The sequence below is a fragment of the Anomaloglossus baeobatrachus genome, chromosome 1, assembly GCF_048569485.1.
Source record: "Anomaloglossus baeobatrachus isolate aAnoBae1 chromosome 1, aAnoBae1.hap1, whole genome shotgun sequence".
In the NCBI taxonomy this organism is placed as follows: domain Eukaryota; kingdom Metazoa; phylum Chordata; class Amphibia; order Anura; family Aromobatidae; genus Anomaloglossus; species Anomaloglossus baeobatrachus.
The window spans coordinates 166,216,035-166,360,213 of record NC_134353.1 but is presented as its reverse complement, the minus strand read 5'-3'; the positions used below and the strand labels follow the sequence as shown (position 1 = coordinate 166,360,213).

The 144,179-nt window shown below is 46.5% G+C and overlaps 1 protein-coding gene and 1 long non-coding RNA gene across 2 annotated transcripts in view; both read left to right on the top strand.

The window, feature by feature from the left end:
- The first annotated feature begins 42,691 nt into the window (after nt 1–42,691).
- On the top strand, nt 42,692–85,837 carry LOC142309494 (uncharacterized). Its single transcript, XR_012753988.1, has 4 exons — nt 42,692–43,077; nt 54,874–54,955; nt 82,495–82,606; nt 83,421–85,837. It is a non-coding gene; the product is annotated as an uncharacterized LOC142309494 (long non-coding RNA).
- A 26,147-nt stretch (nt 85,838–111,984) lies between these two features.
- WDR17 (WD repeat domain 17) overlaps nt 111,985–144,179 on the top strand; it is a 148,783-nt gene continuing 116,588 nt past the window's right edge. Inside the window, 2 exon segments of the mRNA XM_075347191.1 lie at nt 111,985–112,139; nt 135,726–135,854. Coding sequence (XP_075203306.1) covers nt 112,089–112,139; nt 135,726–135,854 — 180 coding nt within the window. The 5' untranslated portion in view covers nt 111,985–112,088.

The following is a 144,179-nucleotide window of genomic DNA, read 5'->3' as shown; positions in this document are numbered from 1 at the left end:
GCTTCCCCTTCCTTGCTACTAGGGTAGCTGAGCTACCGGAAGGAGTCCTTCCAGACCCGGCCCGGTCCGGTCCATCATCCCTCAGGCACAGTATTCGAGCCGTTCAAGGGTGGCTACTTCTCACGCAGGAGTAGTTTTCCTCCTGCCACAGAGCCCCGCGTGCTCTTTGCCTCCCGCTCCCGTTTCTTCCCTTCGGTTTTTGGCTATGTGAGTCCTCGACAGCCTGTGGCGGTGATAGCGACGGTGCACATACCAGATTTCATCCCGGTCTCCCCAACGGAACACACTGAAGAACGGTGACAGGATGGTTCCGTCTTCGCGGGTGACCCGCCAATCTCCTCCTAGCGGACCAGTCTTCGCTACCATCCCTGGGAAGTTTCCCTTTCCTCCTCTGGAGCTTATTATCAACCGTCACCAGCCTCCCGTGCTAGGGTATACTATCCCACCATTCCTCGGCACAGTCCCGAGGGACCTCCCCGTCTCTCCTTCAACATTCCGGACCTCAGAGCCAGTTACAATTTTTTCTCTAGGTCGTGGTTATTCAGCCAGGTTCCAGTCGGACCATGTCACAGCGGTGATGTGCATCATCCACCAGGAAGACGCAGAGAGAGTGTCATGGCAAGGGAGAGGCTAAGAAGATCTTGCTCTGGGACGAGTCCCTTCACTCGCTAATCTCGGCAGCACATCCCTAGCGTGGACGTTTGGACGGCCGATTTCCGCTGTAGGATAGACCTCGCGTAGGTAAAGGGCTCCACACGGAAATCACCAGCCAGATCTCTGGCGAAGGAAGACCTCCGGTCGTGGCCCTTTTTGGCCTGCCGATCCAAATCTCAGTCAATGATGCTTCGAGTATGCACCTGCTCTGGACTAGATGACGACGCCCTAGACCGGTCGTGTAGCCTGTTCAGGCTCTCGTGCATCTTCCCGCGGCTTCCTATGGTCTTGAGGGTTCTCAAGATGGACCAAGGCAAGTGATAGCTCGGGAGTGGCCCAGGCGAGCATAGTTCACATAATTTACTCATCTCCTCGCAAAGGCCCCGTGGCTCCTTCCAGACCGCAGAATTCTTCAGTGTCGGGGCCCCTCTATTCTACCAGGACTCAGAAGTCCCAAGTTACATGGCCTCACCAGTGGATCCCGGGTGCTGGCTCGGTCAGGTCTATGGACAAGATGATGGCAGACATTGAAGAGGGCCGGGAATCCAGTTTCCCCGAACATTTATTTCATCGTTCACTAGAAAGGTGGGACCTTCATCCAGTGATGGGTTCGCTCAAGGTACCCCTTTTTTCCCTGCTCCCACCTGTTTTGATAGGTGGGCTCCTCATGGCCATCTGGTTGTTACAGACGGCATCAGGGCGGACAGCCCTCTTGTAGTTTTTCCCCCCTTTTTCCGGCTCCGCCAGCAGGACAAGGGGGGGCTCCAGCCAGATCTTTGCGTTTCTGTCCAAGACACCTCACTGTTCCTTCCAGCAGAGGACTTTAGGTTTCGGTTTTTTCGGTTCTAGGCTCCTCTCTCAGCCTAGAAGGGGCATAGTTCGTTCCAGGGCTGGTACAAGCCCTCAGTCTTTCGTGTCTGCAGGACAACATTTTTCGGTTACACCAACCGTCAGTCCATCCGTCCACCCTTGCCAAGAAGCGTATGCCGGCGCCAAGGGCCAGAATATCACATGGATCCTTTCCTCCATCTGTGAAGACTATAGCATGAAGGACGGACTTCCGCCGCGGTCTATCGAGCAAGGGGCACCCTTGAACGATTGGACTCCAGTCGTCGATCGACCAGGTCTCCTGGTCCGCCACCCGCTCTAGTCGGCATACCTTGACTATTTTCTACCAGGTTCACGCCCAAACTTCGGCAGAGGCCAGTCTGGGCGTAAGGTTTGCAGGTGGCATTGGCACACCTGTAACAACGTAGGCGCTTGTAGGCCTGGGTCAAGCCCGGCAAGGGGAAGCGGCTTCCTTCCTATCTCCGGTGATGGATTTCTTCCCACCCAGGGACTGCTTTTGGACGTCCCATGGTCCTGTGTCCCCCAATGAAACGATAGAGAAAGAAGGATTTTTGTGTACTCACCGTAAAATCTCTTTCTCTGAGTCTTCATTGGGGGACACAGCACCCACCCTGCTTGTGTTTTTTGTTATATATGACATGCCTGTTGCCCCAGTGCCTATATTCCCAGGTCACTGGTCACACGGCTGTTCGTCATAGTTTTCTTACCTTGTTTTGTTTTATCCAGGATTGTCTGGTTCTCCTCCTACTGCTTGTGCACTAAACTGATTGAGCCCGCCTCCGGCTCAGGGGTTATACTGCTGGGGAGGAGCTAACTTTTTCTGTTTACTTAGTGTCAGCCTCCTAGTGACAGCAGCATAACCCATGGTCCTGTGTCCCCCAATGAAGACTCAGAGAAAGAGATTTTACGGTGAGTACACAAAAATCCTTCTTTTCCATGAGCTGACCTGCTGTCCCCTTCTGTCTGCTGTGTGTTTTAATACATGGTATGTCAATTCCTTCATCCTGCTTTTCCAATATATCTGACCTGTTCCCTCTTTGCTTCAATATCTCCCTGGCATGCTCCAGCATCTGTGACCTCCCCCCCATGTTCCCCCACCTTCTTTTTATGACCTTTGTTTATTTTGCCTATGTGATGCTGTATCTGGCTTCTTTGATTGAGTGATCAAGGGGTTCTTGTGGCACCCCACCCCTTCACAGCTGAATGCACTTGTATGTGTATATACTGGGACAGCTCAAAGTCTGCCCAAAGACTTTGTCTGCACCAATACAAGTATGCACCATATAAGCATGATGCATTGAATTAGGCCAGAATTGGGCTGGAAGTGCCCGGAAGGTATTTGACCACATAGTCAATGTAAACAATGTTCGTGTGTCTATTGACTTTCACCTCTATAATACTTCACTTTCTACTGTCCCATCTGATCCCTAAACCAAGTAATGAACTTTTCATCTCTCCTTCTATCCTCCCCACCCATCTCACCTTCCTCTCAGACATTTTCCTCAATATTACACCCAGTGTCTCCAGACACTCACGGCCATCTCATGGCCTCTCCTGCTCCCACTTACTAACACTCTCACTGCTTCTCCTCACTGCTGGGGATATCTCTCTAAGTCCTGGTCCTCATCACCACATCCCTATTGTCACTTCAAACCCACATCCACAACCTAACACAAATTTCCGCACCCTCTCAAACCTCATACCCATTCACCCGACCCCCGCTCCCCCAGTCCCACTAAAAGGAGCCCTATGGAACGCTCTCTCTGTCTGCAACAAACTATCCTACATTCATGATCTTTTCATCACTAATAAACTTTTCTTCCTCGGCATCACTGAATCCTGGCTCACCCCCTCTGACACTGCCTCTCCTGCTGCACTTTCTTATGGCGGTCTCCAACTCTCTCACACCCCCCGCCCCAGTAAGAAGCATGGTGGACGAGTTGGTTTGCTCCTGTCCACCCAAGGCTCCTTTACACCAATTCCACTACCACCCTCGGTTACTCTCCCATCTTTTGAGGTGCACTCCGTTCGCATCTACGCCCCCTCCAACCTTCAACTGGCTGTCATTTACCGCCCTCCAGGGCCAGCCACTGCCTTTTTTGATCATTTCACCACCTGGCTACTACACTTCCTTTCCAACGACATCCCCACCATCATCATGGGTGATTTCAATATCCCCATTGACACTTCCCACTCATCTGTCTCCAAACTTCTAACACTCGCTGCCTCCTTCGGCCTCACCCAATGGTCTTCTGCAGCTACTCACAAAGAAGGCCACACGCTGGACCTCATCTTCACTTGCCTCTGTTCCCTATCTAACCTCTCTAACTCACCTCTCCCCCTGTCTGACCACAACCTACTCACATTCTCTTCCCTCTCTTCTCCAAGTACGCAACCCCCCCTCCACAAACTCTCACACCCTCGCAGAAATATAAAACACATTGATTTACATGCCCTTTCTCAGTCCCTTCTCCCTCTCACAGACAGTGCATTTCTACACGATGCAGATGCTGCTGCAACTTTATACAACACTACAATCTCTGCAGCTCTCGAATCAGCCGCCCCCCTCACACACACCAAAACCCGCACAATTAACAGGCAACCCTGGCACACCAGTCAGACTAAAGAACTGAGACGGGCTTCTAGAATTGCTGAGCACAGATGGAAGAGGTCTCATTCCACTGAGCACTTCATTGCATATAAAGAGTCCCTCACCACTTTCAAGTCCACACTCACGGCTGCAAAACAAACCTACTTCTCATCCCTTATATCCTCTCTCTCTCACAACCCTAAACAGCTATTCAACACTTTTAATTCTCTCCTCCGTCCTCCAGCACCACCTCCCTCTCCTCTCCTCTCAGCTGAAGACTTTGCCTCTTTCTTCAAGCAGAAGGTTGACAACATCAGAGCAAGCTTTGGCCCACAATCACCACAGCCCCTCATCATAGCTACTCAGCCTTCTTCCTCCAAATCCAGCTTCTCCACCATGACAGAAAACAATCTTTCCACTCTACTCTCAAGATCACATCTAACAACCTGTGCACTGGACCCGCTCCCATCACACCTCATCCCCAACATCACCGCAGTCCTCATCCCAGCCCTAACCCATCTCTTAAACCTATCACTAACAACTGGTGTATTCCCTTCATGCTTTAAACATGCCTCAATCACACCCATCCTCAAAAAGCCCTCCCTTGACCCATCCTCTGTGTCAAACTATCGCCCCATATCCCTTCTCCCCTATGCCTCAAAACTACTAGAACAGCATGTCCATCTTGAACTGTCCTCATACCTCTCCTCCTGCTCTCTCTTTGACCAGCTACAATCTGGCTTCCGACTGCATCATTCCACTGAAACTGCCCTAACTAAAGTCACTAACGACCTACTAACCGCCAAAGCCAAGCGACACTACTCTATCCTCCTCCTCCTGGACCTGTCCTCTGCCTTCAACACAGTAGACCATGCCCTCCTACTACAGATTCTCTCATCTCTGGGCATCACAGACTTGGCCCTATCTTGGATATCCTCATATCTAACCGACCGAACTTTCAGCGTCTCCCATTCTCACACCACTTCCTCATCTCGCCCCCTATCTGTCGGTGTCCCCCAAGGCTCAGTTCTTGGACCCCTGCTGTTCTCCATCTACACCTTCGGCCTGGGACAGCTCATAGAGTCCTACGGCTTCCAGTATCATCTCTATGCCGATGACACACAGATCTACCTCTCTGGACCTGACATTACCTCTCTACTAACCAGAATCCAACAATGTCTGTCTGCTATTTCATCCTTCTTCTCTGCGCGATTCCTAAAACTTAACATGGACAAAACAGAATTCATTGTCTTTCCTCCTCCTCACTCATCTCCTCCAACAAGCCTTTCCATCAAACTCGATGGCTGCTTACTCTCCCCAGTCTCACATCTCACGAGCTCGTTGCCTTGGAGTGACCCTCGACTCTGCTCTATCCTTCAAGCCACACATCCAAGCCCTCTTCACCTCATGCCGATTACAACTCAAAAACATCTCCCGGATCCGTGCTTTCCTTAACCAAGAATCAGCAAAAACATTAGTGCATGCCCTCATCATCTCCCGCCTCGACTACTGCAACCTCCTGCTCTCTGGCCTCCCTTCCAACACTCTTGCACCCCTCCAATCTATCCTAAACTCTGCGGCCCACTTAATCCACCTCTCCCCTCGCTACTCCCCAGCCTCGCCACTCTGCCAATCCCTTCCCTGGCTTCCCATCACCCAAGACTCCAGTTCAAAACACTAACCATGACATACAAAGCCATGCACAACCTGTCTCCTCCCTACATCTGTGACCTAGTCTCCCGGTACCTACCTGCACGCAACCTCAGATCCTCACAAGATCTCCTTCTCTGCTCCTCCCTTATCTCCTCTTCCTACAATCGCGTACAAGATTTCTCCCGTGCATCCCCCATACTCTGGAACGCTCTACCTCAGCACATCAGACTCTCCCCTACCGTAGAAAGCTTCAAGAGGAACCTCAAGACCCACCTCTTCCAACAAGCCTACAACCTACAATAGCCTTCAGTCCAGTAGACCACTGCGCAACCAGCGCTGTCCTCACCTATCGTACCATCACCCATTCCCTGTAGACTGTGAGCCCTAGCGGGCAGGGTCCTCTCTCCTCCTGTACCAGTCTGTTATGTACTAATAATGATTGTTGTACGTATACCCTTTCACTTGTAAAGCGCCATGGAATAAATGGCGCTATAATAATAAATAATAATAATAATAAATATAGAAATTCCTGAGGAGAAATGGATCTTCTCTTTAAAAGCGACATATTCTTCTAGCATTTGTTCCTTATTGCACAAATCGTTTTATAAGCTACTTACTCGCTGGTATTACACTCCGGCAAGACTTAATAAAATTAATAATAAAATTTCCCCCCTTTGCTGGAGAGGATGTAAAAATAAAAGCACACTCATACACATATTCTGGGAATGTCCAAAAATATGAAACTTTTTTACAGAAGCTACTATTTTGATAAATAAAATTACACATTCTAAAATTAAAATTACACCACAAATGGCTCTACTCTAAATGGACCTAAAATCCATTAACCCATGTCATACTCCAATTATTATACATATTCTCCTCATAATAAAAAATTCCATTGCAGCAAATTGGAATAGTGACAATATACCAAATATAATGGAAATTAACAACAAGCTCATATTACATCACAAATTTGAAAGGAAACATGCTATATTTAATAATTCATTTGGCTCTTACCATAAAAGATGAGGACTATGGTTAGACAATTTAATAGATAGTAGATGATTATCGAATCCCAAATATATAGGTTGACTTCTACTACTCTCTGACAACCTTATAAATTTATAGATTTTCTCAAAGACACTCTACTCCAAAGATACAAGAACCTCTGTTCCTCCCTACCCAAACCTCTCTCCTTTTCTCTATCTTTTCTCCATTTCCTTCTTTCCTTTACTCTTATAATTTTTTTTTCCTTCCTTCTTTACTTAAGGTTAATTCTCCCTTTTACTACTTACCCTTCCCACCTTTTTTCCTTGATCTTTCCCAGGTTTTCCCCAATAAAGTTGTTCTTCCCTAATTTATCCTCCCTAACCCCTCCTTCCTTACCCCCTATATATACTAAATGGTTAATGTAAGTATACTTATTCATAACGTAGTCAAACAAATTTATTAATGAAATTAATTCTGTTTTATTTGTTCAAACTTAAAATACAATAGAAATGATCGAAATTCTTGCTCACTGTCATATTCTTGCATCAAAGACCAGGTGCACACGTATGAAGCAAGCCAAGGAGCTGAGTCTGCTCCACAAAGCGCAGATGCTGATTGAAACTCATGAATTCCTGGGTGGATTTTTCACCGCATCTCCCCTAAAAAACATAACACATAACATAAGGGAATGAAAACATTATATGTTTCCCAATATAGTATCAATAAAACTACAGCTCAGAAAATGCGAACACAATGGTGACAAAATCTATTTTTTTTTTATAAACTTCAGATTTTTTTAAGCTACTAACATAATAAAATAATAAGTAATAACTATATAAATTGGCTATCACTGAAACTGTACTGCCCTAAGGCACCATGATGCCAGGTCGTGTTTTATCATGATGCCAGAATTGTCTTTTACCACATTTTCACCATATATGAAATCTTTTCTTCTGATTTTCAGTTCATTATATAGGAAATTAATGGTGTCATTGAAATCTAGAATTAGTCCCACAAAGAACAAGCCCTCATTTGCCTACGTCAACTGAAGAATATAAAGGGTTATGACCAGTGATAAGGGTATTGATTTCCCCCCCTCATGTTTGGCGCCTGATTTTAAACCACTAAACATGCGAGGGTAGTCTGCCAATCACAGTAATGCCGTAGCCATCTTTGGCATTACTGTGATTGGGACATGTAGTGAAAAAAAAAAAAAATTGATGTGGGCTCATTAAAGCAGGCGAATTATACTTACTGAGATTACCCGCAGTCATCACACTGGTTCCTGGTTTGATCATTAACCCCTTCACGACCATGGACGGATCTTTCCGTCATGGATCGTGTCCCGGTAATCCCCGCCCCCTGCCGCGGGCAGGCGGCGTGGATCGGCACACATATCAGCTGTTTTCAACAGCTGACATGTGTGCCTACATGTTCCGAGTGGAATCGCATTCCACCCGGAACATTAACCCCTTAGATCTCGCTGCCAAAGTCTGGCAGCGAGATCTATATGCGCGCGGCCATCTTTTTTTCTTACCGCCGCCCCCTCCGGACGTCACGTGAGTGATCACGTGACGTTCGGTGGTTGCCATCGTAGCACAGGGTCATGTGATGACGCCTGGTGCTAAGAAGTTTCACTTTCATTCTTCCTCGGCACGGAGCAGAGGAAGAAAGAAAGTGACTATTTCTGCTGATTACAGCGGTATAGCTGTGATCAGCAGATAGCGATCAGCAATCGGATTGCTGATTGCTATAGCCCCCTAGGGGGACTAGTAAAATAAAATAAAAAAAGTAAAAAAAAAGTTTTAAAAAATTAAAAAAAAAACAAAAAACCTAAAAGTTCAAATCACCCCCCTTTCCCCCCATTGAAAATTAAAGGGTTAAAAAATAAATAAATATACACATATTTGGTATCGCCGCGTTCAGAAATGCCCGATCTATCAAAATATAAAATCAATTAATCTGATTGGTAAACGGCGTAGTGGCAAAAAAATTCCAAACGCCAAAATTACGTTTTTTGGTCGCCGCAAGTTTTACGCAAAATGCAATAACAGGCGATCAAAACGTAGCATCTGCGCAAAAATGCTACCATTAGAAACATCAGCTCGAGACGCAAAAAATAAGCCGTCACTGAGCCATAGATCCCAAAAAATAAGAACGCTACGTGTTTTGGAAAATGGCGCAAAACGTGCGCCACTTTTATTGGACAAACTTGTGAATTTTTTTTAACCCCTTAGATACAAGTAAACCTATACATGTTTGGTGTCTACAAACTCGCACCGACCTCAGGTATCATACCCACACATCAGTTTTACCATATAGTGAACACCGTGAATAAAACATCCCAAAAACTATTGTGCCATCACACTTTTTTTGCAATTTTTCCACACTTGGAATTTTTTTGCTGCTTTCCAGTACACCATATGGTAAAACTTATGGTTTCATTTAAAAGTACAACTTGTCCCGCAAAAAACAAGCCCTCATATGGCAAGATTGACGGAAAAATAAAAAAGTTACGGCTCTCGGAAGAAGGGGAGCAAAAAACAAAAACGCAAAAACGGAAAGTGCCCCGGGGCTGAAGGGGTTAAAGTTCATGAACATGCACTGCTTCACCCACCTACCCTCTGTAACAGTGTCCAGGATTGGTTGCAGTCATGCTTCCCCCGCCCACCCTCTGTGCCATCTTCTGTGATTGCCCTCACACTAGCTGTCTGGATCCATGAAGTGGAGTGTAAAAATAAATAACTTAAAAAAAATAGCCTGAGGTCCCTCGTATTTTGATACCCAGCACAGATAAAGCAGACTACGACAGGCTGCAGCTCCCAGCTGTGCATCAAAATATGAGGGACCTCATGCAGTTTTTTTTTTAAATTATTTAGATAAATAATTAGAAAAATTGTTGTGAGGTCCTTCCAGTTTTGATACCCAACAAAGATAAAGCAAGCACCTTGTGGCTGGTATTCTCAGGCTGGGGAAGCCCATAGTTATTGGACCCTCTACCAGCCTAAAATAAAATAGCATTAGATGCACATATTCCGGCGCTTTACCCAGCTTATCCCGATTGCCCTGGTGCAGTGGTAATCAGGTGAATATAAGAGGTGAATAACAGCTGCGATTTGTCAAAAAATCACAGCTGTCATCAAGCCCGTGGTTAGTAATAGGGAGGGGCCTATAAGACCCCCCATTACTAAATTTGTAAGTCAAAAGAAATAAACACAAAACACAGAGAAAAATCCTTTATTTATAAAAAAAAACCCCTCTTTCTCCAATTTATTAACCTTCAGAACACCCATGCAAGTCCGTCTTAATCCACAGACATGATGTCAGACGACAATGCCGACTCTGCTACATATGAGGTTGCAGTGCATGGTCACATTAGAAAACGTGACTGCTCACTGCCACATACCGTGGGAACCTTAGCTGTGACCTCAGGTGAACTCATTGATGTCACCGCTCTCACAGCTGTGGCTTTGTCAGTGTGTCCCTGATGCTGTAGTGATCGGTCATGTCTTCTTATGTGAGCGCACACTGCAACCTCAAAATGTAGCAGAGCCTGGATAGTCGTGGGACTTCGTGTGGATTACGTCAGACCTGCAGGGGTGTTTTGTGGGTTAATAATTTGGAGAAAGGGTTTTTTTTGTTGTTGTTTTTTTTAATTAAAGATTGCTCTGTGTTTTGTGTTTATTTCTTTTGACTGACAGGGTTAGTAATGGGTGAGTCTCATAGACCCCTCCCCATTACTAACCTCAGGCTTGATGACAGCTGTGATTTTTTGACAATGCACAGCTGTATTAACCCCTTATATTACCCAATTACCACAACTCCAGGGCAATCGGCATGAGCTGGGTAAAGCGCTGAAATTGGCGCATCTAATGGATTCACTAATTCCGGGTTGTCTGCAGGCTGCTGTTTTTAGGCTTTGGAGGGCCCAATAACCATGGGCTGTCCCAACTGTCCCATGAGAATACCAGCCCCCAACTGTCTGCTTTATCTTGGCTAAGTATCAAAATTGGAGGGGACCTCACAACTTTTTTTAAGCTATTTATCTAAATAATTAAAGAAACAAACAACTTATGGGGTTATTTGTATTTTGATACACAGCCAAGATAACATAGCTGGAGGCTGCAGCCTGTAGCTGTCTGCTTTATCTTCACTGTGTGTGCAGTGTGAGGGCAACCAATCACAGACGCGGCACAGAGTGGGCAGGAGAAATAGGAATGCAACCAATCATGGACACTGTTACAATGGGTGCGTGAGGGAATCAGTGCATATTCATGAACTTTAATGATCAGACCAGAAAGTACTGTGACAGCCACAGGAAACTCAGGAAATATATTTATCTTGCTTTACTATCCATAATACTCTGACAACATTATTCTTAGAAACCAAATGTGAATCAGAAATGCATCCAGGCATTTTCCCCCATGCTGTTCCCATTCAGTTTCAGCACTTTCCCATAAATTGCAGCATTTTTACAGTCTTTCCAGAGTTGAATTAGGTTTGATATTCGGTACCAGTGCACATATAATAGAAATTATTCAGCACCAAGAATCTGAACCCAAATATTTGACTATTCGCCCATCTCTAGTTATAACTCTTGGAAGAAGAAGAGTACAAAAATTGCCATTTGGTAATGAGAAAATTATTTTAGGCCATCAATTGAGCCAGCTGATATTTTTCACTGAGCGGCAGGATTGCTTTCTCATTACTGATAAATTTAATCTGGTGTCATGACTTTCCATGGCTTGTAGCACCTGTCTTTCTTCGGGTGTTCAATATTTTTTCCCTATGACATTTTTTCTTATTACACAAAATTTATAGACATATTGGTTTGATTTATTTACCTGTGTGGATTGTTAATTACATCTGGTTAGAAATTCATGTCAATAGCACCATTAGAAATATATTTACTTAAATAAATTTGTGATGTGTTCAATACTTATTCCACCAGCTGTACTTGGGCATTTTTTTCCTGCACTAATGGCCTTCACACTTCTGGGAGAATTTTCCACCAGATCCTGAATTATGTATGTGACGATTTTATGCCTTATACCACAACCATGTCAAAGAGTTCAGGTACTAACGTGAGAAATAAATCCTGGTGTGCAGCTTTACAGGTATTACTCAATATGTTTTTGTCCACTTTGTATACTGACTAGAATCCTCCATCTTTTCACAATGGTTTCCCATACAGTAGATTTTGTTACAGACATTTCTGGACCTGTCCCATTAATCTGAATGGAACATGAAGACATGAATGTGCTTGCTGCCAAAACAACCTCCAATGTATGGAAATGATTGTCAGTTACAGAAATTTCGACAATAAGATCTGCTGTGTATGAATCCAAGCTTATGAACCTGACACAAAGGCTCTTCCACGATGAGAAAGGGAAAGCTCATATCTCAGCTGCTAACTGCTTAGAGTTGGAAGAGCACAATTTTCTAGAAAATGATTACATATGAGAGAAATAAGCAAATAATAAATAAATAAAAAATGTTCAGGTTTTGATTCACGTGAATCTAGCATATTAAACAAATGCAACAACTCTGCCTGAGATGGCTTTGAGGAGATTTGCTTATCTCTAGCTATAGCATTAAAATGTTTTTCTCTTTGGAACCTTGGTGTCATGGTTGTCTTCCTGCTGTTTTGAGACTAGTGACAGCCTTAGGCCTTGAGCCATCCATATCCATCTTGACTGCTCATTTAAGCAAAGTTTCCGTTCCTTTGGCAACTCATGAGTTAATTTCAGGTTTTGTTGCCAGCAGCTCAGAGCAGTCAGGTCAGCTGTTGCTGCTTTAGGTCCATGCCCATTTAGGTTAAATACTGGAGCCTTCCAAGCATACTTTGCTGCTGTTAGAATCATTTCTACTTTGGCCAGCCTGGTGGAAGGATCTGCTGAGGTTATGTCCTGTGTCCATCCAGCTGCTATTATAGTTTGTCTGCTACGGTGAAGTTTGGTGTTTTGTATCCTTCTGTTTAATTCCCCCCGTCTGTCTTTCCTTTACCTTCATGTTTATTTTTTTTAAATCAGATCTTTTTTATTAAACACTGGTACAAGGGTACAAAACAGAGAAATGATCATTGCATAACATAAATGTACATTATCATAGTAGGTTGAACGCCATCATATTATGCAGAGACATACAATTACTCCTCATACACATTTATGATAGTATTTTGATTTTCCATAAACTAACCAATTGAACTACTTAACTTCTTTAAAATAACAAAAAGTCATTAAGGATAAAAGTTGTTTTTCCTACTAGGTTTGTCCCGCTCAACACTCATTCTCCGACCATGTCACTCCACAACATTTTCCGCTCAATCACATCTAGCCCTCCCTCTCTTTTCGGTACACCAAAATTATTTCTGTTGCTCTTCTCAATGCCCCCCAGAGGCTCCGATACCATATGGAATTTCCAAGCTCCCAGTACTTCAGTGGTGCCCCCCTATTGCAAACATAACAACAAATTATCCAGTATGCTATCCTGTATTAGCGCATTGGAGGGAAGACCAGGAACATCCATCCAGGGCCGCCAGATCTTATAGAATTTACCCAGTGCCCTCCTCTTCAGATATACTCCTCTCTCCAGTCGAAGTAAATTATTCAATTTATTTTTTAGCTCTACTATAGTCGGAGGCGAGGGATCAAGCCAGTGATACGCTAGTAACTTTCTCGCTTGGTATAGGATGTGAGATATACCCAGGGCTACCGGGAAATCCGGATCCACTCCATCCTCCCACAGGTTCACCAAACAAAGACGGGGTGAGGGATGAATCTTGATATTATACACCTGTTCTATGAGTCCCAAGGTTTGCTTCCAAAATTCGCCTATGTGTCCACATTCCCACATTACATGCATCAAGTGAGCCCCCTCTTGTCCACATCTAACACATTGCACATTTAGCCTAAGTCCAATCTTGAACAGAAACCTAGGTGTTCTGTATACCCTATGAATAAGAAACAGCTGAGAAAGCCTCTGGCTCTCTGAGACTTTGGGAATCTGCTCCAATATATCTGACCACTGATCATCTGTTATGGGGCCTAGGTCTGTCTCCCACTTAGTCTTAACCGCTAACGGAAATCTATTCAAATGGGAGGACAACAGTCTTTTATATAGATCAGATATGAGGCCTCTAGAGGATTCAGATATAGCTAAGGCATACAGCGTGGAGTTGTGTGTCACCGTCACGGAGCCCAATCTCCCCTGCTTCTCTAGTGCGTGTCGCAACTGCAGATATTGATAGAAAAAGGAATGTGGAAGACAAAACTCAGTTCGTAATTGTTCGAAGCTTTTAAGAACATTGCCCTGCATAACTTGGGACACCAAGCAAATCCCTCTATCTTCCCATCCCCTAAAGCCAACCAACTTCTGTACTTCTTGCAGATCCGGATTCCGCCATAGTGGCCAATACCCCATAGGCCCATCAACATTTAAGAGAGATTTGCCCCTATCCCACACCTTAACAATCATAGCTAGCGTTGGATGCCTCACTGTATTCCCATGCCGCCGCCTCACCTCCAACCGGCTCATCGGGTACTTCCAGTCTGAACCTTCCTTTATCAACTCACCACTTACACCGTATGCCCCCTCCCTTCCCCATCCTCTGAAGTGTTGCAGTTGGGAAGCGATATAATATAAATATGGATTCGGAACCACCAACCCCCCTTCCTCCTTTCCTCTCTGGAGCACCTCTAGATGGATCCTAGAATGTTTTTTTCCCCATATGAGCTCGCGAAACATGGTGTCTATCTTGGTAAAGAATTCCCTATTTATCCATACTGGGGAGTTATGCATCAGATACAACAACTGTGGCATCAGTACCATTTTAATTAAATTTGTTCTACCAATGTTTGATAGGAGGAGTCGGCACCAGGTATTTATCTTCAGTCTAAATTGCGCCAGTAAGGCGTCCAGGTTTAGGGTCCGGTATTCATTTGGATTAGGGCTAACTAGTACACCCAAATATTTAAATTTTCGAACTACAGGGACTGGTATCTGGAGATCAGAAAAATCTGCCGGGAAAGGATCTATCGGCATCAAAGCTGACTTCGACCAATTAATCTTTAAACCAGATCTCTGTCCAAATTCCCGGATGATCTCTATCGCTGGAATAATTGAGGAGCGCACCCTGTCCAGGTATAAAAGCAAATCGTCGGCATATAAAGACACCTTCTGTTACACAGTCCCGCATCGAAATCCCTCAACCGCCCTTGACATCCGTATGATAGCCGCCAATGGCTCTATTGCAGTTGCAAATAGCAGGGGGGAGAGCGGGCACCCCTGTCTTGTACCCCTTTTGAGGAAATGTACTGGAGACCCGCCCATTCACCCTAACCCTTGCCACTGGGAAGTCATATAGCAGTTTCACCCAATTTATAAATCTTGCTCCAAATCCCATTCTTTCAAGAACTGCCCATAAAAATCTCCATTCTAGGCTGTCAAACGCCTTAGCGGCATCGAGTGACAATACTGCTCTCTCCCCTGGTTTCTCAGAGCTAACTTGCAATCCCAAATACAGTCTTCTAAGATTCAACGCTGTAGCTCTGCTCGGAATAAAACCAGTTTGGTCTTCATTCACGACAGATGAGACAACTCGGGACATTCTGTTAGTGAGCACCTTCGCCAGTAATTTAACATCTGTTGATAGGAGGGAAATCGGGCGGTATGATTCTGGTGTTTCAGGGTTTTTCCCAGGTTTTAAAATTAAAACTATTAGAGCTTCTTTCATTGAAGATGGCAAAGTTTTTTTCCTTTCCGCCTCCTCAAACACTGTAAGCAGTTTAGGCAATAGCAAGGGGCCATAAGTTTTGAAAAACTCTCCTGGAAGACCATCTACACCCGAGGCCTTTTCATTTTGTGTTTGGCTAAGTGAGGTCTCCAATTCTTCCAGCAGAACGTCCCCATCCAACAGGTCTCGTTCTTCATCAGTTAATCTGGGAAGGGGGAGTGCATCTAAGTATTGCGTAATCTCATCTGCCGTGAAGTCACAATCCGAGGTATACAGCCAAGAATAATATGAGCGCATTTCTGCAACTATACCCTCACTATCTTCTACTACATCCCCAGTGTCTGTAACCAGCCTAGTAATATTATATTATATTAGTAATTGAGTATGTTGTTTATTTTGGGTTTTTCGGGTGCTAATTTCCCTCATATACAGGCCTCTTACGAAGGCCTTCATGGAATCCCACACTATATGAGGTGACATTGAACCATCATTCAAGTTAAAAAATTCCAAAATGTCAGTATGCAAAGATCCCCCTATGAGCTGGACCCAAAAGGGGTTAAGTCTCCACATGGGTCTAGGTGAGGTAAGAGGGTCCCCTCTCAGGAGTGTAACGTGTAATGGTGAGTGATCAGATACACTTCTGGGTAGATATGTCACTGATTGTATGTATGGGGTCATGAGCGAGTTGCCGATGGCCAGATCTATCCGAGACATAGTGTGATGTGTGCTAGAATAGCAGGAGAATTGTCTAGCTGTAGGGTGTTTCATGCGCCATAGATCTACCATTCCTATCTCATTCAGCATTCTAGCAAAGGAGGTCGGAGAAGCATTCTGTAGGATATTGCCCGTGTGTAGCTTATCCAGGAAGGGATGTATATAAGTGTTGAAATCCCCCACTATAAGGATTGGCGCTATAGGAAAAGAGTCAAGAGCAGTGAGTATCTTTTTCATTGGCTCTGCTGAGTAGGGAGGGGGATATATACTGCCACTAATATGATTTGTATATTATATATTGTACAAAGTATACATACAAAGTGTCCTCCTGGATCAATCACTGATTTAGTGCAGGCGAATGGAATGGATTTGTGCACCAACACACTCACACCTTTTGCATGAGTTGAATATGTGGAGTGATATTCGTGCGCAATCCACCTTCGTCGCAGTAGGTGAACATTATCTTTCACTATATGGTTCTCAGACAAGCACAGAACAGCCAGACATAATTGCTGTAACTGGGTAAAAACAGCACATCGCTTATTTGCATCTCCCATTCCCCTGACATTCCATGCCACAACATGTATCAGTGACGCCATACTTGTAGATTAGAAAGGAGACTAAAGAGCCACTGCTGTCCACTGAGGCAGAGAGGTGGGTCTTGCAATTGTGTACCGTTACTAAATAGAGCGACATAGCCATAGTACATAGTACAATACATGAAATAAAAATAAAAATGGGACAAGAAATAGGAAAATAAGAGAGGGAAGAAAAAGCAACACCACACAACCGTATGCAGTAGAGCATCCCTCCAACACAAGAGTAACATATACATTCCTCTCAAATGGAGAGGACTGGGGCTAACCAACCGCCCGGAACCAATATAGGCAGAGGAAGGCATACCATACATTCCGTCAAAAAACACCAGTTTGAAAATGCTTGCTTCCCACCGAGGATCCAAAATAACTATAATATAATATCAACTACAGCATATTATCCCGCACAAAAATGACATATGATGGGATAAGGCGATCATTCAAGTGGTCCCTCTCTTTATGGACCTCTCATTAGCATCCAACCAGGACACAGCAGCTCCTACTGTGTCAAAAACATGAGTCTCTCCGTTTGCAGCAACACGCAGCTTGGCGAGGTACAGCATTGAATATGGCACTTGTAGATCCCGTAGACGCTTCTTAACATCAATAAATTGTGCTCTTTTGCGCTGCACCTCCATAGAGAAATCCGGGAAGATCGAGATTTTATTATCATTAATTGTAAGATCTTTAATGTCCCTGGTTTTACGTAGGATAGAGTCTCGGTCTTTAAAGTGTAGAAGCTTCAGCAAAATGGGTCGCCGGGGAGCTCCCGGCGGCAGTGGACGAGTGGGCACTCTGTGCGCCCTTTCAATAGTGAAAAAGGGGGAGAGCACCTCCCTTCCAATATTGTCTATCAGCCATTTTTCAAAAAACATCAGTGGGTCATTACCTTCCACCCTCTCCGGTACTCCCACTAGCCGTAAATTGCTCCTGCGGGAACGGTTTTCCAGGTCATCCACTTTATTTATTAATGCTGCAATGTTCTGTGTGGCTTTTCCCAGCTCCCGTGTCATTGGTGGCAGTAACCAATGTGTTATTACACAGATTTACTGCCGCCAGGACATCTCCCAGTGTAGATTCAGGAAGATCAGGACTTGGCTGCTCCATGTCTCCCCCTCCCCCGCTTCCCTCCACGTGTGGAGCTGCATGCAGGTGCTGTGCTGTTGAATCAGCATGTATCGAGTTACTCACTGCCTCCCTGCTCTCTTGGCTTCCTTCCAGCACCAAAGCCCGAGTGCATCTGTCATCGGTAGTATCTCCAGAGGTAAGGATTGTCTCTGGGGCGCTCCTTGCAAAGCGCTCCAGCTTGCTAGCTGCCTCTGCTGCCCTGCTGCGGGCAGGGGTCTCTGACACCGGTGCCATCTTGGGGACTGCAGGGTCACGGCCCTGAAGAGCTTTATCTCCCTTTTTGGGGGGGCCATGGTGGCAGCAGGTCTCAAATGTTCTCCTGGGCGTCCTGGGAGTCAGTACTATGCACCAAAGCCGATATTGCTGTGGGTTCAGCTGGATTACAGGATATATGCAGGATCCACTGTGGGAGCTCTCACACAACACGTCTGCCTTACATAGGTCCTAGGCCACACATACCCCCTTCATGTTTATTAGTGTACTCATTGGCCTAATCAATAGACAGTTTAACTTTAGGGCCAGTTGAGGGACCCAGGTATCCTGCTCACCAACAAAGATACAAGTAGGGTTAAGTGTCACCGTTTACAGGTGCTCAGAAGAAAAAATATATAACATTGAGTAGGAGAACTCCGGCACACTGATTACCCCTAAAGAAAAAACGAAACGAAACTCATAGTTCTGCTATGTTAATTTTATTATTGGTGAAAAAAATTCACTAAATTTTTTTTTCCCCAATAATAAAATTAACACAGCAGAACTACGAGTTTCAATTCATTTTTTCATTTGGGGTAATCAGTGTGCTGGAGTTCTTCTACTCAATCCTGCTCACCAACAAGTTGAAACAACCTGTATAGAGACGCTAGGGAGCTCAGGAGTCAGCTTGAGGTGAGTGCAGGAGGTGCCCCCTCACCCCTCTCCCTAGCGACAGAGACCTCCATTGTATCGTAATCCGGGTGTTTCCCCCTTTTTGTGGTGTTTTTTGGTGGTGCGTCAGAGGTTTGTTGGTTTGATAGTGTGTGTCATGCGTTATATACAGACATCTACTCTGTGTGTGACACTTAGAGATTATCCCTGGTCATTCTTTCTTCTTCACTAAACTTTACAGTTGGCATTTACAGAAGAATGCCAGATGTTTAACCCCTTCATGAAGTACTGGTACGTCATAGGTTTTGTCCCTGCATTTCATGTGGTTCGGCAAGCTAGCCCGCATCTTGATCTGATCAACCGATATGTGCCTATGACAGCGGGATTAACATGCGCCAGCGGGGAGCGCGACATTCCCCACTCCCATCGGTGCCCCTGTGACGTGATGGGCTGTCATGACAGCAGAAGACCCCTGTGTCTGTTACGACGATCTTCCTATGAATTCCAGGTCTCTGATGCTGATATAGTGCTCTGTATAGCACAATAGATTGAATATCACAGCTTCAAGTTCTCTAAGAGGACTAGTAAACACAGTAAAAAGTGTGAAAAAAACAGTTTTTGAAAATATGAAAAAAAACACCAAAAGTTCACATCACACTTTTTGCCCCATTGAAAATAAAACTATAATAATTAAAAAAAAACTTATCAAAAAGACTGACCCACACATCCAACAGATGTGAACAGGTGCTAGCTGAAAACACACAACTACAAAACACATACAGCTCCACACTAGAATGCTAACAATGAATAAGGAAACTCTGGTATTATATAACTGCTATAGGAATATTTGAAAAGAGAGATATCTAACTTATATATTGGCCATTGAGCCCAGTAACCAGCGGAGCGGCAAGGTAAATCTCTCTCTCTCTATCTACACCGTGTGCAGAATTATTAGGCAAGTTGTATTTTAGAGGATTTTTTTTATTATTGATCAACAACTATGTTCTCAATCAACCCAAAAGACTCAAATATCAAAGCTTAATATTTTTTAAGTTGGAGTGGTTTTTTTTTAGATTTGGCTTTTTTAGGAGGATATCTGTTTTCTGTTTATGCAGGTAACTATTATTGTGCAGAATTATTAGACAACTTAATAAAAACCAAATATATTCCCATCTCACTTGTTTATTTTCACCAGGTAAACCAATATAACTGCACACAATTTAGAAAAATATTTCTGACATGCAAAACCAAAACCCCAAAAAATTAGTAACCAATATACCGACCTTTCTTTATTATGACACTCAACAGCCTACCATCCACAGATTCTGTCAGTTGCTTGATCTGTTTACGATCAACATTGCGTGCAGCAACCACCACAGCCTCCCAGACACTGTTCCGAGAGGTGTACTGTTTTCCCTCCCTGTAGATCTTACATTTTATGAGGGACCACAGGTTCTCTATGTGGTTCAGATCAGGTGAACAAGTCGGCCATGTCATTATTTTTTCATCTTTTAGACCTTTAGTGGCCAGCCATGCTGTGGAGTAGCTGGATGCATGTGATGGAGCATTGTCCTGCATGAAAATCATGTTTTTCTTGAACGATACTGACTTCTTCCTGTACCACTGCTTGAAGAAATTGTGTTCAAGAAACTGGCAGTAGGTCTGGGAGTTGAGCTAAACTCCATCCTCAACCCTAAAAGGTCCCACAAGTTCATCTTTGATGATACCAGCCCATACCAGTACCCCACCTCCACCTTGCGGGCGTCTGAGTCGGAGTGCAGCTCTCTGCCCTTTACTGATCCAGCCTCTGGCCCATCCATTTGACCCATCAAGAGTAACTCTCATTTTATCAGTCCATAAAACCTTTGAAAAACCAGTCTTAAGATATTTCTTGGCCCAGTCTTGACGTTTTATCTTATGTTTCTTGTTCAAAGGTGGTCGTTTTTCAGCCTTCCTTATCTTGGCCATGTCCCTGAGTATGGCACACCTTGTGTTTTTTGATACTCCAGTAACGTTGCAGCTCTGAAATATGGGCAAACTGGTGGCAAATCGCATCTTGGCAGCTTCATGCTTGATTTTCCTCCATTAATGGGCAGTTATTTTGCGCCTTTGTAGCCCAACACGCTTCTTGCGACCCTGTTGGCTATTTGCCACGAAACGCTTGATTGTTTGGTGATCACGCTTCAAAAGATTGTCAGTTTCAAGACTGCTGCCTCCCTCTGCAAGAAATCTCACAATTTTGGACTTTTCAGAGCCCATCAAATCTCTCTTCTGAGCCATTTTGCCAAAGGAAAGGAAGTTGCCTATAATTAAGCACACCTTATATAGGGTGTTGATGTCATTACACCACACCCCTCCTCATTACAGAGATGCACATCACCTGATGGTACCAATTGGTAGTTGGCTCTGAGGCCTATACAGCTTGGAGTAGGACAACATGTATAAACAGTATCATGTGATCAAAATACTCATTCGCCTAATAATTCCGCACACAGTGTATATATACAGTTAGGTCCAGAAATATTTGGACAGTGACACAAGTTTTGTTATTTTAGCTGTTTACAAAAACATGTTCAGAAATACAATTATATATATAATATGGGCTGAAAGTGCACACTCCCAGCTGCAATATGAGAGTTTTCACATCCAAATCGGAGAAAGGGTTTAGGAATCATAGCTCTGTAATGCATAGCCTCCTCTTTTTCAAGGGACCAAAAGTAATTGGACAAGGGACTCTAAGGGCTGCAATTAACTCTGAAGGCGTCTCCCTCGTTAACCTGTAATCAATGAAGTAGTTAAAAGGTCTGGGGTTGATTACAGGTGTGTGGTTTTGCATTTGGAAGCTGTTGCTGTGACCAGACAACATGCGGTCTAAGGAACTCTCAATTGAGGTGAAACAGAACATCCTGAGGCTGAAAAAAAAAGAAAAAATCCATCAGAGAGATAGCAGACATGCTTGGAGTAGCAAAATCAACAGTCGGGTACATTCTGAGAAAAAAGGAACTGACTGGTGAGCTTGGGAACTCAAAAAGGCCTGGGCGTCCATGGATGACAACAGTGGTGGATGATCGCCGCATACTTTCTTTGGTAAAGAAGAACCCGTTCACAACATCAACTGAAGTCCAGAACACTCTCAGTGAAGTAGGTGTATCTGTCTCTAAGTCAACAGTAAAGAGAAGACTCCATGAAAGTAAATACAAAGGGTTCACATCTAGATGCAAACCATTCATCAATTCCAAAAATAGACAGACCAGAGTTAAATTTGCTGAAAAACACCTCATGAAGCCAGCTCAGTTCTGGAAAAGTATTCTATGGACAGATGAGACCAAGATCAACCTGTACCAGAATGATGGGAAGAAAAAGGTTTGGAGAAGAAAGGGAACGGCACATGATCCAATGCACACCACATCCTCTGTAAAACATGGTTGAGGCAACGTGATGGCATGGGCATGCATGGCTTTCAATGGCACTGGGTCACTTGTGTTTATTGATGACATAACAGCAGACAAGAGTAGCCGGATGAATTCTGAAGTGTACCGGGATATACTTTCAGCCCAGATTCAGCCAAATGCCGCAAAGTTGATCGGACGGCGCTTCATAGTACAGATGGACAATGACCCCAAGCATACAGCCAAAGCTACCCAGGAGTTCATGAGTGCAAAAAAGTGGAACATTCTGCAATGGCCAAGTCAATCACCAGATCTTAACCCAATTGAGCATGCATTTCACTTGCTCAAATCCAGACTTAAGACGGAAAGACCCACAAACAAGCAAGACCTGAAGGCTGCGGCTGTAAAGGCCTGGCAAAGCATTAAGAAGCAGGAAACCCAGCGTTTGGTGATGTCCATGGGTTCCAGACTTAAGGTAGTGATTGCCTCCAAAGGATTCGCAACAAAATATTGAAAAAAAAATATTTTGTTTGGGTTTGGTTTATTTGTCCAATTACTTTTGACCTCCAAAAATGTGGAGTGTTTGTAAAGAAATGTGTACAATTCCTACAATTTCTATCAGATATTTTTGTTCAAACCTTCAAATTAAACGTTACAATCTGCACTTGAATTCTGTTGTAGAGGTTTCATTTCAAATCCAATGTGGTGGCATGCAGAGCCCAACTCGCGAAAATTGTGTCACTGTCCAAATATTTCTGGACCTAACTGTATACATATATATATATATATATATATATATATATATATATATATATATATATATATATACATACATACATACATACACACACCGGGAATCTGACCTAAATGCCTCTATCTGCGTTGAAAACCTACATATCTGCATATCTGGGCAGGTAAGCTACAGCTATAAGGGGGAATGAATGATTCCAGCTAAGAAAAACTTACATATGGACACTGCCTCACTGTGTAATATTGTTGCGAGTGCAATCTTATTTTTTTTATCGGATTGCACTTGCCGATTTTAAACACAGATGTGGGCGAACCCTTAAAAGTATCCACACGTAGTTTTTGCTATGGAAAACTAGACAGCTAAATACTGACATCTTGTGGACATACAGTGTCACTTAGGGAAAAGCAACACATGCAATGTTTAGATATAGTTCATTAAAGGAGTTCTCCAGGCATAATATCTATGACCTGTATTTAAAAATAAAAAAAAAAAATGATAGCAGCCTGGCAGTGACTGTTCCACAATGAATGAGGCTGTGCAGTCCAGCTGTAACACAGGTTCCATAAATGTGAGACGCAGTAAAGACGACTGTGTGCATGTGATGTATCAGTGTATACTGCTGCCGGCTGTGCTCCTCCTGTACTGTGTGCATGTGATGTATCAGTATATACTGTTGCTGGCTGTGCTCCTCCTGTACTATGTGCATGTGATGTATTAGTGTATACTGCTGTCGCCTGTGCTCCTCCTGTACTGTGTGCATGTGATGTATCAGTATATACTGTTGCTGGCTGTGCTCCTCCTGTACTATGTGCATGTGATGTATTAGTGTATACTGCTGTCGCCTGTGCTCCTCCTGTACTGTGTGCATGTGATGTATCAGTATATACTGTTGCTGGCTGTGCTCCTCCTGTACTGTGTGCATGTTATGTATTTGTGTATACTGATGCCGGCTGTGCTCCTCCTGTACTGTGTGCATGTGATGTATGGCCGATGTAGTAACGTAAGTGTGGCGCCCCATGACTAGTCAGGTCGTCACAGGGTACTGCACACTCTTTATTCTTATTGCAGGACTCAACCCCCCATGGTTCTGGGTTCCAAACCTATAGTACTGACTCCATCAGCATCCAAAATCCCAACCACACCTCACACTACACCCTGCCAGACACACCAGTGGGCTGCTAAGCTGGAATAGGGCCGTCCACCTAGGGGTCAGGCAGATTGGTGGGAGGGGGGAAGTCAGTGAGGGAGGAAGTGGAGAGCAGAGCAAAGCTTAGTGAGAGAACAGAAGTAGCTCCCAGAGAGTGAGGAACTGGAAGTAGCAGTGCCTGGGGAGCTAGAGAAGAGTAGTAGCTCCCAGAGAGTGAGGAGCTGGGAGTTGGAGCTCCCGGGGAGTTAGAGGTTGAATCGCAGACGGTGGTCTGGGCCGGAGGAGTCGGAGATCCGGTCACAGGGTATTGAGACTGAGTGCCTGGACCCTGTCTTGGAGGACGGGAGGCATCTGAGTCTAATAACCGGTCTAGGACCAAAAGCACGGCGGGGTACTGGACCCTAGGTCGGGGAGTACTTTCAAGCAACCTGGCAATTAACCTGCGGAGGATAGTGACTTTATGAACTGTTCCCACGAAGCTCAGAGATCGGGGGCACTAGCGCAACGAGGGGGATAGGGCTTTCCAACCCAAGCAACCCACTGAAATCTCAAGCGTGAGCCCTTGAGAGCACAGCTCCCCTACAAACAGTAGGGAGCGGGGCCCGGACAGCTTTATGCCAACAGGCCACAAGAACACTTCTAAATTTGTGCACGGAGGCAGGCTCCAGACCATCAGCCAATACTGTAGGGGACGGATACCTGGACGGGCTCCCCTCAAGAGGGCAGCGGTTCCAGAGACTTGGTTTACCTTGTTGTCAGAGTCTGCTTTTCATCACCAACGCTGTCTGAGTACATGGTCATTCCCTACTACCACCTAGCCCTGTGCTCCCCTGCACCCCCCAATCCAGAGTCCCGGGGCCTCCCTTACCCGTGGAGGGAACGTTATTTGGCTGCCCCACTCAATCTCCCCCAGGTACTCCCATCGGCAGCGGCGGTACTCCCCTTACCGCGAACCACGGGTGGTGTCACTAACTATCACTCCCCTGTAAATAGCCCCCTTTTCATTTGAGAGTGGCTGTAAGCCCCCGGGTCCAAAGACCCTCGAGCCACAGCGGCAGCAACCCCCGGATCCGAGCGATTTGACCGCTGCAGGGGCAGCACATAAGCAAATGGCGCATCCGAGCAAGTGTCAGGGCCTTAGACAGCTGAGGGGGCCCACTTGCCGTCATCAGGGGCGGTGACCAGTTCTGCGGCCCCTGGGCCAAGTTCTGGGGACCGCAATTCTCAGGCTGGCATCTGGCATTTGCACCCAGCATTCACTGCTGAACGCTGCATACACGTGTATCAAAGTTCATTTGAGGGCGGAGCTAGCGTACGTTGTGCTGCACTCCCGTTTCACAGATGAAGGGAGAGAGGAGCTGTAGTGCAGCGTCACCTGAGTCCAGAGCTTTATTTGCCTCCGCCTCCCCCCTAGCCGTATGGGCCCCTCAGAGCTGTATGTGCCTCCCCAGAGCTGTATGGATCCCCAGAACTGTATGGGCCCCCAGAGTTCTATGAGCCCTTCCCAGAGCTGTATGTGCCACCCCCCAGAGCTGTATGAGCCTCCAGAACTATATGTGTCCCCAAGAGCTGTATGGGCTCTTCTCACAGCTGTATGGGCCCCAGAGCTGTATATGTGCCCCCAAAGCTATATGGGGCCCCCTAGAGCTGTATGGGCCCCACAGATTTCTATGCCCCCACCCCACTAATGTGTATGCCCTCCCAGTAACGTCTATGTCCCCATTAACGTCTATGTCCCCAGTAACATGTATGCCCCCCTAGTATTGTCTATGCCCCCAGCCCCTCCTGTGATGTATATACTGTAGCCCCTAGTCCCTCCTGTGTCTCAATGTGCAATGTGTGCGGCCATGTCTGTGTAAGGCCTCTGTCACATGCCCGTGAAAATCACGCTCGTGTTTCACGGACGTGTCAAAGATGCGGATTGTACTCGGTGAGCTGTGTGTATGGCACACGTGTGTTCTCCGTGATAACACACGGAGAACGGGAACTTTCTACTCACCTGTCCCTGGCGTCGCTGTCCGTGGTGCTGATCTTCAGTCTCCAGCCTTGCCGACTCCCCACTACTTCTGCTTCCGGCCGCAGTGAAGTGAATATTAAATGAGCATAATGAGCGGTGGTCGGCAGCAAGTGACAGCAGCGACAGAGACAGGAGGGTAGGAGAAGGTGAGTAAAAGTTTTGTTTTTTTTTAAAAGACACATGTCTTTTCTCTGGTACGTGTCACACGGAACACATCCGTGTGGTCCGTGTGTTACGTGTGACACGTTTGTGTTCCATGTGACACCCGTGATGCCGGAGAAAAACGGACATGTCGGCATATGGAGCACACGGGCACACGTAAGTACGGAACAGACACACGTTCCATGCAAAAATACTTACGTGTGCCCGAAACTATAGGAAAACATATGTCAACGTGTGCCCGTGTCACCGGTACGTGATTAAACTGCCCATACACGTATCGGAGGCACGGGCGTGTGACAGAGGCCTAAGTGACATTCATCAAGCAGCGCACCATGCACAGCCACATGCCCACTGGACGGGAGACCAGCATGGAAAGAGAGTGAGGCTTGTTGCTGCCTTCCCCATTTTAAGAATATCTCTAATTTTTCTGTGTGTGCATGTATTCTGTATGTGTCTACGTACAGTTAGGTCCAGAAATATTTGGACAGTGACACAATTTTCGAGAGTTGGGCTCTGCATGCCACCACATTGGATTTGAAATGAAACCTCTACAACAGAATTCAAGTGCAGATTGTAACGTTTAATTTGAAGGTTTGAACAAAAATATCTGATAGAAATTGTAGGAATTGTACACATTTCTTTACAAACACTCCACATTTTAGGAGGTCAAAAGTAATTGGACAAATAAACCAAACCCAAACAAAATATTTTTATTTTCAATATTTTGTTGCGAATCCTTTGGAGGCAATCACTGCCTTAAGTCTGGAACCCATGGACATCACCAAACGCTGGGTTTCCTCCTTCTTAACGCCTTGCCAGGCCTTTACAGCCGCAGCCTTCAGGTCTTGCTTGTTTGTGGGTCTTTCCGTCTTAAGTCTGGATTTGAGCAAGTGAAATGCATGCTCAATTGGGTTAAGATCTGGTGATTGACTTGGCCATTGCAGAATGTTCCACTGTTTTGCACTTATGAACTCCTGGGTAGCTTTGGCTGTATGCTTGGGGTCATTGTCCATCTGTACTATGAAGCGCCGTCCGATCAAGTTTGCGGCATTTGGCTGAATCTGGGCTGAAAGTATATCCCGTTACACTTTAGAATTCATCCGGCTACTCTTGTCTGCTGTTATGTCATCAATAAACACAAGTGACCCAGTGCCATTGAAAGCCATGCATGCCAGCATCATCATGCCATCACGTTGCCGCCACCATGTTGTACAGAGGATGTGGTGTGCCTTGGATCATGTGCCGTTCCCTTTCTTCTCCAAACTTTTTTCTTCCCATCATTCTGGTACAGGTTGATCTTTGTCTCATCTGTCCATAGAATACTTTTCCAGAACTGAGCTGGCTTCATGAGGTGTTTTTCAGCAAATTTAACTCTGGCCTGTCTATTTTTGGAATTGATGAATGGTTTGCATCTAGATGTGAACCCTTTGTATTTACTTTCATGGAGTCTTCTCTTTACTGTTGACTTAGAGACAGATACACCTACTTCACTGAGAGTGTTCTGGACTTCAGTTGATGTTGTGAACGGGTTCTTCTTCACCAAAGAAAGTATGCGGCGATCATCCACCACTGTTGTCATCCGTGGACGCCCAGGCCTTTTTGAGTTCCCAAGCTCACCAGTCAATTCCTTTTTTCTCAGAATGTACCCGACTGTTGATTTTGCTACTCCAAGCATGTCTGCTATCTCTCTGATGGATTTTTTCTTTTTTTTCAGCCTCAGGATGTTCTGCTTCACCTCAATTGAGAGTTCCTTAGACCGCATGTTGTCTGGTCACAGCAACAGCTTCTAAATGCAAAACCACACACCTGTAATCAACCCCAGACCTTTTAACTACTTCATTGATTACAGGTTAACGAGGGAGACGCCTTCAGAGTTAATTGCAGCCCTTAGAGTCCCTTGTCCAATTACTTTTGGTCCCTTTAAAAAGAGGAGGCTATGCATTACAGAGCTATGATTCCTAAACCCTTTCTCCGATTTGGATGTGAAAACTCTCATATTGCAGCTGGGAGTGTGCACTTTCAGCCCATATTATATATATAATTGTAGTTCTGAACATGTTTTTGTAAACGGCTAAAATAACAAAACTTGTGTCACTGTCCAAATATTTCTGGACCTAACTGTATGTCACTGCATATGACTGTGCATACATTTATCTCTGTTTTTATGCATGTTTGTGAATTTGTCTTGAAATATGTATATGTATGTATGCCTGTATGTGTACATATCTGTATCTGCGTGTGCATGGGGCCCACTGAGACTTTTGCCCGGGGCCCATAAAAACCTGCAGCTGGCCCCGATACGATGTATTAGTGTATACTGCTGTCAGCTGTGCTCCTCCTGTACTTTGTGCATGGGAGCATAGATACCACCCCATAATAGAAATAGCGGCTTTTATTATAGGTTACAGTAATAAAAGTTATTTTCAAATATATAAACCAACTGATTCAATTCTTTATTTTAATTTACTAAATTACCAAAATGAATGTCCAGCTTAACCGGGCGTTGACTGGGCGACAACCCTCTAATAAAAACCATGACAGAAATGGAGAAGAACAAACTAAAGGAAGGTGGGAGGGGTGCTTCGGCTGCTTCTTCACATTATGAACAGCTGACTGGACCATGAGATTTATAAGTATAATAATATACTCAAATTTTCTTGCTCAAACTGCTCTCCACTAATCCAGTCATGTCTCCTACATCTGCCTGGTAACAGACACAACCTGAGAAGATTCTAGAAAGGTGAGTACCACAAGCTCACCCCAGAAGTGATATGGGGATTATACCTTCAAGTATATAAAGAAGGAATCAAATAAATAAATAAATACCTAAAGGGGAAATTTAAGGGTTATTCCTGACAGAAGGGAAGCATTACCATTAAGAGAGGCTAAGTAGAACCCCTAATCATGGAAGATCCGCCACGCTATTGGGTCTTAAGGGGGGCCCTCTGGGTTCATCGACACCACCACATAATAGAAATAAAACACCCACTCAATCAGTTTGGAACTAAATAGGCAGCGGTTTTTATTATAGGTTACAGTAAAAACCTATATGCAAAAATATATACCAACTAATATAAACCTTTATTTTCATATATTAAATTACGACAATGAATGTCCAGGTCCACCCAGCATTATGCTGGACGACAACCCAAAGGCCACCATACCCCACGAACAACTGCAGCCCTTTCAATTTTATTTTGCATGCCTAAATTAATCATGTCAAGACCAACATCAGAGAGATTAACCAAATCATCCCTGTACAATCCACCAACAAAGCCTTTCAAATTCACGTGTCTATATGGCAACCAGCCTTTGGATGATATAAACTTAGCCATACCTCTGTTCCGACTTTTAATAATGTTTTCCATAAAAATGCAATCCCGAGCTGCACAGGCCAAACGGGAATGATTTCAGAAAAACATAAAACTGAGTGAGGAAACAGACATTGAAGCACTAAAAAGAATCTCTCCATATCACCTAACAACTGAACAATTTTGGCCCAGCCCACATCATTGCCACTTGCATGAACAATAATAATTTCTGGGGGCTGAAAGGTAGCATTCAATTCTAAAATTAAACCTTCAAGCTGACACTCTTCTCAAACCCCTGATTCCCCACCAACGGATAAGAAATTAAGTTCTCATGAAGCTAAGAGTCTCACTGTAGTTCCTAGAAGCTGCTCTTCTGTGGGCTCAAAAAATGAAAGAGTGGCCAACAATCAAGACCACATGTTCCTTTGGACCTAGGAAGTAATAACATCAAAAATTATTCAATTAAGGTCTCACATAACACTTAAAACAAGCAGAATGCCATTTACCAATATATTTAACAACTTCTACACTTCAGCCCAGATTAAAAGCCTCAGTAGCAGCTCCTATCCTAAATAAATGGGACAAAGTCTTAAAACCCCTTAAACCCAAAAATTGGACGCATTTCTTCAAAATCGATGAAAATTGGAATTTTGTCGACAGACAACCATCTTTAAGAACAAAAAAGGATAATGGGCCTATTGGTCTACATGCTATAAAATTACAAACGAGTAACAGGGCAGTTAGGTAGTCTATAACTGATCCGTTTCAGACTTTCTAACTAATATGGATACCTGACCTTTGAAAACACTAACATCAGACAAAAGAAGGCTCAAAATGCAAGACGTATTAAAAATCACAAGTTCACTAAGCCTAAAATCCTCCAAAATATCTAACCAAATAGCAGTTTTAAAAAGACGAAACTCGTAAACTGAAGAACAGACAGAAGCACGAGAACCCACTAACTTCTTAAGCAAAGAGAAACTACTTGGTCTTTTCTTATCCACAGATCTGTGAAGCTTTCCATTCCCTTTTAGAACCTGCTTGATTTCAAATCAGGCATTGACTGCTCTGAGGTTAAAGGGAAGGTGTCGCATTTTTTCATTTTTTGTATTAATAATAGAGATTATGAAATCAAGTATTTTTAATACATAATTAAACTCATTGTTTGTTTAGTTTTTATTTAATTCTAGTTTTACTGAAGCACTGGGGTCTGCCATCATGGATTTGCTGTGTGTAACGACATTACTCACCTCATTTATGACAGCCCCTATGCATAGAAGACAGTTGTCAGGCTCCGACCCCTATACTTAACACAAAAACAGCGTCTGCTGTCATCTGGACAAGCCCCCTGGGCTGTCCAGATCATAGCAGAGGGAGGAGATCAGCACCATCTTTGTGGAGCTCACAGGTTATGCTGAGGCCTGCACTTTCCGCCTGTCACCTGGCGGCATGGATGGGGTGAGTACCGGTGCCAGGCAGCGGTGATTGCACCATAACTGATCCTGGCGTGCTGCTCCCCAATCTGCCACTCACCCCCCCCACTCAGCCGTTCACCCACCTCACTCTGCCGCTTCCCCCCCACTCTGCTCACTCCGCCACTCACTCTCCCCCTCCTCCGCCGCTTACCCCTCCTCCCCGCATGTGCTCACCTCGGGCCTCTGCTCCTCGCTGCTATGTACTGTGATCACTGACAGGACAGGCTGCTGGGGGCGCAGGTCTGAGGCGAGTGCATGCGGCTGGGAGCGGTAATCGTGGCGTGACATCTGCAGCCTGATAGGCACTGCAGTACAGATCAGCCCTCCACACCGCATGTCACCTCGGACCTCCGATTCCGGCCGGCAGCACCGTATATGGGGCGTGGAATACAGTGAGGCATTGGGAAACAGTCAGTGGGGCATTGGGATACAGTCAGTGGGGCATTGGGATACAGTTGAGCACTATGTAGCTGGTCTTTAGACATATTAGGATCACTTTGCGGACACCAATAAAATGGCTCCGCGATGTGATATTAAACTTCATCTTGCCTTATCCTTTTGGAAACAACCAGATTGGGAGGGAGGTGACATCACACACAGGAGAGCAGATTCCACCCAGTTTTACTGCAGTTGTAATGTGAGCTATTTCTAAAGTAGCTCTACAGAAAGATTTCAGCAGCTGCTCCCCCTACTGTTTAAGAGTTGAAAATATCAAACTTTTTTTATATTTTTCTCAATTAAAAACAATATTATTGAAACATAACATTAAAACATTAATACCTTATATTTTTTTCAGTTATTGAAAAAAACATTTTTTTGACGACACCTTCCCTTTAAACCATTTTTTTTTTTTAAATTATATGGTAGCTAAAAACTTAGATATGTAGCTAAAAGAATACTCTCTTTCAATTAACTGACCAATACTAGAAAGAGCAGACCCAGAATCATAGACAAAAATATTACCATTTTTTTAGCAAACAAAAGTGCCAAGCTCTCCATGCACAAACATACTCTGACCAAGTCTACACAGATAATGAATTCTTTAAAAAAATTTAAGCTATTCCCAATTCAATTTCCATGGATGGTGAGGACATGGGGCACCTTCTGAATTGGCCATGGGTGCTAACTCCTGCAACCTGTTCCACTGACAAGAGAGTCAGCCACAACATTGTGAACACTGCAAAACTGTTTAGCTTTATTCCAAATGTTTCAAACTAAATAAAAATAAATGTCTCAACCATTTATCCACTACAGTTGGAAGACAGACAGTTAATTGCATAAACTACTCCTTGACTATCTGTATTAATGATTATTCTTTTATTTTTAAAGTACTAGCTCCATATAACAATAGAGACTAAGGCCGGTTTCCCACATCCGGCTTTTCGCCGGTTTGCCGAATCCGGCGCTCTCCCATACAGTGACTACAGTACAGTGACAGCGCAACAAGCGCCGGTCACATGCTGTCATGTGACCGGCGCATGTGACCCGGAAGTTACAGCGCTGTCACTGTACTGTATTGTCTGTACGGGAGAGCGCCGGATCCGGCAAAACGGCAAAAAGCCGGATGTGTGAAACCAGCCTAAAACAGGAAATCATTCCAAGCAAACTAAATTCCTAGTGGACACCCCCCTTTGGACACCCATTCATTGTCTCATATTTCCACACACTAATGACCATACCAATATGCTCCGAAACCCATTGAATCAGACGCATCTGTGAAAAGACCCAGTGCTTCTGTTTCAACAAAATCAGACTGCCAAAAAGACAGGTCATTACATTCTTGTAGAAAATTCATCCTCTTTTAAAGATTTGGTCAATAAGATATGTGACCAAGGAGACTTAAGGCCTCTAGCTGATGTGTACAGTCTTCTAGAAAATATCCTACCTATAGGAATGACTCTGGAAGAAAAAGCAAGCATACCCAAGTAAAGACTGCATCTCTTTAAGGCCTCCTTCACACGTCTGTGTCTCCGGTACGTGCTTGGTCAGTTTCCTCACGTGCCGAAGACACGGGCACAAGTAGACCCATTAAAATCAATGGGTCTGTGCTCACATGCGTGTTTTGCCATGGACCGTGTGTCCATGTGGAGCACACGTTGACATGTCCGTTTTTTTCAGGCATCAAGGGTGTCACACGGACTGCACGGATGTGATCCGTGTGACACGCACCAGAGAAAACACATGTGCCTGTGAAATAAAAATAACTTTTATACTCACCTTCTCCAGCACTGCTGTCTCTGCCGTTGCTGTCACTCGCTTCCAACCCCCACTCATTATCCTCATCGCATATTCACTCCACTGTGGGCCGGAAGCAGCAGCAGTGGGGAGTCGGCAGGATCGGAGATCGAAGATCAGCACCACAGACAGCGACGCCAGGGACAGGTGAGCAGAACGTTCCTGCTCTCCGTGTGTTATCACGGATAGCACACGGAGAACACACGTGTACCATAAGCACGGCACACGGAGGGCAATACGCACTTGTGACACGTCTGTGAAAAATGTGCGTGATTTTCACGGACGTGTGAAAGAGGCCTAAGAACAACCTTTTCCTTTGATAGAAAATGGTTCTTTTAACCCTTTCACGACCGGCCGATTTTTCGCTTTCCGTTTTTTTTTTTCGCCATTCTTTTTCTGAAAGACGTAACTTTTTTATTTTTCAGTCAATATGGTCATGTGAGGGCTCATTTTTTGCGGAACGAGCTGTACTTTTAAATGAAACCATCAGTTTTACCATATTGTGTACTAGAAAATGGCAAAAAAATTCCAAATGCTGAAAAATTGCAAAAAAAGTGCGATAGCACTATGGTTTTTGAGATATTTTATTCACTGTGTTCACTATATGGTAAAACTGATGTGTGGGTGTGATGCCTCAGGTCAGTGCGAGTTCGTAGACACCAAACATGTATAGGTTTACTTTTATATAAGGGGTTAAAAAAAAATCGGAAGTTTGTCCGAAAAAAGTGGCGCACGTTTTACGCCATATTCCGTGACCCGTAGCGTTCTCATTTTTCGGGATCTTAGGCTCAATGACGGCTTATTTTTTGCGTCTCGAGCTGACGTTTTTAACGGTACCATTTTTGCGCAGATGCTACGTTTTGATCGCCTCTTATTGCATTTTGCGCAAAAGTTGTGGCGACAAAAAAACGTCGTTTTGGCGTTTGGAATTTTTTTGCCGCTACGCCGTTTACTGATCAGATTAATTGATTTTATATTTTGATAGATCGGGCGTTTCTGAACGCGGCGATACCAAATGTGTGTATATTTTTTATATTTTTAACCCTTTAATTTTCAATGGGGCGAATGGGGGGTGATTTGAACTTTTAGGTTTTTTTGTTTTTTTTTAATTTTTTAAAACTTATTTTTTTACTTTTTTTTTTTATTTTACTAGTCCCCCTAGGGGGCTATTGCGATCAGCATTCCGATCGCTCTGCAGTATCTGCTGATCACAGCTGGAAGGCTGTAAACAGCAGATACGCTGTCTTTCTCTTTTGCTGTGCCCCGGGCACAGCGAAAGTGAAACCAATTCATGTGTAGTACAGGAGTCATCACATGACCCTGTACTACCATGACAACTATCGGGAGTCACGTGATCGCGTCACGTGACTTCCGGTTTCGGCGGTAAGTAAAACTTTACCGCGATTGCGCTTATAATGGCGCTGTCATGTATTGACAGCGCCATTATAAGGGGTTAATCGGCACGAGCAGATAACGATTCTGCTCGTGCCTAGCAGGCACACATCTCAGCTGTGAAAATCAGCTGAGATGTGTGCCGATCGCGGCATGCTGCCGCCGGAGGACCGCGGGCAGTAAGATTATGTCATTTAGGACGTAATTTTACGGCCCGCGGTCGTTAAGGGGTTAACATAGCCAGCATCTTGGAGATTTTATCATCTGGCAACTTACAACTCCATACAGAACGCATAAATTTGTTTGCCTAAAAACTCAAGAACGTGCATGGCTGGACGCCAAAATGATCCATCAAATTTATGAACTTTGTCAACAAACCATAACGTTAGAAGATTTATTACCAACAAATAAAAAAACATCTAAGTAATGAAACAAACCACCTTCATGAAACTCCTGACAAACAACCCAGTCTAAAAACTAAGAGAATGACTCAAAGTAAAAACATCAGAGTCAAAAACCCATTGGTAAAGCCTTATTAAAGTAGCAACAACCGTTAGATTGGAAACCTAAAGAGTTAAAACTACTTGGTGATACTGGCAACAGTCTAAATGTCATCTTTCACTAACAAAGCACCTTGGCTACATTTTTTAACAACAACAATGCATCATCAAATGATGCATAATCGACAGCTGCATCTGTCTGTCACTAGGGGTTTTGCACAAAACTCACCGATTGTCATGGCAGCATCAGATGCTGTTCACATTATAGATCCTGACACTTCACTCTATGGTTTCTCTGGAGCTCCTGAGTTACATAGGCAGGTTCCGGCTTCGACCAGCTGTGTGCTCATTCATGATCAGGCTAGCAAGAGTTAACCTCTGCTACACTGCTGATCCCCACTGGGATCACATGTTGATGGAAGGCTATTACACTGGCTCCTATACAATTTAAGATGGTGGAATCTGTCAACTCACGCTGACTATAGTTTATTGCTGTGTTGGTCTGTGTGCTATTGTGTCCCAGTCTTGCTGGTGAGTCTATTGCTTTGTGCTTGGAATTGTTGTGGAGTTCTCCCATTGTCTTGTTGTTTCCTCCCTGCTCTTATTTTCCTCCTTAGCTCTTATTGTCTTATACCTATGTGTGTGTGATACAGTTTTGGTTTCCCTTTTTTTTCTATTTCTGTGAGCTTTATCACTCCTGCACCGGCCCTCCCCAGGGGCTGGTGGAGGGGATATAAGATCAGAGCTGGTCAGGAGCAGGGCCAGGAAGGCAGCTCAGTCATCCTCACTGTTACGATCCGGAACCATGGAAGACCACCATAACTCATTGGTAAAAGGTGACAAGAGCATTGGCAACTAATCTGGCCGCCATCCCCTTACTAACCATCAACACTAGAAGTAGCCGAGGGGTGAACTAACATCATGTGCACCGCGAACCCAGCCAGAGAACTAGCTATCCTAAAGGAAGGAAAGATGAATAACTCTCTGCCTCAGAAAATAGACAAAGAATAGCAAGCCCCCCACATTCAAAGACTGCGGTGATATAGAAAAACACAATACACAGATTGATGATAGGATTAGCAAAAGGTGAGGCCCCCACTGACTAAAATAGGAAAGGACAGGAAAGGGGCTGATGGTGGCCAGAGAAAAACCCTGCAAAATTCCAAATTCCTGATAGTACAAAAAGGCCCTCAGATCGCACGATCTGCACTCCGTCCTATACTAGGCACTCTTGTCATACTAATGAACAGAAAACAAGAATCATTACAAATTCAAAAAGCCACAAACACATGGACTTATAGGAGCTATACTCCAAACAAAACTGCAGGGAGTTTCCCAGCTAAGTAACTGAGAGGGAAAATCCCTGCATGCAAATAAACTGAAAACAACCACAGCAAATGACAAACTCAGATAAGCGTAAAAGAACCAAACAACAAATAAAGAGCAAAGCACTTATCTGGGGTAGATGTGGTGTGGAGCAGAATGAAGCAGGCTGGTGAACAAAGAACAACTGACATCCGGCATAGCCTGCTATCAGACCAGGATTTAAATAAGCAGAGAGTTAGCAATGGAAATGCCCATTGCTCAACACACCTGGTCTATGTCCAAACCATTCCTGGCCACAAGAGGGAGCCTCCCAGCAGCCAAAACATAACTGACATTCACAACATCTCGCCTTCAGAGGTAACTCTGAGATCGGGGCCAGTCTAGGAGCCCATATCTCCTGCTTTCTCTCCACCCACCTCACGGTGACACTGTCCTAGCTACGAAATCATTTAATGAAAGGACAATAGATTAAGCAAAACCTATTTTCATTCGTTGGTATCAAACCTAAAGGGGTAGCCTAAAATTATCAAATAGGAGCCAAAAATGCACCTTCAACCAAACCTTCCTTTATTTCTTTCATAATTGTCTCAAAAACAGTATTCTTGTTGTCATTTACATTTTTTAAATGATCTACCTAAGAACAACAACCAGGTCCTAGGAATTTGAGAACAAAAAAATCCCTCTGAAAAACCTCTAGTGATCAGTCATGCTTTTATTTGGTCTAGATCAGAGGTCTCAAACACACGGCCCCTCAGGCTGCTTCATGCAGCCCCCAGGCCCGTGCCCCTGTTGACTATCGCGGCTGGTGCAGGGGCTGAAGCCACTGTCTGCGCTTTATGTCAGATGAATGTTTTGCCAGCGCTGCGCACTCAGAGTCAGTCGCTCTGTCCACAACTATTCTTCCAATGGAAACTGCCTGACCTCAGCTGCTTACCTCTGATTGGCGGACGGCTACAGGTGCATTGGAAACGTTGTGCACAGAGAGCATGACTCTGCGTGAGCAGCCCTGGCAAAACAATCATCTGACATAAAGCAAAGACACCAGCCACGATAGTCAACGGGGGCACGGGCCTGGGGGCCGCACAAAGCAGAGATGAGGCAGCCGAGGGAACGGGGCACAGGTGAGAATAGTGGTGTTTGTTGTTTTTTTTTGGGGGGGGGGGTTGTGTGTATGTGAAGAACGACACATTAAGGGACCAGTATGGGACATAACTACAAGCAGAGGACCTGGAAAGGGCACATTACTACAAGAAGAGGAGCTGCTTGGGCAGATTAGTATAAGGGGACAGTGATGAGACACATTACTACAGGATGGGCACATTACTATAGGATGGGGACATTACTATAGGATGGGGCATAGGTGGGCACATTACTACAGGATGGGGACATTACTATAGGATAGGGACAAGGTAGGCACATTACTATAGGAAGGGGACAAGGCTGGGGACATTACTATAGGATGGAGACAAGGTAAGCGCATTACTATAGGATGGGGACATTACTATAGGATGGGCACCTTACTATTGGATGGGGACATTACTACAGGATGGGGACAAGGATGGGCACATTACTACAGGATGGGGACAAGGATGGGCACATTACTACAGGATGGGGAGAAGGATGGGCACATTACATTACTACAGGATGGGGACAAAGATGGGCACATTTCTATAGGATGGGGACATTACTGCAGGATGGGAACTAGGATGGGCACAGTACTACAGGATAGGGACATTACTACAAGGGGACAATGGTGGGGAACATTACTACAAGATGGGGACAAGGATGGGCACATTATTACAAAATGGGGACAAAGATGGGCAAATTTCTATAGGATGGGGACATTACTGTAGGATGGGAACTAGGATGGGCACAGTACTACAGGATAGGGACATTACAACAAGGGGACAAGGATGGACACATTACTACAGGATGGGCACATTACGATAGGATGGGGACAAAACTTGGGACATTACTATAGGATGGGGACAAGGATTGGCACATTACTATAGGATGGGGACAAGGATGAGGCACATTTCTGTAGGATGGGGACTAGGATGGGGCACAATATTATAAGGGGACAATGATGGCCACATTATAACAAGATAGGGAACATCACTAAAAGATGTTGGCCAAAATTACTATATGGTACTAATTGTAACACTATTACTTACAAGAAAGTGATAAAATGTAAAAAAAAATAATTTCAAAATAAGGTATGACTTTTTTATACCATCAAAATTTTTTTTTTTTTTATATTTAAACAAAGAATGTGCATGTTTATTATAATAAACAAGTGAAAAATGTTCAAAACCAGAGATCCAAAGGTGTGCAAAAAAAAAATTAAAAAAAATAGTACCAATAAAAATGTCACTTTGTCCTGCAAAGAATGCAGCCCCCCCAAATTATTTGTTTTCCTTTGTGCGGCATATACTCCCAGCCGCCCAGTCTAGAATGTTACTATGGCCCAGTCTAGATAGACCTCGAGCCATAGTAACATTCTTTCCAATTTCACTGGCGTCAATGCTCTTTGAATTTTCTTCCTTGATGGCGCGCTGCTAAGATGTTTGATTCGTTTCCTTAAAGTAACGCAACATGGGGTGCGAACCTCCAGAGTGTGAGCATTCATTGCGGTATCTGCAATTATTAAACCACTTGCACTGTGCCTCATTAAAGGCGAAATAGACACCTTGAGCCCAGGAACAAATTAGCATATTCGGGGCACAGGGGATCCCCATTGCTGTGCCTCTGAGCTGGTGGAAGGACTTCCTGTCAAATGTGAAATAGTTGTCAGTATGAATTCCAGCAATTCCACCAAAAAGATATTATGTCTGACACATTCCCTCATCCTTGTCCCCAGATAATACCGGGTTGCCTGAATCCCCACCCTGTGTGGTATACTGCTGTACAGTGCCTCTACATCAATAGCAGGTCATGCTCATCCAGGGCACATCATCATGTGTTCCAATGTGAGACGCACAATTCTGCTCATACACAATGAACATGTCTGTATTTGCTGACCGAGGAAGGAAGCGGGACATGTCTGTGCTCCAGGGTGGAACGCACTGTACCGGTCATACACAAGTTACTGTTGTGCTCTGTGACTGCAGGAGATGATGCACATTTATTATGCACTTTATCATGTAATGCAATTTATTCTTTATTTACTATGAACCATTAGCCATCTAGGTGAGTGGTAATCAATGAATATGGGGCATGGATCTCTACTATATTATAAGGGCTATGTTTGGGAGCTGTAAGGCTAAGTTCACTCAGGGCATCTTTTGATGCATCTTTGAGGTCACAAAGATGCACCCAAATGCATGCCTTTCCTTCCCCCAGCAAAGTCTATGAGATTTCTATTTTGCTGTCCACACTGGGCATCTTTTTTTGACTGCGTTTTTCAAGATGCAGCATGTCAATTCTTTTGCGTTTTTGAGCCCTTCCAGTGAATAGATTTGACTTAAAAACATATTGGGAAAAAACACGGTAAAAAAGCGATACGTTTTTGCCGCGGTGTTTTTGGTGCGTTTTTAGTGCATATTTTTCATGTACTTAAGATGTACTGGCAAAAAGATGCCACGTGTGAACATGGCCTAACTCCTTTGTGTAGGGCTTCTTGTGACACTGTCTGGCAGGAATAGCCACCTGCAGGTCGTTATTGGTGGATCTTTAGGATATTGGCACACTATTTATCGGCAGACATTGTTGGCTGCAATTTTCCATCATCACATCGTCCTGGATATCTTGCCACACGGTATCATGAATGTGAATCGTCCTCCTGGGGAAACGCATTGAGGCTTATGATAGTGCTAAGTAACCATTGACATCCCCTATATAAATACTGTTACGGTTGCTGTGGCACTGGAGACTATGTTCGGATTTCTTGCTACTGCACATGTGCGAGCACTGGAGACTATGTTCGGATTTCTTGCTACTGCACATGTGCAAGCACTGGAGACTAAGTCCTATCTTGGAGCCATTGCACATGTGCGGGTGACATCATCGCTGACACGAGGTCACATGTCTCTGACACCTTCTAAGCTGATTGGCCGCTTGTCATGTGCTTGTGACACGTGGTCACATGTCTCTGATACATTCTATGCCGATTGGTCGCAGGTCATGTGCTTGTGACGCTTTGTTCGGTGATAGGCCAGCATGACGTCATTGCTGTCATTCTGGCAGCGGATTGGCTCTGGTGTCCTCCATCTTGGATGACGCACAGAGTCTATATAAGACCCTGACGCACGCCGCCCGGCGCTCAGTCCTCTTGGTTCCTGCATAGGAGTAGACGCTCTGTGCATGTCCCTTGTGGCACCTATTCTATCTAGATGAGCGTTATCGGTAGGGTAACGCTCTTGTACCTTGCAGCTTATGCTGTGGTCCGTATCCTCGCACCTTAGTGGGGCGTACATAGGCAGGTGCTTGCTGCACATGGTCTGACTGGGCCTTGTGGTTCTACTCTGAGGTGAGTGCTATCGGTAGGGTAGCGCTCCTGTACCTTTCAGCCGTACTGTTGTCCGTGTCCTCGCACCTTAGTGGAGCGCACATAGGTAGGTTAGGTGGTCGTTGCCTTCTAGGGTAACGCTCCACTACGCTGCCTCCTGCAGCAGTCCGTATCCTCGCACACTAGGGGAGCGGTCATAGGCAGAAGTTTCAAGCTAGCAGCCTTGCTGCTGTCCGTATCCTTGCACCACAAGTGGAGCGGACATAGGTAGGTGCCATATTGCCCACACTACACCTAGTCTCTGTGACTGTTAACTGAGACAGGTGCTTTCGCGCTCACAGACTGTGAGACTTCTATGCACTTTTATGTTGTATTCCTCACTGTTTTGCATTTCCACTCCTATGTTATTCTAATAAGGTAGTCGCTGTGACTTAAACAGTATACGCCGCTATTGGTCTTGGTGACACTGTGACGCAACAGTGTCAGTACCGCTTTGGTGGTCCAGGTGTAACGGGGTGCCAGGGGCGCCTCTGGGCTTGTAGTCGTGGCCCCTTCTGTCAGGCTTACCCCTGGCTCCGCCGTCACTATCGGGACGGGAGATGTCTTGGTGGGGCAGAGTGTGGTGGTGCAGATGTCGTCCGACGTATAAACACTCTCCAGGCATGGTTCGATGCAAATAAAAGACATTCTTTATTTCACAACTCTTTCCAAAAACCGGCAGTTACAGATGACTTCACGTTCTTTTCTTAGCTGGGGAAAGCCTGCCCTGACGTCTCCTCCAGTGGGGATGTGCCCGGCTACTCTACTTCACCTGGCTCCCACTTATGGCTACCCACAGCCCGGACCCACACCGGGACTGCTTCGCACTATGAGGTTCCGCCCGCTCCTTTTCTCTCCGGCTTCCCTGTTCTTCCAGCTCCCTTCTTTCTTTCTTTCTTTCTGCCCACTCAGCTCCACACTCTGCCCCTGGCTGTTCCTTCTCCCCCGTCCGGGACACAACTGACTTCAACACACACACACTTCTCTCTCTAAGCTGCCGGCTCCTCCTCTCTCCTGCCCTGTTTCTTTGGGGACAGCCGTCCCACCCGGGCTCTAGGGGAAAACCCACTGCACAGTAAAAACATGTTTATTAATAACATCAACAGTAACTACCCCAGAGTGAGGTATCTTCAGGGGGAAACTGCACCTCCTTGTAAGGGGTCTGCCCACCCCTTACACAGGTTTCCCCTATCCTCTGCAGCAGAGCTCTGCACGGTGGACCCTGACTGTCGGATAGCCTTCCATTCCCTTATTATCCGACAGCCCCCGTAACAAATACCTGACCTGTATGCACCCCGCTTCATGTGACTGGGAGTCCCTGCTCTGTTTTGCACTTTTTCTCACTTTGTTTGGTTTAGGAAATTATAGCATTTTATTCTCTCTGCATTGTGACAGGACAATTTAGGGCGAGATAGACTAGGAGTGGGGTGCCATTATCTGTATTTAGGGTGCAGACCTCCGCAGCCAGGCAGGGCACAGGAGGGGGATAAGCTGTAGGGTATCAGTTTTTCCTATCTCCTGTGCACTTAGGTACTATTGATGGGTGTATTCATTGGTATGTATAACGGTTTGCAGCATATCTGACCCCTATCCCTCCTCCAGGATAACCCATGAGCAGCAGCCCATTACTAGATAACGCCATGACAGCAGTCCTGTGCGGCCGCCTGACCCTGACACACAGAGGCTCCCACAGCAGCCCCTGCACTGATCCAGCTGTCTATGGGGCTGCAGGAGGCGCTGACAGCTCAGTCTCCATCTCCTCAGGTGAAGCAGCCGGTGCCGGACTCCTCCGTTGTCTTCATCCCATTCTGTCCTGTCTTCTTCCCTGAGACTCCGGCATCTTCCGGCGCCGCCTCCTCCTGATGTCGCTGTCCACACTTCCCCTTCCTCTGGCAGACGTCAGCTGCTGGCTGCGATGTACCATCCCGAGGACACTCTCACAGCCGCTCCTCACCATTGCTCTGCTCTTACACATGCTATGGCTGCGTCTTCACAAGAGCAGCTGACGGGACCGTGACATGAGCTTTATAAACTCCAACCTTCCCGCTCAAACTGCTCCAGTCATCTCCCAGATCTGCCCGGTAACGGAGACAGCCTGAGAAGCTTCTAGAAAGGTGAGTACCACAAGGAGAAGGGTACGGGATATGCCCACAGGTGAATAAGGAAGGAACTGAATAAAAGGGGAAAATGAAAGGTTAATACTGACAGAAGGGAAGCATTACCATTACAAGAGAGCGAGGAGAAGCCAATCATGGAAGAAAAAAGCGGAGGCTGAGATGGTCCCATCAGTCCCCTACACAACTACCTCTAAAGGGGAGGGGAAAGCCCTCTGTGATGTATCGGTGTATACTGCTGCCGGCTGTACTGTATACATGTGATGTATCGGTGTACACTGCTGCCGGCTGCACTGTGTACATGTGATGTACCGCTGTATACTGCTGCCGGCTGCACTGTGTACATGTGATGTACCGCTGTATACTGCTGCCGGCTGTGCTGTGTACATGTGATGTATCGGTGTATACTGCTGCCGGCTGCATTGTGTACATGTGATGTATCGGTGTACACTGCTGCCGGCTGTACTGTATACATGTGATGTACCGCTGTATACTGCTGCCGGCTGCACTGTGTACATGTGATGTATCGGTGTATACTGCTGCCGGCTGCACTGTGTACATGTGATGTATCGGTGTATACTGCTGCCGGCTGCACTGTGTACATGTGATGTACCGCTGTATACTGCTGCCGGCTGCACTGTGTACATGTGATGTACCGCTGTATACTGCTGCCGGCTGTGCTGTGTACATGTGATGTATCGGTGTATACTGCTGCCGGCTGCATTGTGTACATGTGATGTATCGGTGTACACTGCTGCCGGCTGTACTGTATACATGTGATGTACCGCTGTATACTGCTGCCGGCTGCACTGTGTACATGTGATGTATCGGTGTATACTGCTGCCGGCTGCACTGTGTACATGTGATGTATCGGTGTATACTGCTGACAGCTGTACTGTATACATGTGATTTATCGGTGTATACTGCTGCCGGCTGTGCTCCCCCTGTACTGTATACATGTGATATATCAGTGTATACTGCTGTCGCCTGTGCTCCTCCTGTACTGTGTGCATGTGATGTATCTGTGTATACTGCTGCCGGCTGTACTGTGTACATGTGATGTATCAGTGTATACTGCTGTCGCCTGTGCTCCTCCTGTACTGTGTGCATGTGATGTATCGGTGTATACTGCTGCCGGCTGTACTGTGTGCATGTGATGTATCGGTGTATACTGCTGCCGTTTGTACTGTGTACATGTGATGTATCGGTGTATACTGCTGCTGGCTGTACTGTGTACATGTGATGTATCGGTGTATACTGCTGCCGGCTGTACTGTGTGCATGTGATGTATCGGTGTATACTGCTGCCGGCTGTACTGTGTGCATGTGATGTATCGGTGTATACTGCTGCCGTTTGTACTGTGTACATGTGATGTATCGGTGTATACTGCTGCCGGCTGTACTGTGTACATGTGATGTATCGGTGTATACTGCTGCCGTTTGTACTGTGTACATGTGATGTATCGGTGTATACTGCTGCCGGCTGTACTGTGTACATGTGATGTATCGGTGTATACTGCTGCCGGCTGCACTGTGTACATGTGATGTATCGGTGTATACTGCTGCCGGCTGTACTGTGTACATGTGATGCATCGGTGTATACTGCTGCCGGCTGTACTGTGTACATGTGATGTATCAGTGTATACTGCTGCCGGCTGTGCTCCTCCTGTACTGTGTACTGTGATGTATTGGTGTATACTGCTGCCGGCTGTACTGTATACATGTGATGTATCAGTGTATACTGCTGCCGACTGTGTCCCCCTGTACTGTATACATGTGATGTATCAGTGTATACTGCTGCCGGCTGTGCTCCCCCTGTACTGTGTACTGTGATGTATTGGTGTATTCTGCTGCCGGCTGTACTGTATACATGTGATGTATCGGTGTATACTGCTGCCGGCTGTGCTCCTCCTGTACTGTATACATGTGATGTATTGGTGTATACTGCTGCCGGCTGTGCTCCCCCTGTACTGTGTGCATGTGATGTATCTGTGTATACTGCTGCCGGCTGTACCGTGTACATGTGATGTATCAGTGTATACTGCTGTCGCCTGTGCTCCTCCTGTACTGTGTGCATGTGATGTATCGGTGTATACTGCTGCCGGCTGTACTGCGTGCATGTGATGTATCGATGTATAATGCTGCCGGCTGTACTGTGTACATGTGATGTATTGGTGTATACTGCTGCTGGCTGTACTGTGTACATGTGATGTATCGGTGTATACTGCTGCCGGCTGTACTGTGTGCATGTGATGTATCGGTGTATACTGCTGCCGTTTGTACTGTGTACATGTGATGTATCAGTGTATACTGCTGTCGCCTGTGCTCCTCCTGTACTGTGTGCATGTGATGTATCTGTGTATACTGCTGCCGGCTGTACTGTGTACATGTGATGTATCAGTGTATACTGCTGTCGCCTGTGCTCCTCCTGTACTGTGTGCATGTGATGTATCGGTGTATACTGCTGCCGTTTGTACTGTGTACATGTGATGTATCGGTGTATACTGCTGCTGGCTGTACTGTGTACATGTGATGTATCGGTGTATACTGCTGCCGGCTGTACTGTGTGCATGTGATGTATCGGTGTATACTGCTGCCGTTTGTACTGTGTACATGTGATGTATCGGTGTATACTGCTGCCGGCTGTACTGTGTACATGTGATGTATCGGTGTATACTGCTGCCGGCTGCACTGTGTACATGTGATGTATCGGTGTATACTGCTGCCGGCTGTACTGTGTACATGTGATGCATCGGTGTATACTGCTGCCGGCTGTACTGTGTACATGTGATGTATCAGTGTATACTGCTGCCGGCTGTGCTCCTCCTGTACTGTGTACTGTGATGTATTGGTGTATACTGCTGCCGGCTGTACTGTATACATGTGATGTATCAGTGTATACTGCTGCCGACTGTGTCCCCCTGTACTGTATACATGTGATGTATCAGTGTATACTGCTGCCGGCTGTGCTCCCCCTGTACTGTGTACTGTGATGTATTGGTGTATACTGCTGCCGGCTGTACTGTATACATGTGATGTATCGGTGTATACTGCTGCCGGCTGTGCTCCTCCTGTACTGTATACATGTGATGTATTGGTGTATACTGCTGCCGGCTGTGCTCCCCCTGTACTGTGTACTGTGATGTATTCCTGTATACTGCTGCCGGCTGTGCTCCTCCTGTACTGTGTGCGTGTGATGTATTCCTGTATACTGCTGCCGGCTGTGCTCCTCCTGTACTGTGTACTGTGATGTATTCCTGTATACTGCTGCCGGCTGTGCTCCTCCTGTACTGTGTACTGTGATATATCAGTGTATACTGCTGCCGCCTGTGCTCCCCCTGTACTGTGTACTGTGATGTATCGGTGTATACTGCTGCCGGCTGTGCTCCTCCTGTACTGTGTGCATGTGATGTATCAGTGTATACTGCTGCCGGCTGTGCTCCCCCTGTACTGTATACATGTGATGTATCAGTGTATACCGCTGCCGGCTGTGCTCCCCCTGTACTGTGTGCCTGTGATGTATCAGTGTACACTGCTGCCGGCTGTGCTCCTCCTGTACTGTGTGCATGTGATGTATTGGTGTATGCTGCTGCTGGCTGTGCTCCCCCTGTACTGTATACATGTGATGTATCCGTGTATACTGCTGCCGGCTGTGCTCCCCCTGTACTGTGTACATGTGATGTATCCGTGTATACTGCTGCCGGCTGTGCTCCTCCTGTACTTTATACATGTGATGTATTGGTGTATACTGCTGCCGGCTGTGCTCCCCCTGTACTGTATACATGTGATGTATCAGTGTATACTGCTGCCGGCTGTGCTCCCCCTGTACTGTATACATGTGATGTACTGGTGTATACTGCTGCTGGCTGTGCTCCCCCTGTACTGTATACATGTGATGTATTGGTGTATACTGCTGCCGGCTGTGCTCCCCCTGTACTGTATACATGTGATGTATCAGTGTATACTGCTGCCGGCTGTGCTCCCCCTGTACTGTATACATGTGATGTATTGGTGTATACTGCTGCTGGCTGTGCTCCCCCTGTACTGTGTGCATGTGATGTATCAGTGTATACTGCTGCCGGCTGTGCTCCTCCTGTACTGTATACATGTGATGTATTGGTGTATACTGCTGCCGGCTGTGCTCCCCCTATACTGTGTGCCTGTGATGTATCGGTGTATACTCCTGCCGGCTGTGCTCCTCCTGTACTGTATACATGTGATGTATCAGTGTATACTGCTGCCGGCTGTGCTCCTCCTGTACTGTGTGCATGTGATGTATCAGTGTATACTGCTGCCGGCTGTGCTCCTCCTGTACTGTGTGCATGTCATGTATCGGTGTATACTGCTGCTGGCTGTGCTCCTCCTGTACTGTGTGCATGTGATGTATCGGTGTATACTGCTGCCGGCTGTACTGTGTGCATGTGATGTATCAGTGTATACTGCTGCCGGCTGTGCTCCTCCTGTACTGTGTGCATGTGATGTATCAGTGTATACTGCTGCCGGCTGTGCTCCTCCTGTACTGTGTGCATGTGATGTATCAGTGTATACTGCTGCCGGCTGTGCTCCTCCTGTACTGTGTGCATGTGATGTATCAGTGTATACTGCTGCCGGCTGTGCTCCTCCTGTACTGTGTGCATGTGATGTATCAGTGTATACTGCTGCCGGCTGTGCTCCTCCTGTACTGTGTGCATGTGATGTATCAGTGTATACTGCTGCCGGCTGTGCTCCTCCTGTACTGTGTGCATGTGATGTATCAGTGTATACTGCTGCCGGCTGTGCTCCTCCTGTACTGTGTGCATGTGATGTATCAGTGTATACTGCTGCCGGCTGTGCTCCTCCTGTACTGTGTGCATATGATGTATCAGTGTATACTGCTGCCGGCTGTGCTCCTCCTGTACTGTGTGCATGTGATGTATCAGTGTATACTGCTGCCGGCTGTGCTCCTCCTGTACTGTGTGCATGTGATGTATCAGTGTATACTGCTGCCGGCTGTGCTCCTCCTGTACTGTGTGCATGTGATGTATCAGTGTATACTGCTGCCGGCTGTGCTCCTCCTGTACTGTGTGCATGTGATGTATCGGTGTATACTGCTGCCGTTTGTACTGTGTACATGTGATGTATCGGTGTATACTGCTGCTGGCTGTACTGTGTACATGTGATGTATCGGTGTATACTGCTGCCGGCTGTACTGTGTGCATGTGATGTATCGGTGTATACTGCTGCCGTTTGTACTGTGTACATGTGATGTATCGGTGTATACTGCTGCCGGCTGTACTGTGTACATGTGATGTATCGGTGTATACTGCTGCCGTTTGTACTGTGTACATGTGATGTATCGGTGTATACTGCTGCCGGCTGTACTGTGTACATGTGATGTATCGGTGTATACTGCTGCCGGCTGCACTGTGTACATGTGATGTATTGGTGTATACTGCTGCCGGCTGTACTGTGTACATGTGATGCATCGGTGTATACTGCTGCCGGCTGTACTGTGTACATGTGATGTATCAGTGTATACTGCTGCCGGCTGTGCTCCTCCTGTACTGTGTACTGTGATGTATTGGTGTATACTGCTGCCGGCTGTACTGTATACATGTGATGTATCAGTGTATACTGCTGCCGACTGTGTCCCCCTGTACTGTATACATGTGATGTATCAGTGTATACTGCTGCCGGCTGTGCTCCCCCTGTACTGTGTACTGTGATGTATTGGTGTATTCTGCTGCCGGCTGTACTGTATACATGTGATGTATCGGTGTATACTGCTGCCGGCTGTGCTCCTCCTGTACTGTATACATGTGATGTATTGGTGTATACTGCTGCCGGCTGTGCTCCCCCTGTACTGTGTGCATGTGATGTATCTGTGTATACTGCTGCCGGCTGTACTGTGTACATGTGATGTATCAGTGTATACTGCTGTCGCCTGTGCTCCTCCTGTACTGTGTGCATGTGATGTATCGGTGTATACTGCTGCCGGCTGTACTGCGTGCATGTGATGTATCGATGTATACTGCTGCCGGCTGTACTGTGTACATGTGATGTATTGGTGTATACTGCTGCTGGCTGTACTGTGTACATGTGATGTATCGGTGTATACTGCTGCCGGCTGTACTGTGTGCATGTGATGTATCGGTGTATACTGCTGCCGTTTGTACTGTGTACATGTGATGTATCAGTGTATACTGCTGTCGCCTGTGCTCCTCCTGTACTGTGTGCATGTGATGTATCTGTGTATACTGCTGCCGGCTGTACTGTGTACATGTGATGTATCAGTGTATACTGCTGTCGCCTGTGCTCCTCCTGTACTGTGTGCATGTGATGTATCGGTGTATACTGCTGCCGGCTGTACTGTGTGCATGTGATGTATCGGTGTATACTGCTGCCGTTTGTACTGTGTACATGTGATGTATCGGTGTATACTGCTGCTGGCTGTACTGTGTACATGTGATGTATCGGTGTATACTGCTGCCGGCTGTACTGTGTGCATGTGATGTATCGGTGTATACTGCTGCCGTTTGTACTGTGTACATGTGATGTATCGGTGTATACTGCTGCCGGCTGTACTGTGTACATGTGATGTATCGGTGTATACTGCTGCCGGCTGCACTGTGTACATGTGATGTATCGGTGTATACTGCTGCCGGCTGTACTGTGTACATGTGATGCATCGGTGTATACTGCTGCCGGCTGTACTGTGTACATGTGATGTATCAGTGTATACTGCTGCCGGCTGTGCTCCTCCTGTACTGTGTACTGTGATGTATTGGTGTATACTGCTGCCGGCTGTACTGTATACATGTGATGTATCAGTGTATACTGCTGCCGACTGTGTCCCCCTGTACTGTATACATGTAATGTATCAGTGTATACTGCTGCCGGCTGTGCTCCCCCTGTACTGTGTACTGTGATGTATTGGTGTATACTGCTGCCGGCTGTACTGTATACATGTGATGTATCGGTGTATACTGCTGCCGGCTGTGCTCCTCCTGTACTGTATACATGTGATGTATTGGTGTATACTGCTGCCGGCTGTGCTCCCCGTGTACTGTGTGCATGTGATGTATCGGTGTATACTGCTGCAGGCTGTGCTCCTCCTGTACTGTGTACTGTGATGTATTCCTGTATACTGCTGCCGGCTGTGCTCCTCCTGTACTGTGTGCGTGTGATGTATTCCTGTATACTGCTGCCGGCTGTGCTCCTCCTGTACTGTGTACTGTGATGTATTCCTGTATACTGCTGCCGGCTGTGCTCCTCCTGTACTGTGTACTGTGATATATCAGTGTATACTGCTGCCGCCTGTGCTCCCCCTGTACTGTGTACTGTGATGTATCGGTGTATACTGCTGCCGGCTGTGCTCCTCCTGTACTGTGTGCATGTGATGTATCAGTGTATACTGCTGCCGGCTGTGCTCCCCCTGTACTGTATACATGTGATGTATCAGTGTATACCGCTGCCGGCTGTGCTCCCCCTGTACTGTGTGCATGTGATGTATCAGTGTATACTGCTGCCGGCTGTGCTCCTCCTGTACTGTATACATGTGATGTATCAGTGTATACTGCTGCGGGCCGTGCTCCCCCTGCACTGTATACATGTGATGTATCCGTGTATACTGCTGCCGGCTGTGCTCCTCCTGTACTGTATACATGTGATGTATGAGTGTACACTGCTGACGGCTGTGCTCCTCCTGTACTGTATACATGTGATGTATTGGTGTATACTGCTGCCGGCTGTGCTCCCCCTGTACTGTATACATGTGATGTATTGGTGTATACTGCTGCTGGCTGTGCTCCCCCTGTACTGTGTGCATGTGATGTATCAGTGTATACTGCTGCCGGCTGTGCTCCCCCTGTACTGTATACATGTGATGTATTGGTGTATACTGCTGCTGGCTGTGCTCCCCCTGTACTGTGTGCATGTGATGTATCGGTGTATACTGCTGCCAGCTGTGCTCCTCCTGTACTGTATACATGTGATGTATCCGTGTATACTGCTGCCGGCTGTGCTCCCCCTGTACTGTGTACATGTGATGTATCCGTGTATACTGCTGCCGGCTGTGCTCCTCCTGTACTTTATACATGTGATGTATTGGTGTATACTGCTGCCGGCTGTGCTCCCCCTGTACTGTATACATGTGATGTATCAGTGTATACTGCTGCCGGCTGTGCTCCCCCTGTACTGTATACATGTGATGTACTGGTGTATACTGCTGCTGGCTGTGCTCCCCCTGTACTGTATACATGTGATGTATTGGTGTATACTGCTGCCGGCTGTGCTCCCCCTGTACTGTATACATGTGATGTATCAGTGTATACTGCTGCCGGCTGTGCTCCCCCTGTACTGTATACATGTGATGTATTGGTGTATACTGCTGCTGGCTGTGCTCCCCCTGTACTGTGTGCATGTGATGTATCAGTGTATACTGCTGCCGGCTGTGCTCCTCCTGTACTGTATACATGTGATGTATTGGTGTATACTGCTGCCGGCTGTGCTCCCCCTATACTGTGTGCCTGTGATGTATCGGTGTATACTCCTGCCGGCTGTGCTCCTCCTGTACTGTATACATGTGATGTATCAGTGTATACTGCTGCCGGCTGTGCTCCTCCTGTACTGTGTGCATGTGATGTATCAGTGTATACTGCTGCCGGCTGTGCTCCTCCTGTACTGTGTGCATGTCATGTATCGGTGTATACTGCTGCTGGCTGTGCTCCTCCTGTACTGTATACATGTGATGTATCAGTGTATACTGCTGCCGGCTGTGCTCCTCCTGTACTGTGTGCATGTGATGTATCAGTGTATACTGCTGCCGGCTGTGCTCCTCCTGTACTGTGTGCATGTGATGTATCAGTGTATACTGCTGCCGGCTGTGCTCCTCCTGTACTGTGTGCATATGATGTATCAGTGTATACTGCTGCCGGCTGTGCTCCTCCTGTACTGTTTGCATGTGATGTATCAGTGTATACTGCTGCCGGCTGTGCTCCTCCTGTACTGTGTGCATGTGATGTATCAGTGTATACTGCTGCCGGCTGTGCTCCTCCTGTACTGTGTGCATGTGATGTATCAGTGTATACTGCTGCCGGCTGTGCTCCTCCTGTACTGTGTGCATGTGATGTATCAGTGTATACTGCTGCCGGCTGTGCTCCTCCTGTACTGTGTGCATGTGATGTATCAGTGTATACTGCTGCCGGCTGTGCTCCTCCTGTACTGTGTGCATGTGATGTATCAGTGTATACTGCTGCCGGCTGTGCTCCTCCTGTACTGTGTGCATGTGATGTATCAGTGTATACTGCTGCCGGCTGTGCTCCTCCTGTACTGTGTGCATGTGATGTATCAGTGTATACTGCTGCCGGCTGTGCTCCTCCTGTACTGTGTGCATGTGATGTATCAGTGTATACTGCTGCCGGCTGTGCTCCTCCTGTACTGTGTGCATGTGATATATCAGTGTACACTGCTGCCGGCTGTGCTCCTCCTGTACTGTGTACATGCGATGTATCAGTGTATACTGCTGCCGGCTGTGCTCCTCCTGTACTGTGTACATGCGATGTATCAGTGTATACTGCTGCCGGCTGTGCTCCTCCTGTACTGTGTGCATGTGATGTATCAGTGTATACTGCTGCCGGCTGTGCTCCTCCTGTACTGTGTGCATGTGATGTATCAGTGTATACTGCTGCCGGCTGTGCTCCTCCTGTACTTGTGTGCATGTGATGTATCAGTGTATACTGCTGCCGGCTGTGCTCCTCCTGTACTGTGTGCATGTGATGTATCATTGTATACTGCTGCCGGCTGTGCTCCTCCTGTACTGTGTGCATGTGATGTATCAGTGTATACTGCTGCCGGCTGTGCTCCTCCTGTACTGTGTGCATATGATGTATCAGTGTATACTGCTGCCGGCTGTGCTCCTCCTGTACTGTGTGCATGTGATGTATCAGTGTATACTGCTGCCGGCTGTGCTCCTCCTGTACTGTGTGCATGTAATGTATCAGTGTATACTGCTGCCGGCTGTGCTCCTCCTGTACTGTGTGCATGTGATGTATCAGTGTATACTGCTGCCGGCTGTGCTCCTCCTGTACTGTGTGCATGTGATGTATCAGTGTATACTGCTGCCGGCTGTGCTCCTCCTGTACTGTGTGCATGTGATGTATCAGTGTATACTGCTGCCGGCTGTGCTCCTCCTGTACTGTGTGCATGTGATGTATCAGTGTATACTGCTGCCGGCTGTGCTCCTCCTGTACTGTGTGCATGTGATGTATCAGTGTATACTGCTGCCGGCTGTGCTCCTCCTGTACTGTGTGCATGTGATGTATCAGTGTATACTGCTGCCGGCTGTGCTCCTCCTATACTGTGTGCATGTGATGTATCAGTGTATACTGCTGCCGGCTGTGCTCCTCCTGTACTGTGTGCATGTGATATATCAGTGTACACTGCTGCCGGCTGTGCTCCTACTGTACTGTGTGCATGCGATGTATCAGTGTATACTGCTGCCGGCTGTGCTCCTCCTGTACTGTGTGCATGTGATGTATCAGTGTATACTGCTGCCGGCTGTGCTCCTCCTGTACTGTGTGCATGTGATGTATCAGTGTATACTGCTGCCGGCTGTGCTCCTCCTATACTGTGTGCATGTGATGTATCAGTGTATACTGCTGCCGGCTGTGCTCCTCCTGTACTGTGTGCATGTGATGTATCAGTGTATACTGCTGCCGGCTGTGCTCCTCCTGTACTGTGTACATGTGATGTATCAGTGTATACTGCTGCCGGCTGTGCTCCTCCTGTACTGTGTGCATGTGATGTATCAGTGTATACTGCTGCCGGCTGTGCTCCTCCTGTACTGTGTGCATGTGATGTATCGGTGTATACTGCTGCCGGCTGTACTGTATACATGTGATGTATCAGTGTATACTGCTGCCGGCTGTGCTCCTCCTGTACTGTGTGCATGTGATGTATCAGTGTATACTGCTGCCGGCTGTGCTCCTCCTGTACTGTGTGCATGTGATGTATCAGTATATACTGTTGCTGGCTGTGCTCCTCCTGTACTGTGTGCATGTGATGTATCAGTATATACTGCTGCCGGCTGTGCTCCTCCTGTACTGTGTACATGTGATGTATCGGTGTATACTGCTGCCGGCTGTGCTCCTCCTGTACTGTGTGCATGTGATGTATTAGTGTATACTGCTCCGGCTGTGCTCCTCCTGTACTGTGTGCATGTGATGTATCAGTGTATACTGCTGCCGGCTGTGCTCCTCCTGTACTGTGTGCATGTGATGTATCAGTGTATACTGCTGCCGGCTGTGCTCCTCCTGTACTGTGTGCATGTGATGTATCAGTGTATACTGCTGCCGGCTGTGCTCCTCCTGTACTGTGTGCATGTGATGTATTGGTGTATACTGCTGCCGGCTGTGCTCCTCCTGTACTGTGTGCATGTGATGTATCGGTGTATACTGCTGCCGGCTGTACTGTATACATGTGATGTATCAGTGTATACTGCTGCCGGCTGTGCTCCTCCTGTACTGTGTGCATGTGATGTATTAGTGTATACTGCTCCGGCTGTGCTCCTCCTGTACTGTGTGCATGTGATGTATTGGTGTATACTGCTGCCGGCTGTGCTCCTCCTGTACTGTGTGCATGTGATGTATCGGTGTATACTGCTGCCGGCTGTGCTCCTCCTGTACTGTGTGCATGTGATGTATCAGTGTATACTGCTCCGGCTGTGCTCCTCCTGTACTGTGTGCATGTGATGTATCAGTGTATACTGCTGCCGGCTGTGCTCCTCCTGCCTTCTACTGACTCCTCCTCTTTACTGAAGGTTTCAGCACCTTACTCCTGTCCATCCTGTGACCACAGCGCCATCTCTGGCCAGACGCGGGGCTGCACCCTGCTGGACTCAGGTAGGACATCACTCCATTACTTATCTCAAAAAGGGGCTCTGAGATCTGCACTCGGCACAAGTTTGTGGTCAGGTCTGTGGCTTTGTGTGTGATTCCTCCCACAGTGCAAAGACACTGATATTTGTACAGCGCTGTGGAATATGATGGCGCTATATAATGATGCAATTAATAATAGAGCCGGGGTATTATACCTTCTAATACAATTAGTGGGTATGTGTCGAGATTCAAAGTTTCTTAATCACTTCCCGATCGTTTGCGTCTGTAGCTCCCTGCATTCATTCTTAATGGGGTCGTGGCAGGATATTTATATGCTTCTAGTATATCACTATTGTTCTTTGGTGCTTTCTCCATACACTGCAGAGAGGTCCATTGCCAAATTAGGGGGTTTGATCAGGGATTTTCCTTCCTTTCTAGATGTTTTTAAACATGTTTCTTGTTGATTACGAATAAAGCATTTTACTTTTGGAAGTGTGGCCCATCTTATGTGTGCCTGACTACTTCTTGGTGACCTCATTCAGACGTTCGTGTTCTACTGATTGTCAGATGTACCCTTTATAGTCTACAGTATGAGAAAATCCCTGATGGGTAGAGAGGAGTGAATCCATGGATATTCGGATTTGCCTAATCAGCACAGACTGAAAAAAGTTTGGTTCAGGAACCAAGCTTGAGTGAAACTTGACAATGAACCCCATACAAGCCAATGGGTACGAGAAGGGTTGTGCTGTAAAATGGTCATAGTAATGCTATGTGCCCACGTAGCGTATTTTCATGCAGTTACGCTGCGTTGTGCACCGCAGCGTAACTGCATGCATCCTGCATCTCCTGCACAATCTATGAAGATTGTGCCTAATCCATGCCCACGTGGCGTATTAGGATGCAGCGATTTGCATGCTGCCGAAGCGCTGCGTTCTAAAAAGCAACATGTCACTTCTTTCATGCGCTTTGGATGCAGGGCCCGCTCTGTCTATGTGAGGGGCTGCATCCAGAGCTTTTAATTACGGACTGTTTCTGCAGCGATGTGAAGCGCATGTGTGCTGTTCAAATCGCTGCAGAAATTTCTGCAGGGACAGAACGCAACGTGGGCACATAGCCTAAGAGCTAGGGGGGCTGCAAAAGGAAGCTAAATGGGGGTCAGAGCTATATAGTTATACATACATACATACATACATACAGTTTCCTGGAAGATAATGCAGTCAGACGCTTTTCCAGGTTCACTTATTAAGCTTCATGAATATTCACTGCTTCTCCCATCCATCCTCTGTGCGAGCACCTGCGATAGGTTGCAGACTGCTATACATGCCCCCACCCTCTGTGTCAGCGTCTGTGATTGGTTCAGTCAGTTTTCTGTATGGAAGTGTAAAACAAATAAAATAAAATAAAAAAAAGTGGCATTGGCTCCCACAATATTTTTCACAACTAGCAAGTTTAAATCACATGGCTATGGGCTGCAACCCTCCGCTGTCAGCTTTACCGTGGCTGGTTATCACAAATAGAGGAGATTTTACAACATTTTTTTCAAGTATTTAAATAAATAACTAAATAAATAAAAATAAATGTCAGCTTTACCTTGGTTTGATAACCAACCATGGCTGGAAAGAGCCATGGTTATACCAGCCTAAAAATACTAGCCTGCAGCTGCCTCAGAAGTGAGACATCCATAGGATGCGCCAATTCTGGCACTTTATGTGGCTCATCCCAATTGCCCGGGTACAGTGGCAATCAAGGTAATATATAGGGTCAATGATGTTTGACAAATCACAGATGACATTACAGCAGCCATCAAGCCCTAGATTAGTAATAGGGAGGAGTCTATGAGACACCTCCATTACTGACCCTGCAAGTGAAAAGAAATAAACACACAGAAAAATCCTTTATTTGAAATAAAATACACTCACCCTTTTTCACCCGTTTATTAACCCTCCAAACATGCCTGAATTATTAACCATACAAACACCCCTACAGATCCGATGTAATGCACACAACGTCCCACGATGATCCCGGCTCTGCTACATCTGAAGTCTGCAGTGATGGAAAACACAACCAATCACTGCAGACTCTGGTACACACTCACATCAGTGTATGTTGTGAAAAGTGGTCCCATCAGTGAGTTCACCAGAGGTCACAGCTAGGTTCCCATAGTTCCCAACTGTGACCGCAGGTGAACTGGCTGCCGTATTGCCGGATTGTGGAACATGACGACACAGTAATTCAGCGGACAGGTCACTGAAGTTTGCACTGGGAACCCGGCTGTGAACGCACTGACTTCAGTGCTTCTCACAGCCAGGTCAACCGCTGCCCTCAGTGTGTCTCAAAGTCTGCAGTGAGTGCTCGGGTTTTCCATCATTGCAGACTCTGGATGTAGCAGAGCCAGGATTGTCATGGGACGTCATGTGGATTATGTCAGACCTGCGGGATTATTTTATGGGGTTAATAAAGGGGTGAAAAATGACGTGTGTACTTTTTTTTCAAGTAAAGGATTTTTCGGGGGGGGGGGGGGATTTTTTTTTACTTACAGGTTAGTAATAGGGGTGATTATAGAACCTTACCCATTACTAACCTAGGGCTTGTTTTTAACAAATCAATGCTGCCATCAGCCCCATATATTACACACCATACCAGGGCAATTGGGATGAGCTGGGTAAAGCGCTGGAATTGGCACATGTAATGGAATTTGCAGCTGGAAGGGGCCAATAACCATGGGTCTTCCTACCCTGATAATACCAGCCCCCAGCTGTCAGCGTGGCTGGTTATCAAAAATTGGGGGGCCCCATGCTGTTTTTTTAATCACCACTATTTTTGATAGCCAGCCATGGTAAAGCTGAATGCTGGGGGTTGCAGCCTACAGCTGATGTTTTACCAATGCTGGATATCAATAGTAGTGCGGGAGACCACATTTTTTTCTTACAGTGGTGCACCAGCCAATCACAGTCATGTCAATACTTCGCATCACTGCGATGGGGCCAGAACTGCCCACACCAGAAAAACTTGCTAGTTGTCTGTGCTGCAACCTTTCAACAAGCTGTATTTAAATGACAAACCCAAACCGGGTTCGCTCATCCCTACTGATGGGAAAACTGACACACGCACTATTTTCTGTGTATCAGAAAAATCACTGATGCCTGAATGAGGTCTTAGTTAATGTTGGTATATATATGCCATAGACCTTATAGTCTGTGGTAGTTACTTAAAGAGAAGGGCGCCATTGTCGTATCCTTTAGGGTGCCAACCTCCGCTGATAGGTAGGAAATAACTATAGGGTAACTGCAGGCTATGGTCCCTTACATTTTTCACAACCTTAACAGCAGTTGTTGGCCCTAATGTGTGAGTCTAGAGCACTATCTAGTGGAGTGGCCTAACCATAGGGTGCTGTCAGGTGAATATGCCACCATTTATTTTTATTTAATCCACATGAATAAAAATATGATTTACAGTTGATAACCCCTGTAATAGTTGTGTGGTTTCTAAATCCCACGTTCTAGGGTGTGACAAGAAGTAAAATGTTTTCATGTCTTTGATGCACAGGGGATTTCATTAAGACGGTATGTTTTCCTCATATGGAAAAGTAATGAATGTAATTGGCCCCCAGAGTAATCTGAGCGCTTAGGAATTTTGATTGACTCATTGTCTCAAATATTCCCAATCTGATAATGATGACATTTCTATCATTTGTGACATATATTATTAGTGACAGCTTGGCCATCACTTTCATTAATCTCTTTTGTTTATTTTTATTTATTTTTTTTAGATCACTGCATGATAGTGTTGTGTATCCTCCCCGAGGAGATGCCAAACACTATTACCATGCTATAATCAGTCACTATATGCACTATATGATATACTGTATATTAGATACCATGTGTATTATATAATCTATAGTATAAGTTATATCAAGGAAGTGTCAATTCCTGTATTTTAAAGACTTAAAGGGAACCTGTCACCAGATTTGGTGACTATAAGCTGCGGCCACCACCAGTGAGCTCTTATATAGAGCATTCTAACATGCTGTATATAAGAACCCAAGCCGCTGTGTAGGGCGTAAAAATCACTTTATAAAACTCACCTAAACGGTCGGTGCGGTGCAGACTGGTTGGATGGGTGTCTTCGTTCTCCGGGTCTGGCACCTTCTCTTTCGGCCATCTTTGTCCTTTTTCTTCTGAAGCCTGGCTGCATTACGCGTCCTACGTAATGCACACAGGCTGGCATTGAGGTCCTGCTCAGGTGCACTTTAATCTACCCTGAGCACGGATCATCAAAATATTGTAATGCGCATGCGCAGGACCTCAATGCTGACCTGTGTGCATGACGTAGGACGCTTCAGTCTTAATTTCATCTTAATGGATGACAATACTCCAGCTCATTGAGGTTGCATTATTAAGGAACGGCTGCTGGAGACTGGGGAACCTCAAATGGCGTGACCTACACTTTCACCAGATCTGAATCCCATAGAAAACCTATGGGCTCAACTGAGTCCCCCATGTAAAGGCTTAAAACTCTGCACCTCAAAACCTCAATGACACAAGGGCCGACTATCAAGAAGCGTGAGATGCCATGTCTCTGCAGAAAATAGCTCAGATTGTGAAGAGCACAAGATGTTGTTGTCAGCTGTAATCGATGCTCAAGGCCACATGACAAGTTATTGAGACACTGACATTTTTTGGGGGGTATACCAACCATTGTTGTTGTCTTTTGTTTCAATAACTTGTTTGTAGAGGCACAATGACTGGATTAATGATGTTATTCTAGTAGTAGGGGCTGTCACTGTACCACTCACACAGTGTAGGGCAGTTCTGTATTCACTAGACACAAATGCCCACACCGTAACACCTCCACAACCAAAGGCTCTTTCCTGTGACAACAGTGGCTGATGCATAGCCCTCTCATTGATGGCTCCAACATTGTTGGTGGCCTTCATTTCTGCACAGTGTGAATCGGCTTTCATTAGTGAGCAGCACTGAGGCCCACTGGTTCCTCGTCCAGCAAGACGATGACGCCTGTGCCTGGTGTGATCAGGTACCCTTGCTTGTCGGTCTAGTATGCTGATGTAAATGTTTTAGAATGGTCTACCATGACACTTTGTGCCTCTCACCTCTCTTACATGTGCCTGGAGTTATGTGGCATTCATTATCCAGATCTGAAGGGCATTGGTCACAATGAAGCAGTCATCAGTGTGGGGTGTGGCCAAAGGACGTCCACTTTTTTGCCTTTGTGACTTTGTTGCAACCTGCTGGTGACACTCTGTGTAATCTAAGCTCAGTGGCCACTTCTGTCTGAGAACCTGCTGCTTGAAGCCTCGCAATGGTGAGGAACTGCTGATCAACTGTTAGATGTCGTCTTGGTCTCATGATTTCCAAATGTGGACAGCATGATAGGTAGGACTGTTTAATACCAATTCTAATTGAGCCCCCAGATTTATTGGGCGATTCATGGATCAAACACATGATGTGATTTCGACATTTAGCCCCTTGTAGAGAACAGCGAGGTTTACAAAAAGTAGTGAACATTGAACTGTTGGACATGTGAACACAAAAGTTTAGAGAAGGTCACACTAAGTTCACCTGAAAAGGTTAGAGAGCATTTTAAGATCATTCTGAAATTTTACCCGAAAGCCAGTGAGTAGTGTGTATAGATTGACAGCACTCACATGACCAGAGTGAGTGTTCTCAGGAGCGAGGGCAGTGTCATGATGTATTTTACCTTCTCACTGTATTTGCTGTAATACTATGTCAGGATGTGATGTCACTTTCCTTTGGTTGTACTTACTGAACACTTTGAAATGTCTTGGGATGTAAGTAACCATACCTTCCCCCCATCTCCTGTGTCTCTGGGCCCATAATGCAATTATCTCTTGTCCACACAGCCAGGGGAACTTCTCATTGTTTCGTAAGCAGTGGATAACGCCAACTACACAAACCTGTAGACATCTCGGAGCCAACCTTCTAGAATCTTCTAGTGGGCCCAACCATTGCATAGACTCCTACCCTTGAGGGGCGGGCCCACGAGCTCAAACAATTCACTCCTGTTTCTAAATGCAGTTGGGAGTTGAGTTTTTGAAGAGGAAGGGAGCGAGATCTGAATCTGCGGACAGACCTCGCCGTCCAGTGGATTGTGTGGGATTTCTGGGACTCTGAAAAGGACTATTACGTTGTGATCTGGCACTTTGGATTATCGGGAGGTGCCCCCGAATCTGTTTTATTTGGACTTGTCGTGTGCTGTTCCTGTATTCCTCTTAGTAAACCTGTTGGATCATCCTCGGCCTGTTGTCTCTCTTTGCTCTGATGTACACCCCGTCACAAACTGGTGGCAGCAGCGGGATCAGAGCAGAAGAAATGGAGGACAACAGCCAATCGACGTCTGAAACCAGAACCTCAGGATACAGGAACTGGACTGTGGCGAGTCTACAAACAAAGGCCCGTGAATTAGGTGTCGGCTACAAAGGTCTCTCTAAGGAGCAACTAATTGAGGCATTGGAACACGCTTGCCTGCAAGATGGCACCGAGGAACAATTTCCACAGCAAGGGGAGCAAAGACGGGAGCCGGAGGTGAATACCCAAAAAAGTCAATGGGTTGTGTGGTACAAGGAAAAGATGGCACTGCTTGGAGATGAGGCCACCATAGAAGATAAGAGGGAGGCCATGCGTGGAGCTGAAGAGAAGGAGCGCAGGATGGAGGAGATGGCATTGCTGGATAAGCAGCTCGCTGTGGAAGCCGCGAGAGGTTCCAGACAGACTGTAACCCCAGCACCCATCATGAGGGAACTTCCCAGAGTGTCCCGCAAAGACTTCAAGCAGTTTAATGAGGCTGCTGGTGACATTGAGGGCTTCTTCCATGACTTTGAGCATCAGTGTCGATTAATGGAAGTCCCAGAAAGGGAGCGCGTCCGGCATCTGGTTGGGCTCTTAGAGGGTGGAGCTGCTGCAGCCTATAGAGCTATGGACCCTCGGTGGAACTGTGAGTATGCGGATATTAAACAGACTATTCTAGAACATTATGCTGTAACGCCAGACACTTACAGGACTCAGTTCCGTACTCTAGCATGTGATGAGGAAGTGTCCTTCAAGATGTATGCCCACAAACTCAAACATCTGTGGCATCGTTGGTTGGAGGCAGAGGAGGCCTTAACCTTGGAGACCGTCCTCCAGGTCCTCCTAAAAGAGCAGTTTTACTTCAAGTGCCCCGCTGAGATCCGGGAATGGATGCGTGAAAGGAGACCAGCCACTGTGGAGGAAGCTGCAGCTCTAGCTGATGAGGCTCTCACCATCAAGCCTCAGTGGAAAAAACTACTACCCAGTGAGAAAAAAAACACCAACCCCCCAACGCTGGTGGCCCCTGGTCCTTCTGGCCCCAATGTTCACCATCACCCTAGACCGTCAACTCATGGGGACCTTCGTGTGACTGTGCCTCGCATTACTCATGCTCCACCTTTGGGAATACGACGCGGAGGAAGAATCCCAGAGCGCAGATGTTATGGATGTGGGCAGCCTGGGCACATGCAATTCCAATGTCCAGGTGTTCGTAGACAGAACAGCTACAGACCGCCTTTGCCTGTTCATTACCTACAGACACCTTCACCAGGAGAAGAGCTGGATTCTGTGCCTGATGACTTGCCAAGTGACTCAGATATCCTGGCTCCCCTACCCGGAGTCTATGGGGTGCGAGCTCCAGCCACCTGTTCTTCTGATCTTCAGGACAAACATCTACAGGAGGTCGTGCTGGATGGCCAAAAAGTTGTTGGCTTCCGTGACACTGGGGCTTTCCTCACCATAGCCGATCCCCGAGTAATTCAACCACAAGCAATTCAAAAGGGACCAGGAATTGCCATTGAACTGGCAGGAGGTACCCAGAGATATATTCCAAGAGCGAGTGTGACCCTGGATTATGGCTTTGGGGCAAAACAATGTGTGGTCGGTGTGATGAGCGGCCTCCCTGCAGACATTCTTCTAGGAAATGATGTGGGGAATCTTCATTGCCACTTTGTCGGTGCGGTAACCAGAAGTCAAGCCAAGAGAGCAGCCCATGTGGACGTGTACAACCCATCCATGGAACTGAGGCCACCAGAACTGCCATTACAGCCGGTGAGTGATTCTTCTTGTGGGGATAATATGAATGTTACTTGGGATAAAGTTCAGTTTAGACAAGAAGTAGAGACTGACCCCACCCTTGCTAGTTTTAGAACTCGGGCTGAAATAGGGCAGCTAGGGGAAAACGGAGAAAGAATTATCAGAGAAAATGGACTTCTGTATCGGGTTGCCAATGCCGACTCCCTAGATAAGCCCTGGACTTATAGCAAACAGCTGATTGTTCCTCAGAAGTACAGAATTCCCCTATTACACCTGGCTCATGACATTCCTACGGCTGGCCATCAAGGCAAAACCCGCACCGAGAGACGATTGACTCAAACTTTTTATTGGCCGGGGATTTCCCAAGCAGTGGCGCATTTCTGCCGAACTTGTGACATATGTCAGCGTAGAGGGCGACCCGGAGATCACCCAAAGGCACCCCTGCAACCGCTCCCTATAATAGAAGAACCCTTTCAAAGAGTAGCTGTTGATATCATTGGACCTCTGGCTAAACCAAGTAAATCTGGAAAGCAGTACATTCTCACTGTTGTGGACTACGCCACCCGATATCCAGAAGCCGTGGCCTTGTCAAGTATCTCTGCAGCCAAGGTGGCCGAGGCCTTGGTTATTATTTTTACCAGAGTAGGATTCCCCAGTGAGATCTTGTCGGACCAAGGCTCCCAGTTTATGTCAGAGTTGGTCCAGTGTCTGTGGCGCACCTGTGGAGTACGAGCGATCCGAACGACCCCGTATCATCCCCAAACAAATGGACTTTGTGAACGATTCAACGGCACTCTGAAGAATATGCTGAGGGCCTTCACGGACCGAGATTCAGACTGGGAGAAGTACCTACCCCATCTCTTGTTTGCCTATCGGGAAGTTCCCCAGGAGTCCACTGGGTTCTCCCCCTTTGAACTACTCTATGGAAGAAAGGTCCGAGGACCCTTAACCCTGCTCAAGGAATACTGGGAGGAGCAAGTTGAAGATACAGGAACCCCTGTTGTCCCTTATGTCCTAAAGCTGCGAGAAACCTTGGCCCAACTTGCTAGTTTTGCACAGAGTCATTTGCGTATGGCTCAAACCAGACAGAAGACATGGTATGACCGTAACGCACGCTATCGGGAGTTTGTAGAAGGACAACAAGTCTTAATGATTGTTCCCCATCGGCAGAATAAACTGCAGACCACATGGGAGGGTCCCTTCCGGGTTCTCAGAAAACTGAATGATACCAATTACCTTCTTGCTTTAGATGATCAGGGGCTAAGGCAAAAGACTGTCCATGTGAATATGATTAAGGAGTACCATGACCGGAACATTCCAATGATAGCAAGCTGTCGGTTGGCTTCAGAAGATGGTCAAGAGGATGAGGACTCTCTACCTGATCTCGTGGAAGCAGCGAGAGCCCCATCCACTGTGGAACAGGTTCCCCTGGGAGATTACCTGGACTCCTTACAGAAAATCCAGATGCTGGAAGTGCTTCAACAGAGACGGGCTGCTTTCTCATCCCAACCAGGTCGAACCACCGTCACCCAACATCATGTGGACACTCAGGGCATCCGTCCCATACAACTGGCTCCTTACCGGGTACCTGAATCAGTTCGAAACACCATGCAGCACGAACTGGAGGAGATGTTACAGCTTGGGGTAATCCAGGCCTCCCATAGCCCTTGGGCCTCCCCTGTGGTGTTAGTACCCAAGAAGGATGGGAGTACTCGATTTTGTGTGGACTATCGGCGACTAAACGACCATACCGTCAGCGATCCTTACCCAATGCTTCGTATTGACGAACTTCTAGACCGACTGGCTGGGTCCCGATATGTCACTACCTTGGATCTCAGTAAGGGATACTGGCAGATCCCTCTAACGGATGAAGGGAGAGAACGGTCCGCTTTTATAACCCCCTTTGGTCTGTATGAATTTCTAAGCATGCCTTTTGGAATGAAAAATGCCCCGGCCACCTTCCAGAGAATGGTGGATCAGATCCTCCGGGGATGTGATGACTTTGCTTGTGCCTACTTGGATGATATCGCCGTCTTCAGCCACACATGGGAGGAACATCTGAATCAAGTAGCCATTATTTTGGACCTGATTCTTGCAGCCGGCCTAACTATTCGACCCGATAAATGCCAATTGGGGATGGGGGAAGTCCAGTACCTAGGACATAGAGTGGGAGGAGGGAAGCTCCGACCTGAGCCTGCCAAAATCCAGGCTATTAGAGACTGGCCTGTACCCCAAACTAAGAAACAAGTTATGGCTTTTCTGGGCACTGCCAGTTATTACCGAAAATTTGTTTCTCATTTCAGTACTGTGGCCAAGCCTCTTACCGACCTGACCAAGAAAACAATGCCCCGGCTGGTGATCTGGACTCCAGCCTGTGATGAGGCTTTTAACCGGCTGAAGGATGCTTTGATCTGCGATCCTGTCCTGGCTGCTCCAGACTACAAGAGGAGATTCATTGTGCAAACGGATGCCTCTGCTTATGGACTGGGAGCTGTCCTCAGCCAGGTGAATGCAGCTGGGGACGAGCACCCCATCGCCTATCTCAGCCGGAAACTGCTGGACCGAGAAGTGGCCTATGCAACTGTTGAGAAGGAATGTCTGGCTGTAGTGTGGGCCCTTAAGAAACTACGGCCGTATCTGTATGGACGGGAATTCACTGTGGTTACTGATCACAATCCCCTCACCTGGCTGAACAGAGTCTCTGGGGACAATGGACGCTTACTGCGATGGAGCCTGGCTCTGCAGCCCTATAACTTTACCATACAATATAGAAGGGGCAGCCAACACCAAAATGCAGATGGACTGTCCAGGCAAGAGGAGCCTTGAGTCCTGTCAGCCATGCCTGCGTGTACTTAACCAGCGACCTGTAGAGGTCCCTAGTACGTTCACAAGTTGGGAGGGGAAGGAATTGTCATGATGTATTTTACCTTCTCACTGTATTTGCTGTAATACTATGTCAGGATGTGATGTCACTTTCCTTTGGTTGTACTTACTGAACACTTTGAAATGTCTTGGGATGTAAGTAACCATACCTTCCCCCCATCTCCTGTGTCTCTGGGCCCATAATGCAATTATCTCTTGTCCACACAGCCAGGGGAACTTCTCATTGTTTCGTAAGCAGTGGATAACGCCAACTACACAAACCTGTAGACATCTCGGAGCCAACCTTCTAGAATCTTCTAGTGGGCCCAACCATTGCATAGACCCCTACCCTTGAGGGGCGGGCCCACGAGCTCAAACAATTCACTCCTGTTTCTAAATGCAGTTGGGAGTTGAGTTTTTGAAGAGGAAGGGAGCGAGATCTGAATCTGCGGACAGACCTCGCCGTCCAGTGGATTGTGTGGGATTTCTGGGACTCTGAAAAGGACTATTACGTTGTGATCTGGCACTTTGGATTATCGGGAGGTGCCCCCGAATCTGTTTTATTTGGACTTGTCGTGTGCTGTTCCTGTATTCCTGTTAGTAAACCTGTTGGATCATCCTCGGCCTGTTGTCTCTCTTTGCTCTGATGTACACCCCGTCACAGGCAGCACTTGGCAAACGGCAGCAGCAGAGATGAGGAAGAGGCAGGAACCTGACAGGTGATACCGTACATGCTGCACAATCCACAGGCAGTATGCTGTATGATTTCAGCCAGGCATGTTTCACTCTGAAATGCTGCAGCTTTTCAGAGAACACCAAGCTTTTAAAGCCGCCAAGGACCGTGCTGCACGAGAGACTTGTCGAACAGGCAGGTCCCTGGCAACTTCTCCGCACCCACTCTCCTTGAATGACAGGTCTCACCCTGCATGTGGGTATAGGGAGAGACCCGCAGGTCAAGGGGAAAGGGCAGGGAGAAGCCGCTAGGGTTCTGCCAGTTTGACTAATCTCCAGCGGCTTTACAAGTACCGTATTTTTCGGACTATAAGACGCACCGGACCATAAGACGCACCCTGGTTTTAGAAGTGGAAATAGGAAAAAAAAAAAAAGTAAGCAAAAAATGTGGTCATGACACTGTTATGGGGCGAGGATCTGCTGCTGACACTATTATGGGGCTAATGTCCCCAAATTCTCTGCTAAGGTACCCCATCATGGTATATGCCCTCATCCTGCTATATGGCCCCGTGCTCCTATATGGCCCCGTGCTCCTCTATGGCCCCGTGCTCCTATATTACCCCATGCTCCTATATTACCCCATGCTCCTATATGGCATGTATCCTGTATCATACAAAAAACAATAAACGTTTATACTCACCTTTCCTCACTCCATGCAGCATCGCTTCTCCCCCTGTCTGTGGCGGCAGCAGCACCGCTTACCAGCGTGGAGCCATCACTGGTCACTTCCGTGCAGCACCGCGATCTCCTCCAGTCTACCGGTCAGCTGACCTGCGTGACTAGCGGCGCACAGCAATGACATCATCGCTGTGCTCACTGTTTTCTACACAGATCAGCTGACCGACAGACTGGAGGAGATCGCGGTGCTGCACGGAAGTGTCCGGTGAGTATGCCGTACTTATTCACTGCCCCCCGCGCTGATGATGATGCACGGGGGGCAGTGAATACAGCCGCACATGATCATTCCAGGCTGTTGTTGCCAGGGGTGATCACGGCCGGCTGTTAATTATGCGCGCACCCCCCGCCCATCACCCCGCCCACCTGTCAGTGACGGCTTCAGCACTGAGAGATGGGTGGGAGGATGGGCATGCATATGTAATGAGCGGGGCCACGTGGTCACGGAAGGCTGCTACAGCCTGCTCGTGCCCCCGATGGCCTGCTCCACCGCAGCACCCTCATTCCCGGCCGCAGCCCTATAGTCAGACCATAAGACGCACCCCCAACTTTCTCCCAACATTTGGGGGAAAAAAAGTGCGTCTTATGGTCCGAAAAATACGGTATGCTCTCTGAAAAGCTGCAGTGTTTCATGTTTCAATATTTTTATTACATAACAGTCATAGAATTTCAAACACTCTTATGTAAATATATCCAAAAGTAGATAAGTAATCATAAAGATGTATAACCATTGAAATTTAAGGGGGAGGAGGATATTGGAAGGGAGGGAGGAAAATAAAGAAAAAGGCTTCTATTGGGGGAATTTTGGAAATATATAGGGAAAACCACAGGGGGCAGGGAAATGGGAGAACATATAGGATTAAACTATTTACAAAAATCGTATCAGACTAGTGAATATTGTAGACTTGCAGATGTTGACACCTATAACATTTGCTATTACTTACATCATTATTTGACTGTGTGAAGACATATTTAAATGCAAAAACAAGCAAAGAATGAAAAAGAAAAGAGAGAAAAATAAAGAGAAAAAGGGGGGGTGGAAGGGGGTCATTCCATTTACGTTGAGGCATTACTGATATTTGTAGGCCATAAACTCCATCTTTTATAGCATGAACTGAAAAGATTATTGTATATTGCATATTGTCTCATATTCTTGGTGTTTATTCATGAGCTTAATCATTTCCGAGGTGGTGGGGATAACATTACTTCTCCAGTTTACACTGCAGTGTTTCATAGTCACGCTTACCTGGCTGAAATCCTACAGCAATCTGAGACCGGTCTTTAGGTTCAGGCAGCATGTATCGGCTGTCAGGGTCCCTTTGGCTGGATTAAAAATCAAACTTTTTAAATATCTGAAGTAATGAAGTAGAGCGAGAGCAGAGCGTGTCTGGGGGTCCCTGTGCATTCATGAAGAACACAGACCCCAATGATTGCTTTTAAGCGGTGTAATACTTCCTGTCTCCTTTGGAGGCTCTGTAGTGAAATGTGCTGTCAGATTCCCTAATAAATTGCAGCTGATTCCTGGGGGTCCCAGACAGACGTTTTGTTGGGAGAGACAACTAAGTACATTTTGTGGAAAACACATTTATTATAGAAATGATCTTTAGTAGGGTGGCTCAGTGGTTAGCACTGCAGTCTTGCAGCACTGGTGTCGTGGGTTCAAATCCCACCAAGGACAACATCTGCAAGGAATTTGTATGTTCTCTGTGGGTTTCCTCCCACACTACAAAGACATGCAGATAGGGAATTTAGATTGTGAGACCCAATGGGGACAGTGTTGCCTATGTATGTAAAGCACTCTGGAATCAATAGTGCTGTATAAGTGAATAAACATTGTTATTATTGTTATGTAGTATATCAATATTTTATAATATATACAGGGTGGCTCAAAAGTAGGTAGACAGAAAATAATAACAATTTGCTCTAACGGTTTCAGCATTTTGAGATTTCCAATAATCTTTTAAGATCTATTTTCTTTGATCTGTATTTCAATTATTTGCCATTATGGGTTATCTGAATTATCTGAAAAGAAAACAGATTTGGGGAGATTTATCTGTGAAAACTGGATCTGTGAACCTGACTCAGTTGCCCTTAGTAACCAATCAGATTCCACCTTTCATTTTCCAATGAGTCTGAAGAATGAAAAGTGGAATCTGATTGGTTGCTAAGGGCAACGGAGTCAGTTTCACTATACACTGTCCACCTACTTTTGGACCACCCTGTATATTTAGTTCTAAAGTTGGAGACGTGATCTCCAGAACAGTGACATTACGTAGAATCTTCAATGTGAATGAATGAGTGACACTCGGCTCTATCTCTGATCAGTGTGAGCCGAGCGTCGGTCACTGTGCTCTCTTGCATGCGGGAATCGGAGCATAGGTGCAGAGAAAATGGAGAAGTTAATACAGTTAGGTCCAAAAATATTTGGACAGTGACACAAGTTTTGTTATTTTAGCTGTTTACAAAAACATGTTCAGAAATACAATTATATATATAATATGGGCTGAAAGTGCACACTCCCAGCTGCAATATGAGAGTTTTCACATCCAAATCGGAGAAAGGGTTTAGGAATTATAGCTCTGTAATGCATAGCCTCCTCTTTTTCAAGGGACCAAAAGTAATTGGACAAGGGACTCTAAGGGCTGCAATTAACTCTGAAGGCGTCTCCCTCGTTAACCTGTAATCAATGAAGTTGTTAAAAGGTCTGGGGTTGATTACAGGTGTGTGGTTTTGCATTTGGAAGCTGTTGCTGTGACCAGACAACATGCGGTCTAAGGAACTCTCAATTGAGGTGAAGCAGAACATCCTGAGGCTGAAAAAAAAGAAAAAATCCATCAGAGAGATAGCAGACATGCTTGGAGTAGCAAAATCAACAGTCGGGTACATTCTGAGAAAAAAGGAATTGACTGGTGAGCTTGGGAACTCAAAAAGGCCTGGGCGTCCACGGATGACAACAGTGGTGGATGATCGCCACATACTTTCTTTGGTGAAGAAGAACCCGTTCACAACATCAACTGAAGTCCAGAACACTCTTAGTGAAGTAGGTGTATCTGTCTCTAAGTCAACAGTAAAGAGAAGACTCCATGAAAGTAAATACAAAGGGTTCACATCTAGATGCAAACCATTCATCAATTCCAAAAATAGACAGGCCAGAGTTAAATTTGCTGAAAAACACCTCATGAAGCCAGCTCAGTTCTGGAAAAGTATTCTATGGACAGATGAGACCAAGATCAACCTGTACCAGAATGATGGGAAGAAAAAAGTTTGGAGAAGAAAGGGAACGGCACATGATCCAAGGCACACCACATCCTCTGTAAAACATGGTGGAGGCAACGTGATGGCATGGGCATGCATGGCTTTCAATGGCACTGGGTCACTTGTGTTTATTGATGACATAACAGCAGACAAGAGTAGCCGGATGAATTCTGAAGTGTACCGGGATATACTTTCAGCCCAGATTCAGCCAAATGCCACAAAGTTGATCGGATGGCGCTTCATAGTACAGATGGACAATGACCCCAAGCATACAGCCAAAGCTACCCAGGAGTTCATGAGTGCAAAAAAGTGGAACATTCTGCAATGGCCAAGTCAATCACCAGATCTTAACCCAATTGAGCATGCATTTCACTTGCTCAAATCCAGACTTAAGACGGAAAGACCCACAAACAAGCAAGACCTGAAGGCTGTGGCTGTAAAGGCCTGGCAAAGCATTAAGAAGGAGGAAACCCAGCGTTTGGTGATGTCCATGGGTTCCAGACTTAAGGCAGTGATTGCCTCCAAAGGATTCGCAACAAAATATTGAAAATAACATTTTTTTTTTGGGTTTGGTTTATTTGTCCAATTACTTTTGACCTCCTAAAATGTGGAGTGTTTGTAAAGAAATGTGTACAATTCCTACAATTTCTATCAGATATTTTTATTCAAACCTTCAAATTAAACATTACAATCTGCACTTGAATTCTGTTGTAGAGATTTCATTTCAAATCCAATGTGGTGGCATGCAGAGCCCAACTCGCGAAAATTGTGTCACTGTCCAAATATTTCTGGACCTAACTGTATATCTTCTCCCTTCTTGATATCGGCATAAATTGGACTGCTCTTTGGATGACATCTGAGTGTAGTCCGATGACTTCCATACACCCATAGCCTTGTATGGCTGTTCATCATACAGAGAATGGATGCACTCGCAACATGCTGTGATTTCTTTCTCATGCTGAACTGGGATAAAAAAAAAAAAAAAAAAAATTGCTGGTCCCCAGTGTATAACATTGGGCCAGGTGCTTTCTGGGAAAACATCGAATTGCACTTGACTGTTACATACTCTTGTGAGCGAGCCCTTAAACTGACTTAAATATTGCCATCTGTACTAAATACTATTAAAAAACCTGCTCCTGTTGAGACGACAATCTATGGCATTACCAATGCTGAAATTGTATAAGATCACTCATATTATTCTTATATTATGAGTGTCCTTATGAAACGTTGACTGTTCAGTGGTACAAAAGACTTTCTAAATTGGTTTTGGGTGATAAATATAATGTTTGCATAGCACAGTTTATATTCTTACATCAGCCTCTACAACATAATGTTCTATACCATAGTCTAAAGCGGGCTTTACACGGTACGATTTCGCTACAGCGATCTCGTTGGGGTCACGGATTTTGTGACGCACATCCGGCCGTTGTAGCGATGTCGTAGCGTTTGATTCCTAGGAGCGATTTTGGATCGTTGCAAAAACGTCCAAAATCGCTCCTCGTTGACATATGGGTCCACTGCCAGTTATCGCTGCTGTCGCTGGGGCGAAGTTGATTCTCGTCCCTGCGGCAGCACATATCGCTACGTGTGACGCCGCAGGAACGAGGATCATCTCCTTACCTGCCTCCGGCCACAATGCGGAAGGAAGGAGGTGGGCGGGATGTTACGTACTGCTCATCTCTGCCCCTCCACTTTCATTGGGCGGCCGCTGAGTGACGTCGCTGTGACGCCGAACAAACCGCTCCTTAGAAAGGAGGCGGGTCGCTGGTCACAGCGACATCGAAGGGCCGGTAAGTGTGACGGGGGTGCGCGATTTTGTAGCGCGACGGGCAGCGATATGCCCGTCGCGCACAAACGATAGGGCGGGTCTCATGCTAGCGATATCGGGCCGGATATCGCAGCATGTAAAGCCACCCTTATTCATCATAGTTCAGTACTTCAGTCGTAACCCGCTGTAGGCTGCATAGTAGCGTCTTATCAGGGTTCAGACGGGACTACGTGGCTATCTGATGGGTTTATATATGATGTCACAGCATCAATGTACATGAATTCTGTCTATATAGAAGCATTGCAGCCTCATCTAAATGCCGCGCAGAAGTCGGGGTCAGGACTGGGCAGATTGGCTTCATTGTTTGTCCTTCCAGTCACTATGAATTTACCATTGTGCATAGACATATGCTAGAAAACCTTGAAGATAATACAACCTTTGACATTTTCTATACAACATCTGTTTTTCTAGCTTTAATGTTGCAAAATAACTGTAAATGGAACATCTGAGCAGTTGGTAAAATGGCCGTATACAGCAGGAGATGATCACACACTGGGAGTGTTGGTGTAGGGTCTACGATGAGAGGTTTTTGGTTTTTTTTGTACAGTTGAATTTTGTTGAATGGTCCCCCACCAAAAAAAACCAAACAGTTTTTGACATAACCCAGGATTTAAAGAGAAGCTGCCATCAGGATTTTTTACCCCAAGTTTATGGCATACCTATAAAACAGCTATAAATAGAGCCTGTCATGTTAAAAAATGCTGTTACCCTGCAGATTAACACCATATCTCTAGGGTAATAGTGTTCTACAGCCACATGGCAGCCGGACTGAAGCCCAGCTACCTGGAGGAAATTAACTTTATTCCTCCCTGCAGCTTCAGGCTTATGATGGTGTGGCTTGAGTCACCGTTCAGAACATAGTGAGCTGTGGCCGTAGTCACACCCCGGCACTGACTGACAGCCACTTCTACAGTGCAACAGTATAGAGGCAGCTGTCAGTCAGTGTCTGGAAGGTGGTTACAGCTGCCATTCACCATGTAGGAGTACTGTGCAGTGACTGAAATCACGTCGCCTAAAGCTCTAATTGAAGGAAGGAATAAACGTCATCTTTTCCTAGTAGCTGGGATTTCAGTGCAGCAGCCGGTCAGCTTTAGTACACGGTTACCCTGCAGATTAACCAGATATTTGTAGGTTATTAGTGTTTTTTGACATGACAGGTTCCCTGTACAGCATCTCTACATACCATAAGGTCCACAAATATGTAGTCAGTGACCAAATCTTCATGATTTGGGCTCTACATGACACTAATTTTTATTTAAAATGAAAAAACTGAGATGCAGTTGAAGTGTAGTCTTTCAGGTTTAATTGTTTAATTAAAGGGATTGAACAAAAATATCCTGTGAAAAGTTTAGTAAGTGCAGCCATTTTTCTATAAAGCCTCCTCATTTCAGGAGCTCAAGATTACTTTGACAAATTCACGTTACTATAAATAAAATATTCATTTTTAATACACCTATGTGTTGTCATGACATCCATGGGTCAGCTGATGACCCCTGTATCTGTCATGACTTTCTTCCTGTGAACGATGGCTGCGAGCTGGCGTTCATTTTCTATACAGAGCAGTGTTGATGCTAATACACTCCTGTAGAGCACAAGATGGTCACGGTTTCAAGTCCCCTAAGAGGACTAATAAAAAAGTAAAAAATGAATACCTAAGCTGCAATGCTCTTGCACATGAGGTAAGAGACATGGTAATTAGGAGAACTATACTACATTTGTAAATGGAGGTATTTGCTAATTTTATTATTACACCTACTATACAGGGATAAAATCTTTAAGATGGGAATACTCCTTTAACCATGTGAAATGCAGCTTGATGGGGCTGAGATCTGTTGATTGACTTGGCCATTGAAAAATATTCCACTTCTTTGCCTTCTCCTGGGTTGCTTTCAAAGTATGTTTTGGGTCACATTGTACTGTGAGGTGCTGTCCTATCAATCTTGCTGCATTACAATGAATCTGTGCAGAAAGTAAAGCCCTATACACTTCAGAATTCATCCGATTGCTTCTGTGTTCAGTCACATCATAAATAAATACTATTGATCCAAAGCCACTGGAAGCCATGTATGCCCGGTTATCACACTGCCTCCACCATGTTATACAAAGAACATGGAGTATCATAGTGGATCATGTAGTGGATCATGAGTTATTGCAAGCCTCTTTCAAGCTTTCTTCTTCCCATCATTCTGGCACAGGTTGATCGTAGTTTCATCTGTCCAAACAATGCTTTACCAGAACTGGAATGTCTTCTTTGGATGTTTATTGGCAAGGTCTAATTTGGCCTTTATATTTTCAAGGCTGATTAATGGTTTGCACCTTCTGGTGAACCCTCTGTATTTGCTCTCATGAAGTCTTCTCTATATGGTAGACTTACTGTAGATACTGAAGCACCTACTTACTCAAGAATGTTCTTCACTTGGGTGGATGTTGTGAAGGGGTTTTTCTTTACCATTGAAAGGATTCTCTGATCATCCACCACTATTGTCATCCGTGGACATCCAAGCCTTTTGTTGTATTTACCAGTGCATTTGTTTTTTTTTTTCAGAATATACCAAACTGTTGATTTGGCCACTCCTAATTTCTTCAGCGCTCTATTGGGAGACCCAGACGATTGGGGTATAGCTACTGCCCTCCGGAGGCCACACAAAGCACTACACTAAAAAGTGCAAGGCCCCTCCCCTTCTGGCTATACCCCCCCGTGGTATCACGGGTACTCCAGTTTTCAAGCTTTGTGCGAAGGAGGTCAGACATCCACGCATAGCTCCACAGATTTTAGTCAGCAGTAGCTGCTGACTATTTCGGATGGAAGAAAAGAGGGCCCATATAGGGCCCCCAGCATGCTCCCTTCTCACCCGTTGATGGTGTTGTAAGGTTGAGGTACCTATTGCTGGTACAGAGGCTGGAGCCCCACATGCTGTTTTCCTTCCACATCCCCTTGTAGGGCTCTGTGGAAGTGGGATCCTGCCGGCCTCAAAGCTCTGACGCCGGGCTCCATCCACAGACCCATAGAACCTGGTGGATGCCGAGCAGGAGTACCATCAGGGACATGGCCCTGCATCATACAGGTACTCTGTGTCCCCGGCAGGCACAGACACACTCCGGGCTGGCTGGGTGTTGTAGTGCGCCGGGGACCGTAACGCTAGAGCTAGTGTTCCTACAGTTTAACTGGGGGACTTTTTTCTGTGTGTGGGAACGCAGCGCCGACCCCCGCTGGACCGGCGGCGCTGCTGTGACTTTTAGTTCGCCGGGGACACGCCGACCGCGCTTTTACGGCGGTGGCGTTTATAAATCTAGTCCCCGGCTTTTGCGGCCTAGGACGCCGGCAGCTCCGATTCGTTCCCGCCCCCACCCTGTCAATCAGGGTAGGGGAGAGACGCTGTTTCACGGCAGCGACGAGGGCTGGAGCCTGATTTACATGCTCCAGCCCTCTCACTAGGCACAGAGGGAAGCAGGCTTCCCGCTCTTAGCCAGGAACGCCCAGGGCCCGCCCCCCCTCCTCTCTCAGGACGCCGGCAGCCATTACATGCATGTCTGGCTGGAGGAAGGACGCAAGGCTCTGGGAGACCTGGACTAGGGGGCTTTGGAGATCACACACCCGCTCTTAAGCGGGCGGTAAGCGGCTTTTCAGCTGGCCCCTCTAGTGCCTCAGTGTGTATTAGTGTACTGTGTCACTGGACATATATATATTTCCTTATTGCTTGCACTGTGAGGTCGCTTCCTGGCTGTATACCCAGATCACTCTGAGGAGGCAGCAACATGTCATCCGCAAAACGCAAGGCTGCCAAGGCTAGGGCTGTGTACACTGCGTGTGCTGCATGTGGGGCTGCTCTACCAGCAGGCTCCAAGGACCCCCATTGTGTGCAATGCTCAGATCCGGTGCTGCTTCGCCAGCCGGAGTCAGGAGAGATAGTGACCCAGGCTGAGACGCCTGTAAGTCCTGCCCCGGTGTCAGGGACAGACTTTGCAGTTTTTGCGGATAATATGTCTGTGACTATGGCAAAAATCCTTGAAACTTTGCAATCCATGCCTGGGGCTCAGTCTATGGACACGGCGAGGTCTCTGTCCTCTAATCCCCCTCAGTTGGATTTAATCCAGACTGCAAGGGGGTCCCCGGCTTCACAGGCTGAGTATTATGACTCAGATGATAGCCCCAGCCACCCTAAGCGAGCTCGCTGGGAAAGACCCTCAACGTCATCACACTGCTCAGGGTCTCAGCGCAATCAGTCTCCCTGTGATGCGTCTGATGAGAGTGATCAGGAGTCTTATCCTGGAACCCCTCTCAATCTGGATACCCCGGATGGGGACGCCATGGTAAACGATCTTATCTCAGCCATCAATAGACTGTTAGATATTTCTCCCCCAGCCCCTTCAGCAGAGGAGGCAGCTGCAGAGCAGGAGAAGTTTCGTTTCCTCTATCCCAAGCGTAAATTAAGTGCTTTCTTGGATCACTCTGACTTCAGAGAGTCAATCCAGAAACACGACGCTCATCCAGAAAGGCGTTTCTCTAAACGTTCTAAGGATACACGTTTTCCTTTTCCCCCTGATGTGGTCAAGCGCTGGACCCAGTGTCCAAAAGTTGACCCCCCGATTTCCAAACTTGCAGCTAGATCCATAGTTGCAGTGGAGGATGGCGCTTCACTTAAGGATGCCAATGACAGACAGATGGACCTTTGGTTAAAATCTGTCTATGAAGCTATCGGCGCGTCGTTTGCTCCAGCATTCGCAGCCGTATGGGCACTCCAAGCTATTTCAGCTGGTTTAGCAAAAGTGGATGCTATCTTACATCCAGCGGTGCCGCAAGTGGCGTCCCTTACTTCGCAGATGTCCGCGTTCGCGTCTTACGCTATCAATGCGGTCCTAGAATCTACCAGCCGCACCTCAATGGCGTCCGCCAATTCGGTAGTTTTGCGCAGAGCCTTGTGGTTAAAGGACTGGAAAGCAGATGCTGGTTCCAAAAAATGTTTAACCAGCCTGCCTTTATCTAGAGATAGACTGTTTGGCGAACCATTGGCTAACATCATTAAACAGTCCAAGGGTAAAGACTCTTCTTTACCCCAGCCCAGAACAAGCAAACCTCAGCAGAAAAAGTGGCAGCAGAGGTTTCAGTCCTTTCGAGGTTCGGGCAAGACACAATTCTCCTCGTCCAAAGGGACTCAGAGGACGCAAAGAAGCTCAGATTCCTGGCGGGCTCACGCGCGCCCCAAGAAAGCAAATGGAGGAACCGCTTCCAAAGCGGCCACCTCATGACTTCCAGCTCCCCCCCTCCGCATCTCCGGTCGGGGGCAGGCTCTCCCGCTTTTCCGTCATTTGGATGTCACAGGTCAAAGACCGGTGGGTGACAGACATTTTGTCGCGCGGGTACAGAATCGAGTTCAGTTCTCGTCCTCCAGCTCGGTTCTTCAGAACCTCCCCACATCCAGACCGAGCAGATGCCCTGCTGCAGGCGGTGGACTCCCTAAGAGCGGAAGGAGTAGTGGTTCCTGTACCGCCTCAGGAACAAGGGCGAGGGTTTTACTCCAATCTCTTTGTGGTTCCAAAAAAGGACGGCTCGTTCCGTCCTGTTCTGGATCTAAAGCTGCTCAACAAACATGTGCACGCCAGGCGGTTCCGGATGGAAACCCTCCGCTCTGTCGTGGCCTCAATGTCTCAAGGAGACTTCCTTGCCTCAATAGACATCAAAGATGCTTATCTCCACGTGCCAATTGCTACAGAACATCAACGTTTTCTACGTTTTGTGATAGGAAACGAACATCTTCAGTTCGTAGCTCTGCCATTCGGTCTGGCGATAGCCCCACGGGTTTTCACCAAGGTCATGGCGGCAGTGGTAGCAGTCTTGCACTCTCAGGGACACTCGGTGATCCCTTACCTAGACGATCTACTTGTCAAGGCACCCTCTCAAGAGGCATGCCAACTCAGTCTACATGCTACACTGGAGACTCTACAGACGTTTGGATGGATCATCAACTTTCCAAAGTCGAATCTGTCTCCGACACAGTCACTAACGTATCTTGGCATGGAGTTCCATACTCGAGCAGCGAGAGTGAAGCTTCCGCTGAACAAGCAGCGGTCACTACAGACAGGGGTGCAATCCCTCCTTCAGGGCCAGTCGCACCCCTTACGGCGCCTCATGCACTTCCTCGGGAAGATGGTGGCAGCCATGGAAGCAGTTCCCTTTGCGCAGTTTCATCTGCGCCCACTTCAATGGGACATTCTCCGCCAATGGGACGGGAAGTCAACGTCCCTGGACAGGAAAGTCTCTCTTTCCCAGACGGCCAAGGACTCTCTACAATGGTGGCTCCTTCCCACCTCATTGTCTCAGGGAAGATCCTTCCTGCCCCCATCCTGGGCAGTGGTCACGACAGATGCGAGTCTGTCAGGGTGGGGAGCAGTGTTTCTCCACCACAGGGCTCAGGGGACGTGGACTCCGCAGGAGTCCACCCTTCAGATCAATGTTCTGGAAATCAGAGCAGTGTATCTTGCCCTACTAGCCTTCCAGCAGTGGCTGGAAGGAAGGCAGATCCGAATTCAGTCGGACAACTCCACAGCGGTGGCATACATCAACCACCAAGGGGGGACACGCAGTCGGCAAGCCTTCCAGGAAGTCCGGCGGATTCTGATGTGGGTGGAAGCCACGGCCTCCACCATATCCGCAGTTCACATCCCCGGCGTAGAAAACTGGGAAGCAGACTTCCTCAGTCGCCAGGGCATGGACGCAGGGGAATGGTCCCTTCACCCGGACGTGTTTCAGGAAATCTGTCGCCGATGGGGAGTGCCGGACGTCGACCTAATGGCGTCCCGGCACAACAACAAGGTCCCGGCATTCATGGCGAGGTCGCGCGATCAAAGAGCTCTGGCGGCAGACGCATTAGTTCAAGATTGGTCGCAGTTCCGGCTCCCATACGTCTTCCCACCTCTGGCACTCTTGCCCAGAGTGTTACGCAAGATCAGATCCGATTGCAGCCGCGTCATACTCGTCGCCCCAGACTGGCCGAGGAGATCGTGGTATCCGGATCTGTGGCATCTCACGGTCGGTCGACCGTGGTCACTGCCAGACCGACCAGACTTACTGTCCCAAGGGCCGTTTTTCCATCAGAATTCTGCGGCCCTGAACCTGACTGTGTGGCCATTGAGTCCTGGATCCTAGCGTCTGCAGGATTATCTCAAGGAGTCGTAGCCACAATGAGACAGGCTAGGAAGTCAACGTCTGCTAAGATCTACCACAGGACGTGGAAGATTTTCTTATCTTGGTGCTCTGCACAGAGAGTATCCCCTTGGCCATTTGCATTGCCCACCTTTCTTTCCTTCCTGCAATCGGGGTTGGAAAAGGGCTTGTCGCTCAGTTCCCTTAAAGGGCAAGTCTCGGCACTGTCTGTGTTTTTTCAGAAGCGTCTAGCACGTCTTCCTAAGGTGCGCACGTTCCTACAGGGGGTCTGTCATATTGTGCCCCCGTACAAGCGGCCGTTAGATCCATGGGATCTGAACAGAGTACTTGTTGCTCTGCAAAAGCCGCCCTTCGAGCCTCTAAAGGACGTTTCCTTTTCTCGACTGTCACAGAAAGTGGCGTTTCTTGTCGCGATCACATCGCTTCGGCGAGTGTCTGAGCTGGCAGCTTTGTCATCCAAGGCTCCTTTCCTGGTGTTCCACCAGGACAAGGTAGTGCTGCGCCCCATTCCGGAGTTTCTCCCTAAGGTCGTATCCTCGTTTCATCTTAATCAGGATATATCCTTGCCTTCCTTTTACCCTCATCCGGTTCACCGGTATGAAAAGGACTTACGTTTGCTAGATCTGGTGAGAGCACTCAGAATCTACATCTCCCGAACGGCGCCCATACGCCGTTCCGATGCACTTTTTGTCCTTGTCGCTGGTCCGCGCAAGGGATTGCAGGCTTCTAAAGCCACCCTGGCTCGATGGATCAAAGAACCAATTCTAGAGGCCTACCGCTCTGCGGGGCTTCCGGTTCCTTCAGGGCTAAAAGCCCACTCAACCAGAGCCGTGGGTGCGTCCTGGGCATAACGTCACCAGGCTTCGGCTCAACAGGTGTGCCAGGCAGCAACCTGGTCCAGTCTGCACATTTTCACCAAGCATTATCAGGTGCATACCTATGCTTCGGCGGATGCCAGCTTAGCCACCAAAAAAGGAATATGCAGGCCATATTATATATCAATCATCTTTATTAACAACATAAATTATAAAAATTATAAAAACACATAACAATTTAATGGTACAGCCCAGGAGGGACGGATGGAATAATGTGGACACCGGGCACTTGTTATACTGTCATCAATGGAATCCATAAAACTGGATGGTATGAAATGTTGTTCTATTTATACATTCATAAGTAACTGCAACCTTTACCAGTAGTAAATATCAATTGGTATATAGCATTATCAAAGGTATGGTTTGCAGTGCAATAAAGAATGAATACAACATAACATTACCAAGGAGTCCAAAACGTAAGATTGCCACGGCCTCCAACAGCCACACTGACGCGCGTTTCGCACCTGAAAGTGCTTCGTCCAGGAGTGATCTGTACTGGAACCGCTAACCTCTTTATAGGCAGGAAATCCCTCATAGATGTAGAGCCGGTGTGTAATTTGGTGACGAAATATCCAAATTAGATCATGTGACGCTCTGGTTACCATCACAACAGTTGAAACATACTTGCTCATTTGTTAAAAAGTCCGTAACGTCATTTCCGGGTAAAGAAACATGTGACACTGGTAGTTATGGTAACATGCGTATACAAGCGGTTACATTCATTAAGAATCCGTAACATCATTTCCGGGTAAGAGCATGTGACACTCGTAGTTATAGCAACCTGCATATACAAACAATTACATTCATACAAGGTCCGTAACGTCATTTCCGGATAAAACACATGTGACATTAGTAGTTATAGCAACGTGCATATACAAGCAGTTACATTCATAGAGGGACCGTAACGTCATTTCCGGGTGTATCTCATTAATGTTAGCACTCCGGTAACCATAGAAATATGTAAATAAACAAGTTCATAACGTCATCTCTAGATTTAAATGTAACCTACTCCGATAACTATGGTGACATATACAGGTGAGCAATTACATTCATAAAGGATCCGTAACATCCGTAATATTATTCACAGAGACATTATGCCCATAAATGCTTTATCAATACTATATCACCATTAAAAAGTGAATCTATGATTATAGATGCTAACCAGCATCCGTCCGAAGTCATTCGGGCAGATGGTGGGAGCATGACAAAGTGTATACGTGAAAAAAGTATATATGTATGTATATGCATATACAAACAATTACATTCATACCAAGTCCGTAACGTCATTTCCGGATAAAAAACATGTGACACTAGTAGTTATAGCAACGTGCATATACAAGTGGTTACATTCATGGAAGTACCGTAACGTTATTTCCGGGTGCATCTCATTAATATTAGCACTCTGGTAACCATAGAAATATGTAAATGAACAAGTTCGTAACGTCATCTCTAGATTTAAGTGTAACCTACTCCGGTAACTATGGTAACATATACAGATGAGCAATTCTATTCATAAAGGATCCGTAACATCGGTTCCGAAAGCGTCATGTTGATATTAACACTCCGGTAACCGTAAAGATATATGTAGATGACTAATTCATTCATAAAGAAGATAGCAACGTCATTTTATATTAATTTTATGACTATAGTTGCATGTGTAACCAAATAATCTAAATCATGAAAAATCCATAACGTCACTTCCAAACGGAGACCACCAGACTGAGTGAGAAGGTATTATTCTGGTGTAGGTACATAGATGATGTGCTGATGATATGGCAGGGGTCGGTGGAGGATTTGGAAGCCTTTATTCAGGAATTGAATAAAAATAACATCAATATCCGGCTGACATACAAATATAGTCAGAAAAAGATTGAATTTCTGGATATTCTTATACAAACTGATGAATGTGGCTTCATCCAGACTGACCTATATAGAAAAAGCACATCAGCTAATGCAGTCCTGCATGCCACATCCCAACATCCGAAACATCTTATTAGAAATATCCCTAAGGGACAGTTCTTAAGAGCTAGAAGAATATGTTCCAATGATCATCTATATGAAAAACAAGCTGAGGATCTGTGTTCTCGTTTTAGGGATCGGGGATACAACAAGAAAACCATTTGTGAGGCATACAGGAACGCAAGTGTAAGAAACAGGACAGATCTGCTGCAATATAGGACGAAAACTGAACAGAAGGATACTAAGGTACGTTGCATACTGGACTATAACTCTCGGAGTGATGAATTTAAAAGAATCCTGGAAAGACACTGGTCGATTCTTCAGCTAGATAAAACTATTGCAGGGCATATACACCAACATCCATCAGTCACATATAGAAAATCTAGGAATCTTCGAGATACATTAGTACGGAGTCACTATGAAATTAAGTCACAAAAACCTATATTCGGTGCAAAAGGCCCAAAATGGGGCTGCACTACATGTGGCAAATGTGTAGCATGTGCCAATATTACCAATAGCCAGACTTTTGAGGACTCAAATCATGAGAGGACATATCAAATCACTCATAGTATTAATTGTACAACCAAAGCAGTTATCTATCAAGCAACCTGTCCTTGTGGATTAGCATATGTGGGAATGACGTCTCGAGAATTGAGACGTCGAATCCGTGAACACGTGCTAGATATTGAAAATGCCAAGCAAGAAGAGGATCCTAATAAATTAAAAACCATTCCACGTCACTTCAAATTAAAACATGAATGTGATAGTACTCTATTTCAAGCCAAAGGTATAGACAGGATCTTGATTGGTATGCGAGGTGGCAATTGGAAGAGACTTCTGGCTCAGAGAGAAACAATGTGGATCTATAAATTGAATACCCTCACACCAAACGGTTTGAATGATCACAACAGCTTTGTTCCCTTTCTTCCTATATAAATATTATTTTTCAGTGCGGTTTTTATGGGCTTTTTATTCTGTTTTAATTGGTTTTAATATTAAAATATATTTATTTTAAAATTTAATATGTGGTTATGATGTATGGTTTTATCTTTCCTTTTAGGGCTGGAATTTCCTTCTCTCCATGTTTTTCTTCCATGTTGACCTTGCCGGTTCTTTGTGTATTTATGTATCTTTCTATATTAATCTTGATACATGATGGAATTGGGAGTGTTTTTTTGATACCATATTATATTATTACTATTTATTGGGACTATATATTGATTGTTGATGTACTAATTGGATTATGGTGGGAATTTTGTGTGGTTCACATTGGGCACTTGTCGTTAATGGAATCTAATAATTTTGAAGATTGTGTATATATATTGGTTCCCACTATATATCAGATATTTACAGAGTGATTAACCATGTACCATTCTGAAGTATTTGTATTATCAGTGCTTTATTATTATTATTATATAATTTATTTGAGAATTATAACAATATTTTAATCTTGTATTTATTCTCTTTTTCTAAACAATTCTTCCTTCTTGTCACCTTTGTCACCTTTTGTCACTTATATATCACAGGGGGGCTTTTTCCTTTTCTTCTTTCCTATTTCTATGCATGGATATTGGTTTGTTTTATTATAATGGATCATTGGTCAATATTTAACTGCACTTATTATCATAATTATAGTTTTTCTTTATGGTTAGAATATAATATAATGTATGTATATATATATATATATATATATATATTCTTTTCACGCATGCACTTTATTATGCTCCCACCATCTGCCCGAATGATTTCGGACGGATGCTGGTTGGCATCTATAATCATAGATTCACTTTTTAATGGTGATCTAGTATTGATAAAGCATTTATGGGTATAATGTCTCTGTGAACAATATGTTAAAATTTATACCCAATATGTCCTTTTGATATTTTAGAGTTGATGGATATAACACCTCTGGAAGTGACGTTATGGATTTTTCATGATTTAGATTATTTGGTTACACATGCAACTATAGTCATAAAATTAATATAAAATGACGTTGCTATCTTCTTTATGAATGAATTAGTCATCTACATATATCTTTACGGTTACCGGAGTGTTAATATCAACATGACGCTTTCGGAACCGATGTTACGGATCCTTTATGAATAGAATTGCTCATCTGTATATGTTACCATAGTTACCGGAGTAGGTTACACTTAAATCTAGAGATGACGTTACGAACTTGTTCATTTACATATTTCTATGGTTACCAGAGTGCTAATATTAATGAGATGCACCCGGAAATAACGTTACGGTACTTCCATGAATGTAACCACTTGTATATGCACGTTGCTATAACTACTAGTGTCACATGTTTTTTATCCGGAAATGACGTTACGGACTTGGTATGAATGTAATTGTTTGTATATGCATATACATACATATATACTTTTTTCACGTATACACTTTGTCATGCTCCCACCATCTGCCCGAATGACTTCGGACGGATGCTGGTTAGCATCTATAATCATAGATTCACTTTTTAATGGTGATATAGTATTGATAAAGCATTTATGGGCATAATGTCTCTGTGAATAATATTACGGATGTTACGGATCCTTTATGAATGTAATTGCTCACCTGTATATGTCACCATAGTTATCGGAGTAGGTTACATTTAAATCTAGAGATGACGTTATGAACTTGTTTATTTACATATTTCTATGGTTACCGGAGTGCTAACATTAATGAGATACACCCGGAAATGACGTTACGGTCCCTCTATGAATGTAACTGCTTGTATATGCACGTTGCTATAACTACTAATGTCACATGTGTTTTATCCGGAAATGACGTTACGGACCTTGTATGAATGTAATTGTTTGTATATGCAGGTTGCTATAACTACGAGTGTCACATGCTCTTACCCGGAAATGATGTTACGGATTCTTAATGAATGTAACCGCTTGTATACGCATGTTACCATAACTACCAGTGTCACATGTTTCTTTACCCGGAAATGACGTTACGGACTTTTTAACAAATGAGCAAGTATGTTTCAACTGTTGTGATGGTAACCAGAGCGTCACATGATCTAATTTGGATATTTCGTCACCAAATTACACACCGGCTCTACATCTATGAGGGATTTCCTGCCTATAAAGAGGTTAGCGGTTCCAGTACAGATCACTCCTGGACGAAGCACTTTCAGGTGCGAAACGCGCGTCAGTGTGGCTGTTGGAGGCCGTGGCAATCTTACGTTTTGGACTCCTTGGTAATGTTATGTTGTATTCATTCTTTATTGCACTGCAAACCATACCTTTGATAATGCTATATACCAATTGATATTTACTACTGGTAAAGGTTGCAGTTACTTATGAATGTATAAATAGAACAACATTTCATACCATCCAGTTTTATGGATTCCATTGATGACAGTATAACAAGTGCCCGGTGTCCACATTATTCCATCCGTCCCTCCTGGGCTGTACCATTAAATTGTTATGTGTTTTTATAATTTTTATAATTTATGTTGTTAATAAAGATGATTGATATATAATATGGCCTGCATATTCCTTTTTTGGTGGCTATTTGAAATCATGCAATAGAGGCCTCATATGGTTATTGTGGTTATTGGTGTAATGGATGCCAGCTTAGGTAGAAGAGTCCTGCAGGCGGCAGTGACATCCCCGTAGGGGAGGGCTGTTTTTTGCAGCTCTAACATGAGGTATTTCTTTACCCACCCAGGGACAGCTTTTGGACGTCCCAATCGTCTGGGTCTCCCAATAGAGCGCTGAAGAAGAAGGGAATTTTGTTACTTACCGTAAATTCCTTTTCTTCTAGCTCTTATTGGGAGACCCAGCACCCGCCCTGTTGTCCTTCGGGATTTTTTTGTTGTTTGCGGGTACACATGTTGTTCATGTTGAACGGTTTTTTCAGTTCTCCGATGTTTCTCGGAGTTAATTTGTTTAAACCAGTTATTGGCTTCCTCCTTCTTGCTTTGGCACTAAAACTGGAGTACCCGTGATACCACGGGGGGGTATAGCCAGAAGGGGAGGGGCCTTGCACTTTTTAGTGTAGTGCTTTGTGTGGCCTCCGGAGGGCAGTAGCTATACCCCAATCGTCTGGGTCTCCCAATAAGAGCTAGAAGAAAAGGAATTTACGGTAAGTAACAAAATTCCCTTCATTTCTGCTAGCTTTGTGATGGATTTCTTCTTTTTTGTTGCCTAATGATGGTCTGTTTCTCTTCCATTGAAAGCTCCTTTGACCACATGTGGGTTCACAGCAACAGCTTCCAAATTGCAACCCTGGAATCAGCTCCAGACCTTTCATCTTCTTAACTGATGATGTAGCCAATGCAGAGCATTATAGAGATCATTATCCAATTATTTTTGGTTCCTTGAAAAACAGGCATCTACAAATTAAATAGCTGTAATTCCTAAATCCTTACTCTAATTAGGATATAAATACCGTCAAATTAATCAGTCTGCACTTAAAGTTCATATTGATTATGTAAATATATCTTAAATATGTTTCAGTAAACAGAAAATTCACAAACATCTGTCACTGTCCAAATATGTCTGGACCTAACTATACATGGGAATCCGTTTGTGGTATAAAATCCTAATGTTTTCTGCATTTTTTTACCCACTCCTGCTTTTGGCTTACAAATACTGAGGGAAAAACTCAAATACCCAACGTGTGCAAGTGTCCTTAAATGGGAATGCCTATATGTCCAGCCAGAACATATGACCAAGGGTTATTTTCATGAAACAACCATGTTGCTGTGCAGAAGGAAAGGCACAGCTCCATTTTCTTGTAGCAAAAAACTTAAATCTGTTACCCCAAACCAAGGAGTTCTTTCAACAGGTGCGGATTTATGTCTTATAGGGTGTAGTAAATGCTGTCACAGACCACAACTAAAAAGATTGACTTCAAATACAGTGGAACCTCGGTTAACGAGTAACCCGGTGTGTGAGTAGTTTGCTATACGAGCAAAGCTTGCTGTAAATTTGTAACTCAGTTTACGAGCAAGCTTTGCCGTATGAGCAAATACTCACCGCACACACTTCCGGATCCGTACTTCCACCACGCTCTAACCCGCTCTTGGAGCCCACATAAACACACACACATATGCTCACCTTACCTTCCGTTCCCTCGCCGGCCTCCCGGTTCTTGTAGTTCGCCGCTACAGGACATATATCGGGTAACCATTGCGATGAGGGAGGAACTTCCGGTGTCAGCCGCTACTCAAAGGTAGCACGCTGAGCAATCAGAGGCAAGCGGCTCATGCCTTTGACTTCAGCGCTCTGGCAGCGGAAGTTCCTCCCTCGTCACGATAGTTACCCGATACACATCCTGTATCGGCGAACTACAAGAACCAGGAGGCCGGCGAGGGAACGGAAGGTAAGGTGAGCATATGTGTGTGTGTGTTTGTGTGTGTTTGTGCGTGTGTGCAATGGCACAATAGGGGCCCAGGATGGGGCATTGAACACATTTTGGAACGAATTGTCTGCCTTGCAATGATTTCCTATGGGATCTTGCTTTGCTAGACGAGTAACTTGGTTTACAAGCACACTCCCAGAATGGATTGTTCTCATAAACCAAGGTTCCACTGTATAACTTTACATCCAATTTATAGTAGTATACAGTCAGTAGTTAACGGGGAACAGAAGAGATCCCGTAGCCATGCACTAGCTGCAGATACCATTCATTTCCTCTATCCCTGCCTTGACTGATAGGTCATATGCAGCTTACGCTGTTGGTGTGTGTGGATTGTGCTCAAAGAGGATTTAAGCCAAAATTAAAAGCCGATTATGGTTTGGATGAGCGACCTTTTAATAGACAGGAGCCATCACAGCAGGTCTCGTGTACAGCCTATAAATATTTCAACTGTATTCCATAACAAAAGATATTCTCTATCCGACTTCCTCTAATCATAGTAATGTAACAGTTGGATGTAGAAGGATGGTCACTTTCTGATATAAGGCACATGTAGTCACCTTACACACCAAGCCTTCATCAGTACGCACATGGGACTTATCTGCAGTGAATCACACTTCACTTAATTGGACTTTTTGCAGTAATCAACGGAGAAATATTCTTCTGTTTCAATGGGAAGACATTTTAGAAAGTGATTCACTTTTATTATATTATATTATTACTAGAAGGTGGCCCGATTCTAACGCATCGGGTATTCTAGAATTTATTGTGTAGTTAATGTATGATTTTTGTTATATATATAGATGTTGTTGTGTGTAGTTGCCAGTGTTTGTGTAGGGCGCTGTAAATGTTCTGAGTGTTGTCTGGGTGGGGGGGTGTGAGAGCGGTGTTGTTTGTGTGGAGCGCTGTGTGTGTGTTGTGGTGTTTGTGGAGCGCTGTGTGTCTGCAGTGTTGTCTGTGTGTGGTGCTGTGTGTGTTGCGTGGTTTGTGTGGGTGTGGGGTGCATGTGTGTGTTTTGGGGGGAGGTATGTTTTGTGCAATGTGTGTGTGTTGCGCGGTATGTGCTTATATTTGTGTATTCTGCGGTGTTTGTGTGTTGTTTGTGTGCGGCGTTGTATGTGTGTGTGGGTGTCTGTGTAGGGCAGTGTTTGTGGTTCCCAGTGTGTGTGTGGTGTGTTGCGCGGTGCGCGTGTGGCAGTGTGTGTGTGTGTTTTGAGGGTAGGTTTGCACCCCCATCGTGCTCCATCCCCCATGCTGCGCACTCCCCATCGTGCTCCATCCCCCATGCTGCGCACTCCCCATCGTGCTCCATCCCCCATGCTGCGCACTCCCCATCGTGCTCCATCTCCCATGCTGCGCACTCCCCATCGTGCTCCATCTCCCATGCTGCGCACTCAGCATCGTGCTCCATCCCCCATGATGTGCACCCCCCATCGTGCTCCACAGTCACACATCAGACAGTATACACGCACACATCTGATCGCATACACTCACACCCCACTTCTGCCTGTGCCCTCCGGTGGGCGGTCCTAGCAGCTGTGCTGCACGCAGTGCTCCTCTGCCTTCTGCCGACATGCACACACCCGATCGCATACACGCACACACCCGATCGCATACACGCACACACCCGATCGCATACACGCACACACTCATTGACGATATCGCACATACGCGCTCACACTCACAACATCCGGAGATACCACATGCTTCCGGCCATGTGATCCTCCGGCAGGTCCTGGAAGGTCACTGCACGCACAGTATCGCCGCCGAGAAGCAAGCGATATCACTGGATGTTGTGAGTGTGTGGATGCGATCTGATGTGTGTGTGAGGTGTGTGTGAGACGGAGTGTGATCTGATGTGTGTGTTAGTGTGTGTCTGTTCTTATGTGTGTGTGTGTTCCGCCGCTGCAGGACCTTGATGCGCTCACTGTGTACGCTGATAACCATGCTACACAATATTACCCGATGTGTACCATGGTTACCAGCGTACCCCGCCCCCCGCACGCACGGGAGCCCACACCAGTGTACGCCGGCAACCCCAGCAATGCGAGGGTATGTGTCGGCTGGGCTGCCGGCATACGTTGGTGTGGGCTCCCGGGGGTACAGCACTCACCTGGGAGTCAGGGCTCCGTGTCGGTTCGGGGAATGCGTGCGGGCGGCGGGGCCAGAGTGAGCGTGCAATGCGTGAGGGGGCGGGGCGTGGCCGAGTTGCCAATGCGTGCAGGGGGCCGGGGCGAGAGGCCAATCCGTGTGGGGGGCAAAGCCTGGGCGAGCGGCCAATCCGTGCGGGGGGGCGGAGCCGAGGCGAGGCGAGCGGCCAATGAGACGCTTGTCACGGTAACGACAGAATTTTGGAGCAAGACAGACAGACAGAATAAGGCAATTATATATATAGATTAAATACAAAATAACTGAATAATTATCTCTTCAGTATGGAGTGAAGAAATAAAAAAAACAACAACTTTGAGACAACACCATCATCTTCAATTTTCGGAAAGTTACTTTGGCAGATAAAGCATCTCTTCAATCAGAAAGCCTTTAAGGGGTACTTTGTACACTACGACAACGCAGGTGCGATGTCGGTAGGGTCAAATTGAAAGTGACGCACATCCGGCATCGCAGGCGACATCGTAGTGTGTAAAGCCTAGATGATACGATTAACAAGCGCAAAAGCGTCGTAATCGTATCATCGGTGTAGCGTCGGCGTAATCCATAATTACACTGACGCGATGGTCCGATGTTGTTCCTTGTTCCAGCAGCAGCACACATCACTGTGTGTGAAGCCGCAGGAGCGAGGAACATCTCCTACCGACGTCACCGTGGCTCCCATAGGATATGCGGAAGGGAGAAGGTGGGCGAGATGTTTACATCCCGCTCATCTCCGCCCCTCCGCTCCTATTGGCCGCCAGCCGTGTGACGTCGCAGTGACGCCGTAAGACACGCCCCCTTAATAAGGAGGCGGGTCGCCGGCCAGAGCGACGTCCCAGGACAGGTGAGTCCATGTGAAGCTGCCGTAGCGATAATGTTCGCTACGGCAGCTATCACAAGGATATCGCAGCTGCGACAGGGGCAGCATCGGCTTGCGATGTCGCAGCGTGCAAAGTACCCCTTAGGGTCGTCCACTCATCCTTTTTTTTTTTCTCAGGCCTGAGATACTAAAAAATGCAAAAATAAAAGTGGCATTTTTATTAATTTTGTGAATCTTAAGACTGATCAACTTTAAAGCAGATCTGTAACCAGTTTTCAAAGTACAAATGGTATATGCTATTAAACAGCTCTTCTACACCGTGTGCAGAATTATTAAGCAAGTTGTATTTTAGAGGATTTTTTTTTATTATTGATCAACAACTATGTTCTCAATCAACCCAAAAGACTCAAATATCAAAGCTTAATATTTTTGGAAGTTGGAGTGTTTTTTTTAGCTTTGGCTCTTAGGAGGATATCTGTTTGTGCAGGTAACCATTACTGTGCAGAATTATTAGGCAACTTAATAAAAACCAAATATATTTCCATCTCACTTGTTTATTTTCACCAGGTAAACCAATATAACTGCACAAAATTTAAAAATAAACATTTCTGATATGCAAAACCAAAACCCAAAAAATTAGTGATCAATATAGCCACCTTTCTTTATGATGACACTCAACAGCCTACCATCCATAGATTCTGTCAGTTGCTTGTTCTGTTTACGATCAACATTGTGTGCAGCAGCCACCACAGCCTCCCAGACACTGTTCCGAGAGGTGTACTGTTTTCCCTCCCTGTAGATCTCACGTTTGATGAGGGACCACATGTTCTCTATGGGGTTCAGAACAGGTGAACAAGGGGGCCATGTCATTATTTTTCCATCTTTTAGGCTATGTGCGCACTAGAAAAGTGATTTTTCTCAAGAAAATTTCCTGAGAAACTTCTGGGAGTTGAAGATTTCCGCACCTGCGGAAAAATCCGCGGGAAAAACGCATGCGGATTTGCCGCGGATTTACCGCAGGTTGGTCCCTGCGGTTTTGCAATAAATAATATAGATAATCGATAGACAGATAAATGGATAGAGGGAAAGATGGATAGATGAATAGATAGATAGATGAGAAAGACCTATATAATGTCCCACCTCCCTGCATTTTCTAAGCTGGCACCCTTTAGTGACTTTCATGTAGCACTAAACGGTGCCTAGCCTTGTATTTAGCCATAATATAAATAAATAAATAATTAAAAAGAAAAAAACGACGTGAGGTCCCCCCATCTTTTGTAGCCAGCTAGGGTAAAACAGACGGCTGCAGCCTGCAAAGCACAGCTGGCATCTTCACCTTGGCTGGTAATCCAAAACAGAGGGCACCGCACGCTGTTATTTTACATTAAATAAATAATTTAAAACAAAAAACGTGGGGTCCCCCCCAAATTGCATCACCAGCCGAGGTAAAGCGGACAGCTGTGGTCTGGTATTCTCAGACTAGGGAGGTCCACTGTTATTGGACACTCCCCAGCCTAAAAATAGCAGGCCGCAGCCGCCACAGAAGTGGCGCATCCATTAGACGTGCCAATCCTGGCGCTTTGCCCCAACTCATCCCGTTGCCCTGGTGCGTTGGCAAATGAGGTAATATATGGGGTTGATGCCAGATGTGTAATGTCACCTGGCATCAAGCCCTGGGGTTGGTGAGGTCAGGCGTCTATCAGATACCCGACATCACCAACCCAGTCAGTAAGAAATAAAAAATAGACAACAAAAAAAGTTTTATTTGAAAAAACACTCCCCAAAACATTCCCTCTCTCACCAATTTATTGAAAAGAACACGTCCGGCGTAATCCAATAAGGGGGTGGGGGGTCCCACGGCGATCCATACCATAGTCGCTGTCCCAGTCAATGAAGAACAGAATGTTCCCCATTGGCTGGGAGAGCAATGCAGTGACCTGAGCTAACATCAATAGCCCAGGTCACTGCATGGGATGCCGAGCGCTGCTGTCAGGAGGTTAGATGAGATCATTACATGCTGTGATCATCTCCTGTACTGCTGACGTTAGCGCTTTCACTGAATTCTATGCCCGCCGCGTTGTCAGAAGTATCGCGAGAGCCCGTGATGTCACCGCCAGTGACAGTCTCGGGCCGCTCGCGAGACGGCATAGACAGCAGTGACCGCGCTAACGTCAGGAGGCAGGAGATTGTCACAGCAGGTAATGATCTCACCTCCTGACAGCAGCTATCGTCATCCCCGCGGCTGCCAGCACTGCAGGGTGTCAGTGTCTGCCTGCGCTGCCGCGTGACAGGCTGCTGACACTGCGGTCAGACACTGACACCCTGCAGTGCAGTGTCAGTGTCTGCCTGTGTCAGTGTCTGCCTGCGCTGCAGCGTGACAAGCTGCTGACACTGCGGGCACACACTGACACGCTGCAGTGCAGGCAGCCGTGAGGCTGGAGCGGGACACACACTGCACGGGCACCTGGGGTCGCACGGAAGTGCTTCTGTGCGGCGTCCAGGGAGTGTGACGTGTGTGTTTACTCTGCTCCGCTTCCTCTTCCTGGCATAATGACATCGCTTCCTGCAAAACCGCAGGCAGCGATGAGCATTACCGCAGGTAAATCGCGGCTATATACATCATTTGCTACCTGCGATATACCCCCGGAATTTTGCGATTACATTACAGTGAATGGAGTGAAATTCCGGGGGTATACCGCAGGTACCTGCGGAAAATAATGGACATGCTCATTTTCTCAAGAAATTTTCTCAAGAAATTCTTCTCAAGAAAATTTCTTGAGAAAAATCCGCGGCGTGCGCACAGCTATTTTTTTTCACATAGGATTTGCTGGGAAATGTCTGCACAAAGATTGCAGACATTTCTCAAGAAATTTCCGCGGCAAATCCGCGGGTAAAATGCACTAGTGCACACAGGGCCTTAGACCTTTACCGGCCAGCCACGCTGTTGAGTAGTTGGATGCATGTGATGGACCACTGTCCTGCATGAAAATCATGTTTTTCTTGAACGATACCAACTTCTTACTGTGCCACTGCTTAAAGAAGTTGTCTTCCAGAAACTGGCAGTAGGTCTGGGAGTTCATCTTCACTCCATCCTCAACACGAAAAGGTCCCACTAGTTAATTTTTGATGATACCAGCCCATACCTGTACCCCAGCTCCACCTTGTCGGAGTGGAGCTCTCTGCTCTTTACTGATCCAGCCTCTGGCCCATCCATCTGGCCCATCAAGAGTCACTCTCATTTCATCAGTCCATAAAACCTTTGAAAAATCAGTGTTAGGCTATGTGCGCACGTTGCGTAAATACATGCAGTTACGCTGTGCTTTGTAGCGCAGCGTAACTGCATGCGTCCTGCGTCCCCTTCACAGTCTATGGAGATTGTGCAGGGGCCGTGCGCACGTGGCGTTTTGGAGCGCAGCGCTTCGGCTACTGCCGAAGCGCTGCATAAAAAGAAGTGACATGTCACTTCTTCCGTGTGCTTTGCCGGCAGCTCCTGCTCTGTCTATGGGAGGAGCTGCAGGCAGAGCGCATGGAATCGGCTTCACTACGGACATTTCTGCAGCGATTTAAAGCGCACATAGCCTAAAGATATTTCTTGGCCCAGTCTTGACGTTTTATCTTATGTTTCTTGTTCAGAGGTGGTGGTTTTTCAGCCTTCCTTACCTTGGCCATGTCCCTGAGTATGGCACACCTTCTACTTTTTGATACTCCAGTAACGTTGCAGCTCTGAAATATGGCCAAACTGGTGGCAAATGGCATCTTGGCAGCTTCATGCTTGCTTCTCCTCAATTTATGGGCAGTTATTTTGCACCTTTTTTGCCCAACACGCTTCTTGCGACCCTGTTGGCTATTTGCCATGAAACGCTTGATTGTTCGGTGATCACGCTTCAAAAGTTTGGCAATTTCAAGACTGCTGCATCCCTCTGCAAGACATCTCACAATTTTAGACTTTTCAGAGCCCATCAAATCTCTCTTCTGACCCATTTTGCCAAAGGAAAGGAAGTTGCCTAATAATTAAGCACACCTTATATAGGGTGTTGATGTCATTACACCACACCCCTCCTTATTACAGAGATGCACATCACCTGATTTACTTAATTGGTAGTTGGCTCTCAAGCCTATACAGCTTGGAGTAGGACAACATGTATAAAAATGATCATGTGATCATAATACTCATTTGCCTAATAATTCTGCACAGTGTACTCACCTAGGGGGCGGTGCGCTCCGATGTGCGTCGCTTTTCGTGGGTCTGGCGCCTCCTTTCCAGCTCAGTGTGGATGACGTGTGTACATCATCCACACAGAGGCAGCCATTGCGCTCTTGCACACATGCACTTTGATCTGCTCTGCTGGGAGCAAAGCAAAGTGCTGTAATGCGCAGGTGCAAGGAAAGGTTCAAGACCGCCCCTGCATGCGCACTACAATATTTTGATCTGCCCTTAGCAAAGCAGATCAAAGTGCGCCTGTGCAGGACCGCAAAGCCAAAGAAGAAGGACGGCGATCGCAAGAAGAGAGGAAGCACTAGACCCACGAGCAGCGATGCCCATTGGACTGGACCACCCCCTAGGTCACTATATTAAAAGGTGTCTGTATGTTCCACAGAGCGGACTGGGTTCTAATATACAGTATTCTGGAATGCCCTATATAAGGGCTCACTGGTAGTGGCTCCAGCTTATAAAAGGGACAAATATGGTGACAGGTTCCCTTTAATAAATGTGGGACATGGCAGGTTCGCAGAATTCTCAATTTCAGTATGTAAATATTTGGTTTGATCGAAGAATAGATACATTTCTAACTTTTGTGTTGCTTTGAATATTCCAAATATTCTTTTATTTACAAGAAATATGCACAAATAAGATGATAAACGACTTTTCTTTCTGTAGTTTCTATGCAAAATAAAGTTCTCAACCAAAATCTTCTAGGTTTTTGTTATTGTTATTTTACTTTCCCATCATGGACTGTTGTTATAGATAATAAAACTTAGCAGATTTTCTTGAAACTGCATCACTAATCGTGGAAGGTCTATTGGAGCTAAGCTATAACATTATATATATACTAGAAGGTGGCCCGATTCTAACGCATCGGGTATTCTAGAATTTATTAGTAGTTAATGTAGATAAAAAAAATTGTTTAAAAGAACAGAGAGTCCTCAGTGGAACCATTGAGGACTCTCTGTTCTTTTAAACAATTTTTTTTATCTCTACTGGCTAACACGGTACAAAGATATATTTTACTTGTAGTTAATGTAGTTAATGTATGATTTTTGTTATATATAGATGTTGTTGTGTGCAGTTGCCAAGTGTTTGTAAAGGGAGTTGTAAATGTTCTGGGTGTTGTCTGGGTGTGGGGGGATGTGAGAGCCGTGTTGTTTGTGTGTTGCGTTGTTTGTGTTGCGTTGTTTGTGGAGTGCTGTGTGTTGCGCGGTTTGTGTGGGCGTGTGTGTGTGTTTTGGAGGAAGGTATGCTTTGTGCAGTGCAGGAGTATAATAGGAGGAGTAGTCCTGGGGAGAGAGGAGGATAATAGGAGGAGTAGTCCTGGGGGGAGAGGAGGATAATAGGAGGAGTAGTCCTGGGGGGAGAGGAGGATAATAGGAGGAGTAGTCCTGGGGGGAGAGGAGGATAATAGGAGGAGTAGTCCTGGGGGGAGAGGAGGATAATAGGAGTAGTCCTGGGGGGAGAGGAGGATAATAGGAGGAGTAGTCCTGGGGGGAGAGGAGGATAATAGGAGGAGTAGTCCTGGGGGGAGAGGAGGATAATAGGAGGAGTAGTCCTGGGGGGAGAGGAGGATAATAGGAGTAGTCCTGGGGGGAGAGGAGGATAATAGGAGGAGTAGTCCTGGGGGGAGAGGAGGATAATAGGAGGAGTAGTCCTGGGGAGAGAGGAGGATAATAGGAGGAGTAGTCCTGGGGAGAGAGGAGGATAATAGGAGGAGTAGTCCTGGGGAGAGAGGAGGATAATAGGAGGAGTACTCCTGGTGAGAGAGGAGGATAATAGGAGGAGTAGTCCTGGGGGGAGAGGAGGATAATAGGAGGAGTAGTCCTGGGGGGAGAGGAGGATAATAGGAGGAGTAGTCCTGGGGGGAGAGGAGGATAATAGGAGGAGTAGTCCTGGGGGGAGAGGAGGATAATAGGAGTAGTCCTGGGGGGAGAGGAGGATAATAGGAGGAGTAGTCCTGGGGAGAGAGGAGGATAATAGGAGGAGTAGTCCTGGGGAGAGAGGAGGATAATAGGAGGAGTAGTCCTGGGGAGAGAGGAGGATAATAGGAGGAGTAGTCCTGGGGAGAGAGGAGGATAATAGGAGGAGTAGTCCTGGGGAGAGAGGAGGATAATAGGAGGAGTACTCCTGGTGAGAGAGGAGGATAATAGGAGGAGTAGTCCTGGGGAGAGAGGAGGATAATAGGAGGAGTAGTCCTGGGGAGAGAGGAGGATAATAGGAGGAGTAGTCCTGGGGAGAGAGGAGGATAATAGGAGGAGGAGTACTGGGGAGAGAGGAGGATAATAGGAGGAGTAGTCCTGGGGGGAGAGGAGGATAATAGGAGGAGTAGTCCTGGGGAGAGAGGAGGATAATAGGAGGAATAGTCCTGGGGAGAGAGGAGGATAATAGGAGGAGTAGTCCTGGGGGGAGAGGAGGATAATAGGAGGAGTAGTCCTGGGGGGAGAGGAGTATAATTGGAGGAGTAGTCCTGGGGGAGAGAGGAGTATAATAGGAGGAGTAGTCCTGGGGAGAGAGGAGGATAATAGGAGGAGTAGTCCTGGGGGAGAGGAGTATAATAGGAGGAGTAGTCCTGGGGGGAGAGGAGAATAATAGGAGGAGTAGTCCTGGGGAGAGAGGAGGATAATAGGAGGAGTAGTCCTGGGGAGAGAGGAGGATAATAGGAGGAGTAGTCCTGGGGGAGAGGAGTATAATAGGAGGAGTAGTCCTGGGGAGAGAGGAGGATAATAGGAGGAGTAGTCCTGGGGAGAGAGGAGGATAATAGGAGGAGTAGTCCTGGGGAGAGAGGAGGATAATAGGAGGAGTAGTCCTGGGGAGAGAGGAGGATAATAGGAGGAGTAGTCCTGGGGAGAGAGGAGTATAATAGGAGAAGTTGTCCTGGGGAGAGAGGAGTATAATAGGTGGAGTAGTCCTGGGGGGAGAGGAGTATAATAGGAGGCGTAGTCCTGGTGAGAGAGGAGTATAATAGGAGGAGTAGTCCTGGGGGGAGAGGAGTATAATAGGAGAAGTAGTCCTGGGGAGAGAGGAGGATAATTGGAGGAGAAGTCCTGGGGGGAGAGGAGTATAATAGGAGGAGTAGTCCTGGGGAGAGAGGAGGATAATAGGAGGAGTTGTCCTGGGGAAAGAGGAGGATAATAGGAGGAGTAGTCCTGGGGAGAGAGGAGTATAATAGGTGGAGTAGTCCTGGAGGGAGAGGAGAATAATAGGTGGAGTAGTCCTGGGGAGAGAGGAGTATAATAGGTGGAGTAGTCCTGGGGGGAGAGGAGTATAATAGGTGGAGTAGTCCTGGGGGGAGAGGAGTATAATAGGAGGCGTAGTCCTGGGGGGTGAGGAGTATAATAGGAGAAGTATTCCTGGAGGAGAGGAGTATAATAGGAGTAGTAGTCCTGGGGGGAGAGGAGTATAATAGGTGGAGTAGTCCTGGGGAGAGAGGAGTATAATAGGAGGAGTAGTCCTGGGGGGAGAGGAGTATAATAGGTGGAGTAGTCCTGGGGGGAGAGGAGTATAATAGGTGGAGTAGTCCTGGGGAGAGAGGAGTATAATAGGTGGAGTAGTACTGGGGGGAGAGGAGTATAATAGGTGGAGTAGTCCTGGGGGGTGAGGAGTATAATAGGAGGCGTAGTCCTGGAGGGAGAGGAGTATAATTGGAGAAGTATTCCTGGAGGAGAGGAGTATAATAGGTGGAGTAGTCCTGGGGGAGAGGAGTATAATAGCTGGAGTAGTCCTGGAGGGAGAGGAGTATATTAGGTGGAGTAGTCCTGGGGGGTGAGGAGTATAATAGGTGGATTAGTCCTGGGGGGTGAGGAGTATAATAGGAGGAGTAAGCCTGGGGGGAGAAGAAGAGTATAATAGGAGGAGTAGTCCTGGAGGGAGAGGAGTATAATAGGAGAAGTAGTCCTGGGGGGAGAGGAGTATAATAGGAGACGTATTCCTGGAGGGAAAGGAGTATAATAGGAGGAGTAGTCCTGGGGGAGAGGAGTATAATAGGTGGAGTAGTCCTGGAGGGAGAGGAGTATAATAGGAGTAGTAGTCCTGGGGGGGGGAGAAGTATAATAGGAGGAGTAGTCCTGGAGGGAGAGGAGTATAATAGGAGAAGTAGTCCTGGGGGGAGAGGAGTTTAATAGGTGGAGTAGTCCTGGGGAGAGAGGAGTATAATAGGAGAAGTATTCCTGGAGGAGAGGAGTATAATAGGAGGAGTAGTCCTGGGGGAGAGGAGTATAATAGGTGGAGTAGTCCTGGAGGGAGAGGAGTATAATAGGAGTAGTAGTCCTGGGGGGGGAGGAGTATAATAGGTGGAGTAGTCCTGGAGGGAGAGGAGTATAATAGGTGGAGTAGTCCTGGAGGGAGAGGAGTATAATAGGTGGAGTAGTCCTGGGGGGTGAGGAGTATAATAGGAGGAGTAGTCCTGGAAGGAGAGGAGTATAATAGGAGAAGTAGTCCTGGGGGGAGAGGAGTATAATAGGAGAAGTATTCCTGGAGGAGAGGCGTATAATAGGAGGAGTAGTCCTGGGGGGAGAGGAGTATAATAGGTGGAGTAGTCCTGGGGAGAGAGGAGTATAATAGGAGGAGTAGTCCTGGGGGGAGAGGAGTATAATAGGTGGAGTAGTCCTGGGGGGAGAGGAGTATAATAGGTGGAGTAGTCCTGGGGGGAGAGGAGTATAATAGGTGGAGTAGTCCTGGAGGGAGATAAGTTTAATAGGTGGAGTAGTCCTGGGGAGAGAGTAGTATAATAGGAGATGTATTCCTGGAGGAGAGGAGTATAATAGGAGGAGTAGTCCTGGGGGGAGAGGAGTATAATAGGTGGAGTAGTCCTGGGGGGAGAGGAGTATAATAGGTGGAGTAGTCCTGGAGGGAGAGGAGTATAATAGGTGGAGTAGTCCTGGGGGGTGAGGAGTATAATAGGAGGAGTAGTCCTGGAGGGAGAGGAGTATAATAGGAGAAGTAGTCCTGGGGGGAGAGGAGTATAATAGGTGGAGTAGTCCTGGAGGGAGATAAGTTTAATAGGTGGAGTAGTCCTGGGGAGAGAGGAGTATAATAGGAGATGTATTCCTGGAGGAGAGGAGTATAATAGGAGGAGTAGTCCTGGGGGGAGAGGAGTATAATAGGAGGAGTAGTCCTGGGGGGAGAGGAGGATAATAGGAGGAGTAGTCCTGGGGAGAGAGGAGTATAATAGGAGGAGTAGTCCTGGAGGGAGAGGAGTATAATAGGTGGAGTAGTCCTGGAGGGAGAGGAGTATAATAGGAGGAGTAAAAAATAATAAATAACGTTTGGAACTCCATTCTATGTCTGAACTGGGTGCAAAAACCTAAAAAACATCACTATGGGGAGATAAGGTATGCACACCAGTGACTATGTAAGGGGAATACATGGAATAGCAGAAACTGCTGTGTGAATACTGACATGAAAAATTCAATAGCTATATGTACGAATGAAATGTGGAAAAATGGAACCTGCATTACTGCCATGAATATATGAATAAAGAGAAATTTAGCTACTGAATTGATCAATGCAATAGAGCCCCAACACTACGCCAAAGTATTTCTCTACGTTGGGGTCCCTAGCTTGTGTGTGTCCTCTCATGCAGTTAAAAAACTTACCGTGTATGGGAAGCTGAGACCCAGGCTATATATACGATGTGGATTGGCAATAGGTGTGTATGGGGAGGGTTCCCAAACGAAAATCAACTAACAAATAAGAAATAACGTTTGGAACTCCATTCTATGTCTGAACTGGGTGCAAAAACCTAAAAAACATCACTATGGGGAGATAAGGTATGCACACCAGTGACGTTATTTCTTATTTGTTAGTTGATTTTCGTTTGGGAACCCTCCCCATACACACCTATTGCCAATCCACATCGTATATATAGCCTGGGTCTCAGCTTCCCATACACGGTAAGTTTTTTAACTGCATGAGAGGACACACACAAGCTAGGGACCCCAACGTAGAGAAATACTTTGGCGTAGTGTTGGGGCTCTATTGCATTGATCAATTCAGTAGCTAAATTTCTCTTTATTCATATATTCATGGCAGTAATGCAGGTTCCATTTTTCCACATTTCATTCGTACATATAGCTATTGAATTTTTCATGTCAGTATTCACACAGCAGTTTCTGCTATTCCATGTATTCCCCTTACATAGTCACTGGTGTGCATACCTTATCTCCCCATAGTAATAGGAGAAGTATTCCTGGAGGAGAGGAGTATAATAGGAGGAGTAGTCCTGGGGGGAGAGGAGTATAATAGGTGGAGTAGTCCTGGAGGGAGAGGAGTATAATAGGAGGAGTAGTCCTGGAGGGAGAGGAGTATAATAGGAGAAGTAGTCCTGGGGGAGAGGAGTATAATAGGTGGAGTAGTCCTGGAGGGAGAGGAGGATAATAGGAGAAGTAGTCCTGGGGGAGAGGAGTATAATAGGTGGAGTAGTCCTGGAGGGAGAGGAGTATAATAGGAGGAGTAGTCCTGGGGGGAGAGGAGTATAATAAGTGGAGTAGTCCTGGAGGGAGAGGAGTTTAATAGGTGGAGTAGTCCTGGTGAGAGAGGAGTATAATAGGAGGAGTAGTCCTGGGGGGAGAGGAGTATAATAGGAGGAGTAGTCCTGGAGGGAGAGGAGTATAATAGGAGGAGTAGTCCTGGGGGGAGAGGAGTATAATAGGAGGAGTAGTCCTGGAGGGAGAGGAGTATAATAGGAGGAGTAGTCCTGGGGAGGGAGGAGGATAATAGGAGGAGTAGTCCTGGGGGAGAAGAGTATAATAGGAGGAGTACTCCTGGGGGGAGAGGAGTATAATAGGAGAAGTATTCCTGGAGGAGAGGAGTATAATAGGAGGAGTAGTCCTGGAGGGAGAGGAGTATAATAGGAGGAGTACTCCTGGGGGGAGAGGAGTATAATAGGAGAAGTATTCCTGGAGGAGAGGAGTATAATAGGAGGAGTACTCCTGGGGGGAGAGGAGTATAATAGGAGAAGTATTCCTGGAGGAGAGGAGTATAATAGGAGGAGTACTCCTGGGGGGAGAGGAGTATAATAGGAGGAGTAGTCCTGGAGGGAGAGGAGTATAATAGGTGGAGTAGTCCTGGAGGGAGAGGAGTATAATAGGAGGAGTAGTCCTGGAGGGAGAGGAGGATAATAGGAGAAGTAGTTCTGGGGGAGAGGAGTATAATAGGTGGAGTAGTCCTGGAGGGAGAGGAGTATAATAGGAGGAGTAGTCCTGGAGGGAGAGGAGGATAATAGGAGAAGTATTCCTGGAGGAGAGGAGGATAATAGGAGGAGTAGTCCTGGGGGAGAGGAGTATAATAGGAGGAGTAGTCCTGGATGGAGAGGAGGATAATAGGAGGAGTAGTCCTGGATGGAGAGGAGGATAATAGGAGGAGTAGTCCTGGGGGAGAGGAGTATAATAGGAGGAGTAGTCCTGGATGGAGAGGAGTATAATAGGAGGAGTAGTCCTGGATGGAGAGGAGGATAATAGGAGGAGTAGTCCTGGAGGGAGAGGAGTATAATAGGAGGAGTAGTCCTGGAGGTAGAGGAGGATAATAGGAGAAGTTTTCCTGGAGGAGAGGAGGATAATAGGAGGAGTAGTCCTGGGGGGAGAGGAGGATAATAGGGGGAGTAGTCCTGGGGGGGAGGTGTATAGGTGCCCAATGTGTGCAGGGGGCGTGGCCGAGCGGGCATAGTGTGCGGGGGGCGTGGCCGAGCGGGCACAGTGTGCGGGAGGCGTGGCCAAGCCGAGCCCAGCGGCCAATGCGACGGTTGTCACTGTAATGACGTCATTTTGGAGCAAGACAGACAGACAGAATAAGGCAATTATATATATATATATATATATATATATATTTTATAATATAAGATTTCTTTCTGTCAATACTAACAAGTATTTGTCTAGTTTTCTTTAACAAAAAAAAATGTTTTTATCATAAACCAGATTAAAACGAGTCTTGTATTGACTGTTGAACTGGGAACAGTAAGGAAAACTAGTTGGTGCATGCCACTCAAATAAACAAATGAATAATTATGCCATGAAGCGTTAGCCGTGGGAATTATTTCCAGGCAACAGCTGAGCAGGGCACCATAACAACATCTCCGAGAACTGGAAATACTGGGGAGAGAAGTGCAAACATGCAAGTCCAGTTCACTTAGAGGGCGTTTAGGGAAAAGTTCACAAACAAAATAAATATAATATTTACATAGAAAAATCATTTGCAATCAAATTAATTCAACACCATCTCAAATCAGATTTATTAACAAAATGCATAAACTTCCATAGTTTGCAATAAACCAATCAAACAACAACCATTTATATAGCTCACACAACTGCAACCTCAGGTGCAAAAAAGTTGGGAAGCTATGTAAAATGTAAAGAAAGAAATATTGCAATTATTAGCTTACCATGTCATATTTTATTCACATTAGAACACACATCATAAGAGGAAAGTTAGAGATCTTTCCATTTGATTTGAATAAAAAATTAACCATTTAGAAATTGATGGCAGCAATACATCTCAAAAAGTTGGGACAGGGTTCAGAGACTGTAAAAATAAATGGTACTAATGAAAAACAGCTTGAGGATCAATTCTTAACTAAGTCACATGGCTGTGTATAGAACAAGCATGTTAGAGAGGCAGAGTCTCTATAGCAAAGAGGGTCAGAGGTTCACCAATCTGAACAACTGCATCTAAAAATTGGAATTTCAGAAAAATGTTCATCGGTCTAAGAGCTGAATATCCTACCATCTACAGTCCAAAATATCAAAAGATTAGAGATTCTGTAGAAATCCATATGCACAAAGGACAAGGCTGACTGTCAATGTCGGATGCTCGTGATCTATGGGCAACACCACATTAAAAATAGACCTGATTTTGGTCACACATTTCCAGAATTCATTGTGTATAAACACAGTTTGCCATGCAGTCCACAAATGCAAGTCAAAGCTTTACCATACTGAGAAGACACCATACATCCACACAGTCCAGAAACACGGCCATCTTCTCTGGGCCAAAGCTCATTTAAAAGGGACTGAGGCCAAAGGGAAAATTGTTCTGTCATCATATGAATCAAAATGTAAAAAAACTTTATTGAATTAGACTCCAGAGGAGACAAACCAACCAAGCTTGCTATCAGATCACAATCACAGTGCAAAATCCTGCATCTGATATTATGGGGTTGCATTACTGTGTAACGGGCACTTAGCACACTGCGACAGGGCAAGCCGATGCTTGCGATGCCGAGCGCGATAGCACCCGCCCCCGTCGCAGCTACGATATCTTGTGATCGCTGCCGTAGCGAACATTATCGCTACGGCAGTTTCACATGCACTTACCTGCCCTGCAGGCTGTCAATAGAAGCGGAGGGGTGGTGATGAGCGGGACGTAAACATCCCACCCACCTCCTTCCTTCCACATAGTCGGCGTTAGACTCGGTGACACAGGTAGAAACCAAGGGAAAAATTGTGAAAACATACCCTGCTGTAACTAAATAAAAGCATAGTGCATATAAACATAGGGTACTTAGTAAACACTGTTTTTGATCAAAAAAAGCATAAAGCTATCCCACCAAACGTCAAGGTGTACCCGGTTGGGATAGTACCTACACTCTCTAATATTAAAACCTTACCATGGGTCTAAAATAGGCCTCAATGTGGCTAAGGGCTGAGAGCGACCGGGTCCCAACAGGACACACACAGTCAGGGCTGTGTGACTGACTGTGTGTGTCCTGTTGGGACCTGGTCGCTCTCAGCCCTTAGCCACATTGAGGCCTATTTTAGACCCATGGTAAGGTTTTAATATTAGAGAGTGTAGGTACTATCCCAACTGGGTACACCTTGGCGTTGGTGGGATAGCTTTATGCTTTTTTTGATCAAAAACAGTGTTTACTAAGTACCCTATGTTTATATGCACTATGCTTTTATTTAGTTACAGCAGGGTATGTTTTCACAATTTTTCCCTTGGTTTCTCTTTGTCTAATGGACAGTGTGAACATGAGCTCACAAGCTCCATGTATACCATCTCATACTCCGGCTCACATTTTTGTTTTTTTCGGTGACGCCGGTAGGAGATGTTCCTCGCTCCTGCGACTTCACACACAGCGATGTGTGCTGCCGCAGGGGAACGAGGAACATCATCGTACTGTCGCTGCAGCGGCATTATGGAGATGTTGGACCCTACACCGATGATACGATTACGACGCTTTTGTGCTCGTTAATCGTATCATAAAGGATTTACACATTACGATATCAACAGCGACGCCGGATGTGTGTCACTTTCGATTTGACCCCACCGACATCGCACCTGCGATATCGTAGTGTGCAAAGTACCCCTAAGGCCCCTTTTACACATCCATTTTTTTGCCATCAGTCACAATCCGTCTCCTTGTGAAAAAAAAACGGATCCAGCACTGGATCAGTTTTTTCTCATTGACTTATTAGTATTAGTGATGGATTGCGATGGATGGCCTTGCGTTACATCAGTCGTACAACGGATCCATCGATAAACGTGATGGAGACGTCTATAGTAATGTTTTTTTGTGGGTGTCAAAAAAACGAACAGCAACGGATCCGTCGTCGTTTGTTGTAATGAAAGTCTATGGGCGCAGGATCCGTCGATGTATTCCGTTTTTTTGTTTTTTAACCGAGCATGCTCAGATGTAGTGTAAATTCATGTCAGGTCAGAAAATCTCTCTCGTTTTTCCATATCAAATAACCTTTGGCGGGAAGAAACAAAGACGGATCCGTTTTTTTTCAGTGAACCGTCGCATCTGTTTTTACACATCTGCAATGGATCAGTCAGATCCGTCACAAAACGGATTATGACTGATGGCAAAAAACTGATGTGTGAAAGGGGCCTAAGGAATAAGAAGTCACATTTTTTAAGGCACGATTACGAAGCTGCTGGTTGTTAGAAACCTTGCGCTCTTTCACCTTCTGTTTGAGGATGTCCCAAAGATGCTCAATATGGTTTAGGTCTTGAGACATGCTTGGCCAGTCCAGCACCTTTACCCTCAGTTTCTTTAGCAAGACACTGGTCATCTTTGAGGTGTGTTTGGGGTCTTTATCATGTTGGAATACTGCCCAGTGGCCCATATTCTGAAGGGAAGGGATCGTACTCTGCTTCAGTAGTATGTCACAGTACATGTTGGTATTCATGGTTCCCTAAATGAACTGTATCACCCACAGACATCAGCACTCATGCAACCGCAAACTATTACACTTCCACCACCATGCTTGACGCTAGGAATGACACACTTGTCAATGTACTCCTCACCTGGTTGCTGCCACACACGCTTGACACCATCTGAACCAAATAAGTTTATCTTCATCTCATCAGACCACAGGACATGGTTTCAGCATTCCATGTACTTAGTTTTCTTTCTTCAGCAAAATGTTTATGGGTTTCTTATGGATCATCTTTAGAAGAGGCTTCCTTCTGGGATGACAGCTATGCAGATCAATTTGACGCAGTGTGCTGCATATGGTCTGAGCACTGATATGCTGACCCCCCCCCCCCCTTTAACTTCTGCAGCAATGCTGGCAGCAATTATACCGTACATTTATTTTGAAAAGACAATCTCTAGATATGACGCTGAGCACATGCAATAAACATATTTGATCAACCATCGCCAGGCCTGCTCTGAGTGGAACCTGTCTTGTTAAACTGCTGTATGGTTTTGGTTACTGTGCTGCAGTCAGTTTCAGTGTGTTGGCAATCTTTATAGCCTAGGCCATCTTTATGTAGAGCAACAATTCTTTTTTCAGATCCTCAGAGAATTCTTTGCCATGAGGTGCCATATTAAACTTTGTGACCGGTATGAGACAGTAAGGCTGGGGCCACACGGGCACTACTGCGATCCACTTGCATGACACTCGGCTCGTGCTGGCAGTACAGCAGAGCCGAGTGTCATGCCTGTGTCTTTGCAACTGAGGTCCGTTCGTGCGAGCAGACCTCAGCTGCGGGGGGCGGGCTGGCACTCAGGAGGGGAAGGAGGGATTTCTCTCCCTCTCTCCTGCATAGTCGGCTATAGCCATTCTCGCACTGCACTAGCAGTACACCGGTGTACCGCGAGTGCAGTGCGATTTTTCTCTCGCCCCATTCACTTGAATGGCTGCGAGAGAAAGAGTCTCGGATTACAATCGCAGCATGCTGCGATTGTTTTCTCAGTCCGATTAGGGCTGAGAAAATAATCGCTCATGTGTGCTCACACACAGGCTAGAATTGGTCCGAGGGGAATGCGATGTTTTATCGCACTCCACTCGCACCGATTTTCTCGCCGTGTGACTTAGCCCTAACAGTGTGTGAGTGATAGCACCAAATATAAAACACCTACTCCCCATTAACACCTGAGACCTTGAAACATTAATGAGTCACATGACACTGTGAAGGGAAAATGGCTAATTGGGCGCAATTTTCACGTAGGGGTGTACTCACTTTTGTTGCAGTGGTTTAAACATTAATGGCTGTGTGTTGTTAGAGAGCACACCAAATTTACACCGTTATACAAGCTGCACACTGATTACTTTACATTTTATCAGTGTCATGTCTTCAGTGTTGTCCCATGAAAAAATATAAAATATTTACAAAAATGTGAGGGGTGTACTCACTTTTGTGATAAACTGTATATCTATCTTTTTCTGAGCTCAGCACAGCTGATCTATGACCTTAGACCACATCAAACTTGAATGTGCTGGGAAACAAACAGAATGTTAAACCAAAACATTTACTAATTTTTAATTAAACCCAATTGCAGAAAAGATTTTTTTAGCCAAAAACTCATGCATTTAAACAGGTATTTTAATGTGGTTTCTTGAGAAGCTGAAGCTCTGCAGTCTCTTTCAGTTCTTGGTTTCTGGCATAGTAGGCTCTCCTCTTTCAGTGACAATGGTGGTTAGTTCTGATGGACAACAGAGCTGTAATATTAGGGTGCAATCAAAAGGCCGTAAAACACGGAAGACAATCACATCAAAATGCCCGGACTGGCTGGCGGCTCTCCTGACCCTAGTGTGAGAGCTGCATAGAAAGATATGAATGTGTTCCGTTTGGGTCAGGAGAGCCATGGCCAGTTCGTGCACTGCGATGCAATCTTCCTCCGAGATAGACTATGTTATTAATATTTATTTATAAATCACCATTGATTCCATGGTGCTGTACATGAGAAGGGCCTACATACTGAAAACATTTACAAGTTACAATAGACAGACTGGTACAGAGGGAAGAGGACCCTGCCCTTGCGGGCTTACATTCTATAGAATATTGGGAGGAGACAGTAGGTGGGTTGTTGGCCGGGCGGCAGTTCTGGCACAGTGGTGAGGCAGCAGCTCGGGCGGCGGTGAGGCAGCAGCTCGGGCGGCGGTGAGGCAGCAGCTCCGGCGGCGGTGAGGCTGTTTTTTGAATGCAGCTTTACCACAAAACTGCATTCAAATCCTTATGCCAGAAAAGTCAATGAGCATTCTGAAGTTTTGTGCACATGTTGCTTTTTTTCTCTTGCAGATTTGCAGCAGAAAATAAACTGCAGCATGTCAATTCTTTCAGCTTTTTTGGCAGCAGTTTTCCACCCCAGATGCATAAAAAACGCATGGAAAAAAACACATGCAAAAACGCAGCAAAATCTAGCTTTTCTTTCTGCCAGGAATTGCAGATTTAGTGCAAAAATTCTGCACCCAAATACTGTGTGTGCACATCGCCTTAGGCCCGTTTGACACATCCGTTATACAGCCATTTGACCTCGGCCTTAGTAGAGCTATAAAGCTCAGCACTGGCTCTGCTGTGACATATTGAGCTATCATTGGTTTGTTCACATATAGAATTAACAGTTTTACGCATTGCGTTGTGTGACGGATGCAACGGATGTGTTGCATTTAGTGGCACAACGGATGCAACGGATCATACAAAACAAGTGCTTTTTTTTTTTTCTTTACAGTTTTACTGGCGGCAGACTATTGTGAATGATGCCGGCTGCCAGGTGATCAGCTGATCGCTCACAGTAGCCAGCTGCCGGGTGATCAGCTGATCGCTCACAGCAGCCGGTCGCCGGGTGATCAGCTGATCGCTCACAGCAGCCGGTCACTGGGTGATCAGCTGATCGCTCACAGCAGCCGGTCGCCGGGTGATCAGCTGATCGCTCACAGCAGCCGGTCGTCGGGTGATCAGCTGATCGTTCGGCCGCCAAAAATGTGTGTGGGGGGCCGAGTGCGGGGTGGGTGGAGCCGAGCGGGGCCATGGCACTGAGGACGTCAGGGCTGCGGGGATGCATGGCTGGGGACAAGTAAGTGTGTGTGTGTTTTTGTGTGTACATGCGGAGTGCGGGGAAGTGTCGGGCTCCCTGCACATGTAGCCAGAGTAAATATCGGGTAACTAAGCAAAGCACTTTGCTTGGTTACCCGATATTTACCTTGGTTACTAGCGTACACCGTTTAGCGCTGGCTCCTTGCACACGTAGCCAGGGTAAATATCAGGTAACTAGGCAAAGCGCATTGCTTAGTAACCCGATGTGTACCCTAGTTACGTGTGCAGGGAGCCAGAGAGAGCATGCGCAGCGAAATCCTAAGGATTCCGCTGCTCAAAAAAACGTTACATGCTGCGTTCCTTCTGCCCGGCGGAAGCAACGCAGCGTCGGCCAGTTGAAGAAACGCAGGTCCATCACTCGCAATCCGTTGTCAATACAAGTCTATGGGAAGCAGCGGAATCCGTTAACGGATTCCGCTGTTTTCCAAAACGGCATATTGCAACTGAAGGAAAACAACGCAAGTGTGAAACTAGCCTTAGGAGAACTACTCTGAAGCTGCCGATTGTGGGGATTGGCGATTTGGCACAATTATTAGGTATTCAGAGGATGGAAGAGGGATGTGAACAGCTAACGTCTATATAAAAATCAATAGGCTGGACAGAGTTGCTGGGAGTTCACTCCTCTCCTGGAATATAAGACTGCACAAACTCAGTCACCTTCTGATGACCAACCTCCATGGAAACAATCTGTATATTATGTAAGATAAAAGCTCCCATTGCAGGAGAATGACAGTAGATAGACTGTCAACTGATTAATGCTGGTTAATAGCATGAGAATACCCCTTAAAGGAAACAAAATAGCCCCTTAAAAAAAAAATATCTCACCAGGTTCTTGCCACCTAATCTGAGAGCAGCATAATGTAGGGGCAACCATCCTGATTCTGGCAGTGTTCCACTTACTGGGTAGCTTAGTGTAGTTTTGATAAAATCATTGTTTAATCAGCAGGAGATTATCATTAGAGGACTACTTGAGTTGCTGCCTGGTAGTTCAGCATATTCGAGAGCTCTGCATAACCCCGCCCCCAGCACTGATTGACAGCTTTCTACCCATCTATAGTGTACACAGAAAGCTGCCAGTCAGTGGAGTGGGCGTGGTTATAGAGCTTCACATTCAAATAACGGCTAGATCTGCAGCAGAGAAAACATTGATTTAATCAAAATGACAGCAAACAGCTCAGTAAGTTACACATCGCTGGAAATTGGGTCTCTATCTGTACATTATGCTGATCTCACATGGGAGAGCAACAACCAGGTGACAATTTCCCTTTAAGTACCATGGCCAACTTCCAAATCGGATTGGGAGACTGAGCACCGCTGCGGTCAGCATTTCTGGGCTTCCAGAGCTCAGGCTCCCATTGACTTGACTTTTATGGTGTTTAAAGGTTTAGATGACAACTGTGGGAATCTTCTTTAAAGGGAACCCCCTCACCAGGATTTTCGTATATAACCTAAAGCCAGTGCTATACTGGCACTATCAGGCTGCTTATCTACATACCATTAATGGTCAGCTCGGATGTATAGGCTTTCAAATCCAAGAAAGTAAACTTTAAAAAATCATCAGCTTCTTGATTGGCATTTGCAACTGAGCAGATAATATCTGGGTGGGTATTCCGATGTATTCCCGCCCCCCGCCTGTTGTTCCTCCCTCTCTCTTCACTATGGTATTATACAAACTATTGACTGTGCTAAAGGACCTGTGTGAGGTCATACCCATGTGACCTGGTATCCAGCTTTGTTGGCTGAGGCTCCGCCCCTTCTGGTCACATGGGAATGACCTCACACAGGTCCTTTAGCACAGTGAATAGTTTGTATAATACCATAGTGAACAGAGAGGGAGGAACAACAGGCGGGGGGCGGGAATACATCGGAATACCCACCCAGAGATTATCTGCTCAGTTGCAAATGCCAATCAAGAAGCTGATGATTTTTTAAAGTTTACTTTCTTGGATTTGAAAGCCTAAACATCCGACCTGACCATTAATGGTATGTAGATAAGCAGCCTGATAGTGCCAGTATAGCACTGGCTTTAGCTTATATACGAAAATCCTGGTGATTGGTTCCCTTTAAAGGGAACCTGTTAGGTCCTGGATGCTATTGCTAATCCCTGCCTAGCAGTCCCAGCCTGTAGCATAGACAAAGGGATATTCAGAAAAAGTATTTCTAAAGAACCTTTGTGATATACTAATGAGGCCAGCGACTAGTCGCAAGGGCATAACTTCCCTTGGCTAGTCGGCCCCCTTAGCATGTAAGCACTTCCATGTGGGCGTACTAACATGATAAAAAGGCAAAATGAGCTCAGGAGATAACGCCCTTGTGACTAGTCCCCGTGCTCATTAGCATATCATAGAGGATCTTTATAATTACTTTTTTTAAATATATCTTTATCTATGCTACTACATACATGGATGGTTAGGCAGGGATTAGTAATATACACACACAGAACTGCTTGTGGTTCTGCGTGCATATTGCACCTGACAGGTTCCCTTTAACCCTTTATATACAAGCACAACTATATATCCTGGCATTCCTATGATTATTACTTGTTGCCTTGCTCAGTTGCTTTACCACTCCACATCCAGCAATTTTCAGTGTCAGCGCGAGGGGTTAAGTGGGTCCTTTAGCCCAGTCAATGCGTTTTTTTTAACATTTCAGCTGCAAATAATCTCAAGAAAGATGTAAAATGACATAAAAGAACAGAAGAATGAGAATGGAAAACAAGCACACAAAATGACACCTATTAAACCCTGCAGTTGCCAGGCTACTGCCAGTGTCTGTAAGTGCGGAGTGTGACACAATACTCCTGCTTTTCCTTCAGGAAGGCTGCGCTATCCTGTGAGCGGGCAGGGTACCTCCATCTCTTGCAGAGGAGAGCGCAGGATACAGCAGTCTTCTGGAAGCCGCTGCAGTCTGGAATGGACATGGAAATCCTCAAGTGGTTCACAAAATATGACACATATGAGAAGGTAGGCTTCTTCCTGTGGATGGCAGCGATGCAGCGAGGGTCTGCGCACATCAGGGGGGCAGATTCGGGCTCCGCTATAGACCGCTGCCTTTTCATTACGGCCTTTTAGTTTTAAAATTGGCTTCTATAAATAGCCGCAGACGAGGGCTCAGTTTACTGCCGGAGAAGCTGGTTGCAAAGCAGAAGGTTTTTTCCCCCTTCGCTTTCTTCCATCTCCGTGGAAACTGAAATAATCTTTGATATCAGCTGCGAATATTCTCCGGCTATCCTGGATAGGTTACCAGGCTCGCTTGTTATTCCTGCGAGGTATGTCATGTTCTAAAAAAAGCTGCAGCCATTGAATGATAAGACCTAGGTGACGGCCGGGATCACGCTGCTGGAAGGTGTCGCTTTTAATCTAGAATAAAGCACATTTGTACGGCATTACACTGCCATTTTGTCCAATTTGATCCGGTGAATGATGTTTCCAACAACTTACCATGTGCATGGAGGGGCCCGTCTGGAAATTGTGGTGTGTGAGTGGTGGCAGAAGTGAGGACGCTGCAGAGGGGACCTGTATCTGGAATATACATGTTCTGGTCTCTATGTATATGGCTCACAGACATCCATTGTGGCTCCTTAGGTGCTGGACCTGCAATCGTGCCTTCTGCATCCAACAGATCTACATTCAATCTGTTCAGATGTTAAGGGCCATCAGTTTTGGGGGCTTTGCTGAACGCTTCCTGAAATATTCTCATAATTAGTGGCACAGTGTTTGGCTGTTCACATAAACTTATTTTGGGTCCATGTACGTAATGGAAAGCACCTAGTGGCCGATTCATCAAGGTGCTTATGCCAGAAATCTGGTGGAAATTCCTTAGGTCACAATATTTTTGCACAAATTGGCACTTGCCCAAAAATATTATGACTTTTGGTGTTTACAAGCCAAACACAGCCAGCTACAGCAATATAGGCATGGCATGGGCACCATGAGGCGTGGTCATGTCTGCCCTTCCCATTTATCAAAAATTACCGCACTATACTCTAGAAATGGATGCAAACCCCAGGCTAGCATGAAGTTCTGGGGGAGGCGCGTGCTGGGAATCAGATAAGCCATAGGCAGCAATAGTGAATCAGGTCAGGGTACTGCAGCGAGCGCTTCATTAAGACTGGTGTGTGCTATGTCCATCTTAATGAATTATTGCCATAGACTTCCGGTAATTGTGGAAAAAATATAGCAGAGTGCTAATCAGGTCCAATTTACAGAGCAATCTACAGCATGGAAATGATGGTCTGCTCCTGCGCCCGGTGGAAGCAACGTAGGTTCATCAGTCGCAATCCGTCGTCCATACAAGTCTAGGGGAAGCTTTTCCAAACAGCGGATTGCGACTGAAGGAAAAAAACGCAAGTGTGAAAGTAGCCAAAGCCAAATACCAGAAAGTATCAAAAACAAAGCAACGTCATGTAAACCATGACCTACCAACAAAAGACAAAAACTACAAATTTAAAAAACCCCAAACAAAAAATGCTGTGAAAAAAAACAGAAGTAACCTAATAGGTGAAGAAATTCTACAACATCAGACATTCACCAAAAGCTGATCGTGGGAACGTAGTCTAAAGGTGGCTTTACACGCTACGAGATCGCTAAAGCGATGTCGTTGGGGTCACGAAATTTGTGACGCACATCCGGCCGCTTTAGCGATGTCATTGTGTGTGACACCTATTAGCGTTTTTGAATCGTCACAAAAACGTTCAAAATCGCTCATCGGTGACATCACCCCCTCTTCCCAATTATTGTTGCTCCTGCAGTAATGATGTTGTTTGTCGTTCCTGTGGCAGCACACATCGCTACGTGTGACACCGCAAGAACGAGGAACCTCACCTTACCTGCCTCCACCGGAAAAGGAAGAAGGAAGGGGGTGGGCGGGATGTTCCGGCCGCTCATCTCCTCCCCTCCTTTTCTATTGGGCGGCGGTTCAGTGACGCTGCTGTGACGTCGCTGTGACGCTGAACGAATCGCCCCCTTAGAAAGCGGTTCGCCGGTCATAGCGACATCGCAGAGCAGGTATGTGCGTGTGACGCTGCCGTAGCGATAATGTTCGCTACGGCAGCAATCACCACATATCGTGCCACCGACGGGGGCGGGTGCTATCGCACGCGACATCGCTAGCCGATGCTAGTGATGTCACAGTGTGTAAAGCGGCCTTTAGGGTTTGTGCCCACGATGTGGAGACACTGCATTCTAGACACAGTTTCTTCCCTCCTGTGGAGACGCGAGTGCTTTCCACAGGAGATGCACACTATCAGGGTTCTGTGGACTTTTGCTGTGGTTTCTGCACAGGAGATACAGCATTGCCGCAAGAATACATTGATATGCTGCGTCTAAAAGTAGCACAGTGGGCATGTGATTTCTATAAATCCAACCACTGTGCTTGTACTGTAGAACGCAGCGAAAATACTCGTGGGAACGTACTCTTAGTTGTGATTTTGTTCTGCAAACTCACACTGTCAACAAACTCGGACTTGGCGGACTCACCAAAGGTGAGGTAGGTGCCGCGCCACTCCTTACGAAAGCCCAGAGTACATCTCTGCCTCCTCTCCTCCGGCTCCTGATGCCGCACTTCTAGTGGTATTCTGTGACTGTCAGAACACTGCGAGTATGGTGTCCAGACAGAAGAAGAGGCGGCTGGTGATGAAGCGTACGGCAGTTGTAATGCCCATGTTGTGCCTGTCAGGACACAGTACAGGCTGTGCAGCCACCCAGGAGAAGCCATAGGACTAGTATGTACATGCTGTACCACCAGTCAGTGACTCAAACTGATCTAGGGTCTGATTATAAGGAAAACATGTCTGCTAACTCCTAAACTAATACAAATAAAAAAAGCAAAAATGCAAAGTATTACAAATTCAACTTAAAGGCTGATTCATGCAGATCTTATGTCTCAAACTTAAGCATCATGTACAGATATAACAAAGGTTATCCTGACTCCAATAACACATCACGGAGATATCAAGGCACAAAAAAGTGTAACTTCTTATTGGTCTATGGCTTTTCTTCAACCTTCTGTGACAGGTTATTATCAACATGGTGCTCAAGTGAGTCTGAGACATGATAACCTTTGCTACCTCTGTATGTCTTAGATGTTGTAAGTTCAAGCCCTGAGACCCACAATTGGGTCAGGAATTAATCTGAATGAAAATTGCCATTTCCAGCCCAACCGTGGGTCTCCCGGCCTGTGATAACACTATATTATTTCCTATGAGGTCAGATCAGGTCAGGAGACCCGCGGTCGGGCTGGAAATTACAGCCGTAACATCTATTGTGAAATACGACTTAGCCCCTAGGCTTCTTTCAGCTGAATGCGTTATGGAGAGGTTCGATGACCTGTCTGTGTGTGACCTAATTTAACACCGCACAGAATAATGGGATTCACTGAAGGCTACTGATGGCCCGGGCTGGCCACATCCTGACATGTAAAGGGGCATTGATGGAGCTGTATGAGGGCTTGGTTTTTGTGGAATCAGTTGATCTTCTCACTGGAAGCATTTTGGAATCCATAACACTTTTTGATAGTTTCTGAGGGAGAATGAAGTAAAACAACAATTCTGCCCGTTTAATTCTTGTTTTATGGTATCTGCATAGGGATTATATTACATTATTACATGGGTGTTAACAGTTTTGTGTCTTTTTGTTTTTTACATATTTGTTTTAATGTACACAATTGACTGTGATGTTGGTGACGTATTTCAGGAATGGTCCATATTTTTTATTTTTTCGTTGCTGTAGCAGGGCATATTTACGCCTCATACTGCCCTGAAACTGAATGTGTACCGCTTGTCACATCTCCCAACACAAACTATGGTTTTCAATTGTGCAGAGAAAAGGGGTGCTGCTTTCTAATCACGTTATCAGATAAAAATGTATTATAACGCTGTAGAAATAAATCCATCCACAGATATATACTCCCTACATACTGTACATGGACTCAGACTTGCTAAATGCGTGAACACATGCACATGTCATACAGGCACACATAATTCTGGCATACACATGTACAGTGACATCAGAAATGCATTCAGTGTCTATCCACAGGTTTAAAGGGAACCTGTCATCAGAAATTTCGCCCAAAAGCTAAAAGATTCCCCCTCTGCAGCTCCTGGGCTGCATTCTAGGAAGGTCCCTGTTATTATTGTGCCCCATGTGAGACCAAAATAAAGCCTTTATAAAGTTCTACCTTTTTGTATGCAGCTTCTGTAAATCTGTCACGGGGGCGGGCTCTCTGGCGTCCGTTATTCTGCCTCCTGGTCCTGTATGCCGCCCCCATCGCTCCTTTCCATATCTGATGCACCGCCCACTGCTCCAGCCATCCCCGCGCATGCCCAGTGCCAGTCTCACAGGACTGAGCAGTGTGACCGCTGGTGACATGTGCGCAGGCAAGTGATTATGGGCGGGACTGTGACTGTTATCAGCAAGTACCCGCCCATAATCTCGTGAGCGCGCAAACCTCTCCAGCATTCACACTGAGCTCAGTGTAGATGCTAGACTGTATGGGCTGCTTCCAGGGATGACGTCCCTTTGTCATGTGATAGGGGCGTGTTCAAAATACTATCACATGACAAAGGGACGTCATCCCTGGAAGCAGCCCATACAGTCTAGCATCTACACTGAGCTCAGTGTGAATGCTGGAGAGGTTTGCGCGCTCACGAGATTATGGGCGGGTACTTGCTGATAACAGTCACAGTCCCGCCCATAATCACTTGCCTGCGCACATGTCACCAGCGGTCACACTGCTCAGTCCTGTGAGACTGGCACTGGGCATGCGCGGGGATGGCTGGAGCAGTGGGCGGTGCATCAGATATGGAAAGGAGCGATGGGGGCGGCATACAGGACCAGGAGGCAGAATAACGGATGCCAGAGAGCCCGCCCCCGTGACAGATTTACAGAAGCTGCATACAAAAAGGTAGAACTTTATAAAGGCTTTATTTTGGTCTCACATGGGGCACAATAATAACAGGGACCTTCCTAGAATGCAGCCCAGGAGCTGCAGAGGGGGAATCTTTTAGCTTTTGGGCGAAATTTCTGATGACAGGTTCCCTTTAAATCATTAGTTTAGTGTTTCTAAAGGCTCAACACTATACAACCATAGTAAGATTCCTTAAAGGGATTGTTCACTACTAGACCACCCCCTTCTTATCAATTCCACTGTCCATCATAAAATGAAAAAAAAAAAAAAAAAAAAAAAAAATAAAACCTGCATTCTTACCTCTTGGTCTGGTGCTTTTTCTCCAATTGCAGCACCAAGTCCACCAGCTTTCATGTGACATGATTATGTCTTGTGACCACTGCAGCCAATTAACTTGTACTGAATGGCTGCAGCCCTTAGGCTGTGTCCGCACTTTGCGTTTTTACCTGCGTTTCAGCTGCGTTTTGAACTGCAGCGTTTTCATGCCAAAAGGCATGCGTTTTGATTTTCCAGCAAAGTCTATGGGAAATGGGGATTTCTTGTGCGCACTTCTCTGTTCAAAACGCTGCGTTTAATTTTCATAATTTTGGGCAAAAACTCAGCGTTCAAAGCAGCAGCATGTCAATTGTTTTTGCCATTTGGGCTGCGTTTTGCTAACATTGAAGTCAATGAGAAGTTGCAAAAAGCAAGCAGCATCAAAATTCCAGCGTTTTACATACTTTTTAGCTGCAGAAAGCATGCGTTTTGGAATACATAAACACATGCGTTTCTGACATCAAAATAATGGAATGATATGTCCCTTTACACACACATAGTCCGACAAATTAATGAAAAATATTAATTTATTGTTATTTTAGCCATATCTAATATATAAAGCTGAATGTGTGTATATATGTGTGTGTGTGTATGTATGTATGTATGTCCGGGATTGACATCTGCACCGTCGCAGCTATAGCCACAAAATTTTGCACACTCACACTTCTGGACCCCAAGAGCGTCATAGGCTATGTTTTGAGGGGAAATTTTAACCCCGCGCTTTAGTTATTCACCAAAAAACCTGCCTCCATTAAAGTGAATGGAGCTGGGAGCCACAGTGCAGCCAGAACTTCAGAAGAATGCGTAGCCACGCCTTTATATGGAGTGTTGGCGTGACAATGCAGCCAGGGAAAGAGACAGACACAGACAGGGAAAGAGACAGACACAGACAGGGAAAGAGGCAGACACAGACAGGCTAAGAAACAGACATAGACAGGGTAAGAGACAGACACAAAGAGACAGACACAGACAAAGAGACAGACTGACAGGGAAAGAGAGACAGGGAAAGAGAGGGAAAGAGAGAGACAGGTTTAGAGACAGACACAGGCAGGTAAAGAGACAGACACAGACAAAGAGACAGAGACAGACACAGGGAAACAGACAGGGAAAGAGAGGGAAAGAGACAGACAGGGAAAGAGAGGGAAAGAGACAGACAGGGAAAGAGAGAGAGAGAGACAGAGAGATATTTGCAGAGGGGGAGACAGACATTATAATTACATTTATATCTATTTGTTTTGTGGTTTTTGTGTGCAGAATACATTTTTGTTAATACATTCTATTTTGTTAACAGCATTTATTAACCCGGTTGAAGCTGGATAGTACAGCTAGTATAGTATAAAACCGCTATAATTATAATAAAACTATTTTCGTTATGATTTATTAAATTATATTTGTTTACTTTTTTCATAGTGTTTGTATGTTAAAACTTTATTTAGTAATGTGTTTGTAATCAAAACGCATCTGTCTTTAAGTAATGAAAAAGCATGTAAAAAGCGCTAAAAACGCGGCTAAAACGCGGTAAATACACACGCGTTTTTATCACGTTTTCGTGGTCAAAAGCAACTTTGGCAAATACCATTTCTGCCAGAGGATGCGTTTTCAACTGCAACTACCTCGACGCAAAGTGCGTACATAGCCTTACAATGCCATCAGAGTGGACTTCCTTTGTCACCCTATACTGAAGGCTGCAAACTAACAACATGAGTCCATAGTAGTGCCAGGAGACAGCGCTGGACCCAGGAGCAAGAGCTAAGTTTGAGGTTATTTTTATTTGCATCCTTGAGCATATGGGCAAATATTCTGTGAAACCGCCCCTCTACTCATGAAGTTTCATCACTGATATTTGAAGCAGGACCACAGATGTTTGTACACCTCCAGAGCTCACATTTATTAGACAACACCCCATATTAACCTTTTATCTACTATGTAACTACTCTAGAGCACTAACACTGCTGCCTTCCCAATGAACTCGTCTGCACCAACTTTCAAGGCTTCAAGGGTTCTCCCAAAAACAGAGGTTTTTTTTATCAATAGCTCTTGGAATAATAATAAGCTCCACAATTGGATGTGTTTACATTTTTTTTCCTGTGCTGAGATAATCATATATGTGTCCCTGCTATGTACTGTGTAATGGCCGTACGGGGACATGGTCTGATCATACCATATCTCCTGGGCTGTTCCCCTTGAGTGACATTGGCAGAGGGCGAACAGAAGCCACCAGGGATCCGCTTGTCCAACTAGTTTCCTGTGTGGTTCGGGCCTTGGCGGCTTTTGTCTGCAGTGTTTCAGAGGGTCGCTCACTCAGCCGTTGATTCTCTCATGCGAGAGAATCAGGCGAATTATGTTAATGACACTCTTATTAGAGCTTGAGCCAAGTGTCATTTAGGCCTCTTTCATACGTGAGTGATTCTGGTACGTATCTGACAGTTTTTATACGTACCAGAATCACGGACATACACCGACCCATTAAAATCAATGGGTCTGCGCACACATCAGTGATTTTTTCACTGACAGTGTCTTCCGTGCGGTGTACACGCGTGTCTGCAATTTCTGCAGAGAGACCTGTCCTTTTTTTTCTGGCATCACTGATGTCACACAGACCACACTATCGTGTGATCCATGAAACACGTACCAGAAAAACACGTACGTTGAAAATAAAAAGCTTTTTATACTTACCTTCTCCTGTGACGCTGTCTCTGGCCTCTGCTCTCTGCTGCTTCCTAGCTGGCTCATTATTCCTATGCATGTGCATTTATGCCGACCTGGGAGAAGTAGCTGCAGCAGTGAGAGACACAGCGGCCGGAGACGCCATCCAGGAGACTTCAGCACCACGGGCAGCAGGAGCGGGTACAGGTGAATTTACCTCCATGTGCTATCATTGATCACTGAGAGCACATGTAAAACCCACTTGTGTTGGGAATCATGGCACACGGAGGGACATATGCGTTTTTAACATGTCAGTGAAAAACGTCTGTGTTTATCACTGACGTGTGAAACAGGACTTACTGTGATCTGATTCTCTTGCATTATAGAAACACGTCACATGTGTGGAGAAGATGGAGAACTACATTTCTCCATTATCTCCATTGTCTGTGTCCACATAAATTGGACAGCAGTCTGATGACACCAGAGTGCAGCCTGATGTTTTGCACACACCCGTGGACTTGTATGGGTGCATGCTGTTTAATATAGACTGCCAATAGCAGCATGCAGCGTTTTGTTTTGTGTTTTCTCTCCCATGCCGAATCGGCGCTGATTACCACTGCCCCATCAATAATACTGGCACGAGTGCTATCTGATAAACATCGGGGAGCACTCAGCCGTGTAATATGCAGATATGAGAGAGCTCTATGACTGTTTTCGGTGAGATTATGACGCTGCGTATTTTCACTGCCTCAGAAACGCAGCATCATGAAGTTCCAGATAAGTAGATGGGATTTATAGAAATCTCATACCCATTATGGTTTTTTTTTTGTTTTTTTGTACTCACCGTAAACTGACCCGTGGAGCGTGCTTCAATTCCACAAAATGTCCATTTCTCTTGCTGTTTTTATACATTTCATTTCAGATTTTCCCCATAAACTTGCATTAGATGCAAAAAAAAAAACCAAAACACATGCACTTTGGAAATGTATGTAATCCTCAGATAGGTATATCAATAAAACCTTGACCAAGCCAAATACCAGGAAGGATAAAAAAACAAAGCGGCTTTGTTTAAAACATGACACACCAAAAAATGCAGTGTCAAAAACACGCTAACAATGCGTGTAAAAAAAACACATAAAAATGCATGTAAAGAAATGCACGTTACCTAATTTATATTATAGGTGCAGAAATTCTGCAACATGAAAACCTCACCAGACACTCATTGTGGGGGTGTAGCCTAATATATCTGGCCTGTGCATGATACATACTGCCTACAGATCGAGCAGCGTGTACCAGCTGTCAGGTTCCCCTTAAAGGGAACCTGTCACCAGATTTTTACCTATAAGGGCTCATGCGCACGTAACTGCAGAATATTCTGCAGCGATTTGTCAGCACATCTGCGCGTCAAATCGCTGAAGAAAGACTGCATAATGAATGCAGTTTTTTTGTTAAAAAAAGCCGATTTCATGCGCTCAGGATGCTGCGCTCAGGGTGCTGCCCCCACCATGGACAGAGTGAGAGCTGCATCCAGAACGCAGAAATAATTGACATGCTCATTTTATAAACGCACGGATTTGGGTCAAAATTTTAGCATCCAAATCGCTGCATTCATAAAAGCCACGTGCGCACGTCTCATGAACAATCTACATAGATTGTGCAGGGGACGCAGGACGCATGAATTTACGCTGCAGTGCAATACGCAGCGTAAATGCATGTCAGTACGCAACGTGTGCATGAGCCATTTAGCTAAAAGAATCACCTTCTGCAGCTCCTGGGCTGCATTTGTGATGCCCTGGCAAAACCAGGTAGTCACACAGAATAGGCCCCCGCATAACACCGCTCCCACACAGGGTTAAACCAGCCAGCAAAATCCTAGTCACCACCCTCAGGGAAGGACAGACACACCAGTGGGCCGGACCAGGCGGAAGGAGAACGCCCACCTAGGGGTCTGGAGAGCCAGGGGCCGGAAAACAGGCAGTAAGAGTCTAAGTTGAGTTGGAGTGAGGAGGTGAAGCTGACAGGTGTCAGGGTCGGAGCCCTGACACATTGGCTAGGTGGCAGACAGGGGTCAGCGCCAGCAGGAGACGGGAAGACGGCTTGGCAGATCCGAGGTGGACCGGGGCAGGGTTGTAGCCCGCTGGTACCGACACCGGAGAACCGACCCAGAAACCGTGCACACAAGGGAGTACTCAGACACTGAAGCCAGGACCGGCACCGACGGCCTAGCTATTTAACCGATTGAGGGCAGGATTCCAGGTCCTGTCCCAACCTAAGTCCCGAAAAGTAGACAACCACCCACAGAGAGGGATAGGGCATCCGCCAGGGCCCGGTAGATCTCACGGGTCAGCATCTGACGGGCACGGCTTCCAACCAGAGGACTGGGAGCGGACTCCCGCGTTACACACCGGGAAGTCTACATAAGAAAACACAAAGTGCAGAGGAAAGGGGCATTGACCATCAGCCCGTGTGGGGGACCAGATACACCTGTCTGCGGCAGCCAGCCACCATCACCTTGGTTTACCAGAAGACTTGTGTGATGGATTCAACAGTGAGTAACATTCCCGGCCTGACCGGGTGCGCCGGCCCCTGCAGCTATCATCCCCTGCACAGAGACATTGGGCCCCGGGGCATCCATCCCTGCCCACGGAGGGGTTAACATCCAGCTGCCAGCCCATCACCGCTGGGAGCCACACAGCAGCGGTGGTGCTACATCTCACCACACACCGAGGGTGGCGTCACAGACAGTTTTCGACAATCCCCGTACAAATACATCCCCCTTTTATTGGAAGTGTCTGCGTGACCCCCGGGTACGGTAGAGTCCCTCAAGCCATACTGCAGATCCGGATCCGAGCAGCACAGCTGCGGCACACATTCTATGAAGGTGCACCTTGGTCCTGACTACCCTTCCAGACCCCAAAAATAACTTTATAAAACTTGGCCGTTAGGTATGCTAATTACCTTGGTTGGCCAGATGGGTGGGCTCATTTTCTGCTCCTTTCCCCCCCTCCTGCCGCTGATCGCCGTCCTCCTTCTTTGATTGACAGCATGACGCCCTCCGTCATCCTCCTCATCGCATTTTCAAATCTTGCGCCTGTGCAGTTAGGTGGTGAGGTTGGCGCTGTGCATGACCTCAACAGCGCCATGCTCGTACCCGCCCATAATCTTGCACCTTCGCATTTAGCTCACTGTTTTCTGCTCTGCCCGCGATATGGCAGAGGGAACTGCTCCTGCGCGAGCAGACCTAACTGCACAGGCGCAAGATTTCAAAATGCAACGAGGAGTATGACGGAGGGCGTCATCCCGTCAATCAAGGAAAGAGGACGGCGATCAGCAAGAGGAGGGGGGAAAGGAGCAGAAAATGAGGCCGCCCATCTGGCCAACCAAGGTAATTAGCATACCTAACGGCCAAGTTTTATAAAGTTATTTTTGGGGTCTGGAAGGGGATTCTTTTAGTTTAATAGGTAAAAATCTGGTGACAGGTTCCCTTTAAGTCTAAGGGGCACTTTACACACAACGACATTGCAAGCCGATGCTTGCGACGTCGAGCACGATAGTCCCCGCCCCCGTCGCAGCAGCGATATCTTGTGATAGCTGCCGTAGCGAACATTATCACTACGCCAGCTTCACATGGACTCACCTGCCTTGCAACGTCGATCTGGCCGGCAACCCGCCTCCTTATTAAGGGGGTGGGTCGTGCGGCATCATAGCACGAGAGATGAGCGGGACGTAAACATCCCACCCACCTCGGTCCTTCTGCATAGCCGGTGTGAGCTGCAGGACGCAGGTAGGAGATGTTCCTCGCTCCTGCGACTTCACACATAGCGATGTGTGCTGCCGCAGGAACGAGGAACCTACCTGTACCTGTCACAGTCGCGTAATTATGGAATTCTCAGACACTACACCGATGATACGATTACGATGATTTTGCGCTCATTAATCGTATCATCTAGGATTTACAAACTACGATTTCGAGTGTGATGCCGGATGTGCGTCACTTTCGACATGACCCCTCCGACATCGCACCTGCGATGTCGTAGTGTGCAAAGTGCCCCTAACAAATAAAAATGCAATTTACACCACTGTTTTGGGGTTTTGTTTTTATGTCATCTATTATAGGTGAAAATGAACGTCCACATGATTTTTGTATTTATTTTTTTTTATTTAAGTGGTGAAAAAAAAATTGAAAAAATTTGGTTTTGTGTCCAAATTTTCTGCTACCCATAACATTTACATTTTTTTATTCAATGGAACTGTGTGAGGACTTGTTTTTTTTCATGGAGACCTAACGATGTGCACTGGATACAATTTTAGGCCTGCGCCACACATCCATGCCTCCGGCACGTGTTTGTCATTTTTTACACGTACCGGCGGCACGGAGACACTTTAACCAATGCTACCCTATTGTAGCAGGCACACACACGTAAAACCACACGGAACGTGTGTCCGTGTGCGTTTGTACGTGTGTGCGTTTTTGAAAGCGCTGACATGTCCGTTTTTTCACCGGCAGCACGGGTGTCACACGGCCCGCACCCGCACCACACGGGTGTAGTGTGGATGCGGTCCCGTGTGACACGCACCGGAGAAAACACACATGTCATTGAAAAAAAAACAAAACATTAACTCACCTTCTCCAGCCCTCCTGTCTCTGCCGCTGCTGCCTCTTGCTGCCGACCGCCGCTCATTATTCTCATTGAATATTCACTTCACTGCCTGGCAGCAGCAGCAGCGGGGAGACGGGAGGGCTGGAGACCGAGGATCAGCACCACGGACAGCAGCGCGGACATCAGGAAGGACCAGGTGAGTATAATAATTACCGATTCTACGTGTGCTATCGCGGATAGCACACGTAGAACACACGTGTCACGCACGTACCAGAGACACGTACTTACCTGCACGCAACACGCAGGGAAAATACGTGTCTCTCGGCACGTGCGTGAATTTCACGTGAGTGTGGCAGAGGCCTTAGGGTACATACCATGTTTTGAATACTTTTAAAGGGACTCTATCAGCACAGAAGGATTGTTCAAAGCAAGTACAGGCACTTTGTGCATTTATGTGCATCTACCAACCTGCTTGTTTTCTCCCCCCCCCCCTTCCCCCTTTGATTGAAAGCTCTTGCTTCATAGAGACAGAGAAGAACGGAGATAGCTGGGAATATAAGCAGGTGGTACGATGTATTTAACTGATTGCGCCTGCCATGATGCGCCAAGAACCTGAACTTGGTGTGAACAGTCAGCCTGTACTGACAGTTGCTTTCATTGCATTTTTAATACAGGTATGGTGGCCAAAAAATTGCAAGGCTCGTGTTTCAATTTTTTTCTCTTTACGACTTTTACAGTATCCATTTAATATTTACATTTTTATAGATTGGACTCTTATGGATCCAGTGATGCCAAATATGATTGTATGATTTTCTATTTCTTTATTTTTAAAGGGGAGAAAAGGAGGGTGATTCAAATTTATATTTTTTTATTTTATGAAGCCTTTTTGTTTGGTTTCTTAATTTCATAGTCCTATTGGGGTGGCACACTAGGTATGGGGGAATACTAGATGTACAACAAAGGGCGGGGGGAGTTAAACTCTTACCAGGGAAGGGGGAAGATAGAGACCCCATGTAAAACCTACAGCTGGCCCCTGGCTCCCCTGACATCCCTAGATAGGTTCCGCACCTGTACACCAATCAGAATACTGTACCGCCCCAGCGTTAGCAGCTGAGACTACTCGGATTCGGATCCGCGGTGGCTCGAGGGGTCTCCGGACCCAAGAAGTGTCGCGCGGTCACTCAAAATAAAAGGGGGGGTATTTACAGGGGGGTTTGTGTTTAGAGTTCGTGACGCCACCCACGGTGTGTGGTAAGGTGGAGTACCACCGCTGCTGTTGGGAGCGCCCAATGGCGGTGGAATGGCAGCTAGGTGTTTAACCCCTCCGTGGGTAGGGGGATATTGCCCCGGGGCTCGGAGATGGTGCGAGGGGGATGCCGTTGGAGAGGAAAGGGTCACTGCGTACTCACTCAGTCCTATAACGCTGACACCGACAACTTGTAAACCGAAATTCTGACCACCGCTGTAGCAGGAGGGAGTACGCTTGGATCCCGTGCCTGATGGTGTTGCTTGTTAGCCTGTGACCTTTCCCTTGGCACTTTCTTTACTTGTTGGCCCCTGTAGTATAGAACTAGTCGGGTCCCGGAGTGAGCTTGCTCTCAGGGTTCACGCTTGGGATTTTCTGGACTGTGTATTGGGAAAGTCCTATCCCCCTTGTTGCGCTAGTAGCCTGATTTTGGAGCGGGTGGAGAACGAATCTTGAAGACTTTGCCCTCGTCGGGGGAATTACCAGGACGCTTGAAGCTACTTCCCGGCCTAGGGTCCACGTACCATGCCGTGCCCTGTCTCCTGCCCGGAGATGGCTCAAGGCCGCCGGCTGCCCTCCTTGGCAGTTCCGTGCCCCTTGACACGATCCCCTGCGACCGGGGTTCCAGCTCCTACTAGGCCCAAACCAACGTCTGCCACCTAGTACACGAAGAGCCCAGCTCCTAACCTCCTCCAACTGACTTGTGATCTCTCCTCTTGAGAGTCACTCCACAACTGACTACTCCTGACACTCCTGACCCTCCCTAACCAACCCCCCAAGTGGGCGGCCCTATTCCCTTCAGGCTAACCATTGGTGTGATTTTTAATTGGCTTGTTCTTAGCAACACCAAAAGGTCAGGGACCCGTAACCAAGGAGGATGTGGATACTGTGCAGAAGGGCAGATTGCACAATACCCTGTGACGACCTGATAGGCCAGGGAGTCACAGTACCTTGGCCCTAGCTGATTCTGATGTAGGCCCTCAGTAGTGACCGGACAGGAAAAGCACTAGTCAGCCCAACAAAGACTTAAAGAACTCACAGGGTAATCAAACGGGAATGCCTAAGGACAACTTACGGTATCTGCAAGATGACATTGGGAGAATGACAGCAACATACAACAATGTGTTACCACAGGAGATGTCAAGACGACTGCTTTCAATCTGGACAGTATAGGAGTAAACTATCACTGGCAACAAACCAAGGGGAGGTGCAGATGTAAATATAGACACAGGGAGTGGGGATGAAGATTTGCAGCTGAACTGCTGCGATATTTGCAGGTTCCAAAAGGGAAAGAGTTAACCCTAATAGGGAAGATACATTGAGTCTTCCTTGGTGGGAATGGAATTCTAAGAGCAGTTTGTGCAGCCAAAGGCAGCAACCTTCTGCAGCCGGACACCACAGGGTGTCTATCACACCAGTGACATGGGGGACTTAAATCTGCAATCGTCTTCCCACTTATTTTGTATAATGCAATATACAGTATGATTGGGCTTCACAGAACACGGAAACCCTTTGGTAGTAATGTAAGGGGTGGACGGTCCCCTTACAAAGAGGAGTAGTTTCCCCCCCCTGAAGATACCCCATGCTGGGGTAGATAAAGTTGTAATGTTAATGCTAATGATAAATTGTGTTTATACTGTTTTAGTGGTTTCCCATAGTGGCCAGGTGGGACGGCTGTCCCCATAGAAACAGTGCAGGAGAGAGGTGGAGCCGGCAGCTTGGGGGGAGGGAGAGAGTGTGTTGGAGGAAAAAGGTTTTGAGTCAGGAGGCAGTCGAGTCCGGGACAGGAGAGAAGGAGCAGTGGGGGCAGGGTGTGGGAGCCAAGTGAGCAGCGTACGAAGAACAGAGAAAGAGAAAGTGTCCTCTATGGTGAAACAGGTTTGAGTGGGTCAGGTCTGCGGTAGCCGGAGTGGGAGCCCAGGTGAAGTAGAGTAGCCGGGCACATCCCCGCGAGAGGAGACTATAAGAAGAGGTGTTTCCCCCCCCATCAGGAGTTGTGAAACGACGCTATCCGCTTACTGCCACTGTTGTGAAGATGTGTGCAATAAACGTGCTTCTGATTCAACTGACCGTCGTCTGCAAAGTCTTTATACGTCTGACAGCGTTCTCTGCATCACCACACTCTGCCCCACCAAGCCATCTCCTGTCCCAATAGTGACGGCGGAGCCGGGGGTTAGCCTGATAGAAAATGGGGCCACGACTACAACCCCCGAGGCACCCCTGGCACCCCGTTACATGTGGCGTAGTCGGCAGGATCCGGACTATTGGCGAAGGGTCTCGGTTCCATATTGGGAAGAACAAGTGGTGCCTAAGGCATTGGACCGGGCACAAGATGGCGCTAAGATGGCCGCAGTCTTCACGAACACAGTGGGTGCGCGGAAGATTGGCGCCAAAAGAAGAACCGTGAGCTGGCCGGCGAAGAAAAAGAAGTACAGAGTACGCCGTCCAAAGAGGGGAGGTGCTGGCCCTAAGATGTTGCTGAAAACATGTGAAGAGGGCGGCAGTACAGAAAAAAAGAAGAGTCGCTTATGCTGGGTTGATTTGATGTGTGAGACTGGGGGTGGAGTATATACAAGACGGGAAAAGAAGGCCCGCCTCCACCTTCCCCAGCTTCTCCACTGTCCCCGGCGCCATTACAAGAAGGGCTGCAAGAAGCGCCAACTCAGAGACTGATTTCGAGTGAGATGGATACCCAGAGAAAACAGCGAGCTGCAGTGGGCGCGCTGGTAGCAACCAGCCTGGGCAGAGGACGCCCGAAGCAGACCGCAGCCGAGGAAGGACTTACCATTAAACTACCGGCTGTGCCAGGAGGTCCGGAGCGGCCCACAAAAGTAACGTGGGTCACTTCCTGGGATGCCGCGACCGGTGAAACCTCTACTGAAGTCCGGGCCACCTGCCAGGCGCAGCTACGACCGGGAGGCGGAACCCTGGGATCACCGCTCCGGAGCCCGGAGGTGGTTGCACCAGACAAGGTGGGTCCCCCAGTCCCCACAGAAGTTCTGACTCCGGAGTTAGAAGAAGATGAGTGGGGATTCTTTTGGGAGCCGATGAAACCGACGCCCCTGACTCGAAGACAGTCTCCGCCGCCTGAAACCGACCAAGTGCAGGAGAGGTTACTAGCCGAGACCGTGGCCCGTGAGATGATGGCCGGTCCCCTTAGCGAGGAGTTTGATCGGCAATGTACCGTTGGCACTGTGGTCAAATTCAACCAGGCTGAAGGTTACGGGTTCCTTGAGGACGAAGAGACCGGGGACCATTTTTTCTACAACCGGGTTAACCTGGACACTGAGGGCTTGCCACAACGCCTTCATACTCTGTACCCGGGAGAAAAGGTGAAGTTCCGGAGAGAAGTGGGATGCCGGGGCCTCTTTGCCGTGGGGGTGACCCGGATGCCCACCGAGCAAGAGGCCGCACAGTGGCAACAAGAGATTGAGTGGGAGGAGTGTCAATACCGGAGACGTGCTCAACAGAGACCGGTGCTGGCTGAGACTTGCCGGCCGAGAAATACGCTGGCGGTAACGCCCGAAGTAGTTGCCGGACCGGCATCTGAGATGGAGAGGGGGACACCGGCGGTGTTAGCGACCCACCAGAGTATGGTAACACACCCGGTGGTCGTCGTTGGTAGTCCCCGGCCGTCACATTCAGCTACCCCATCACCCCCGTCGGGGGTTGAGGAGCCCAAACCGGAGACAGAGGAGGTAGAGCCCCCGATCAACTATGAACCGTTCCGGAGGCTACACCGCTTGCCAGGCCAATCCCTGTCCGACTATGTGAGGGCTCAGCGGGCTGAATGGCAGCGTGCATACCACCCCGAGTGAATCATAGCGACCGGAGGTGGTGGACATACTTGTGTTAAATACCGGAGTTATGGAGAAGAACCGGTAAAGAGTTAAAGTTGTAACAACGTTCAAGGTACCGAGCCCGGAGGGAGCCTGATGCTGAACTGGGCAAGGACTCCCCTCCGTGATGTTGACGGAGGCTTTATTGTTTGTGTTCCCTGCCTGCAAAGACCGGGAGTGCTGTGAGAGCCTCCGGGCAGAAGACCAGCCAAGACCGGGAGTACTGTAACGGCCTCCGGGCAAACCTACTGCAAAGACCGGGAGCTCCCTTGGAAGGACTCCGGGCGCCGGACTTGTGCGCACCTTGAGTGTGCCTTTATGTGAACATTTTTAAGGTTTTTATAAAAGTGACTTTGCTGCTAAGTTTGTGTTTTGCAGGTGCGGGCCTTGCCGGGAGGCTAAGGCAAAAAGAGGGGAGGAATGTAAGGGGTGGACGGTCCCCTTACAAAGAGGAGTAGTTTTCCCCCCCTGAAGATACCCCATGCTGGGGTAGAGAAAGTTGTAATGTTAATGTTAATGATAAATTGTGTTTATACTGTTTTAGTGGTTTCCCCTAGTGGCCGGGTGGGACGGCTGTCCCCATACAAACAGTGCAGGAGAGAGGTGGAGCCGGCAGCTTGGGGGGAGGGAGAGAGTGTGTTGGAGGAAAAAGGTTTTGAGTGAGGAGGCAGTCGAGTCTGGGACAGGAGAGAAGGAGCAGTGGGGGCAGGGTGTGGGAGCTAAGTGAGCAGCGTACGAAGAACAGAGAAAGAGAAAGTGTCCTCTATGGTGAAACAGGTTTGAGTGGGTCAGGTCTGCGGTAGCCGGAGTGGGAGCCCAGGTGAAGTAGAGTAGCCGGGCACATCCCCACGAGAGGAGACTATAAGAAGAGGTGTTTTCCCCCCCCATCAGGAGTTGTGAAACGACGCTATCCGCTTACTGCCACTGTTGTGAAGATGTGTGCAATAAACGTGCCTTCTGATTCAACTGACCGTCGTCTGCAAAGTCTTTATACGTCTGACAGCGTTCTCTGCATCACCACACTCTGCCCCACCAAGCCATCTCCTGTCCCAATAGTGACGGCGGAGCCGGGGGTTAGCCTGATAGAAAATGGGGCCACGACTACAACCCCCGAGGCACCCCTGGCACCCCGTTACAGTAAGTAATTGGTACAGCGCCCCTTGCCCCTGGTGTTATAGGCAGATGCTGACTGTTACCTATACACAGAATGCCAACATTGGGTGTTCTAATGGCCGGTGTTGATGAAAAGTTAAAATTTGTTATTCTCAAATTCACTTTTGAATATATGAAATAATAAATGCACGGTAATTTTCTTTGCATAATACTAGTGATTCTTAAGTGCCCACAGGGAAAAAACATTTTCTTGACTCAGCGAACTTTCCATCCTAGTTTTACCCTTAAGCTGGTGTCACACATAACGACGACGACAACGACGTCGCTGCTACGTCACCATTTTCTGTGACGTTGCAGCGACGTCCCGTCGCTGTCGCTGTGTGTGACATCCAGCAACGACCTGGCCCCTGCTGTGAGGTCGCCGGTCGTTGCTGAATGTCCAGCTTCATTTTTTGGTCGTCACTCTCCCGCTGTGACACACACATCGCTGTGTGTGACAGCGAGAGAGCGACGAAATGAAGCGATCAGGAGCCGGCACTGGCAGCTGCGAAGCTGTAACCAGCGTAAACATCGGGTAACCAAGGGAAGCACTTTCCCTGGTTACCCGGTGTTTACGCTGGTTACCAGCCTCCGCTCTTGCTGCCAGCGCCGGCTCCTGCACTGTGACATGTGGCTGTAGTACGCATCGGGTAATTAACCCGATGTATACTGTAGCAAGGAGAGCAAGGAGCCAGCGCTAAGCAGTGCGCGCGGCTCCCTGCTCTCTGCACTGTGACATGTAGCTGCAGCACACATCGGGTTAATTAACCCGATGTGTGCTGCAGGAGAGCAAGGAGCCAGCGCTAAGCGCGGCTCCCTGCTCTCTGCACTGTGACATGTAGCTGCAGCACACATCGGGTTAATTAACCCGATGTGTGCTGCAGGAGAGCAAGGAGCCAGCGCTAAGCGCGGCTCCCTGCTCTCTGCACTGTGACATGTAGCTGCAGCACACATCGGGTTAATTAACCCGATGTGTGCTGCAGGAGAGCAAGGAGCCAGCGCTAAGCGCGGCTCCCTGCTCTCTGAACATGTAGCACAGCGACCTTATGATCGCTGCTTCTGCTGTGTTTGACAGCTAAGCAGCGATCATAACAGCGACTTACAAGGTCGCTGTTACGTCACCGAAAATGGTGACGTAACAGCGACGTCGTTGTCGCTGTCGTTTAGTGTGAACCCAGCTTTAAATCCATGTCCCCAGAGATCTCACAGTGAGTCATCTCTACCACTATCTTACAATGTCACAAATGCTGATACCATGCTTTTTTTTAAAACAAAAAACAAACTGATTTTTTTTTACTTAGATTCCTATTTTATCACAGATTTAACTCTTTAAGTTTAAGTACTAACGAATGTTTTTTTTTTTTTTCATTTTACTATAAATAGGAGCAATCTCATGGCATCAGACTGATCTAGGCACTATCACAAAAAGTAGAAATAGATATCTAGCGTTAATAAAAGGGCTTTTTTCTTTTTCGTCTTGTGGTGAATGAATTTTGCAGAAAATCAAAGCTGCTTTTTTTTTTTATGCCATTTAGCTTATTTGTGTGTGCCGCCACGGTGTTAGTCGGGCTGCTTAGATCCGGGATTGTCGTGGCTCGAGGGGTCCGGACCCGGCTTGGCGGACACTTTGATCTGTAAAAGAGGGTATTTACAGGGGATAAGTTTGTGACACCACCTGCGGGTTGTGGTAAGGGGAATACCGCTGCTGCTGGAAGGAGTACCGGGGCACATGGTATGAAGCAGCAAGGTGTCAGTCCCTCCGCAAGTAGGGAAGGCCCCAGGCTCAGGGTGTTGGTGCTTTGGGAGGACAAGGTGCAGGGACCAGGGTACTCACTGTGGGTAGTCGTGGTGCTGGATGAGGTTTAGAAAGGAGACACACACACTGTAGGTAAACCAAAGTCTCTGTGTACAGCTGCCGCTGCCGGGAGCCCGTCCAAGTTTCCGGTCCCATCGGTGTCTTAATGATTCGGAGCCTGCCTCTGTGCACAATTTATTGTCGATTGGTGGTCCCCGTGGCTTGAAGCTGTTGGGGGCCCTGCTCACTATGTGTAGTGTAGCCATGCTCTTGAGGGCTGGCACTTGGGACTTCAGTGGGTTACTGTGTCTGGAAACACCCCTGTCCCCCTCGTTGTGCTGATGCTCTCAACCTCTGAGCATCTAGGGAAGTCCTTGAAGATCCTCTCCCTTTCAGGTGAATTGTCAGGACGTTGAATCAGCTCCTGACCTAGGGTCCTGTACCCCGTCGTTCTCGGTACCGGTCAGTTCTGTTGGGCCATTCTGGTGCCGACAGTCCTCCAAGACTACGTCCCTCACACCCTTGTCCAATGTCCCTGCTACCGGTCCCCTACTCCTCTGGGCCCGAGTCACCGCTTGCGACCCAACCAGTTTTCCCTAGCTCCCCAGGAGCTCACTCTCCCAGCTCCTCTCTCTCTCTCTGGAGCCTACTTCTTTTCTCCACTGTTTCCCTCTAACAGTCTGCCCAGTTCCCCCCAAGTGGCTGGCCCATTTTCCAGTTAGTCCAACCCCCTGGTGTGTCTGGCAGTGTCTGAAGAGAGGTGATTGGGTTTTGTGGTGCAGATGGGAGTGACATCGGTTTCTTGGGTACCTGGAACCATGGGAGGGGTGAGCCCTGCACCCTGGGTAAGGATGCAGTTCCCTGTGGCACCCTGATGTATTCAGGAGCGGCACATGTGCCTTATTAGAAAACAAAAGTTGTAGGTCCTCTAAGATGTTGCATGTTCGTCTTCAACTTCACAAATACAAACGTAGACAGATTTGTACTCTACTAGGGTACCAGAGTACAATTACACAAAAAAATTGTGACATTTTGGAAAAGTTCCAAATGATGATTTAGGCTAAAACATCAAATAGAAAAACTACGATCACATTGTGAAACAATAAAAAAAACAAACAAAAAAAAATTACACACAGACAAAACAAAGTAAAGTTAACTTCAAAAATGTGCAAATGAAATAATGAATTACCGTAGGTGCATTAAAGGATTGTGTCTGTATTCCCCATGCGGATGCGCTGTCATGTGACTGCATGTATGCGGTTTGCATATTTGTGGTCACGTGCCAACTAGTCTGAGAGAAGCAGATAAGTCTAGTTGTCACGTGACCACAAGTATACAAATCACTTATATATATATATATACAGTCATGTGACTGTCCACTCGCACCATGAATACAGAAGAATTATGATCGTGTGTTCATTGCACAGATTCACAATTTAGGTAGTCGGCAGTCACACATAGTGACGTCTAACATTTTTCCTGACAATGGACAACCCCCCTTCAAAAAGGGTTAAAATGATGTCCACAATAAAAATGGTCCCATGCTATCATAAAAATACATAGTCCCCTACTTGACCTGCCCTGTGTAAGTGCCTGTTGATGTCATATGAAGGGGTTTTCCTCTCGGGACTTTTTTGTGCCGATTTTGTCTAGTATGTTTTCACTTGTGGTAACCATATATTATTATGTTGAGCCTCAGGCATAAAATCTGATCCCAAAAAAGGATCGGTGCTGTAGATAGCAACTAAGCAAATATATATTTTATTATTTTTAAACAATTACATTTGATTGGTAACTGGGTACTTGATACCCTCCAAAATACCCCATCGATGACATGTTCATCATTTATGTAATAATTTGCTCCCATCTTGATAGTCTTTTTTTTTTTTACTTGAACTTCAATAAAATTGTATTTTCCAGTTATTTGGGGGTTAATATAACAGTAACCTTCAGCCTGGTCATTTGTGCTTAAAGTAAAAGAATAGGCTAGATTTTACAATTTAATTTTCATTATCAAAATTTGGCTCTTAAAATATTTACAAGAGATCAAAAGTGTCCAGAAAGGAGGACAGAACATGCAATAGCCTTCCTCTTCCCTCCGCTGCAAGTGATGACGGGTCTCCGGCTATGTACACACATGAGAGAGACCTGCCAATCACTCGGAGCCGCACTGGGAGAGGCCGGCGAGGGAGGCACCGGTCTCGTATCTGGCTGTGGTCCTCTACTAGCTCTTCAAACTATACTTAATCTGCAACCCGCAGTATTTGAGACAAACATACCAGGCTGCAGTCGTGCACTCAGCCTCTGATCCATGCTGCCCGTGGTTGGGTAATAATCCCTGCTTATATGGTTCAGTAGGATACTTCTCTTTGGCTGCTGTCACACATCCGTTTTTTGCTGAGCAGCACAATACGGAGCTTTGCAGAAAAAACGCAACCGTTCTTTTTTTTTTGCCGCCGGTTGCGTTTTTTCTGCATAGACTTGCATTAGCGCCGTATTGTGCCGCATGGCCTTGCGTTGCGTCCAGTTTTTGCCGGATGGAGCATATTTAGCCCATGCGGCGGCCAGATGGAACGTTGCCTGCCACTTTTTTTGTGCGGCGAAAAAACCGCATTGCGCCAGATCCGGCGCGATGCGGCACAATGTACAATGCAAGCCTATGGGCGCCGGATGCGGCGTCCTGCGGCAAAAACGCATCTGGCGTCCGGATGCCGTTTTTTGCACTACGCATGCTCAGTATCAAGCCGCATCTGTCAAAAAACGGACGGGCCGCATGGAAAAACGTATGCAACGGATTTGTTTTTTTCGCCGCATCCGTTGCATAGGTTTTTGAGTCTGATTGAGCCGCGCTGCAAAAACCGGAGGCGTGAAAGCAGCCTTTACTGTCTCTGTGTTACCAGTGACTGGCGGACCTGCCGTATCATTGTATTACATTGACCGCCTTTCACTTTCTTGCCTCGTTATACTCCTTTCTCCCTGTAGTGACACATATGTTTTGTAACTGCACAACTTTCGTGGGAATGTAAAGTCTATTAATTATATTGTTCCAGACAAAGATGTCACAAGTAAAGCAAGTCGGACTGTTGGCTGCAGGGTGCCAGCCATGGAACAAAGATGTCTGCGCCGCTAGTGGAGACAGATTTGCCTATTGTGCCACATTGGCCATTTATGTTTACCAAGTAAGTAAAGAAAAAATGTAAGAATTCTAAGATGTAACAATATTCTATCTATTTTACTTTAGATTTATGTTATCATAACCCATTTTGCAGCCTCTTATACATTTTTTGATGTAATCAAGTTACAGTGGTTTTAGGCTTGTGTTGTGGCAATACAAAATGGCCTTTCCTGGATCATTATAATATGAAACTACAGTACATGCAATATTAAGTGCCACAGACAAGTGAATCTGGATGGGAAATCTGCCACCTATCGTGAGTAGCAATCTAAGGGCATATGCCCACAATCAGGACTCGCTGTGTCCTGGACGCTCTGTCCTGGAGCTGTGGGGCCTCATGTCTCCTCCGCAGGAGACCTCAGCTGCTCATACCCACGATCAGGGTTCAGTGCGCTGCGGTGTCTCGCTTGTGTTCTCCCAACGGAGGACGCATGTGATTCCGCAGCAAACAGTTGACATGCTGCCGTCTGGAAAGACGCACCACAGGTCAGTGTTTGCTGCGGAAAAAACAAGCACATTGGGCACGAGATTTCAAGAAATCCCATCCACTGTGCTTGTACTAAAGCTTGCTGCGTCCAAAACGCAGCGAACACTGATCGTGGGCACGCACCCTGAAAACTCAATATCAACCCTTTAAAGGGAATCTGTCACCAGGTTTTTGCCACCTAATCTTAGAGCAGCATAATGTAGAGGCAGAGATCCTGATTCTAGCAATGTGTCACTTACTGGGTTGCTTAGTGTAGTTTTGATAAAATCACTATTTAAACAGCAGTAGATCATTATTAGAGGACTAGTTGCCCTGCTGCCAGGTAGGCCAGCATATTCATGAGCTCTGTATAACTGCTAGGTCTGTTGCAGAGAAAACATTGATTTTATCAAACTGACAGCAAACAGCTCAATAAGTGACACATCGCTGGAAACAGAGTCTCTGTCTCTACATTGTGCTGCTCTCAGATGGGGGAGCAAAAACCTAGTGACAGAATACCTTTAAATAGACTTGCCACATGACTTAGGATAAGAAGCTAAACCCAGCACACTCCATTTCCAGACATATATTTCAAGGTGTTTGCCCTTCATCAGGGCAAAGCAGGAGGTCTGATTAACCTGGGTGATAGACCTCAAACAGGGGATCAAAAACCCTCGAAGAGGCTATTTACTTATTTACCGTCTCAAAGGAGCATTGCATGGCCTATAAGTGTCCTTACGTCCACTACGTACTGTTCAGAAGCAGAAATTTTATTGCCTAGACCAGCCAGTTGGACTCGCATCTGATTGGCTTCAAGATCCAGGTAATAAGGTGTATATTCCTGTGGGAAAACAACGTTATTATTACAGTGTTTGGACAGATTGACTTTCTTATGGTGCCTCTATGCTGTACAGTACGGTAATACATGTTCTGTGCCAGGATGAGAACCGAGTTCTGCAAAAAAGAAAGCAGCTCCGTAGGATTTTTATATAAAGTCATGTTTTGTCTGTATTAGGTATTTATTGTCTGTATAAGGGTTCATCCAGAAGAGCATACGTGTGCTGTCCGCGTTAAAATCAGATAGCACGCTGACCGGTGTTATTGACTGCAGCTGTTCAGATTACGGTAGTTTTTTTCATCATTTTGTAGTGTGCACTATTCTCCTCCGTATATCGGATGAGACTTCCATTAGTATCTGATTTTTATGGATACATTGTAAATATTATCCCAGGAAACTATTTGTTCTCGTAATTTTAAAATCTTCATGTATAAATACGAATGCCACACGGATGTAAAAAACGGATGCGCGGATGTAAAAACCTGAAGCATGGATGGCATATGGATGAAAATCACCATTTTTTTATGGATGAAAATCAGCTGATTTTTCATATGATAAAAAAATACCACTAATGCACAAAAAACAAAATTCCTATTACATAAAAATGTAAAAGGGGCTAGCCCCTGGTAGAGGACAGAGTCCGTGTCCAGATCTGTCAAAAAAGAGAAATCAAACTGAATAAGTACTACCACGCTAATGTTAGCTAGAGTCCCACCACCACTTAAGTCAGGAGGTGTAGACTCTGCAGACAAAAACGCACCAATAGGAGATATAATATCACACTTGCCTAATATTATGCAGGCTGTACTTTCCTACTTGGTTTTAATAAAGTCCAAATAAGAGTATGTTCACTGAAGGACGAGATAATAGCTCGTATACAATAAAACAGGTTAATCAGTGTAATCTGAGGTTATGATCATTAGTGGTTCACACTGCTGGAACGGTCATACAGTTAAACGCCTACTCTGTTTAATGATGGGGTCTAGTGCATAAATGACATCTCTTCTGCCATTGGTCACCAGGGGCCTCGTCCGAAATCGTACCTGGCAATCTAGCGCGTGGAGCAAGGGGAGCAGGCGGGTCCCTGAGGAAGAAGGCCATCTTGCCTTCGAAAAGCTTAGGAAATACCTCCTTTTTTCCTAGCACGGGCATCCATAGCCCGAGCTGCATGATGTCACCTACTCGCTCCCCTTGCTCCACGCACTAGGTTGACAGGTACGCTTTTGCCTGAGACCCCTGGTAACCAGCGTTTTAGGCTATCACGCTCGCTGCTTACACCTTCAGGCCTCCAGCTCCAAGCGTGCAGCTGCCGCAACCTCACTCTTCACGGTACCAGCAGACAGAAGTCTCCACGTATAGCACAGCACAAGGTAAGTGGCTTATAGCCAAACATTTCCTATCTTTTGTGATAACCTGCGCCGCGAATGTATTGGGGACACATGGCTGGCAGCGGCATTGAGGCACACAGGATCACTTTATCACAGTAAATTATCCATGTGGTTTATTCAAGCTCGTCATAAACCACTGTTACAGTTCATTTAATACAGGAACATGCCACTATCCCCTGTCTGTTCCAATAGTGAGTATATCTATGTGACGCCCTGGTCGGGCCAGGTAGTCACAGATAGGGCCCGCATTACACCAGTCCCATAACAAGATGACAGCAGCCAAACATTAAACCCTAGTCACCCCCCTCAGTGCTTGATGGACACACCAGTGGGCGGAGCCAGACAGTTGGACACGCCCACCGAGGAGTTCGGATGGCCTGAGGCAGGAATAGTAGTCAGTCTGTTAGTATGAGAGTCAGAGAGTGGAGGTGAAGTTAAGTGGAGGAAGGCCTTTGTGTTTCAGGTCTGCAACTAACTGACAGGTGCCAGAGTAGGAGCCCGGGTACCTTTGGCTAGGAGGCAGACGGAGGCCTCTGCCTGCAGGATCCAGGAAGACAGCTCGGTGGAACCGCGGTGGACCGGGACAGGGTAGTGGCCCGCCGGTACCGACCGGGAAAACCGACTCGGAAACCGGAGCACAAAGGGGGGTACTTAGACCCTGAAGCTAGGTCCAGAAGCTACTGGGGGCTAGCTAATTAACTGATTGCCGCCAGGACTATAGGTTCTGTCCTACCCAAAGTCCCGACTAAAGACAACAGCCCAACGAGGGGGATAGAAAGCCACCGCCACGGCAGAGAGATCCCACGGGCCAGCGTCTGCGGGCAAAGGGCTCCTTAGGCGACCACAAGTCGGGGAGCGGACTCCTGTAGTTGCAAGTGCAGGTAGTCCACCATCACTCAAACAGGTGCAGGAGAAAGGCAGAGACCACCAACCGGGTGGGGGACCAGACTGCAGCCAGCTGCGGTCACCGACCACCATCACCTTGGTTTATCAGAGACTCGTGTGTGTTTACTAATAGTGAGTACATCAGTGCCCTCCGGCCGCCCATCTCCCTGCACCGTCCATACCCCAACGGGTCCCGGGGCCACCATTCCTACCCACGGAGGGGTTAACAACTTGCTGCGCAACATCTCCCCCGGGTGCCCCATAACTGCAGCGGTGGTGTCCACCTTCACCACAACCCGTGGGTGACGTCACGAACTTAAACACAGCTCCGGCCTTACACCTACGTCCCCAAACCGCCAACCCCTTTTAGATCGGAGTGACTGTGGGACCCCCGGGTCCGGAGACCATCGAGCCACCCACTGAAGGTCCGGACCCGAGCGGCTCGGCTGCCAACGAGCACGGGGCGGCACATCTACAAGGCTTCATACACAGGGTCCCAGTGCACGCATCACAGCCTTTACTCACTGACCTCTCAGCTGTATCCGAGTGAAGACATATATGGCGGTCTTCACTTGCTGACACCCAGTCAGCTCACAACCCCCTTCTCCTGGGGATACCTATTCAGGAGTCTCAGCACACTCCCCACATGGTCTCACCATGTGCTCCAGCAGGTCTGTTTCCTTCCAAGACCCTGGTAGACAGCCATGTAATCATAACCAGACACATGATATCCTCCCAGACACACCCCTGGGTGGGAGGTATGTGGATGGTCAGTCCCGCCCATCACTTCTGACCATCTCATGAATCTAGCTCTGAAACCTGTTACCAAACAGACATGTGGAACTACAAGTCCCAGCAAACACTCCAGGTTCATGGCAGAGGTTCTCTGCGACACATCCCGGCCATTTCCAATATTACCGAGTGCCATCTTACACTGCATAGCACCAACGAATGGTGTATTCTACTGCAACCTGCTCTAGTCATACTCACCCTGTGTAACCCTACGTTTCATTATTCCACCAGGTATAGTTCAGCACATGAGGTTGTAACAATGGCAGAAGAGATGTCATTTATGCACTACACGCCATCATTAAACACAGTAGGCGTTTATCTGTATGAACCTTCCAGCTTTGTGGACCATTAATGGTCAGAACCTCAGATTACACGGATTAACCTCTTTTATTGTATAGGCGCTATTATCATCTCGTCCTTCAGTGAACATACTCTTATTTGGACTCCACTTAAGGCCCCTTTCACACGTCAGTGATTCTGGTACGTTTGTGCTTTTTTTTTAAACGTACCAGAATCACTGACATACGCAGACCCATTATAATGAATGGGTCTGCTCACACGTCAGTGATTTTTCACTGCACGTGTCTCCGTGTGGCGTACCTGCGTGTGCGTGATTGCCGCACGGAGACATGTCCATTTTTTCTGGCATCACTGATGTCCCACGGACCACGCAGTGGTGTGGTCCGTGAAACACGTGCCAGAAAAAAACGTGCTTTTAAAATAAAAATCATTTTTACTCACCCGGCTCTAGCAATGTCCTCTGCAGCCCGTTCTGCCGGCTGCTTCTGAGCCGGCTCATTACTGTCACGCATATTCATGATGCACGACACAGCCGACCCGGAAGCAGTTGCTGCGGGGGTCATCGCCAGCCGGATGCTGCACCGCGGGAGCGATCAGCACCATGGAGAGCGGGAGCGTGCACAGGTGAGTTAATCTCTAAGTGCAATCACGGGCCACGGAGAACGGAGCCCGGATTGAACTTAGACAACCCACGTGTGCCGAAATTCACGGCACACGGAGGGACATGTGCGTGTTTTACACGCCAGTGAAAAACGTCAGTGTTTTTCACTGACGTGTGAAACGGGCCTTAACCAAGTAAGGAAAGCACAGCCTGCACAGGATCAGGCAAGTGTGATCTTATATCTCCTATTGGTGCGTTTTTGTCTGCAGAGTCTACACCTCCTGACTTAAGTGGTGGGACTATAGCTAACAGTAGCGCGGAAGTACTGTCCTTATTCAGTTTGATTTTTCATATACTCTTCTGAAGCCTTAAGGTAAATTTAGGTATTTTTCAATATTCTTCATTGACATTTTGCAGCTCTGGGATCAATTACTTGTTTTCCATAGAGTTATGGTCTTAAGTTATAATAATTTCAATGGTCATCTGGGAACCAATTAATTTAGTTACATAAGTGTCCACTGTATTCTTAAGCTGGTGTCACACATAACGACGACGACAACGACGTCGCTGCTACGTCACCATTTTCTGTGACGTTGCAGCGACGTCCCGTCGCTGTCGCTGTGTGTGACATCCAGCAACGACCTGGCCCCTGCTGTGAGGTCGCCGGTCGTTGCTGAATGTCCAGCTTCATTTTTTGGTCGTCACTCTCCCGCTGTGACACACACATCGCTGTGTGTGACAGCGAGAGAGCGACGAAATGAAGCGATCAGGAGCCGGCACTGGCAGCTGCGGTAAGCTGTAACCAGCGTAAACATCGGGTAACCAAGGGAAGCCCTTTCCCTGGTTACCCGATGTTTACGCTGGTTACCAGCCTCCGCTCTTGCTGCCAGCTCCTGCACTGTGACATGTGGCTGCAGTATGCATCGGGTAATTAACCCGATGTATACTGTAGCAAGGAGAGCAAGGAGCCAGCGCTAAGCAGTGCGCGCGGCTCCTTGCTCTCTGCACTGTGACATGTAGCTGCAGCACACATCGGGTTAATTAACCCCATGTGTGCTGCAGGAGAGCAAGGAGCCAGCGCTAAGCGCGGCTCCCTGCTCTCTGAACTGTGACATGTAGGTGCAGCACACATCGGGTTAATTAACCCGATGTGTGCTGCAGGAGAGCAAGGAGCCAGCGCTAAGCGCGGCTCCCTGCTCTCTGAACATGTAGCACAGCGACCTTATGATCGCTGCTTCTGCTGTGTTTGACAGCTAAGCAGCGATCATAACAGCGACTTACAAGGTCGCTGTTACGTCACCGAAAATGGTGACGTAACAGCGACGTCGTTGTCGCTGTCGTTTAGTGTGACACCAGCTTTAATATGCAGAAATAGAAGCAAACAGGGAGTATCTAAATGAGACCAATATTAAGTGTGATACTTCTTATGTGGGGGAAGGGTTGGACTCAGTACATGAGTAACACATAAGGGGCCAACATGTGAACTGGAAGCCACAAATAAAACCTCATCCTCCTTGGAGTTCAATCCAGTCATGAGAGAAAAAGGCAATAAATTCATTTATAGACGACTCATCAGTAACAAAAGTGGCCAGTTTTTGCTTTTATTTTATTCCCCCTGCCTCTTGAGTATTCTTGTTTTTGTTGTTTTTAAAACTGCCATACAATTCCAGAGATATGGAGCTTTCTTATTGAGAGCTAATTTCTATGGCCTTAACCAAGCCCCATATCTGTGGAACGATATGATAGATAAAAAAAATAAATCTAAATTTGGAACAGTCAGGAGAGCAGCAGAATTAAAATAAGATACAAACTGACCACTTTTGACCCTGTGACAGGTTGTCTTTAAGGGTAGAGTGACACTGGCGTATGACTCACACAAGTGCAATGTGAGAAAATCTCGCATTGCACTTGGCCCCATGTAAGACAATGCTGCAGCTCACATCTGCGACAATTTCCTCAGCCCTAATCGGACTGAGGAAAAACTCGTAGTATGCTGCGATTGTCTGTGATAGCCGTGTCCCTCACACCCATACAAGTCTATAGGTGCAAAACAAACATCGGACTCTACTTGAGTGTCATTCAAGTGCAGTGCGATGTATGCACAGGCTGACAATGGAGAAGAGGGAAAGATTAATCCCTCCCTCTCCTATGCAGCTGTGATCTGATCTCAGAAACAGACCACAGTCGCATGACACTCGGTTTATGCTCGCAGCAGAGTGGGAGCGGAGGGTCATTAGCATATCACATCCGATGGTCTCGCATCGGAAGCGATACACAAGTGTGACTCTGCCCTAACATGCAGTGAAGCTCTAAAGCCCCTATTTATCAAGACTACCATTTTGCCCACCAGTCTTGGCGAATGGTCTGAAAGGGACTCAACCACCAGGATTTTGCAATATGAGGTAAAGGCAGTGCCATAAAGTCAGTAAGATGCTGAATCCAGGCATACCTGTTGCCGAAAGATCCAATGCTTGGTTGCTGAAATATCTTTAATCAAAGATGAAGAAATGCACTGCACTTTGACTGACATGTGCATCAGGGGCGGGCCTTTGTGGGTCGGGTCCTCTGCGTATATTCTTTCTCCTGCGTCTTGTATACCATGCCTCCTTTTCTTTATTTAAATATTGTGCCACGTCGTCATTGCTGCTGCTGGCAGTGCATGCACATGTCTTCATTTAAATGGTGCCTGACTTTGTGCATGCACATACTGCGATCTCTGGCGTCATTTTATTGAAGACACGGTGGAGAAGACAATGAGCGGCATCGGCGCATGGGCAGATTTTTTTTTTCATCTGTTCATTCACCCCTGCTGCTCATAGTCTTCACCGCAGTGTCTTCAATAAAATGGAGCCGGAGATTGTGGTACGCGCATGTGCTGACTCCGGCGACATTTCAATAAAGACATAATTACTGTGGCAATGCGCATGCGCCATCAACAGCAGTAAATGGGGGCACAGAGTACAAGACGCAGGAGGGTGAATTTACACCGAGGACCTGGCACAAAGGCCCGCACCGCTGCACACATCAATCAAAGGTGCACTGCATTTCTGCAACTTTGA